At 43.5% G+C, this 144179-nt stretch overlaps 2 protein-coding genes across 2 annotated transcripts; one reads left to right on the top strand and one right to left on the bottom strand.

The window, feature by feature from the left end:
• Nucleotides 1–18536: 18536 nt before the first annotated feature.
• On the top strand, nt 18537–47191 carry TTC9 (tetratricopeptide repeat domain 9; the record flags this gene model as incomplete). Its single annotated transcript, XM_082485351.1, has 3 exons — nt 18537–18957; nt 40891–41073; nt 46048–47191. 3 exons carry the CDS (start codon nt 18537–18539, stop codon nt 46125–46127), a joined length of 684 nt encoding a protein of 227 aa, XP_082341477.1. The 3' UTR covers nt 46128–47191.
• A 40497-nt stretch (nt 47192–87688) lies between these two features.
• Nucleotides 87689–141613, bottom strand: MAP3K9 (mitogen-activated protein kinase kinase kinase 9; the record flags this gene model as incomplete). The annotated part of the gene is made up of 11 exons (XM_082485885.1): nt 87689–88170; nt 89494–90309; nt 90976–91088; nt 95854–96007; nt 96762–96884; nt 98424–98664; nt 101157–101332; nt 104861–105009; nt 112896–113076; nt 135357–135770; nt 141313–141613. 11 exons carry the CDS (start codon nt 141611–141613, stop codon nt 87689–87691), a joined length of 3150 nt encoding a protein of 1049 aa, XP_082342011.1.
• Between the last annotated feature and the right edge of the window lie 2566 nt (nt 141614–144179).

Raw genomic sequence — 144179 nt, 5'->3', positions numbered from 1 at the left:
AACATCCTTTTCCATCAGGTAATTCACATGTGCGCACACTGCAGATTCCCATTCATTAGTTAACTGCTACTTATTAGCAGTTTCCACCTTTGCCAAACACATCTCTCTGGCGTTACCCGCAGCAGAGTGTTTCCAAATAGTATTATGATAGGATGCCATTCGAAACCCAATATTTAAATATCCCTGTCATGAACCCCTGGAGAGCAGAAATGCCAAAAGGCGTAAGAGCCGCCCTTTTGGAGCATCTCTGATGGCCTGTCACGTTCTATATTTGTGCAAACCATTTCTCTTCAGTAGCAAATGGGAACTCAACCTCCATTTAAATTATTCATGTTGTCCATCTTTCCTGCTGACTCTGCACCTCTCCTCAGCAAGTATGTCTTCAGTTGAGCGAGGGGCTGAAAAGCAAAGACTCCTGGATGGGAAATAATGGGGTTTGATGGCTTACAATAAATCTTCAATTACATGGTGAGACTAGCCGAAGCACTGCTGGAAAGAATTGTTCATCTGGTAACATTTTCACCTTCTACTGCCGCATAAAAGTCTAGGGCTTTTTCACTCAGCTTCCTGTAAAGAGAGAGTCCTAATGAGTACTCCGGTTCTGTCCTTGTTAGCAGGAGGTGTGGATTACAGGTGGAGAGCTAATGAAAGCTATGAGGTAAAACGAGGAATTTATGCACACTGCTTTTAATGTCAAAGTAAGGTACCTTAAGCAATGAATATTTAGACATATTCATTCCATTTGTGTGCTTTAAAAATGCATAAAATACTTGGATAAAAACTGGCACCTTTTCGTGCGCCGGTGTTTGGACGTCATTTAGTGTCACCCTCCCACCCCCCCCGTGGAATTATTTTTATGTCTTTCTCTGATCAGAGCTCATAAGGAATCTCATCCTACTATGCCACCCTCTGCTCCGCACTACACATGCATATACCAAAAGAGACTGCCCCTAATTTACGATGTTCGTTATCTCCAGTGGATGCAGGATTGGTAGTGCTGAGCACTCCAATCACAATTTGGGTACAGTGGGGACATTAGCTCTTTATAGTCTCAAATAAACACAGCTAAATTGAGAGGACTACGTCTACAAACGGAAGGAAAATCGTCTCTGTGCACATCTCTAACAGTCCACGCAGATGGAACAAATAAGCTAGCTACGTGCCATCAGGTGAAAAGTATTGTGTGTGTATCCTTATCATTACACTCTGGGCAGCTTTGAAAACATGTTAGAGGCTGCTGGAGAAGGATATCATCACAGAGCCTTGGATTCTGCCCACCTGCATTTGAACTCGCCGTTTAATAATAACAAGCTCCAAGCCCCCTTCAGTGTTCTGGGCAAATCAAGTTCTGCAGTGAATCGCAAGGGAAATTTAAATTCCTATGCTAATGCAAAATTTCTGGGCTTGAATTACTTATGAAATGAGCCATTTGGTACTGGTTTTATAGTAAGCAGGAATGGGAAAATGTTCCTTTAAATGCTTATCTTCTCATTTGGGGGAAAGACATAAAAAACCGAACAAACTAGTGACAGAAAATCCATGGGCAATGCAAGGAAAACGCTGAAATCGCAAAATTTTAAAGGGGGGAAAGGGAAGGTTTGAGTGGGCTACTATGAGTTCATCCCTCTTATTTTGTTTTAACGTTTTTGCTGGTGAATTTTCCTTCTTTCCACCCTGGAAACAATGACAATGTTACCAGTATCTTCAGATGGCACTACACATGCAATCATTTACAGAATAGCTTCCAGTAGGCCTCAAAAGCCATCGTTCAATAGTGCTTTAGAAACCCATAGCACAGCCAAATTGCAAAATTCTGGTTTTTAAATCCTTAATCAGGCACTTTTGCTGACTTCAAAGTCTGTTAATTTCTCCTTTCGTTCAATGCATCTGCCTGTACTTTTCCTTTTCCTGAGATGCTGTTTTCTGCACGGTTTTTATAAATACCGCTAATCACATCCATTGACTATAGAAAAAAATAGCCAGGCTTGTGTGCTCTTTTTTTTATTTATTTTTTTTTTCTCCTGGAAAAATGCCATGGGGAAGATCTAACTAAAGCGGCTGCAACGCTGGCTGCAGCTGGTGCCCTCTTCAAAACTGGGTCCCCCTTTGTTGCTCTCAGCTCTGGGCTGCAAAGAGCAGAGAAGCGGGGGGACAGTGAGAAGGGTGATGCCCCTGGCATCCTCAGAGTATTTTAACACACCTCTCAGTGCCTTATTACAGTCACCTGTTTGAAGGGATGGAGAAAAAAAAATAAAAAAGAAGATAAAACCTTGCTAACAGTCTAAAAGGTTCCTGAAAACAATTAATCTCCCAATAAACCCCAAAAGGCTATCTGTCAAGAAGTTAATAAAGACGAAATGTCAGGATACCACATGGCTGCTACCAACTGCAGGCAGGAGAGGAAATGAGCTCCCAAGCAAAGAAGCACCAGCTATGTCACCTCGCGCATGAGCATGTATTGAAGCCACAGAGAAGCTCAGGGTGCTGGGTTTTGTCTTTCTGCAGACATCTCTGACCTGGGCATCTCTGCTGCTGCGTGGGCATTACCAACGCAGAAGCCCCCTGACAGAGAAGGATGCAACAAGTCCAACCTGCAGGTGTTGGATCACCCAGAGGGGACTGGCGGGAGAAGCAGAAGCTGCCCCGTGTCCCAAGAGGGGTCAGTCTCCTTTTGTTTTCTAGACTGGGAGTCAACTGGTGTTTTATTTCCACCCAGTTTCCAACGGGCAGGTCAGGGCCCTGGAGCAGAGCCCTGGCCTCGCTCGCTGCCATCGCGCTGGCAGTGAGTGACCGCTGACAGCCAAGGCTTGCCCGGGAGAGGGAAGGGAAGAAAAGCAAAGCAATCGCTTTCCCATGCATCTTCTGTACGACACACGCCTAACAATCTAATGATCCCAGTCTCCGGACTGCACCACAGACTTAGCGTTTGCAGTATACCTCTCAGTGAGCCTCCAATGCCATCATTTTACTGTGCATTATAAACCCCAATATGGCCAAATTGCAAAGTCCTTGATTTTTATGCCTTCAGTCAGGCACTTGGCTGATCTAAAAGAAGGTTTTAATAAAATACGGGTGTCTCTGTTCTGATGAATGAAATCAGGATTTGCTTTCCTGATTTGCTGTCTTTTCTATTAAAAACCAGGGCTTTGGTTTGGCAGTGAGCCCACTGCTACCCAGTGGGAGGATGCGAAACGTGGAGGGACTGACCAGATCAGGAAGTGAAAAGAAATGCTTAATATCAGTGTTTCGAGATTGGAGAGACCTGCAAAATCCAACAAGCAGCATCAGTGGCAGCACATAAATGAAACCTCCAATAATCTTTCTGCTTGAACAAGCCCAGGCCTTATAATGCTTAAAATAAAGGGTTTAATTTCATTTCAGTGAAGAATTTTCATCTCCGTTCTGTCCATTTAAGCATATACTTTTTTTTCTGCACCTTCTGTCTACCTAAAACAGATTTCCTCACCTACTACGAGCGTGTGCTCACTCCATCACTGTCTGAGGCACCTAATTGGCCAGGCAGGTCCTTGATTGGATCCCTTCTTTCCCGCTCTCCTTTCACATTATTTTTCCTTAGTGGTGGTTGCCTGGTAACCCTAACACCTCTGCTTCCTTCCCAGGAATTTTACATGTTCCCCCCCAACAGGTAGTGATAAAAAAAAAAAAAACAAAACATTATTTCCATCCTGACTGCTATGTCCCTTTTTCATATGTGCCTCCACACTACGCAGTGATGAAGGCAGACAGGTCACCCAGGCGTTGACCCCAGGCTAGCTACCTCTGCACAGCCGGGGCTGCTCGTGCCCAGGCCCAGAGACAGAGAGAATTACCGCTATCGACCGAGCTAACCTAAAGTGGGGACCTTGGTGCATCTGCTGGGCCTGTGAAAAACGAGCTACAGCAAAGTGCACCTTCTCTGCCGGGTGATGCTGCGCTTCCCAAGGTTATTTGAGAGGTAATTGGACACTGCTTTGGGCAGAGGAAAGTTCCAGTTTGGTACAGGTGGGATGAGTTTATGGGAGCCTTTCAGCTCAACAGCTACACAGGGCTTTTGCCTGCTCAGTCCGCACAAGGTATTTTCAGGGAGGGAATTTACTTGGTCTCTGCCAGTGTGGCTGAGAAGGTATGGGATCCTCTTCCTTTCCATTCGGAAGCTACTGCAGAAAGCATCACTATAGGCTTTACCTTGTTGCCTTACAGCATCTAAGCTACAAGGTCCTCTACATGGTAGGAAACGACTAGTGAATCAGCGCTCAGCATGGGCTCTGGGAACTAACACAGGTGCATAAGTCTGCTCAAATAGTTCTGGACCACAATTTGCAATGGAATCCCACTCCCAGGAGCATCCATCTCTTCTCCTGCAGGAGCAGCAAAATTCCTATCACAGGCTGCATTAAAAAATTATGGGTTTTCCTCCCCAAATACAGAGTATCTCATCTTTCGCTCCGGTATGGTCCCAAAGAAGCAAGGTTGATCCCTTGGGTATCAGAAAAATACCAGGCCATCATGCTGGTGCTGCACTCTCCATCATCAGAGACTGAGATTAGTCTTGCTATGGCACTTCACAGAAACCTAAAGAGGCTGTAGTTGTGACCCTGTCCTCACAATGTCAAAGCTGGAAACAATCTAGCTTGGCAAGAGGACACTTTCCAGTACGTTTCACGTGTGAGAGAAATCTCCACCTGGGGATATTCTCTTGCCCAGATCAGCCAAGAGTGGGCCAGTGGGTGAGTATTTTACGTCAGACTTTGATAGGAAAGAGTAGTTTAAATTAACTAAGCTCACGTCACAGAAATTCAGCACGTGCTTCAAACAAGTGGCAAACCTGCACTGGTACCAGAGCTTCATCTTTATAACTGAAAGTGCCACTGCACCTCTCTGCTCTGCAGATCATACTGAAGTCAGTGGGTATGTGGCAACTCACAGAATAGGCTGGGACAGTGGCACATCCAGCAGAGAACAAGTCGCTTTTTTCTGTCAGCGCAATGGAGAGTGGAGCAAGGACACATGGATTAACAAACAAAAGGTCTTATCTGATCATTCCCCCCACTCCCCTCTCCCCAGTGTTTTAAATATCTCCTTTGTTGAACAAGAAAAAAATCAGGACAGCAAGGCAGGAGACAGACGAATAGAGCTGATCTACTGGAGAGAAGCCAAAACAGCAAAGTCAGGCATGTGTTTCTGTAGTACTTAGCACAGTGGGGCTCCACCGGGACGCAGAAGCTATCATGATTCAGTGATAAATAATGATAATAGGAACATCAGGAAATGAATACAGACAAGCTATATGTCCTACAAATCTGTCAAAAATTAACATTTACCATCAGCAATACACCACATGACTGACCTTCAGAGCCTGATTCAGTGCCATGAAGTGTAGACTGTTGTCTGAGGGAACAGAAGGTAAGGCAGGGCAACGAGCACCCTCCATCAACAGGGCTGTTTCTCCAGGACAGGCTTCCCCAGTATGGGAGAAATCAGCAGCAAAGTGTTTCATTCGCATACCGAGCGCTGCATCTGTAAAAAAAAATAATTGCATCTGTAAGAAATTGCATTTCTGCCCAGCATAAAATGCCTTTACATAATCAGCCTTGTCTCTGCACTGACAAAGGACGTCATGAGCCTTACCAAGCTATATGGTCTTGTTCACCCAGCCCCAAGATATATCATTAACCCTTGTTTGGTCTCTAGCGCTTCACCAAATCTCTCAATCATGTATTATTATTATTATTATTATTATTATTATTATTATTATTATTATTATTATTACAAGTTATAACAAGATTTGTATTTGAGGAAGGTTGAGCTAAATGAGTTTCCTTGCCTTTGTAAACCCACTATCAGAGCTGTGGCAAAAGCAACATCCTTCCAACTTAAGCTCCAGTTTGACTGGAGTATCTTTTCCATCCATATTATCCATCTATGCAACTCTGCATGGTTGTTCCTTCCTAAAAGGGAAAGGTGAGCGGAGAGGAACATTTTATGGCTCCTGACTTACTAGCCTTTGAGATGAATCCTTGGACTCCCTCCTGGGTAGAATAGCTCATCATTTCAAACTGTATCTCAGGCAAGAATCAAGGATACAGAAGCCGTAGCCTGAATTTTTGTATTGCACGTGGGTTTTCTACTTTCTCATCCACAGTGGCTTTTACGGAAGATCAAATGTCTCCTCTGTCTTTGAACATTCACAAAAGTGAATGTGGAAAGCTGATTCATCACACATTTCTCCCTCTGTATGAGTCTCATTTGTCAAAATTCATGCGTCTACCTATGTTTTATAGTCATTATTTATCATATTTATCAGTACATTTTAAAATCTCTTTCAGTCTGTCTACGGGAAAAATACAGAATATATTAAATATTGTAAATTCTTGAGTTTCACCCCAAAGATCTCAGACCCTTCAGGTCAGGAGACATTGACATTCCCATTTGTGAATACTACGTTTCTGATGCCTGACTGCCTTTCACTGCTGAGGGAGTGGAAGTGACTATATACGGCATTGGTTTTCCAGATACTAACTGTGTCATCGCCCATACCAATTTTCAATGCAACAGCTTGCCTCGACGACATCCAGAATGTAGTCCTTTCTAGGATCTGCGTTTCTTATTTCTTTAACCCTAAGACCTCAGTCAGCTGAGCAGATAAACACTGGATTTATGAGTGCAAGTGTATGTCAGAATATCGCTTCTCAAACAGAAGAAAAAATAATCTATGAAGCTGCAAAGACGTTGCTGCTTATCCAGCCTGTCCACACAAATTAACCTTTTCATTAAATATTTGCTGCTATATAAAAGTGACCTGCTTGCTTTCAATCTGTGGAAGACTGCGTGCTACACAATGATCTGATTTGTGACGTGAGCGTGACACTAAGTGATTATATCAACTCCTCTATTCCTAATGCACCTCAAATATCTCCTTTCAGCATCTGTCCTAATTTTAAAGCACCCTTAACTGCAGATGGTAAATATTTAGACGCAAGTTTCTAAGTACTTTGTCCATGCCTGTCATCTCTTCAGTCCCTCATTCACGAGAAAAATGCTAAGAATACATCATAAATTGATAAGGTAGCTTCATACGTCCACTGATACTGGCCCTAATCCCCAACCCTCTGTTAAAGAAGCCGCTGAGCAGCCCCATCCCAGCAGGTGGTGCTGCGGGACATGTCAGAGGGGCTGGGGCTGCTGGGAGAGGTGGGAGAGACCCATGGGGGAGAGGTAAGTCGGCTGAGATGTAGGAAAGTGTTGCTAAGAGGTTGGACTTCGACCTCGGGCCCCTGTCACCTGCCCTGGATCCCACTCCCAAATGTTAATGCCCTGGCGTGCCACAGGGGTCAGGCTCTGAAATCGGACTTTGAGAGCTCTGTGCTGCTCACGAGCGTGGGTTCACCCATTTCGTGCGACCAGCTGATGGGTTTGTGGCAGTGTCTCCTCTTCTCATGGGTACCTGTCTACAGAGGGCATCACCTAAGAAAAATTTGAATAAACCGTCTGGTTTGTGCAGAACCCTTCACATTTAGTAACATATTTGTGAGTTATTGTAGGAAGAACCCTTAAACACAAAGAAAAAAGAATCATCGATAAACTAAACCAGATACTAAATGGGTTAGCAAGTAAACAACCCGAGGACAATTGCGACATGCCCCATTACTCCAGCAGACTGGCCCAACTCCCACCACCCCCAAAGCCTCCCAATAGAGAATGAACGATCTTGCTAATAAGGTCAAGCATAGCTTATTCTTCTGGCTGCTCTGCATTTTTCAGTACTGGTATTTCTAAGCCTAGCACTGTGGTGAGAACAGGCAAATAATTGTGCAACTCCATAAAGGAAGGCAACAGCTCAGTGAGAGATTTTTCTAGGCTGATCCTCCTGAGCAAACCGTCCTTAATTGAAAACCAATGGACTAAGAATTAAATGAAATCTGGATAGGGAAGGCAGTGGGTGGTTGACGGGAGATGCAATCAGAGAAGCAGAGGCGTGGTCGATGAGCAGTTTCATAAATCTGTATTAACACAGATATTTTCACAGAATCACAGAATCACAGAATTTTCAGAGTTGGAAGGGACCTCTAGAGATCATCTAGTCCAACTCCCCTGCTAAAGCAGGATTGCCTAGAGCACATTACTCAGGACTGCATCCAGGCGGGTCTTGAAAATCTCCAGAGAAGGGAACCCCACAGCCTCCCTGGGCAGCCTGTGCCAGTGCTCTGTCACCCTCACCGTAAAGAAGTTTTTCTGTGTATTTGAATGGAACTTCCTGTGTTCTAACTTGTGCCCATTGCCCCTCGTCCTGTTACTTGGAACCATTGAAAAGAGCCCGGCTCCATCCACCTTCAACCCACCCTTGAGATACTTGTATGCCATACTTTCACTTTAGAGGAAAAGTGTCCATTTTCTTTCTGTTGAGCCAGCATAGATTCGGTTAATATAAATTATGAGAATAATAAAGGCAAGAAAAGCCTGATTTCAGATTAGTTCCTCACACGCTGCACCTGACCTGGGCATGAGAAAATCCTAGACAGCTGCAAAGTCTGTTATCTACCGTAGATTTGGCAGGTTTGCAGATAGGCTCTCAGAAAGTCCGTCCCATATGCCCGTCTACTTCACTGGTATATGCACAGACCTCTGAATTTATGCCACAGGGATTCTGCAAGTCCATCTTTTGTAGATGGGATGTCTTACTGACTTTAGCTGGACCAGATCAAGCCTTCAACTTTTTGTCCCCGTTCGGAAAATGAGTTTTCTCCTTAACCCCCTTTCTCTACTGTGCCCATCTTGGTAAGTTTGGTGACTCACTTGGAAATAGTGCCTATTTTTTTATTTGTAGAGATCCACGCCTTTGGAGTCTTGACTGCAATCCACCTCTGGTACCATCTGGAAAACAATCAATGTGTGTCATTTCACAGATTTGTCTGAAAAAATACCCGTGAGTCAGGGCTCAGTCAAATTCTGCTTACCATTCCTGTCACAGGGATTACTAAAAAACCTGGCCACTTTTTGAGTTAATTTGGGATTAAATTGGCTCCTCCAGAGAACAGTCATCTGGGTAGCAAATGCTACCTATGGGGTGATGACAAATAAAAGGGTTTTGCACATTATGCCTGTTTATGCCTCAACATGACACTGACACTGAGTTGTGATTCCTCACTCCTGTGCTGCTGTGGCCCCTCTTTGTCTTCACTCTAGAAATCCTGATTCGTACAGGTGTTCCAGACCTCAGCTCTATCTTCAAATGTCCATTGCTTCCTCACTGAAGTGCAAAGGTACTGTTTTTATTGCAGTTTTTTCTACTTTCTTCCTCATCCACGACATCCTTTTAGTTGATCTTTTCCTCTTTCTACTCCGTCTTTGTTCTTCCATAGTGTCACTACCTCTGATTTCAAAGCTGCTGTTCTGCTCCTTCCCTGGAGCACCCAGCCGATGCTCTCTAGACCACTGATTCTCCATTTTTCAAATCCCTGCCGGAAATACATTTTCTTCTTTCCCTACCTAGTATTTAACTGCTATCTGCCTTGAAACCACACAGTATCTTAAAGAAACACTGGATTGGAATAAAACATTACTTCCAGCCTTCACATCCAACATTAATCAGGACTATATCTCTGCTTTGAGTAAATACTATATATTGTATATACTAAAGTTTTTGAATAAGACATTAAGAAGGAGGAAACATGTTATTGATGTATCAAGACAGGAAGCTCATAGCTGCAGTCCAAGGCAAAGGAATTCCCAGCTTCAGATGCTCAAAGCAGCAATTTCCCATAATACTCTGACAACACGTGCAATATTTTTTAATGATTTTCATGCTCGGATCCCCTAAGGAAAGTGCAGGGTAGGCGAAAAGGATCATGAATATAGCTTATGGTGGCCCTTTGTTTTGAGAAATTTGGAAGCACTGCATTGAAACTACCTTTTTTTACCTGGTTGTTCTGATGAAATGTATTTTATGTTGCCCTAACAGTCATATACAAAATATTTCAAACTTTGTCATTTAACCTTGTATTGTCTGAGGGACACAACTTGTACACGATACTTTTCTTCAGAGCAAAATTGCCCACATTTTAGATGGCCTTTGTATGCACCCTGATTTCGAAACAGCTCAAATAAATAGAGAGTAATGCTGAAAATGATACAATGACAACTGTTTATTTTAAAAACCAAAGTCTTTGGGTTGTATTCCCATTGCTGCCAGTTTAGCTAAGGACTCCAATTCCTGTGTGTGTACATACAAGTACACATACATGTATGCAGAATTTTTGCATTCAAAAAGGACATTTCATCAAAAATCTTCATATATAGCCTGTCAATGACACTTGGGAGCCAAGCCACCAGGCCAAGGATCATTTCACCGTCACACAAAATGCAGAAGTGAATTAGGAAATCGTAGAAAAGGCACAGAAAATGCCCAAGGCAGGCAGCAACACGGAAAAATCTCAAAACACTAGAGAAAACTCAAATGCCAAGACAGCAGCCAAAATCTCCTCAACACCAGGAAGCCTTCCTTTCCTGAGCTGCTAGGACACTCCTGCTCAGGGCTAAAAAATTGCCATGACAGCTGTGCACGCACAAGTAGGGCCATAAAGGCTGCTCTTGGGACTCTCCTCAGGGCAATCCTGCAAATACAAGTGGTGTCCAACAGCTTAAGGGGAAACAAAAACCTTTTCAAACACTGTAACAATGCAGCAACAGTGTGTTGCGGGAACCACTAAATAAATACTATTTTTTTGCAGTGAAATCCTCAGTGAGCTTTGATTAAATAGTGATAGGGCTAATCTCTACATGCCCACACTTGGGACCTTACATTTGCCATGTCACGTGGCCCCTCTAAATGAGTTTGAAAGGCTTTCATAGATCAAGGTCCATTAGAATTTCTCTTCTCTTTGCAGGATGAAGCAATGATTTTCCCTCACTTAACGTTCACTTAAGCAGCTGGTATACACAGGGTTATACTGATACCACACTGTACTGGCCAACTTCCATCACTGCAGTGTCCTGGGAGATGAGGTCTGGCCTGGAAAGCTGCCTGGATGGGGAACAGAACCATTTTTGCGACAAAAGAAGAAAGCCGAGAACCTCTCACGTGAACTGCAGGCCTGATGCTACTAGGATCACGCACAGCTGGTAACCCTCTGACCACACTGCCTGGGGCTTTGCGCTCACCAGACCTCGCAAATTTGTTTCTAGCAAATCTGGGATTGCATGTCCTCAGGAAAACCCTGCATGCTGCAGGATGATGAATGTTGGGGATGCAGCAAGAAGCTTTCCTCTTGCAGACCTTTTCTCCTTTTTTTCTGCTTCCTTGTGAGCAGATCACCCCCACACACGTGGTAAATGACCTTAAAGATCTCCCGTTCCCACTACAGCTTTCGCTGAAGTGGTTTCACTCAAGCACTTCTTTAGATACAAGAATCCCCGTGCTCAGAAATGGATCCGTCTCTAGGATGAAGCGAGCCATCTGCTGAGCTGTGCACTGCAGCACCCTCAGCACATTAGGAGAGAGAGAAAAGCGAGCAGAATAACCACATCCAACTGGAAAAGCAAGTGGGAATGCATTTACGCTGAAATTTGACCCAGGCCCTGCAGCTTACACTTCAAACTCAATAACAGCACAGGCGTGTTAAAGGTCAGGAGCATAAAACACCTTCATCTCACCTCTCTTCCAAAGATAGCAGAGCTGCAGGGCCTGCCAGTCTGCCGGCAGAGTGGCTAAGTACTCTCTTAGGGGAGAGTACCATTTACTGCTTCATCAGCCACACTTCCTGAAATAGCCTGTTTCTCCTCGGAGGCCACTCATCTGATCGCCGTCTACAACTTGCGGGGACTTTAGAGACCAGCCAGGAAGACCGTAGAAACTTTCCCATTGCCGTCAGCCCAGTCAGGTATGTCTGGCACAGCAAGAGCCTTCCCAGAGACCGGGGTTTGGTACCCATCAGGCACGACAAAGTTGGTAGGCATTGAATCTTCACCTTAGCGGAGATTGCCCCATGACCTAAGACAGTAAAACACGGATGCCACGTGCAAGACAATTCAGGTAAGCCCTGGTTATCAAGGACGTCGCCAAACGAGGAGCTTTCCAGACAACTCTGCTAGCTGTGAGATCTTAACTACTTCACACGTCACTGGAGCAGATATTAAAAAGGCAGCCGCTTCTCTAGCAGGTCTGCTTGCTCTGTAAAATTAGCGCTCACAGTTTTCCTCTTGCAGTTCAGCTGTAAGAAGGGTTGGGAATAGCTGTGCCTCGCACTATCTGGCTGTCGCACAAAGCAAGCAATTAGAAGCACAAGCGTCCCCATTTGCTCCCACGCTTCATTTTTAATCTCATAAACAGAGATTGAGCCACAAAACTGAGAGCGGGAGACTTTTTTTTTCAAGTTTAGGGGTAGTTAGATGCACATTTGATGTGTGTCGATACGTTACCATGGAAGAATCGAGCTGAATGAGAGTCACAGCCATACTTGTGAGTTCAGCCCTGCGGTGCCGGTGTTAGTTCTGCAGGTAATGGGCAAGTAATGATAAATATGCACTTATCCCGGACTGCAGTTGCAATCACAGCTTGGTCCTGAAGGTGTAAGCATGACGTGAAGACTAGGTGACAGTCTGAATGGGGACACATAAACCCAGCAGGCTTTTCTGCTGGTGGTCACTGGATGGCGTTTCTCTTCTGAGTGCCAGCAATTCAAGATTAACGGGGAGTCAGTACGTTTTAGGATTCTATGTTGTTCAGTAATTCAATTTCCAGTTATGCTCCCATACTGTCTGATTAGACCCAAACTCAAGTGAACTCCTCTGCACTCCTGTACAGATCGGAACACCGAGTTTCAGGTCCACCTCTTGGAGTTAAGTAACCTTTCCTAACCTTGACCTGCCCACCACGTACCTGGGCAGTAAGAGGATGCCAGCCACGAGCAGCCCTGCAGTAACTACTTCTGTGCAGTCTCTTATTCCCCACTAATGCTGCACAATACGCAGTCTTTCAGCGGTACGGGAATGAGTGTCTTCACCTTCACGAAGGGTCAGAGCAGGCACCCTGCCAGTCGTGGCGGAGCAGCTGATGCAGAGTATCTGGAGCCCATACTGCTGTGGCACAGCATTAAGCGGTTCTGCAGGTCTTCCTGGGGCAGTAGTAACTGGGACGATGGAGCAAGGGTCTGCTTCCTTAGGGTCTCAGTAAAAGCATTGTTCTTGAGTCAGATCTAGGTCGCTGCTAACTCAAATACCTCACACCACGCTCTTTCGCCTGGTGTGGATGTGCCTTCAGAATTAGGACAGCCTTGGATGCCGGTAGATAAGATAGAGGAAAAATGAGGGCTGAAAGATATGAGAGTGTAAACTTTGCAATTCTCAATACCTGCCTGATAAGAGAGATGTGGTGAGGGTTTTTTTCCAAATCTACTCTTTCCACACACACCAGAGGAACCAACCTCGCTGCTCTTCAGTCCAGCCTGACTAAAATGCAAGAGCTTTCTCAGAACACTGGGGTTCGCTTGAGAGATTATAGCTGCAGCCTGAAGATGGGCTATCAACTGATTTTAAGAGATTAAAAAGTGTTTCTCAAACTTTGTTGGCAGCATTCCCTTCCAGTGCGGCTGTTCTGCAAATCGGAGTACTCATTTTTAATTAATGTGGAAAAATGAAACACTGGGAATGATGATAAATGGTTTTGATTTGGCCCGTCCTGGCTCCGTTAGCCTCCGCGGCTAAGCCTCTTAGTTAGCAATTTGCCATCGTCTTTATGAAAAAGAAAGAAAGAATCCAGTGTGTTAAAAACAGAATTTGGAACAGTCATTTTAATTCTGAACAGCTGTTCTGTTTAACCATCTACCTCTTAATATTCTTTATCAGCAAACATTTCTGTGACAAAGAGGCTGCTCATATACACGCCCAAGGAATGGCTTGTCACAGAGACACCCTTATTTGCCTGCAAACGTTTCTGTTCACTATTTTTCCTTGATTGTATACTATTCCTGGGAAATTCATTGTAGTCCTGATTAACCATTCTCACCCAGGCAACCAGCAGGCACCAAACAGCCTGGCAGGATCAACTGACCGATCACACAACCCAGACTGTGGAAGAAAACACATACACAATACTCTCTGAGTGAAGTGTTACGCATTTGATGAACACTTGTAAACAAAGCATCTCTTGTGCTAAAAGAAATTCTTGACCGCAACAAATTATATGGAAGAGAACAAAGGAATTTGTACCAAGGTGGCAACTTTTTGTTGCATATGATTTTATTTCCCTTTCCTCTCTTCCTTGGATATAACTACATAAGACAGTCTCCCAAGCAAAGGATTTCAGATGCTTCTCCGCTTTTGTTCTCCCAGGTCTTTCAGAAGCTCTATCTCTTCTTTTCCTTGTACGTGGACTAAAGGCTATGGTGCAGAGCTTTACATACGATTTGGAAATAAATAATGGATGATTGACTAAGCCAGTGACAGACTATAGCAGCAGCAGCTGTGTATGCTGGAAGCTCATTGCAGCTTGGGAATTCTCTTTCCAAGTGAACGGAGGCAGTGAGGGATCTCTGCTCCCGTTCACAAGGGCTTGACACCACTTTCATCACAATCTGGTTTTGGCCCATTCGGAAAAGGGTGAGGCTTCTGGTTTGCCCCTATAACTATCTGTAAAGGACTTGATGAAACAATTCTCACGTGGCCAACAGTCCCATCAACACCAATGAATGCACAAGGAGAGCTGGACTGAAGCCTGACAGCCAATACTGCTTTCCAAACTGAGATCTGGTTTTGAATGTATATAGACTTGAGCCCTCATGGCGGCCCTTAAAGTTTCAATTTGTAAAAAAACTCACCCAACAGCGTAAATGCTACAGTAAATTCACATCCAGCTAGAAAAGTGCATCACCACAGCCTCCTTAGCTCTCCCCAGAAGCCTTTCCAGTTTCCTTTCCGCATTTCACTGTCCTGAAATGCGAGGAATCTGTCCTACATCTGTCCGTAAATTAAACATCCCATTGGGCAGATGCAAACGATCACAGCTAGAGGAAGGTCTGAAGATCTCACAGATATGTGTCCGGTATCTTTCTCCATATTTACAGTTTCACCCAAGAACACATCTCCCCACTGTGAACAGGACTCCACAAAGACAATTTTCCTCAGGTAAGCTGTGAACAGCAAATTACGGTTTAGTGAGTCACAGATCCTAAAATATCCCTCTGAAGCATGTGACTGCCGCATCATCTTCATCATAATAATAACAATAATTGAGCAATGCAAGTGTACCCTTTTGGAACGTGCTAAGGAAATCTCAGTGTGGAGGAGGAGAGACAGGCACACCCAGGCAGTTTTAGACACTCACGGCACCTAGGGGCATCCAGACAGACAGGCACACCCCATCTATTACAGAATGAGACAGATAAGCACGTTCTGCTTCTACGGACAAAAAAACTCACCAGTTTGACAAAAGACAGGTAGGACAGCTAATACTGACCAATACCATGACCTCATCTCACAGTGTACAGATAATGACTGCAAACTGGCTTCATTTAATCTGAATATATGCCTTATTTCACAATCCAATGTATCTATATAATATATAAACCTATGCTTTTTGATGCTTTCAGGTTCTTGTCAGGTTTTCAAGATGGGTATCATTAGAGGTATTGACCATCTGCAAGGCTGTAAGGGGAGTCTAGTGGGCGCTGGGAAGCTGAAATCTAGATCTGGACATCACCTCATAGATTAAATGAAATGTGAGGTATCTCTCAAGTACAGATCTTGTCTGACTCGGAAAGGTGATAGTTTCTCATGTTTTCCCTCAAGCACCATGTTTCCCCTGAAAAGGAAACAAACAAAAGCGGTCCCTTGCAAGAACAGCCAATGTGGTGACCCTACAACTGAGGTTGTGATGTTTCCTAAATGTTTTAGCGGAGCCACCACATTACTTAGCTCCTCTCTAGGAGGAAGGAGCTGATGGGCTAAACTAACCTTTGCCAGTCATCCTGCACGAATCTTACAGCAGCTTTAAACTGGCTGGCTGAGAGATCCAGCTCTCAGCTGAGGGATACTGTTTGGTATCAACATAGAGTCTAAGTTGGCCAACAAACAGCAATCATTCAGACACTGTTATGGTCTATTTTGGGATTCACACAGTTGTGACATTCCTCTTCATATTCACCAGCAATCTGTTAGGAAGAGAGCTTGGACATTTCTGGAAGAACTACAGGATGGAAAACTCACTGGGGTGCTTAGTCAATATTCGGGACTGAGCCACAGTCTGGTATATTCGGTATAGTTCATAACATGAGGAGCACCCAGGCCTTTCAATATTTTGGGACCTTTTCTGACCGCATCTGCACCCAGATTGGCAGTGACCACTGCCAGACTCTTCTGTAAGAAAACTTCAGTGTTGCATAGCTTGTTTCAGGCATCCACTGTTGACCAGTAGCCAAAGGAAGAAATCTCAGAGATTTCCTTAAGGCTAATGCACAGAGGGGGAGAGAAGGAAAAGTCACCCGTGTCTCAGTTCCCCCTAACACCATGTATGTCCATGGGCTCAGGCAAACTCTGAAAGAGGGAAGCAACACCAACTCCCAATGTCACTTTGCCACACCACCCTCCAAGAAACCAGTCCTTTCTTCAGTTGCTTCTGCAGCTGCTCAGATCTGAGGAATTAAACCTCTGTGGCAATCTCTTTTCCTCTGGCAAAGTCAGCGTTCCAGCACAGGAGACATACATTGTCCTTGTGACTTCTCCTGAACAGCAATCAATACCGGTACGACGAAACCTCTGAAGTTACTTAAACTTACTTTGTGCAATATGACTAACAGACAGATTAAAAAATGATCCAGCAGGAATTTTTCTTCCTTAATTTTTAGGTTCCACACATCAATTCCACTCCAGCTACCGTGACTAATACCCACCGCACCTGCACCCCAGGCTTTCCTGATTCTAGATCACACGTACTTTTAGAAAGATTTGTAAGTAATTTATCTTATTCTTGGCTTGAGGTACCTGAAAATGCTGAGCATCCATTTTCATAAAGTAAGATTTTGTGATGATGTGTCTAGTGGGGCACCTGGAAATCAAAGCATTTGAAATCCTGTAATCATTGCTGAATATCTTAGCTCTAATTTCTCTCATACAAGTATTTTCAAAATCATACTTTTATCACAATTATGATGCTATTTGCTTCTCCTTGAGGCTCTGGCTCTTGGATTCAAGTGAGTAGATGCGTGTCTGTGCCACACTGTGAGCACAACCTCAGCAAGGTCCAGAAACCTACCAGCAGCGGACTCACACTACCGATGCATAAAGCCCACCTTATTAGCCCTGCTAACAGGGAATTACCCAGGCACCAGTTTTAGACCTGCATTAATACCTTTACATAGAGCTGTGCTGCACAGCTATCCCAGTTTGCCCAGCACTGCACTACCCCATGCCATCACGCTAGGCTGGACATATCTCAAAGAGAAACTCGAGTCTCCATTTTAAAATGTCCTCCCGGTTGCAGAGAGAAGCTTGAACATATTGTACCACAGCTGCAGCTTTACCATGCAAAAGTTACATGGGTAATGAAAAGACACCTCCTAAAATGTTACTGAGAAAAAGAAATCTCACTATATTTTCGCCCATCCTTGAATTTTTAAGCATGAGGCACAACAATGCACCCAAAATATGTCAAACTGCTCTAATACATGCTGCAGACACGGTGTTTGGCCTAACAGAGCAAAGCCTGGTGCTGACAGCAGTTCTTCTGCTGTTTCTCTGCAAGAGGAGAGCCACACCCAGCTGGTACCCCCAAACCCGGGCATCAGTGAGCATCGACCCGTTTTTCAGCAAAACCTGATTCAGGAAAACCAAAGTCCCCGAGCGGCTGGTGGCAGGGCAGTTGCCAGGCCTTCGCTTTTGCTGTCCTGATGCAGAGGACACAGCAGGCTTGTTTGCCTGGCGCTTGTTTGCCCCGCGACATGGAGTACAGACACCAAAACACCTCTTGAGGGTCCGTGAGCAGGTGAAGGTAGTGGGTGGCCACTGGCAGGATCCGGGAGAGGTGAGGGCAAAGGGAAATTGGGGTGAGGAGGGGAAAGGAGGAGAGGGAGATGGGGTGCCAGCCGGAGACCCTAAGGTGCAGGAGGGGAAGAAGGCGCAGGGAGGGGAAGCGACTCGGCTACCGGGGGCTGGAGGGAGCCCCGTCTATGGGGACGACCGGTTTGGGGAGCAGCGGGGCCGAGCACGCACTCGCCCCTCGCCGGGCCGGCGCGGAGAGCGAAGAGCGGAGCCCGGGCATCACCGCGCCGCGTCCTCGCCGCCCCCGGGCGCTCGGCGGTGCGGGGGAGAGGGGGTCGCGGCGGTGCGGGGGGCGGCGGTGCCCGCGGCGGGCGGCTGGTGGCGGGGGCGGGCGGAGGCGGGCGCCCCGCGGGCTGCGGGGCGGGGGAGGAGGAGCGGCGGCCGCCGGAGGATGGGAGCGAGCGGCGGAGCCGGGGAACGGCGCGGGGGCACGGCCGGGAGCGCGGCGGCGGCGGCGGCCGCGGCATCGCCCGCGTAGGGCGTCGCGGGAGCCGGGCGGCGCCGCGGCCATGGAGAGGGCGAACCCGGCGGCGGGGAAGCTGAACGCCGGCGGCCGCGGGGCGGGCGATGGGCACGGCCCGGCGGGGGGAGCCCAGCCGCGGGCGGCGGCGGCGGTGTCGGCGGCGGCGGGTAGCGCGGAGCCGGGCGAGCTCATCGGGCGGGCGCTGGATTTCAAGAGCGAAGGGGCGCAGTGCTACAAGGACAAGAAATTCCGGGAGGCCATCGGCAAGTACCACCGCGCCTTGCTGGAGCTGAAGGCGCTGCTGCTGCTGCTGAGCCAGGAGCCGCCCGGGCAGCGCCCTCCCGCCGCCGCCGCCACCGCCACCACCGCCGCCACCACCGCCGCCACCGCCGCCGCCGGCGGGCTCAGCGAGGAGCAGCGGCAGGCGGTGGAGGCCATCGAGGTTGACTGCTACAACAGCCTGGCAGGTCAGCGGGGCGTGGGGGCGGCGGGGTGTGTGTCCGTCCCCCCTCCCGTCCTGTCCCCCCCCCCCCCCCCAGTCACCCCACCACCACCTCACCTTCGCCGCGCACACCTCCCCCCTCTCCCCTTTCCCCGCCGCAGAACCCGCTCCGCTGCCCGTTCCGTCTCCTCTCCTTCCCTTGTCATCCATTTTTATTTCTGCTCCCGCGGTTGGCACTGGAGCGCTGCCGGTGCGCGGCTCGGTGCCCGGGCTGCCTCGGGGAGCGCTGGGGAGGGGGCGCAGGGCCAGGCCGCTCCTTGGGCTCGGGCTCCTCGGCAGCCCCCCACTCCCCCAGCCCTTTCCCGGGGCTGCTCCGGCCGCCACCGGTTAATCCCCGTGTCCCCTTCCCCCGGGAGACGGGTGATCGAGGCAGCGGTGCGGACGTGGGATGCTCAGACTTAAGAGAAATAGGTGGCTGGCGAACTGGCCGAGGTTGCGGATGCTGCGTTTTTCCCTCAGCCCGAGGTGCCCTTCAATCCCTTCACCACAGCTCCAGTTCTGGTGCCTGTAATTAACATTATTACAGAGAGAGAGAGAGAGAGAGAGACTCCTTCCACCACGTTTGATGTAGGGAAGGGGAAGGGTTTGGGCGCTGCTGCAATAGCTCCAAATAGTACTAGATATAAAAAGAATTTTTGTGGCCTCTTAGCAATGAAAGTTGAAAGCAAATGTAGTGCTGGCTTTTCGGTAGCCGCCCGCCGCCACTCTGGTCAGTAGACATTTGATCATCGCTCCCTTTGCTCCCTGCCATCTGTTTGGAAGTGCTGCAGGAAGATGGAGGGGAGGGGTGGGGGGGTTAACTACTTTGTAGTCGAATTCTTAAGTCCTTACAGAGACAGAACTCCTGTTGACTTCAAGGAGCTTTACCCAGGCAAGAACTGCAGGATCAGAGGTTATTTTTGGTCCCTAGCAGCGCATGGATTTTTTTTCTTTCCAAGCCTGAAAGCATCTCTAAAACAAAAAACTTGTGCCTAGGTACATCCAGGGAAGTAGCTGTTCGTAACCTGAACAAGGTGCACAAAATGACAACATTAATAAAGCTCTGCTGTTTTCCAGAAGGATGAAGCCTTTATGTTCTTGGGGGGAAAATGGCAAAAATCAGGACCTTAGTACATCGGCTGTCACCATCACTTGGCTTTTGGCGTTCTAGACAGAGTTGGTTCGCTTTGTTTCCTGTTGTCTAGTGCTAAAAGAGATGCAGAATAAAGCGAATGGTTTGAACCACCAAGCCAGAATCTTCTCTTGTCTTAAATCCATGCCAATCTGTTATACTCAATATGCCTTTGGGGATGTAATGGGGGGCACAATTTAGCCCCCTTTAATCATGTTTTCAAATACTCTTGCTTCAAAAGCCTGTTGAAATCGCATAGAGGGAGAGGCAGGTTAGATTCCAGAGCGGTACCATAATTGCACAGCTGTAATTTTGTCTCTCTCCAAATTTCTCTTCACAGGTTTATTAAAATCCATTGTATTTGGCAAGGATCATTGAGATTGGCAGGGTTATACAAAGAGCCCATAATCCTCTGAACAATATAGCTTGGCGAGTTCCTGGGCTCGAAAAAGTACTCACAGGAAATATCTCTGCTAGATACAAATTAGACGTGGTAGGTAGAAGGTAAATGAAGTGGGAGGGAGGGATGGGACTTGCTTCTGTGGCGCTTTCTGCTGAATGCACAAGTTCCACTTGCTAGAAATGCGTCCGCTCCTGCTGACGGAGTTGTCCTGCCCAACGGTCATTGTCCAGCTCATTTACTTACTGTTTTGCGGGGATTTTTTTTCACTGTTGGTTGTATTTGATCTTGTCAGCAGTAGCAATCAGTGTGAGAAATGTGCTCTGTCTTTAACCTAGATTTGAACAGATTTTTTCCTAAATTTAACCAGTGTGAACACAGGAGGAGATAAGTATAATTAACCCTGGAGTTGCAAGCAGTGCTTTTCCTGGGATAACCTCACAGCGGGTCAAGGTGTCATTTTGCACAGCCGGTTGTCACGTGTTTTCAGTAGATGGCACGCAAAGAAGCAGCATTTGTCTCCGAAATGCGTAGCTTCGTGTGTGTCTGCTGGGCTGTCTGCAAGCAGTTTTAGAGAAACGCGGTGCATGTTGGAGAGGGGAGTGTGTAGCTAAACTGGAATTGTAGTGTTGCTACTCCTAGCCCAGTCCCAGGGCTCCTGGTCTAGCAGGAGGATCTGTGAATTCGTGTCTGAAGGGAAGACCGGGGAGGGACTTTCCCCAGAACTGTTGCAATAATTAGTATACCTTTCTAATAGCAACTGGAAGAGGTGCAGCAATGGGACTTTATTTTCTAAGAAGTGTGGTGCAGCAGAAGCCACCGATTTCTTTACACAGTGGGCTCCAGCAGAGGCACCAGCGCATACTGTTGGAGTTGAAGTCAGTGTTATTCGACATGGGGAGCAGAGGAGATGCAGGGAGTTTTGCTTCTGAGCACTGAATGGATGCCTAGAGCTGTTTTTAAGATAAATAAATCTGCATAGTGCAGAGACCATAACAGCAGTACATCTTAATTCTAGAGATGGCAGTTTTTCACTTAGCTCTGATGTATACCCAGTAGCACTAGCAGCTGTCATCTGAGTGTCCTTATTATCAAGTTCTTTTAGCACCTCCGCTTACTCTCTAAGCTTAGCATTTAAGAAGCCCACCTTGCTTTTGCGCTGTCATTTTTCACGTGGCCACCACACATCCACCTGTCAGAGACGTTTTGCATCACAAATATAGATGCACACACACACAATTACCTGTTTAGATGCAGCATACCAGTCAGGGGAGAGCATCAACTATAGATAAATATGCACTTAGCCAAATAAGCAGGTGAGAAATATACACCCAAAGGGGATTTTGGGCAATCTCATGGGTGAAGGCTGGGGTTGGTTGGTTTTGTTTTTTTTTTTAATCTGACTGGTTACATGAGTAAGAACATGTGGGCAAACACTAAACTGTTGTCAGTGCCTGTACTGCCTTGCAGAATGCAAATTTAGGTACAAACGTGCACACAGATTCTTGTTTAGCTCTACCTTTCTTGTAGAGCACCTTACCTTCAACAGGCAATTCTCATACTCCGAGGTGGGGTGGCCAACTCTTGCATTTAATCAGAGCCCCACAAAATTAGGTGTGTTTTCTAAAGTTCCCTGTTGCGGAGCTGTGTGGCACCCCCCCCCAACATAAGCTATTTAGCCTGTTTCAAAGGGTCCCAAATCTGTTTTTTAAATTCTTGTGGGGTTGTTTGTTTTTTTTTTTGGTATTTTAAATCGGGCTAGGATTTTCACCGCTTGCCATTGGCTGTGTTGCTCACATTTCTTTCACTAAGCTACGAGCTGGGCTTGAGTTTTAGCTCCAAAAGTTTTGCCTTAAAGGGACTCCCCCTCACATCTGCCAAATCCAGTCCTTCCATGGACCTGCTGATACCCCTCCCTTTTACCACAAGTCTCTTCTTTGATAAATGTCACCAGATGCAAGAGCAGCAGCATGGTCGAGGCTCCCAGAAATTGCTAGGGTAGGCAAAGAAAAAGCCTCCCAACAGCAGAGAGCCTCGCGGAATGAATGCAGGGCTGTAAGGCAAACAGTCCTTTCTTTATGACTCACTGACGGGCTCTGACCTTGAGGAAGTCACTTGACCTCTTTTTGCCTCTCTCAGCCCTATTGAAAAATAAAGAACGGGGACCACAATCTCATCCTGATGATGCATTCAGCTGAGTTTCCCCCAAGTCAGTGGTTTGTGTTCTTTTAAAAAAAAGATGAACGTATGAAGAATGCCTGCGGAAAAGCAAACTGGCCAAATATCCCTCAGGTCTCAGTCTCCTTTCCACTCCTGTAACATCTTTGATCTAGAAGCAGCTTAAATGCTTTGTGTACTGCATGCAGGTGGGGACCATTTACTACAAATGCAACCGTTACTCTCATTAAATGCAATGATCATTGTATTCCAGCATTACTGCCTAAAAGTTTACAGGGTCAAAAGGGCTATGTCTGCTCTGCAGAGAAGAAACAATTCCTAGTCTTTCCAAAGCGGCAAAATGCTAAGGGTAAGCATAGTTTTAAGCTGTTCTGGTGACCGAATGTTGCAGTGCGATAAGCAAACCTTTGTTGGTTTTCCTAAGCAGGCAGAAATGCTGGAGCTAATCCTGGCAGGAGAAACGGAACCAGAGAGAGAACTGGGGACGAGGAGTGGCACTGGGGGATCTGGGTTTCTAGTCCTCCCTCTCTGCGCTAACCAGTTGTATTATCTTCACCAAATCTTTTCATTCTTCGAACCTCAGTTTGTCCATCTGCGTTTATGACCTCTTGGGAGGACAGGAAGGCTTTGTTAATTACATGAATATAAATTAGGTGTAATGCATTTCTATACCTGTTCAAGTATGTTTAGTAAAGGAGTCTGGGCAGGAGGACACACATACCTACACAGAGTATTACAAAATGTAGCCACCCAAGATACATCTCAGCCTGAATAATGAGGTTTGGCCTCCTACACTGGCAGAACCGTGCACCAGTACCACTCATGACTATGCGAAGGTCATAGCGACAGTGCCACAAAACATGGCACTTGCAGCAGCATAGGAACCTCCTAGGACCCTCAGGCTCCAGACCGGGCTGTGGGTACGACTCCCAACCGTCACCAGTTGCACAGACGCTTGTGAGTAGTCCCACTGAGAAATCCAAGTAAAAATACTTATAATACTTAATCCAAGTAAAAATATAATTAAAACATGAGAAAAGCTGGTAAAACTTGTCTCCACTGACCACCCACTAGGACTCCTCACAAGGAGTCTCTGCTAAAATCCCATCCCAGTATATAGCCGTTAACAAGTACAGACTCTACCAGGACACATGGTGCTGTGGGTGTTAAAGCAGTCTTGGATTGTTGCTTGATGCGAAGCTTTTTTTTATGTGCTGCATCAACAAAAAACACCCTCTGTAAGGATGCCGTGCAATGGGAAAGAGAGACAGCAGCGAAGAGAGCAGGATGTGGTCTGCACTTTCACTGATGGAGGTGGGAGTTTCCCAACACTCTTGGTTTAGGTATGTCTACCGAGACAGAGTGCAGGGGAATATCTTGTTTTAAAGGTAGGCGCAATTGCAGCAGAGAATAAACACAGATGACTATGTGTAGGGTTTTTTAGTAATAGGCCTGAACCCTGACATGTATTTAAGAAAAAAGTGGAATTTGAAGCCATTGTCGTGAATTACTTTTTAGAAAGACTCTGTATTTACCTATTCCCTTTTATTTTGGAGGACAAAATTTTCCTTGTGCAGGGAGGAGTTTCTTGTGCGTTGAGAGGATGGGATGGAAATACATCCAGATGCTGGGGGAGGCGGGGGGGAGGAAGAGAAAGGATGGCAAGCTGCCTCCAAACTTGGTTTAAGTGACACGTCTGACAGCATCTCTCTTGTTGAGGCAGGAGATGCGTTTTCCTCTATATATGTCACTGTTCTTCCCAACCCTTTTCAAAAATTGGGGCTCTGGTGGAGTTTTTTTGCGGCGACTTCTACCACATGTTTATATCCCTTTGCGTGAGGAGAAGCCTGTCGCAGATGGCCTTGTCACCATGTGCCTGAAAGCGAGATTATTGGGAAGGTATAGAGCCCCTTGCCAGACTGCCCCAAGCAAGGAGCTGCAGTCTTGGCGAGCTGAGATCCATCCAAGTCGAGCTACCGCTCACCATAGGAGATGAAGCAGGAGATACCAAAAATCAAAAAGCTTCCTCAAGAAGAGAGTGGTGGTTAATTTGTTTACCTGAAGAGTACTGGTTGTTCTCCACCTTGAGAACACTGGTATGGTTTCTGAGAGTTCTGTAGTAGCACGTCCTGCCAGCTTTGCTCCATCCTCTTCTGAAATGCTGTCCTGGAGTTTCCTCCAGCAAAAGTCCCACAATGAGTCACAGCCTCTTACACCTCCGCAGGTTTCCATCAGTGCTGTGCTGAAGATGGTTCAGCTGGTTCAATAAAACTTAGTGTCAAAATCAAAGCTGGTTCCTAGTCTATTGCTAAATACACCCGTGAGCTCCATGGTTACCTCCTTTTCTGGGAGCTGGGCTACCTCTGCATGGTTCAGCAGGTGGAGCATCCTTCTCTTCATCCTGTTCACTTGGGCTCAGACCCAGAAATTTCTAACCCGACTCCAGACCTGTTTCTCCAGCCTTTCTCCTAGAAGTGCTTATCATTTCAGCAGCACATCCCCGCTTCTTCATCAGTGTCCTCTGAGCAGTGCAACTGATGCTCCAAGAATGGAGGCGCATCAGAAATTTTCACATTTTTACATTTGGATTTTAGGAGGAGCTCTAATGCACATCCGATAGAGGAGGTTGCTGTGAGGAAATCACCAATAAAAGTTAATGGTATAAATAAAAGGAGAGGTCTAAATGTTGCCAGGTCTCAGTTTCTTCTTGACATTGTGCCATCTCACAGAAAATAACATGCAAAGGACTATGAAACTGAGGAAACAAAATGAAGAAAGGAAGAAAATACAAATGAAGTTTTGAGAAAATTTACCAGCTATTTATTTTCTTCTTTGTTCTCTCACTTCATGGATGAAAAACTGATATAGAAGGAAGAAAACTGTTTATTAATCTTGTTTTCGTCTTACTCAGGCCACCATACCAGTGACTGAGGGTTAGAAATGGTTTGAAAAAGAGTCAATATTAACTATCATTAACTGGAAAGTTGTGACTAATGGCTTCTCGGGAATCTTTGCTCGTTCCTACACTGCATCTTGGATGGGAAACAGTAAGCTTAGGACATTGATCGATGAATGCAGGTAAATCTTCTTGTGGTGGTGTGGAGCATTACTATTCTGTTCTCTTTGACAAAGGTTGTGGAGTCAGCGCAGTTTCTGTAAGCTTTGCCAGAATTGCTGAAGGTAGCTTCAGCTGGGGCACACTCACTTGTGTGAGGCTGGAAGGTGGGGGTAGGACACTAGCTTGCCCTGTTCTTACATGCTCGCCTAGGCTTTGGCAACCATTGAAAGTGGGGTTGGGGTAGACAGTCGGTCTCAGTATAGCTATTTGGAGTTTAGGACACTGCTAGAAACAATACTAAGACACTTCATGGAGGTGAATTAGGCACAGTCACGTTTTCTGTCTGTGATAACCCATGGCAGAAGCAGCAGCTGGGAGCAATGATCTTTAGCTGTCATAGCTTGACGTGCCAGAGCTCATCTGTTACTATCCATAGGCAATAGCTAATGTCATGATCTTTACTTCAAAATCCACTCCATTCTCCCCAGTCTCACAAATTCTTGACGTGCCATCGCCCTGAGGCTCATAGGCTGGATAGCACCATCTGCTTCTCCTTGCCTTTGTCCTGTGTACCCAGTTCTCCCATCACGTTTCTCAGCTCAGGACTCGGGGCTGCTTACACAGCCCATGCCTTTCCCCCTTTGAATTCCTCTACTCACTTTCCCAGTTGCAGTGCAGCCATGTCAGACTTTTTTACCTCCCAGACAAAGCTTTGTCCCTTTCCAGGCTTCCCCCATCTCTGTTCTGCCAGTGAGGTCCTCTCATCCCCTTTGTTCTCATACTCTGCCCTGCAGCACCTTGGTGCACCTGATTCTTTTGAGCTGATTTTACCTGCGGTGTATTAGCTCAGGCTGGACCTTCTCTCCCTTCCTGGCTCTCCTCAAGGCCCATCTCTGCTATGACACCTACAGGAAGCCCATCATTTGGTGCTGGTTACCTATTTATGTGTAACAAGTAGGAGCACCTCTCCAGAACAGTGTGTACTATGCAAACACGTGACTGTATTCCATATCTTCACACCCTTTGTCATTCATCTTTATAGATTACCAACTCTTCTGATCGGGGTCATGAATTTTCACGCATGCCTGTCCTGTGTAGCCATGATCACAACTTTGCCTGTCATAGCAGCATGTCCTCATCTTTAAAGCCCTAGGTTGTGTAAATCACCACCGCAGAATGGTTCTGCATCAGCCTCTCAACAGGAGTCAGGGGAAATAGCAGTCTTGTGCTGTTTGCAACAGTAGCGGTTGGGGAGCTGCTTGCCAAAGAGCCCAGAATTCATAGAATCATAGAATGGTTTAGGTTGGAAGGGACCTTGAAGATCATTGAGTTCCAACCCCTCTGCCACAGGCAGAGACACCTCCCACTAGAATTGCCTGACGAGTCCTGTGTCCCAAGCTCCTGACTTTATCATGCCATCTCAGTCCTGTTCACTCATATGTACGGGCAACAAGACAGGAACTGCGACTCTGTACACGTCCCTAGGTGGAGAGAACAACCATCCTTAGGTTGCTGCGTAAGCCTTTCAGGATGCAGGACACTGATCGTTGGTTGCAAGGCTACAGCACTTTTCCTTCTCCGATACATCTACATTTGACAAGCCAAATCCCTGCCCTACTAAAGCAAATACTTTTCTAGCTGCTGCTCAGGATTCCCTTCTTTCTTTAGTAGAAGCACTGCCCGTTGCATTTACTTGCTGCCAGTTTAGGGGGCTGTCATGTAGATTGTTCTGCATGGGTGGCAGCAGCAACTCCTTTCATATCAGAGTGGCAGGCAGCAAAACTCTGCTAATCTGGCCGTCGATCTGGTTGCCTGGGAGCTGCTGGAAAGGAGCAGCTGGGTCAGCCAGCAAAGAGCCACCAAACTAGCGTTCCTCAAATTTTGATTCCAAAGCTCCTGTGACGCTCTGATTACAACTGTCAGTTTTCACCCCTCTGGTGTTACTCTGGCCTGGCCACATCAGGGACATCTAAACAGCTCATTTCCTACCTGAGGAAACTCAAGTGAGGTATCTACCTTTCTATAAGTCACCTTATTCTGTAAAGCCAGAGGTTTCAGGGCCCTCTTGGTAGAACCTAATCAGGCAATGGTGGAAATTTGCTACCTGTCTGATGCGTCTGTAAGGCTTCACCTAACATGCAAAGACTGATTTCAGATCAGCCAAGTTGGATGCTGCTTGTCTTAGGTCTTTTCCAACTTAAAAGACTTAGCTCTTGACTCCAGGCAACAGAGCCGTTTACTGCTATCTGAAGCAGATGGAAGGGAGAATACAAAACAAGCGGTGGGGTATCTTTGCCCTGCACATTCCCCAGTGTGGTGAGTGGGAGAGGAAATTTACTCCTGGAAGCAAATTAAAAGCAGAGGAAGTGTCTGGGACTTGAAAATTTATGTCAGACCTTTAGCACTTCCTTTGGCTGTTCCTGGGCTGATGTGACTAACATCTACCTCCGGTGTGCTGGGCTATCCCTACAGTCACCATCTAATCCACAAATTCACCCTGATATGAAAAGCATCTTTATGATATAAAGAACGATCTTTCAGCCAACTGCAGGGAAGAAGCTGTGAGAATTCACATTCCCGTGCGCCACTCCTGCTCCCAGAGAGGAAGAGGGCAGAAAGATTTATGTTTCATCCACTCTTTCAGAGAATAAATAGGCCCCACGGAATGGCCGTAGCCTCTCCCGAACAGGACCTGCCTGGGGAGGTCATCGCCCCACCCAGCTGATCTTGCAGAAGCAGAATGATGAGGGAAGGAGTCTGTTACGATGCTCTGGAAAACCATCATAAGTTTGCCCTAGCCATTGCTCTGCAACGGCACCTTTTTTCTTGCCTAGTGCTTCAAAAAAGAATCAAATCAGAATCTCTGCCCCATGTCTGTAGCAATGATTCTCTCATTGAACAGTCTGGTGCAAAGTTAAGACTCAACTTCTTCAGTCACTGTATTTTTTTAATGCTACCATAATTCAAATCCTAGATTACTATCCTCTTAAATGCTTTGCAGTGATTAATTGCTTAAGACACAGTAGTGCCTTCAAGTTGCAAGGAAACCAGAGCAGCATAAGATCCTCACCTATATAGAAGTACAAAGAAAATGTATTCATTTTCCTTTATACATTCTCTAACTACTGTGATGGAGCTCAAACTGAGGCAGCTCAGGAGCTTTGCTCATGGGGTAGGGGGGTAAATTAAATTAATAGATTAATACAAAATAATTTTTAAAACTCAGGGCTGATTAACTTGGAGTGCAGTGCCAGAAGGTATCATGGAGTTAAAGAACCTAATAAGGTTAGAAAAGAAGGCTTAGACACATAACTAATCAGAACATTCAGTGCTATATTAAATAGGATAAAAACTGTAAAGCAAATATTACATTTTCATGCTTGAGAACCACTGCTGACTGGTTTGGATTTATGAATAAACTGCACTGAGATTTTCATTTCCCTGTCCACGGCCATGTCACATAAATGACTCAGTCATCCTGTGATCAGCCAGTATATTCACATCCTTTTCCTCTTTGGTTGTTTCCAGCTCATGAGCTCACAAATTCTACCAGAAATTTCTAATAGTCCCAAAGAGTGTGGTCTTAAATTTTGTATTATCGACTTCCATCCCAAACAAATTTACTGCTGTCCACTGGGTCATGTAGTTCTTTTTACGTGACATTGACATCCTCATCCTTTTTAACAGTACCTTCCAACTTCACGTTGTCAGTAGGGCACTTTTACATCGGGGATTAACAAAAACACTAGACAAGCTCAATTCTGAAATTAATTCCTGAGGTATTCCGCTAGTGATCTCTATTTGCAGACCAATATGCTCATCAGCAGAACCCATTTCAGCTTCTTTAGCTACCACATAATTCTTATACTGTATCTCCATCTTCCCCAGCTTAACCGAAAAGGCACAGTCAAGACAGAGAATTGTATTACTGGCCTGATCCGGTACAATGATTTGGGTGTTCCTGGTGCCTGAAAATAAGTTCCGTAGTTGGGGTGGAAGTTACCCTCCGCGTGCTCCAAATCAGACACGCACTCCGGCTTCGTTCCTCCACTGCCAGCGATGCATTGCACAGACGTGGTTCATGTGGGGTTTGGGAATGATCCGAGATCTTTACCCGGAGCGCTTTGCCACAGTTTATATTAAAGAGAAGACCTATTATTTAGAGGGCTGGTTTATATGCTCCTGCACACTTGAAACCCTGACTTTCGCAAGCAGATAATATACTCTGCTCTGTAGTTTATTCGTTTTCAGCCTTATTTCCAAAGGAAATGAGTCATAATCAAGTACGTTTTCTGTGGTCTGCCTGTCAGTCCTCTCAATAACTTTGAAACTTGCTGGCCAGCTAGATTTGATGGAGGGACAGATGCCTCGATGGTACTAAGTTTATATGGTATAAACGGAGATCAGGGAAGAGGCAAGGACACGAGAGGCCCGACTACGGGAAAGGGTGACACTTCAGCTTACTTTACACCACCTGTGAAAGCACGGCCAGCTGACACAGCCTGACACAGCCAGGGTTAGTTGGCTCTGTTGCTGAGAAACTACGCTTCTGTGTAAGTTTTACTGCTTTTTAAGGAAAATAAGGTTTCAAGAGCTTTGTTTTATACCTACCTCTCTGCAATTAGTTAGAAACCAGTTGACTTGGGCGCTCTCAGTCTCTTTGATTCTGTCAGTTGTTCTCCTCTCCATCCCTCCCACAGAGCCCGTAAAGGTTTCTCTCTGTTTCAAAACATCATTAAAATGGAAAGGCTTTGGGCTACACTGGACCTGGATAGAATACGTGCATGGGTTATTATTTTAATGAAGGAAATGTTCCTCCCCATTTGACCTCTCCATCTTGCCAGATGAGTCTTTTCAGCTAGGGAGAGTTCAAGGAAAAAACAAAAGCATTTTCAGTCCCTATCAATTATACATGGCACGAGTACACAGGGAGGTGGCCCCAGAGACAGTCTGCTCTCCACCCCTTAGCGGACTCTGCAATTGCCAGCTCTTTCACGTGTCCTGGGAGGTGAGCTGTGAGCCACCACAGGGCACAGCACACAGATGTTACACAGCCACGTCATCCTGCCCTGTTTGTGGTACAGGATAAAGCGTTAGCTTTCATCCCGAATTGAACACGCTGCAGTAAGCCACGCTTGAGGCAGTTGTGGTATGCACAACTGTCAGTGACTTCATTTGAGAGCCTTCAAGCTGTTCCAGCTGCGTTTCACAGTGCTTCTGTCAGTTGTTTGAACCGCACAGTTGTTTGAGCAAAGGATGCTTTACCCTTCAGTAGAGAAGGCAGCTTGAAATCCATCACTTCCTCCAAAGCATTTTCCTACTTACAGAAATCCCCTCTTTGTCTCACATGGGTCTAAAAAAAACCGTCATTCTATGAAGACCTTAATCTCACGGTGTAGTATACTCCGGTAAGAATCATAAAATGTTTGATGGCACTTGTTAGAGTTGGGCTGCTGTTGAACTGCAGGCAGTTACCAGATGGTTGTCACCATCTGATGTTGCTGATCTCTGATAAAATTCTGTGTACTTTTTCCTTGTGAAAACGACTCAGGAGACCAGATTCCTCCAGTGGGTGTCAACAGCAACAGGAGGCCAGAGGAGGAAAGGGTACAATGTAGAGAAGGTGCCACAGTGAGAAAGTAAAGCAACACAAGGTGAACAAAGGCAAACAGCAAGGAAGGGGTGGTGGAATAAATAGCAACTGGAACAGTAGATCTGAAGGCCAAACATATCTAAAGCCATATTGACAGGACTAAACTGTACTAGATGAGTACTGATTTTAAAAGATAAAGACAGGTCAAAGATTACTAGATAAATATAAAGTCAGAGAGGAGGAAACCTCCAGGGGATTTAACCTGGCAGATCAACAATGACAGCCTTAGCAAAAATAAACAGAACGGACTTCCACCTCTTCTAACGTGGCTGCAGGAAGAGCTAGTATTTATGGATGTTATAGAATCAGAATGATCTAGTAGTTAAAAGCTGGCTGAAGCTCTTGCTCTACCAGTGCTTTGCTAGGACTTTGCTCCTACCTCTTCTGGCTGCGAAAATCAAAGGCATGGAGATTAGAAGATGCAATATGAAGACCATCTCCACCTTAAGCTCTTTATTTTGGTAGAATAAAGATTTGCTGTACACAGATGGGGGCAGATTTTGGCTTCAGAAAACAATTCTTGTTTGCCTGACATCTAGGTTTTAATTACTTCTTTAATATTACCAAAGCTAAGAATTTTCAGTAAGCCTCTGGTTTTGATTTGAAGGCCCAGTAGCTACAGGAACCAGCACATCAAAATACTCTTTCAAAACAGAAGGTAGGAGGATTAGGTGAAAAGTTTGCTGAAATTCCTTGCTTCTCAAAGCTTTGGCCCTTTGAAAGAAAACTGCAGTATTATATCACTGGATTTGTGACAAAAAAAAGAAGCGTAAATCACCATGGACTTGCCTTAAAGTAGCTTAAGAATCATTTAGAAATAACGAACACTTCTAAAGAACTGTACTCTTGAAAATTAGAGAAGTCTGAAATATGGGAACATAAACACACAGCAAAGGCAGAAATCATTCATGCCTGCTCTTACTTAAGTGCTTACATACTCACATGTCTGGCTAGGATGTTGCTTTGACATCTTCCAGCAGGACCTTCTGATAGGAATTAGCACTCAATGGCAGCTGTCAAGGAGAACTGGGAACCGTTCATGCTCTGTTAAGAAGACAATCAATAATGGGACTGAAGAGCGGAACAGCAATTCAAGAGTCTTCTATCCATACCCATGCGTGGTCCAAGGGTATTAGTAAGACATGCTCCAGACATGTCAATTCCCCCTGTCAAATTGCATCCCATTTTAATCAGGACACCACCAGTTTGTGGAGATCCCTTGGAATTCTACACCTGTCTTCCAACATACACCAGCTCCTCACATCTTGGTGTTATCTGCAAATTGATGAAGCAGTCTGTCATTTAAGTCTTCATTGATGAATACCAAAAATCATGTGGCTTAGGACAGATCAGTGCAGAACCCTACTTAGTATTGTCTTTCAGTTTGTTAACGGACTTAAGTCTATTCGTTTAGACTGTTCTTAAAATTGCTTAATAAAATGTCACTAGAGTTTGTCATTTGACTAGTGTAAAAGCCAAGATACGTAACATCTACTGTTTCTCCTTTATGTTCAAGATTGATCACCCTATCACAGACTGAAGTTAAACTGATTTGTTCTGACAGCTCACATTAGCTGTTACTTATCTCCTTGTTATCAGCCCTGTGCACTCCAAGGGATGGCAATAGGCAGAGTCCTAGAGTGGGCTGCCAGCCACACAAAGCCTGACACACAGGCTCAGCAGCTCCTTTGAGAACTGCTAGATGCCTCCTAACGTGCGTGATGGTGGAAGCATCAGCATACTTCAGTCACTGCTACTGTCTCTCTCTCCCAGAAAAGCTAATGGGAACTGTGAAGTCAGGGTCTTTCCTCAGGAAGAGGTATGAAGGATGCAAGAGCAGCAGAGAACTGAAGGATACCATGCTATGTACCGGGACAAAGGCACGGCCAAGGAGGCAGACTGGGAAGAAGGGGAAGGCGGCTTGGAAGAGGTGGCTCTCTTTGGGCTCTCCAACATTTGTGGATCCACACCTCATTTAGCATTAATCCCTCCCTACAGAGAGAGACAGCCTGTCATACAGTTTGGATTTTAATTTTCCACGCGTTTCCCTGCAAGCAGAAACATACGGGCATATTTAGTCCTTTTTGGTACCCGGAGAGGGATAAATGAGAGCCACTGGCTGGAAAGTTGTACTGTCATTCTGATATTCCCTTTTCATCCCATTAAGGTTGTCCAGGAACTAGGAGTCAGCTGATCAGATTATTGGCAGACATTATCAATCTGTCTACAATTAGCTTTTTATTGGTGAGAAGCCAGAAAATCCTCTTTGTTTGCAAGCTTGGACTATAGAGAAAGAAGAGAAATATTTCATGGAAGAGATTGTTTTGAAACTGCAGATCCTAATTAGTGTCTCAGCCTTGTAGTGAAACTGCATGCGGCATTTCTCTGAAAAAAAAAAAAAAAAAGATGCTTTAAACATCTTCTTTTGAGGAATGCAGGTTGCGTTCTTGAAGGGCACAGCACACAGAGCTCAGCGCAGATATGGATGCTTTACCACCTCTGCACTGTTCCCTTGGTGTAGGCTTCTTACATTCCCACGTGTTATATGGCTCCTTTTAGTACCAATACAGATTGAAAAATTAACACAGGTTAAAACATAGGTTAAAAATTGGGCTGTGCCATCCTCCTGTAACCTGTGTAGGCTGCACACTCAGGATCAATAACTTCAACTTCAGAGAAATTTGGATAAGCATTCCAGTAGTCCATAGCTTTTTATGCTGTATGTTCAAATTACAGTATTTTAAGTCTAAGGTGACTTATTATTCTAGGACAATCCTATATATTTTCAGCATCATCTTATAAAACATTTTACCTGATTCATTTTAGATGTTAATTACAACTTAAATTACTAACATAAGGCTGAAATTTTCAATCTCATAGTATCTCCTTTAATTCCTCCAGTGAACACCAGGAGCTCCATGTGCTTGTTGTAAACGCCATTTACACAGACTGCAGCACACAGAGATTAGCGATGATACATCAATTAGTGGCATGTTTAGAAGATCACTATTCCAAGACAAACATGTTTTGGTTTTTCTCCTCCTGTTTGGTGTGGTTTTTTTTTTTTTTTTTTTTTTTTTTATATCCCAATAATTTTTCTCCCCAAACACTTAAGTCAACAGTCAACCCAGAACTTATCGCTGTCATGTTTTCTCTTTTTTGGAGCATCACTATGAAGGATGCCAAGCCTTTCTGAAGTAACAGAAGTAAGAGGCTCTCCTAGTCTGACCCATTATTTTGAGTCTTAAAGACATATGAGTACAAAGCCCATTCAATGATATATAAAGGTCTTAATCAAATGTCTGAATAAAACCCTGAAGCAGTTATATCAAAGTATCAGTGATGTGTTTTCCAAAACAGAACCAGAGCAAGAATATGCACCATCTTCCTGTGATTTAAACAGATTTTAAGTGAGCTGCTGGCTGCTATAGTTATGGCGAGATCGTATCAGAAAGCAAAGTATTTTGCAGAGTTTAATTGTGGTTATTTCTGGGAATGACAGTGCCAGTTTGTGAAATACACATTGCGTTTGTAGTGGTTGGAGTACCTGGCACTTACTAAGGAGTAATAATCTGCAAACTCCAGTGGTAGAGTCAAGAATAAATACAATAAAGAGGGAACATCCACTTCAGGTTTAAGCAGTAATGGGTTTAGCTACTTCTCTCTTCTTTGCAATCTAGCAAATCAATACAGGCTGTTTGTTTGTTTGTTTTTTAAACCACTGGTTGTCTGGAACAGTCTCATTAAGCCTTGCCCACCTGATGGTAAACTCCTCAGTGAAAGTGGGCTAAATGCACCGACACATTTTTGGAAGGCAAATCTAATATCCCCTAGATTTTCAGTCCCAAGGGGTGGAAAACAAAAGTCCTTTGGATGCAAACCCTTTCGCATGGGTATACGAGAGTGGTTCAAACACCTGACTTATTATTAGCTCTTGAAGAAGGCACCTGCTCCAGTCTCCAGGGGATATTTGCAAGGGCTAGCTTTAAGCGTTGCAGGCTAGTATCCCTTGGTGAGTATACTCTGAAGAGAAAAAGATGATGCAGAGCAGGAATGCGATTGTGCTTCACTGATCTGCTCGAGGAGCTGCTCTCATACACACCTAGGGAGACTAGTGTCCTCTGCTTGGATCTCACTGCTGCAAATGCTCCTCTTGGTCCTCAGGCTAGTTTCACTGTGTCTCTACGTCCTTAGCACCTTGTCCTAAACTCTTAAGTCCACTTCTCCCCCCAGACTTTGCCTCCTCAATAGACCTCAACTCACCACTCACACGCCCCTTTACCACCCCGACGGTTCTGTGCCTCTGTCCCCACGTGTGTTTCAGCCCCCATCTCCCGCCCTTGCAAACATTTGTCTCCCTGTCTTTCTGTCATAACTAAGACGACTTGGTTTCCACTTTCTGCTCTTCTTTCTTCCTGTGACCAGTGAGCCAATAAGAGAATTTTCTTGCTCTCTAAGTTTACAAATCCCTGCTTTTTCCTAGATCGGATCGGATTGTAGACAGGGTGGATCAAATATTCAATGGATTTGGGTATCAAATTCTAAGGCATCTCTACAGGGTACTATATGCAGTACTATAGTGGTTTTATTTTCAGAAGGTTATCAGTTGGCCAGCTATAGATTACCCTGGGGATAACAGAAGGCACCTGCTTGACACAAATGATATCTGCCAGATTTCAGTTTGCAAAGCCAAACGATGAGAGGGCATGAGACAAATCCGAAGAGACAGTCACCAGAGCTCTTTAATAAGGGGAAAATAAGATATGTTTCCCTCGCCTGTTTTTCAAAAATACCTGAACAGTCTTGGCTGACATTTTCCAAAAGCAGACATCAAAGGCAGACGTTGCACATGGAATATTTTAGTCCAAAAACTTAGAAGACCAAGAAAATTATGAGCAGCTGACTCTCTCCTACAGTGGAAGGCACAAGGCAATCTTAAAAATAGGCAGCCCCACCAGCTTACCTGGGTGACAGCAAACAAACAAGGCAGGAGTTTGTGAAATATGAATTTGCAACCCAAGGTATTCCTGTCAGGCAAGGGCATTTTCATCTCCCAGAACAGCAGCAAATGGAATTCTTATTACGACTAACACAACGTGCTGAGCCCAAGGAACATGCCACGGGGCAGGGATATGCTAACGTTGTTTGCACAGTAATTTGGCTCACTCTCTTAAGTGTTCTGTAAGACCCATAGGTCTTGAGCCTTGCCTACAGCGGGAATTTAGCCACTGATACAAACTGTGTCTGGAGGATTGTTCCGGCATGCAGATTTACCCTTTGGTGAAAATTGCCAGGTCGGCAAGGCTCCTGATACTGTTTTTCCGAAATCTCTATGTTAAAACCCGCACACCCGACTTCCAGACTTAGTTTTTAGCTCAGCCAAAAAAGAGAAGCCAAAAGTTCAGGCCAAACTGAGCTATTTGCGTAACCTGCAGAGGTATTCACACCGAAGAGGTTTCTCTGGCGAGATGCTAACTGACAGCACTTTCAGCTGAACTTCATTTTGAGGGCTCGGAGAACAGCTATACAAGTGAGGAAGGCTGAAAAATACGGGTTTTTTTTAGTAAGAGACTCCAGGCACTTCTTCATGCAGGCTATTAAAGAGAAGATGGAGTGGCGTGGTCAGAGCCTCAGAGTACCAATGCAACAAGCAAACACAAGCTTTTCAGGGTAGCAAAGGTATGGCTAGTAATTGCACTAGTGGCTAGTAATTGCAGCTAAACAAAGTATAGAAACGTAGTGACATTTCTTAAAGAATGCATGTAATTAACCTTTGGGAGAAAAGGGCTGTCATGGACCCTTTCTCACTGGCACCAGTGCATCCTAGATATTTTCCTCAAAGATACTCTGGGATTCAGAATTAATTAAGGGTGCAATAAAGTAGAATCCGAAACCCTCAACTTACAGGATTTTAGTTACAACTTCCCACCGTTGCTAACAACAGCTACTGGTAAAGGTTAAAGGTGTAGATGTATTTTGGCTCTACAGGTGCTTTAATCTTTGTTTTGCCTACCCTTTATGCTGAGCAGGGCCACACAAATTAGCTCTAACAGTACAGTTATTTACTGGTACCAGATCTGTACTGCACCTCTCAAATTGTTGTAACTCATGGAACTGGCTGGCATAGATTGAGCCCACAAATTAAAACTTAGAATTCTAAGCTTAACACTCTTCTTCTGAGTAGAAGCAGCCAAACTTCTTATTTCCTTGCTGAAACATCATCAGTCAGCTGGGAAGTGTGATGGGCCAGGGCCCCTTCATTGGAGCTAATAGCATTAACTGTCTGTGTCCCCCCCAGCACATTTCACCCAGTGGTTTCAAAATGGCTTATTTTACAGTGCATGGGGACTCTTCATCACCACCTGACAAACAGGGTTTTAAAAATTAGGAGTCATTTATTGCTTAAGCTGACACAATAAATGAGCTGCCACATTGAGAATGATAACCAAGTATGATGGATAACCATCGCCCACTGCAGGGAAGCGGGACACCCTACGTTCTGAGCTGGAGAGATGTAGCCACTGGATGCTGTGTTACAGTGACAGCAAGACCTGCAGGAAATGGGTGACTATAGGCTTGCACCAGAAAGTAAAGGGCTTCTAATCACCAAAGAGTTACTAGAGATGGTGCTGTGCAGGATCAAGCCCATTCCGTTTTGAGAAAGCAGGAGGAGGAGCTGGATAAACCTCTTGATTCGGTCTCTTTGACTGGGCTCTGTTCCTCAGAAGGATTCACTGGGGGCCTATTATGAACCGAGAAGGAGGATGATGATGAGGTGTTTGATGTGGTAAACAAACACTCCCAGCCAGAGATGCACATGTCTGTTTAGGAAAGCAACACGTTTTCAAAACAATTCTCCCCTGACTGAATTAGGTAGGAAGTACAAGGATTCCATGTCTCTTCCATTTCTGAAAGCTGAATTACGAACAGCCTCGATATTTCCATTGAATCACAGTCCATTAAGATCATTTCAGTCCACCAAGAACAGAAAGCACGCACCTCTAAATATTTATAAGGGAGATACTCCCTCCAGGTTCATTTCCATCAGCCGCTTCCAACGCTGGCTCTCCAAATGGCCAACTCTTCCAGCAGAACTGTTTCCTGCACATCCATCTGCTCACTTAGTTCGGATAAACACACGTCTCTCCTGCGAGCCATGTGGTACTGACTTCTCTCTGCCATGTGCACGGTTAGTGGGGATGCCCTGCAGAATCTTTATTGTGAGTGTGAGTCACAGCAACGACCCAGCTGGATATCTGGAAGCCCATTTGGGTTTACGAATTAGCAGGATGTGGGAGACTTTTTCTTTTCTTTTAAACCAATCCGTGAAGCAAGTCCAATACGGAATTACCAAGTTAATATACATGACTAGACCGCCTGTCATTTTTCGCGGAGTCCTTTCTATGACTCTAACTGGAAATATTAAGTCGTAAAAGGATGGACTAACCCCCTCACCCCCAGTTGCTCTGAAAGGCAGTTTCAGAGAACGCGAAAGGCTGGATCAGATTGGCAGTGTGCAGAAAGCTACTGCCCCCGCGGTACACGCTACTGGTCAGCAGATAAATAAAGCAATCCTGTTGCCAGGGCTGTGAAGCCAACAGTAAATTTACGCAGCCATCTTTTTAATAGCTTTGAAAAATAAAGGAAAACAAGGCACAGTCTTTTCAAGCTCCATTAGAAACAGAGTGAGAAAAATCAATGTTTGACAAATAGGAAGGGACAAATTCTGGATACAGAAATGCTGCTAAGCTTTTAGAAACGTATGTGCTTTTTAATTGGCAATCAAATAGCGAGCGACCAGATGCCTTTGAAATACCTATGCACTTTAATGGCAGGAGCTGTTAAAATATACTGAGAGTCCAGCATTAAAGCAAAAGGGACAAAGCTCTCATTAGTAATTTTGGTGTCACAACCACACTCGACACACTCAACAGCAGTAGCAGTGAGGCTAGTTCTGCAGTCCTTGCTCAGCACATCTGTACCATCAATTCTCTACAGGTAAAAGCCTGTTTATGGTTGTTTCCAGTTAGATATTTAAGCTTGAAACATGTGCTTGGGTTAGGAACATATTCTGTCCATGTTAACTGACCACAGACTCAGACTAATTTAGGTTTGAAGGAATCTCTGGTGGTCATCTCGCCAACCTCCAGCTCGTGAAATGTAAAGTGAGCTAGAGAGAGGGTGCATGGCTTACTTTAGGGGTGCAGGAGAAGAGGACCAAGAACTGTATCATATTCCTGACCCAGCGTCATATCCTCTCAGCTGCAAGCTGCAGTTACCATGCGAAAAATGAAGTCTGGCTGCTCATTGGTGACACCTGAACCGTGACAACTTGGATTTCCAGGAGCAGTGAGTCTCCTTCTTGCCAGAGACACACTGAGTAACACCACCTGCCATGGGAAATTTCTCTCCATGCCCTGGCACTTGACATTGCCAGCCTCTGAACTGATCCTTGCAGTGGCATCCTGCCCTCCTTCCCCAAATCGTGTCATTCCCAAAGTTGCCTTGGGTTGGAGCACCAGGTGGCCTTGTGGACAGCACAATTTTCTTCTTTTCCCCAAAGACTGTGACTGCACCATGTCCTACTCTTGTCAGTATTCCTTAAAACTTTCCTAATGCCCCATATGCCCAATGAAGTTCAGCCCACCTGACTAAGCGCTACAGTAAGCCACAAACAGGGCTGTAAAGTATGTTTCAAGGGTCTCCCTCTTTCCTCTTTATTTCACTCCTAGTTGTGGGAAATTCACAATGGGGATTTTTCTCCAGCTCCTTGACATTTGAGCAACAATTGTGCTTCAGCACACGGAGTCCTCAGCCTGCTTTTTCTGCGCTGTATTTACCTTTTCCTTTAGGAAGTCAGCAGAACTGACCTCTCCGGGTGCACTTGTGCCGCAATGCTTTGCAGAAAGCACACACTCCAGCACCTTTGCTCCCGGCGCGGCAGCTCCAGGTGTCTCCGGTTTGCTAAGCAGCACATTCCCTTGTTGCCTCCTATAGCAAAACTCCATACAGGGTCTCCGGGATAAAAGGCAATTACATACTATTTGTAAATCTAACAGCCTTGGATTAAACCAAATACGAAATTTGATCCAATGTAATCCCTTTTTTCCTTGTCAGATGACTATTTGTTTGATTGCCTTCTTGTACTTTCCTGAGCTCTAGCCCTCAGTCTGAGCAGTTATTTTACTACAAATGAAGCCAGTCGCTGCCACGAGACTCTACGGCGTTCCCGCTCTGCGGAGGGATGTTTACGTTCTTGCTGTCTCCCCCCAGCCCCCCAGAGCAAACACAATCCCTTCGCTTTGCAATGCCAAAAATAAAAGCGTCGGTATTTAAATTGTGAACAATGACTGCACCGTTTCTGAATCATGGCTCTGAGTCATTTCCCTCACCTAAGCTGCTCTCTTCCCCCATGCAGACTGCAGGAGCAGAGAGAAATACAACACTAATGTTCTCCTGTCTGTCTGTCTGTCTGTCCCCTATCCCCATCCCCTGCAGCCTGCCTGCTCCAGGCCGAGCTGGTGAATTACGAGCGAGTCAAGGAGTACTGCCTCAAAGTGCTTCAGAAAGAAGGCGAGAACTTCAAGGCGCTCTATCGATCGGGAGTGGCATTTTACCACCTGGGTGACTTCAACAAGGCCCTCTACTACCTGAAAGAGGCAAGATCCCGCCAGCCGACAGGTATGGGGGGGAGAGCGGGGACGGGGCTTTGCATTGAGCACTCCTGCATTTCTTTTCAGGAGACTTAAGTGTGTCCCCGAGTTGATTGCCTTGATTTCCCCAGGGATGAGCATGACTCACTGTATCCTGAGCTGTACTCCCCTTCAGGCACGCTCTCCTAGTGCAGCAAGGTTGCAGTGCCCAAAGATTAACCACTGCCGAGGCTGCAGCACAACCTGGAAGATGACGGTATTGCTGGAATGCCATATGTATGGAAGGGATCCTTCCTCTCTTTCCCTCCCTGGTTTATTTTTGAAGAAGAAAGCAGGAATGGCAAGAGCATATCCCAACCGTTACATTTTCTGACTCTGAGAACAAGCTTTTTCCCCTTAGCAAAGTCAGGACACTATTTGTAATCCCCAATAGCTGTGCCTTCCACCATCCCAGTAAAGTGAGTATTGAAATTTGATCAAAGAGACAGACATTTACTCACATATTCATCAAGGATGCTTCAACTTTTGCCATTAAATCAGCCAAGCATCTGTCATCCACGTGTCAAAACCCAACAATTCATTTTGGGACAGCAAAAAAGTTATATAGTCAAACAACTCAGCCTTGACAGAACAACCACCTTTATGCTAACCTACCCAACCTCAGAAGGCAGGTAGAAAGCCATGATGCAGAGATGGTGCTGTTATTTTTCAAAGAACCACCTAATAGAGAGATAAAACCACACTATTGTTTAAACCATTTCTGTCAAAAGAAAGGAATTTTGTAATACTCAAAGGAAAATTAAAGGATTGCGAGAAAACAAAACGGAAGCCATACGCAAAGAAAACCCCACAGAGCATCTCTTCCACCTGAACCTGAGAGGGAAGAGAGAGAACTGGGCATGGAACAGGAGTGAGCCTGGGCCCTGGCACAGCATGGTGGACCTGATGTTCATTGAACTAGAGGAGGCAAGGGAGGCTGAGCCGGCTGCACTTGGTGTCCTACAGGCACTGGCCCTGCAGGGCTTGCAGCGGCTGTGCCCTGAAGGAACACCAGGGAGGGTGTGCTTAGGGGTGTGCTGCCATCTCCTTCCTCTTCCACCTCCCATGAGGGTGCCTGGTCCCATCTGCTGCGCTTGGCCATGGGCTCCGGGCAGTCTGACAGCACAGCTGTGCACCCCACACTCCCCAAGCAAATGTGCTTAAAAGCTCAGTTTAGCCTATTTTAGTTTACAGCGTGCCCTTCTGCTTTCAGCCCTTGCCAGAGCCAGGAAATGGAGAAGCCTATGCAAGAGCAAAAATAGTCAGTGGAAAATAAGAAGTTGTCCTAACCTTGAGGTTCTGACTAGGCTCAAATGTAAAAAACGTCCTTTTGGCTGAACCACTTTGCTTCCATTTTTTACATATGTATTTCTGTGCTTCCCCCCCTCCCCTGCAATACTATTTGGTATCCCTCATTGCTTCTTGAAATAAATAATAATTTATTCAACAGCTTCAAATACCACAGCTTGCTGCAAAAACATACCAGAAAGTGTCCCCAAAGGCCCTTAATGTATACAAAACCAAGTTCTGGCCTTCAGCTCTGCATCAGAGACTCTTCCCTGTTATTGTTAGACCATTCAAGGCCATTGTTCCGCTGTTTTATTTATGATTATGGAAAACTTGAAGGGTATTCAGGGGAAAAGAAGTGAATACATACAGTAAGGAAGGATGCGGCTGTTAAAACACAGCAGTAGGAATTGAGTAACACTATCAAGAATTATTATGTGACCTGGAATAAGTCAGTGTCTCCACTTTCAGTATCTCCATTACAAAATGTGATTGTTTTCCTTTATCTGAGGTTTCACTAGGCTCACTGGTAAAAGCACTTGGTTATTATTACAGTCATGCTCTGTGTGCCTTTTTTTTTGTCTTTTAAGGAATTTTTTTGGTACAAATCACTGGCAGTTATTTTCTTTGGTGGGGGAGATTTTAAATGGTAAAGAGGAATTAGCTAGCAAAGGGTTTTACTGTTCTAAAGGGCCGTCAGCCCAGCAAATCCCTTATGGCTATTTACTGCCTGTCAGGGGTGAAGGTTGGGTTTAGCCTGATTTCTTATGCTACCTCCAAACAAAAATCACAAAAGCAGAGGGAAGTAACACAAGATAATTGTATAACCCTCCTTACTAAGGGAGAGGGAAGCCACTCTAAGTTGTGCAGAGCATTCATGCAGCCCTCTATGAGCTCTGTGTCCAGGGGCTGGTGCAGCACAGGCAGCCAAACATACACCTTACCTTCAATGAGCCTTCTTCAGCTCTTTCCCAGTGGTGCGACCACATGGTGGAGGTAGGTACTGGCTGGGATGGAGACCGGACCATCAGCTGGCCTGGCAATATCAAACACCCCATGGTTCGTCTCTGCTGGCCCTGTGTTGAAAGCTGATGTTTGGATATCACGCAGACCGCACATACGAGCCAGATTTCCCACACGACATGAAGCAGGCTCGCAGCTGAGCTCAGGAGCTGCCTTCCTGAACACCTGCGACTCAGAAAGTCCTGGGAGCAAAACCCAGGTCCCAGTCTCTGCGCAGCAGATGAGCGACTGGGCTCTGAAGCCACAGGGAGAAGCAGAAATAACCTCTGCAATGGCAGGAGGTCACTCTGCACAAGGACACAGGCACGGTCCTAAGAGCCAGGAGACCTGTTCCCATTGCAGCTTTGCCAGCATCTTCTTGTATGGGTTTGACCCCTTATCTGAATTGTCCTCACCTGTTGTTCCCACATCAGCAGAAGCGAATCACCTCTTCCTCACTGAGAGACAAGAGTCTTCCCTTCATTAACATTTACCTTTTAAATACTTCTGCAGGCTGGGCTGGTATGGTGCAATACTATTTGATGGGAAAGCCCTGACAAAGGCAAGGCCCTACTTCTTCTATAAACAGAGTGCTGCTCTCATTATTTCTCTGTGGCAAAATAGTGGCCCTCAAAAAGGAAGCAAAACATGCCAAAACCTGCCCAGGAGATTTATAACTACCTCGCAATGGGAGTATCTCCCACCCTCTCTCAGGCTACACCTTATTTTGCCCCTGGCTTCCCAGGCCTGTAGACATCTCCCCAGTGAGGGAAGCTGTGCCACAAGCAGCTGGCTACCTTACCCGCAAGCCAAAGAGAGTTGGCAGCCTTTCATTGCCTAATTATGCCCAGAACCCACCTCCGCCCCCTCAGCCGGGCGCCGAGTCCCTGCAGGCCCAGGCAGGTGTGATTTCCTTATGTGCCTACGCAGCCATCACTTACCACCCCCGTTCAATGCGTGAACCTCAGCGGCAGGGACGGGTACCCAGACTGTAGCCCATCAAAGGGCTGGAAAGGCGCAGAGCTGCTTTAAAATTCGCTGGGCTAGTATGAAATGCTAATGCATGAACAGCCCAGGGTGCTGGGGCACCTTGTCTGAAACAAGCAACAGCAGAACTTCTTGGCTTATTAAGAATGGGGCAACTACCTTAATCACTGAATCCCACCCTCTAGACTGACTAGGATGATGCAGTTGAACCTGCAGAAGATTGAGTAGGGAGACCCACCTCACCAGAGACAGCTTGAGAAGTCACCGCGGTGTTGCCACAGCCCACTGCTACCCCATGGCACGTTTGTGGAGAGCTCTGTGTGAAGGGAAACCCATCCATCTCCCACTGTTTCAGCTCTGGCTGAGGGCACAACAGAGATGTCCTCATGTTTAAAGGGAACTTTTCACCCACAACTGTTTTGGTGGCTGCAATACCCGCACTTGCCAGTACTGGACCTGTTACCAGTAATTCATTCCAAAGTTCACCTCTTTGAAAGCTCAAGCACTTCTCATTTCCCTAGCTGGTGTGGGGCACATTGCTATGTGGATGAGGAGACAAGGTTGCCCTCTGATCGCAGACGCAGTGCACTTCAGATTGGTTTCTGAGGATCTAATAACTTAAATGAACTAAGCTGGACCTGGTTGTCTGTCTGAGTAAATCTGTGAGCAAAGAACCATTTTTCAATCAATACATAATACATACATAAGTGGCTATTTTTTTGCTCACTTGCTTCTGATACCACATGGCTTTTGCCACTATGTGGGTGCCACATGCGTGGGAAGTCACCATCATGATAGTAAATCAACGTGATTTGAGAAAGGACTGACCGTGACTGCAGAATCATGGGGTCTGTGTGGAGAAACATACGTGTTTAGATCAACCTGTGCTTCAGGGTGAACAGGTTCCCCCATTGCTGAGGCCAGGAGGTAAAACAAAACTCACATTGTGCGTGCTGTGTTGATGCATTGAAACACTGGAAGGAGAAAAAGGGCTCAGCTTACCACCTGCACAGTGCTGGGATCTCACAGCTCTCTACAGGGATGAATCAGCAGTTCTCTGCCCCCAGGAACTTTGTTAGACAGGATAGACAAGGCAGGATGCAGCATACAGCATATGACAAAAATGCAGGTAGAGTGTCATGGTGGAAAGACTTCCAAAGATGAAATCTAAGGAAAGCAAGGGTACAAAGAGAATGTGAAGGATGCTCTTCCCAATTCAACTCATCACGGAAAAATGTGAGAAGAGTGAAACAGGCTGTAAAAGGAATAGGAGGGCAAAAAGGCAGAGCATAACTGTATGCAAAATGCCTTTAGGGGCTTGCGTGCAAGCACTGAGGGAAGGGAAGCCAGTGGAGGTGGCGTTCCACAAGAACAGGCAAGAATGACCTGGATAGTTTCAACTGTGTGAATTCAACTGTGCTGACCAAGAGCAGTCAGAGAGAAGGTAAAAACTAGCTGAGGCAAGATCAGGAGCAACAGGGATGGCGAGCACAAATCAGACCAGGTTTGCCAAAACCAAAGCTACAGGGTTTGGTTCAGAGCCCCTTCCAGCTGATGCTGCTCCTGCAGGCCGTGCTGGAGCCATGTTGCTCCCCAGGTGATGCATCAGCGATGAAGGTGCAGTGTGTCTGTCTTCCATAGGGAGTTGTAACCACTGTATGTGTATGTGTGTGCTCTTTCCCTGCAGATACCAATGTCATACGATATATCCAGCTGACAGAGATGAAGCTCAGCAGATGTTCCCAGAGAGAGAAAGAGGCCTTGTGAAAATGAAGCCGCCTCAGCTGAAGTGCCCACGGGGGAACATTTCCTTCCTAGAAGCTCATTTGGTGGATTTTCCTGTTTGCTCTGCCTCATCCTCATCTCCTCATCCATCCACTCTCCCTTGCTCTACATTGAATCCCAGTTTTGAAAAAAAAAAAAAAAAAGAGACACAGACGCTGGATATGGCTGCTTGCCAACTGTGGTAATACCCCTTCCCCATGGCAGGAGAGCACAACGGCTACAGCCGGCCTTGTTCCACGACAGTGTCACACACCTGGAGTAGGCAATGCAGGGGGACCTTTCTGGTCCTGAGCTGACTGCCTATTACTCTTAGGGAAGCAACACCCAGAACAACGACTTCCTGACCAGGCAAGTTGGAGACAGTTTCTGCTCTGAGTGATCACTGGACCTTGGAAGAGCTAAGATTGCAAGAGAGCCACTGGTCATTTCACAGAGGCCTTTTTACCATCAGTTCCCTCTGCCTGCTTCTCCAGTGTGTGTTATCGGTCTCCAGTGAGAGCTCACATGCTCCCAGTCTAATGCCAGTGAAAACTGTTTCTAAACATCCTCTTAATGAAAGCACAGAGCACCCTACAAACCCCCCCGCAGAGCTGTCCCGGTGCCGGAGGAGAAGGCTGTGGTCCACCACAGAACGCTGAACGGACTGTGAAAGAGTGGTGTACAGTGTGAGGGAAAAACTGTGAAATAATTCATTAAAGGCAAATAAAAATTATTAATAGGCAACAAGTCCAGGCATTGCTTTTCGAAGGGACCTCTTGGGTTCCCCGGGTCCAGACAGGCAACGTTGTCTAGTGGGGGGCAGCATGAGGTGGGGAACAAGGGACATCTCCATTCCTATCTTGGCTCTGCCAATGCCTTGCTGTGTGATCTTGGGCAAGTCACTTAGCCTCTCTGTGCCTCGGTTTCCCCATCTGTCCACTGGGGATAATACCACTTCCCTACCTCGCAGGGGTGTTGTGAGGATGTGTTAGTTAATGTTTGTAAGTAACAGTACAGTGATGTACAGTGCTAAGTATTATTAGTACATTGGATTGAGGTCTCGACTCTCCCACCATGTGTTGGTGCTTCCTGTGTCCTGTTTTTTCTTTTGTAGGAGAACCTGGTGCTGACAAGCAGGGCAGCACCAACAGCTTTGGAGCCTATTTCCCATAGGGCCTGTTCAGACCTCCTCCCACAGTCTGATTCTTTCCAAGAGCTCAGGCTCCTCAGCTCAAGGATCCTTTTCTGAAACTGCCAGTAATGGGAACAGTAAGTTCCACAAACACGTTTCCAGTGTGACTTGCCCCATCAGTGGCCCACAGGGACCCGTTCCCAGTTGCAGGATGTACATGTATGATCTCATCCCATGGCAGTCAGTGTGAAGTGAGTGTACCCAGAGATACTTCACTTGGTCCTCAGCTGCAACATGGAAACTGAAACACAGAGAGATGAACAAACAAAGTTCAGCCAAGTGCTGCGTGCTTTGGTCCCAGCAGATGTGGTGTCCGCAGACAGTTGGCTATGGCATCCCACATTCCAGCTGTAGTATCTCACCACATTTTTCTCTAGCCAAAATTTGAAAGAGCTAATGGAGAAACATGAAGAGAAAAGGCAAATCTCTATCATTGTCTCTGAAAAAAATGAAGTCATATTCTTAAGCTCAGGGACACATCTAGCCCACATTGGGGATGTTGAAGAGACCATCTTAAGGTGGCATATAAATCTCTGAGATAAGGTGGACCTACATAAGTTGTGAGAAACTTGTATTACCTGTGATGGCACCACAAATTAATGTTCTCTGGTGGGTGGTGGAAAGTGCCTGCTTCTCACAACTGGGAACACCGTGTGCAGCTACTGTGAAGGAAGGGGCTGCGTCCTGGAGGCAGCACAGTCACCTTCTTCAGGTGGCCCACGGTTCATACATCTGTGCCAGAAATAGCAAGCACCTCTGCCCACCACTATGCGTGTCTAAGCAATAAATGAGGATACGGCTGCTGCTAGAAGAACAATTGACAATGAGGACAAATGAGGGGAATTGTGTAGGTAATTGTTAACTAGACCAGAAAAAAAGGCTAGGCAGAGGTGTGCTTGGGTGCACTTAAGGTGTACCTGGTACTGTATAAAACACAGAGCTAATAAGATTTTGGTTCTCAAGTGCATGCAGTCCTCCATATCCTAAATACATCACAGCACGCAGCAACTTCAAATAGAGATGACTCCCCCCTACTTGATATTGCTCATGACAGTTCATGCCACAGCTGCCCGTGTCTCTTCATTAGGAGTGAAATGAGGATTCATCCTGCAGGCCATGTAGGAAGGGAAGACACCACCTACACAAACAGTGTCTGCCCCAGGAAAGCTCAAGCAAGCAGAGGCGGGCTTGTTACTCATGACCTTAATATAAGAGAAAGGGCATTTTCCAGTCACTGGAGATGTAAGTCCATGGACTGTCACTTTGTCTGGAAACAATTTTAGCCCTCGCAATGGCTTCACTGACATACTGTCACTGCATCAGTCCCTCATATACATTAGTATAAAAAGGGCACAGCAGACTCCAAAATACAGTCTCCTCAGTTCTCAGCCTCTTTCCCTCCAGGAGCACTGCAAAGCGTGGGGGAAAGTGGGAAGTTTGTGAATGTGCATATGAAAAGGATCTCAGAGAGCCTCCAGGTGCGATACAACAACCTACTTGCTGCAGAAAATGGTTGTCCTTACATAGCTTGATACTCAGGGCACCTGGAAGCAGTGCAAACTCACACCAGGAGCTGGAAGAAGGAAGTCATCAAAAAGAAAACCAAAAGAGTCTGGAACAGTTATGCCAGCTATGTAGCATCTGTATGTTTCCACAGTGACACAGAGCTTGAGCAAAACATGGTCAAAACTCCAGGTGGGGGCCTTCCACATGTCAAGGAGAAAGACAGCAGCAGTGCCACCAAAGCCAACAGAGCTCCTGTGGACTGCACTCTCCCCATAGTAGCCAGCTCTGCCTTGCAGTATCAAACATCTCGGTGAGGTTTGCAGTCTGATTGGAAAGATGTGCAGACACATCACCATTTCTACTGCATGTTTCAGGGGAGTAGGGAAGAGCTTTTGAAACTTCCTAAAAGGCTTTGTCTTCTGCAGAAATAGAGAAGGCATATTTGACATCCAACGCATCTTCCTTCACCTCTAGAGAAGCAAGGCCCTAAAAGACGATAGGCAAGTTTATCTCCTGGCCACTGCTGAGTTTAAGAATACCCAAGAGAGAAATGTGATTTTGTCCAAGAACTACTTTAACAGGAAACAGAAGAATGAAATAAGCATTGGCTTTAAAGGGGAGAATCTATTATCAAGCCAGCAAGAAAGAGGTCCATGTATACAAAAAGACCCTCCAGAGTCCATAATTAAATAGAATTACACACCTTTTCCAGTGAGTAGACCTTAACAGCCAGATGTGGAGGTGTGGGCAGAAGCCACCCAATCCCACCCGAGTTACCCAGCCATTTCTGTAGGGAGTTGGAAAGACGGAGAAGGACACTGTTGGAGGTGGTCACGTCCACTACAAGTTGGTGGTATTTTTCTGTGGAGCAGTCAAATGGCAACGTGAGAATACACATCCTGGAAGCCAAAACAAGCAAACAAGGGCTTAGCTCAGCCAGGTGGTATATGTGTGTCCCCTCCACATGCGGTACATAAGGGAAGGAACACAGGCCCCTTCAGGTACCCAGCAGGGCTAAAATGTCCCCAGTGCCCTGGGAAGTGAGCCCATTCGCCCATCACATGTGAAAACAGCAGGAACAAAATGGCATGGCAGATGCCAGGCAGAGCAGTAGGAAAGCTGACAGCAAGCAAGAACTGAGGTTGAAATGAGAGGGGGATGAGCTGATCATAGGATACAAAATACAAGCCAAACCCAGGTTCATGGGCAGAATGAGAATTGAACTAGAAAAAAACCTGGCCAAAGGCTTAGCCACATTATTTGCAGTTCATAACAAGACCCAGTTTTAATTGGCAGGATACACAGCAGGAAAAAGGGCAGTAAGATTAGAGGTGATTTTCCAGCGGGAGGGAGCAAAAGACGGGGAGGCTTCCTTCCTCCAACACAATCATTTTTGAAAGTGTGAGGAGAAGACAAACACATGCTGGCAGCAGAATTTTTCCAAATATGTGTTAACCGTTGCAGCTGGTAGAAGTGGCCTGGACAGGGTGGAAAGGACTTTTTTTAAAATTAAGAAGAGGGTATGACTGGTTCCCAGAACTGAGAGGGAGGCAAAGGTCTAGCTATTCTTGCCTAACAGTTAACCCAGGAGCCCATGAGGTGAAGGGGAGGATCTTGAGTGCAGAGCAACCCCCTCAGCCGTGCATCTCCATTTTGCTTTCCCAGAATTTCTCTGCAAGTTTCATCTGCGTAAATGTTCTCCCCAAACTACAGCCCAGCAGGCCCAGGAGCAGCTATGTCCTTGTGATGCTTCACCTGAGATCTCCAGAGGCTTTGTCTGCATTGTTTTCTTTACGATCAATCCCTTGATGATACCCTTTCTCTTTTTGCAGGGGCAGAAGGGAAGGGGGAGGTTATGCACTGAGCAAAGGGGAAATCAAACCAAATTCGCACAGGACCTGCTGACTACCCCTCTTCTCTGCTCGTTTATTCACCCTTCCTTCTGCACCCTGAAGTACACCGATGCTCCTCCCAAGTCTCTGCTGTGAAACTCCTCGCTCTGCACAGTAGTTTAGAGGCTTGGGCAGGGCTTACTTAAATAAGGAGGAACAGTGATGGGCCAATGTGCCACCCAGATGGGATGTTTGGCACAGTGCAATAAATCATCAGGTTCTTTAATACTACCCATGGGTTTGCATAACCAATTAGTAGGTCTTTGTATCGCTGCAGCTGGTGTGAGATGGTTTCCAGAGATTGTTCTGAGTTGATCTTCTGAGGCGTTCTGTGGTTACTAAACGCTGCAGGCTGTACTACCACTCCAACAGCCTCCATGCTGCCTCAGCGAAGGTGATGGAAAGCCAAGACACCCTCCTGGCTCCTCTCACAGCTACAATTTCAGGAAGGTAAATTCATAGATACTTGATAAGAAGATGACAGGAAACCCGTGGTGATATGTGACTTTAGCAGCCTGTGAGGTGGAAGGGGGTGTGAGTGGTCCCACAGAGGTAGGGAGGGGGAAAACCCCTTTCTTTTGCTTCCCAGAGATGCTCCCTCTGTCACAGCAAGGGGCCGGCTCAAACTCTGTTCAGCCGGGAGAGCTGTGCCTACAGAAACTGGTTCCAGTAGCAGTTGTGGTGGGGAATCAGGAAATAAATAGGCTGTGTAGTGCCCAGGAAATTACCTTGTTGCCCTAATTTCATGCTCACTCCTTGTCCTACGGAAAACACCTGTTGTTTTACATGGACCAGTAGGAGGGCAAGGGGGAGGAGAGGGAATGAGGCGGGATGGAAAGAAACACAAAATACACCTTTTTCCCCCCTCTCTTCCTAGCACAGCTGTACAGGAGCAAATTCACTGAAAGGCCTCCAAACCCTTTTCCCTTACTACTAGGAGGACCCATTTAGCAAGCTGACTTGTCCACCACAAACTGGGAGCAGGAGGCTTTGCTCCTGGATTTCCCTCCTCCACTTTGCGATGAGCAGCGAGTTCTGGGTCTGCCTCTGCCGGGCGCAGCAGCCAGCGCCGAGCAACTCCCTGCCCCGGGACCTCCCGCCCTCCCCCCTGCCTGCGTCGCAGGAGCTCCTGATCTGCTTCTTGCCCGCTACAGCTGTGCTGTCGTGCAGGCACACGGGCTGAACAAGCAGGCAGATGTTTTTTACTTAAGTAGCAAAATTACTGTTTGTTTTCAGTGGGGGAAAATGGTGTTGCTGCAGCCGTGAGCCCCGAGTACAGCACTGTTCAACCACAGCGGTGGTGAATGAAGCTGCTCTACAAGAGAGGCTGACAGGCCCTACCCACAGCCCTTCTCTTTCCTTTATTGCCAGCCAAATTTTATAAATAGCAGCAGCTCTGCAACAACTAACTTCCACAACTTTTGTTTCCTTCCAGAGGGCTCCCCTTCGCTCCGTTTTGCCTGCCGGGGAGCGTGAACCTGTGCCAGCTTGTAGCTACCTCTGGCAACTCCCCATCACTGGTGAGGAAATAACCTGTAACGCAGCCAGGTGGAACTGGCAAAGGCATTAGGGAATAAGAGGAATTTGGCAGGGGCTTTGGGGCCGACATGGATCCTCATACAAATAATGCCACCAGATCTGCAGTGATTACACATGCCCAGATCCCTGTTGCCCACGGTACTCACGAGACCTCTCTGTTGCCCACCACAGCCAACAGAGGTGATGGGAGATTAGCTCAGAGGAAGGGTGAATCACCAGTGTACTCTCTTCATTATACTATTTTCTCCCCAGAGCTGGGCGAACAGAAGCATATGAGCATATGTTCTCTTGTCTATTGTCAGAGCTACAAATCAAAACTGTGATTCATATGACACTGTACATTTTCTGTATTAGACCCCAGCTTACCTCGGTACTGTAAAGGTTTGGTGTTAACTGCTGTGAAATACTGACATCCAAAATGCAAAACATGAGAACTGAAGATGACAGAAAAGCTTTATATAAAAGAACTCTGCCAAGAAAAAAAAAACACCACCACCACAACAAAACACTTTGAAAGGAAAGGAAAAAGACACGGTTACTAGCAACAGAAGCTAGATATAATATTAAATCATCTCAAACAGTGACTTCGTTTGCAGCATTTATGGAGGCATTCCTCGGTCTATGTGTGTGTGAGTGTGCGTGCGCGTACATGTGGGGTGCAGCCCTGAGGGCACAAATGTACAAGGCAGAGCTGGGCCAGACCTTGTCCTGCTGTCCACTCCATCCCACAGCAGGACCTGCTCTAGCACAACCAGTCCTGACACCTTTTTACTGACAACTTGACTCACTTGAAATGAGATCAGGGCAAATGTTTGGCTACCGATTACTGCTTTTATGAGTTCCCAGTTCTGCAGGCTTTCATCTGGCCATGAATCTGCAGTGAACACCACTGCTTACACACACTCTCTGCGGAGGGAGAGGAGGGAGAAGGTATCCAAAGGGAAGTGAGACCTTCATTGAATGTGAAAAACAGCTTGAGTGAAGAGTCTCACGACAAATCAATCAAAGCAGATCCAATTCGCCGCCTGGGATCCTGTTTGGGTGAGAAAGGAGAATGAGAGTATCTCAAAGGAGAGTTCAGGTGTGAAAAGGAAGAGAGGAGAAAGATACACAGATATCCATAGCAGAAAGTGGCAGGAGCTCTGACTCCAGGGCAGAGGAGGGGTTTTTGGAATGGGAGCTGCAACAAGGAGTGACACAACAGAGAAAGAGGAAATAGAGAAATGGTATACGGTAGAAAAAATTAAAAGACAGAGCTGGTAGCAAGTACTCCCATTCCCATTCCCATTCTGTGACACAAGTAGGACTAGTGCCCAGGAGGACTTGGGCATCTGTGTGACCAGACCCTACCATAGCTCTGACCCTGGAGATGGAGCAAGGAAGAGTGAGACTGATATCTTCCTGAGGACATGAGGAAGAAACTTCAAGCCGCGGCTATCTGCTGGACCTTTAAATGCTGATCCCTTTCTTTTGCCTTTGTGTTGCTTTCCATATGGAGAACCAAGATACAGATCAACTGCCTTCCCATAATGCATTTTTCAACACATGAAAGCAGCCTCAGGGTGGGGGGAACAGGGACAACATGCATAGGGTCATCATTTTAAGACCTGTATTAGCTGGAAGTGGCAACCCACCTTCATTATGTGTTTTGGGGACAGACTTTTTTGAGAAATGAAACAAAGCAAATGAGAGCTTTTTTCCAAGACTGATAAAGGAGTTTTTGATTTTCTTGATCACTTCAGATTCCAGCCCTTCTGCTAAAGTTGTCCATAAAGTGGGCTGCTGCTCCAGTTTGGTGGAGGGAGGTTTTTGCTGTCAATGTCTCTGCTTCAGCAGTGATTCACCCAGATGCAGTCCCACCTTGTTCCTCTCCTGCAGCAGCATCTTTAACTCTTATTCTAGACAGAAACTGTTGCTGAGCATGTGATACTACAATTAAAATGTATTTTAATGGCCACTAGGGAAAAAAAAGTACATATTCAGAGTACGCAGAATGAAACAGATGGACTAAGCATTTCTCTGATTCTGCTTAGCAAAGACAGCTGGGGGATTTACAGTTGGGAACACAAGGATTTTCACTTTCTTAACCAACAACGGATGGTTTGAAGCCAGTCTGGATGCCAGTGTTATTCTCATTTTGTGATGGCAGCCCAAAGAAAGCAGCTTAGTATGGCCTGGAACAGTCTCAGGGGAAAGTCACAGGCTGGATGGACTATGATATCAGCTCCCTGAAAAGAGCTGGTGACAGAGCTACAGACTTTGCAGACTTTCTCCACTTCACACAGCAGCAATAACTGGGTTACAGCAAATCTTTTGGCATCAGATGAAACCCAGCTGTTTCGTATTACCTCCTACAAACTTCTGCTTAGAAAAATGGCCACATGCAAATGGCATATTCCTTCACTCAGAGCTGGCCTCCTGCATCTTGCTGGGGCTGATTTAGATCCAACCAACAGCTTGCTGAATTCAGGAGGTTATCTCTGAGGCTCTGCTGCCTGTTGGCAAGTTCTGAGCATTGACTCAGGAAGAGCACATAAGCCCATTCCCTGAAATAAGCCTAGCAAGCCAAGATCCAAGCCCTTTCATAGGGTCCTTTCGATGGCCTCTGGCTGAGCGAGATGTGGGGGCTGAGCCAGGATGCTCACAGAAAGCCAGGTCTCGGCATCAGCCACACAGAACAGATGTGTGACCCGTTTGTGGTCCAGAGGCCAGGCTCTCACATCAGCGCCGCAAGCTGCCGGGGTGGCTCGTGAAGCCAGGGCTGATCTCTGACTGGCGTCTCCCCGTTGCTAACAACTCTCACAGTTTTTGACTCTCCCAGTCTTTGGTGCTGGGACTGCACTGTCATCCTGAGGTAGAGGTAGGTCCCTGTTTCTAAAAGCCTTTTAAAAACCTGAGTAGTAAGCACTCCAAATATCAACCGGCAAACTGTAAAAATCCATGAGTTTTTTCAAGCTCTCATGATTCAGAGGGGCTCAGCTCATCACTTCTTAATGTTTGTGGCAGGCGATGCTGCCTGCTGATGTATCACGCAAGCCTGGCCTTTCATATAAGCACAGAAAAATAGTTATCTAGTCAGTGGCCCAGCAAAATGGAAGGGCTGAGCAAGAGAAGAGCCTGCCTTGAACAGCACCAAACCGACATGTCACAGCAGCTCCCCAAACTTAAGTTTTCATGTCAGCCTGGCAAGCTCAGCTTGCTGTTCAGCAGACTTAAGGCTGTCAGCCTGGGAGATTTGATTGACTTCTGGAAAATTATTTCCAAATGAGAGACGAAGATGAAAAGCTGTACGCAGGCATAGGGTCTGAATCTGCAGATTACAGGTAACTGCACAGCTTGACTCTCAGATGGGTGGTTGGGAATACAACACTGTCAGTTAGGAAAATCCTATAATTTATAGCATACACAGTCAGAATTCAAATCAACAGGAAAATGAGGAATCCCACAGCATCATTAGTACGGGTTCCCATTATAGAAAGAGCCTCACTTTTCTTCTCAAGCAATGCATCTTCTCCTAAGACACAGGCTGTTGAGAGACATCTCTCGTATTTTCAGCGTTCTGGGTCAGCCATTTCCCACTCCACCTGTTATTGGTCTAGAGACTGGTGTGGAGCTCTAGGGGTGCCAAATGTTTACATCTCTGTGATCCAATCAGGTAACTAATGAAAGATGGCTGTCTTATAAAAGATGGGATCTCTCCTTTTCACTTGTCACGGGTATAAATACAAAATCCCTGCAGGGATTTCACAGCTCTGTTCGTGATAAGCAAGTCAAGTCATGTCATGTCATCTCACACCATGAATCTGAGGAAGTATTCTGAAAATAGGACTGGAAAAGATCCTCAAGAGAGCATCTACATCACCCCATTGCCTTAAGACAATTAGATCAGGTTGAGTTAAACTGCTCCTGGGAGATGTTTATCTAACCTGCTCTTAAAAGTCTCCTATGTCAGAATACCACTGCCTTCATAGATAGAAAGTTACGAGACTTTTTACTAAAGCTTAAACTAAGTCTCCTTTGCAGTGATTTAAACCAATTACTCTTTGTTTCAGATACAGTAGATATGACCAAAAAAATTATTCTCTTGCTTTGCAGCAATTACTGATCTTTGTGAAAGGCTCTTCTCTAGCACTGTAACCTTTCAGCTTCCACCAACATTTCTGCAACTCAGCAAGTTTTCTGGCTCCTTGCTTGTTCTCCTCACTCTCTGGATTTCTTCCGGGTGGTTTTACATCTTTATTGGAGTGCAGTGCTGAAAGTAGGACAGTTCTCCAGGTGTGACTTTCCAGCACAAAGTAGAGCAGAATCATTATTTCAGAAGTGATATATATGATAGGCCTACTGACATATTCTTTGCACTAGCAAGACACTGTTGACTTGTGTTCAAGTCTCGCCCCAGACTGCTTTGACTCATCCCAGTTTTTCTTCTGCCATGCCGCCATCAGGTCCTTTTGTATCTGTGCAGCCAATACGCCTTACTGAGTTGCATCCTATTTGATTGAGAAACGATTAGACTCCAGGAAATCAGAAACCAGAATTCTTTTTCCACAGAAAGAACAGATCTGCATCTCTCTGCTTTTAAAAGGATGCGTGTGGTCAAATTTTAAGACAAAGCAAAAGTAATACTCGGCATAAAGTATCAGGTTTTGGGTGGGGGGAAATCAATATACCTGTTCCACTTTTGTGCTATTTCTAACAGGTTCTACAGCTGCACAAGATCTGCAGTGGTTTAGCAGCTGAGAAAAACACTACTTGACAGTTGAGAGTCACAGTCTGTTGGGAGCATCACTCACACTTTTCTTCCACCAGGCAAAGCAACTCCTTCTGCTCTTTTACATTACCTTGCAGAGTCAGGCCCATTCAGGTCATTCAAAACAAGTAGGATTAATAATGCCTGAGCAAGATGGAAGCATTTAAGAATGATGGCACAAATATTAATAGTTAGTGTGTTGTTCACCACAACCTGCGATTTTTTCCCCAGAATCCCCCAGTCGGACAGAAGAGATGATGCTTCTTTCAAGACCTTCTAAGCAGAGGTCATAGGCAATGCAACCCATAGATTTGAATCCCCAGCTCTCCTGAGCATCGAGGTTTTTTAGCAGCTCATTGACCTGACCATGAACAGAAAATCAGAAGATGCTCAACAGGAGTGAAAAAAAAAAAAAAGTTAATCTATGTCCAGATTCCAGTGAAGATAATGCTTTGGATACTCCTGTCTTCATAGGGTTTTATCCTGTACTCATAGGTAGTGAGCAGCTCAGTGTCATCCAGAAAAACATTTGCTTGCTGTTTGCTCTTTCCCAACAGGAGAAAGCATGTGCAACAGAAGACTTGGTTTAGTAGGTCATGGGTTTGAATGCACACATTCCAGTGTTTCCTTCTTTAATGAACACTGAAGAAACATGTCCCACACAAGTCACAGGTAGTATGAAGTTTCTGAAGGCATTAAAGTGACGTTAGTAATATAAAATCACTGAACATCTAATTCCAGGGCAAAGCCAGCTTTGAATTGGATCTTATACTCTATGGGAGACCTGTGGCAAGAGCAGAGTCAAATCCATAGCTGCTTGGTTATGTTGAACCAGGCTGTAGGACACTGCTGGAACTCCCTACCCATTGCGGGTTAATATTGCTCACGTTAAAAGATGTTAATTGCTGAGACCAGATCATTGCTTGCAGAGTAGGTAGGTCCCACAGTCTCCAAGACTATCAGTGATGGCGTAATGCCTGTTATGTATGCTGCTATGTGAGATCTTCAAGCAAGCAGAGGTTCCAAGTGTACCTTTGAAGTGCAGGTGAAGTGGCCAGGCGCAAACATGCAGCGTCCACCTTCATTGAACGGCACATACAAACTCAGCCTGTCCTCATAACTCAACTTGGTAGGGTTCAGCTTCTGCCCGGAGAGGAAATAAACCAAGCACTCACCACTCTTGATGGCAGCAGTGAGCTAAAGACATCTAAAAAATTTTAAGTATCCATGGGAAATCCATGGGAATTTAGCCTGAAAATGTGGGCTGGATCCAGACAAATGTTGGCATCTCCCCAAGGCACCGAAGGAAATAATGCTGATTAAAGTAGCTGAGGATCTGGCACGTGGCTACGTTGCTGAAAAGTACCTCAGAGGGGAAGAAAATTTGCGTAGAGTAGTAGAAGCCGGACTTTTTCCCTAGTTCTGCAGCTCTCTCTGTTTTACTTGGCCCATGTCAGAGAGCTGTGCTGAGCCTCATTTCTCACTGCAATGAACTAGCCCCATCTCCTATCGCTGGGTAGGGAAGAATTCAGCAAATTATGTTTCCAGCACGCTTCTGAAGGGATTCTGTGAGCACGAAGTATTGTTGCTGCTGCTGTTAGAAACAAGAACACAGTCTGCTGCTGAATAATTCATTTGATGTGAAAAACAGCCAGCCCGTTGTTGAACAAAAATGCTGTACAATGAGACATAATTACAGAGCGGTTACAGGGAGCAGGATACAGATGGAGCTCTCAGGTTGGCTGGCGGTGACGTCAGGCCACCGACAAGCATGGATGTGTGTCTGGTGGCATGCTTCATTTTCCGAATTATCTAACACTTTGCCTTTAACCTTTGAGATATGAAAGGACTATCTGATTTGGAGGGGCCGCCTCTGGCAGAGAAAGGGCATTCAATGTCCCCAGGTTTTTTGGTACTTGACCTTTCTGGTAAGAGTGTAGAAGGAGTAACTAGTGCTGACCGGGAGGTACTGCCTTGTCCCAGCAATACCATTTTTCTTGACAGGAGGAATGGGGAGAGCTACTCATTCCCAATTAAAGTGCCATGTTGTGGACACCAAGGCTTTCTGTGGCAGTTTTTTTAAAATGCCAAGGAGATGCCCTACCTCAGAGAGCTGTTTGGAAAAAGACACCAGCAGGCGCAGAGCCCAGCCTGCATTGTGGGAGCTCTAGAGCCAAGTCTCTGTTCTTCATGAAATCACACAGAAAACCTCCCTCTGCTCTGGCTTGGGGAGAAAACCCATTCCTGTCCTTAAGGTTATATCCTTTCCTCACACATAGTCAATCACTGGCTTGAAAATGGGTACGAGACCTCAAAACCTGCTGCAAAACTCTGTTGTCTTTCATGCGCACAGGGGTGCGGTGCCCTGATCCTCATCCTGGGACCGTGAAAATTTTCAGTGCACCAGCAAAAAACAGGCACTAAACCAAAAACTAAACCGAAACGAAGACCTGCTTCAGCTGGCTTGTCATCAGAGTTAAACAAACACCAGAACTTCCAGATACTACCAACGGATTTGAGCCCGGCTTAAGAGGCTGAAAGACAAAAGTCCCTCCCGCATCCCGCATCTCTGGCTAATTCTGGCCTGTGAGCCAGATTCAAGGGATGGGGAGCCTGGAAGATACGGTTGGCTTGGAGCCAGGGAGAGACAGCGGAACATGAGAAGAGGCTTTATCATGCCTTTTCTTTATAATAGCCAAAATACCCTTCTGTTCTTTCTCATATATCCAAGAGAGAGCACAACTGAAGTGTGAAGAACTGTTTAATGGATTTAGTAATAGTATTGATCTTCCATCATTTAAAAAGGGACTTGGAGCTTAATCAGATCTGTAGAAGCGCCTCATTATTTACTTTGCCAAAGGAAAGGATTAGACATCAGAGAAAGAAAAGGCTCTTCAGCAGGCATGGGTTTGCTCTGCGGGATGAAAATCCATTCATTTACTCTTACCGTACACGTATTTAAATGGGAAAGAATACAAACAACTCTCCATGAGATTCTGCCTGGAGGAATTAATATGGCACCAATAAACAGAGGTAGACTCAGCAATGCAGCAAACCAGCTCTTAGCTTTTCAATGCCCTGATTTAGCTCTGTAATCTGGTCACTTAAGCATTAACAGTAGAAATTGTATCGCTGGTAACAGTCAGAAACAGATTGAACAAGTTTTCACCTTCTGAGGTGCCTTCCTGCTACTGAGATACAAAGCAGTGTTTACTTGCAGGCTGAACACATCTAATTGGGAAGTGACACTGGCAAAGAATAAATCAGAAACCCTCTGATGCCATTTTTACCCTTACCTTTGAGAGAACGGAAAATCGACTTATCCCACTGTTGCCTGTAATGCCCCCTCAGGGAACACTGAGATAGTTTCATTTCCTTGACGCTTGAAGCCGTAACTCCCCAATCTGTCTTGCAGGGTGGCTGCAGATGAGATGGATGGTTTTGTACCTGTGTTGTGGCACTGCTGAAGCCATGCTGACACAGTGTAGAGGCTGGAGAACCAGAAACTCAACAATGAGTTGGCTCTACCGGCAGTGAGCAAAATATTTCAGGTTGAACATAAACAGTGATTTTGCAGTGAGATTTTTTTTGTTAACGTCTCAGAAATTCCCAGGATATTCCGGTATAGGCACACACACACACATACACATAATACTTGCACGATAACTACTGATTTGGCTTGCAGGAGATACCTTAAACAGCTAATACAATTCCATGCAAACTCTACACCAGTTTCTACCTCTGAATCCCACAAACAATAGAGGGAATTCAAGAACCTCTGTATCTTTCCATCACTGGAAAGAATTCTCATTACTTTCCTTTCATGTACTTCTTTTTGGAGACTTTTACTTAAAACACCTCACTGTTTAACATAGGAAGCTTGCGGATGGCTTGCTTTCTTGGATCAACGTTGATCTTCCTTGATCAGCAGTGTCATTGTACTTCTTCATCCTGATTCCCACTTGCGCCTAGTTGTGGGTTTGCCATCCCCTTGGCAGGTTTGCAAAGAAGCTAATAGAATATTATTTGGGACCTGGAGGTTTTGGACATCCCCCGTCTCCCAAACACATATGTGAGGAAAGGAAGGTGCACAAAACCAAACGACCAAGAAAGGGTTAATCCTTTCATTTTCTAACAATAAGGAACCTTCTTCCCGGGCAGAGGTGGGTTAGCACTTGGAACAGTGCAGGCAGGCAATCCCAACGTGGCCTTCAAAGCACAGGAGCATTGCTCTCTGAATCAAAGACAACTTCAGCATGGCAGGAAGAGCCACTGCCAAATTTTAAGAGAAGGCTGAAAGCAGCTGTCAAGCCCACAGCTCTTGCCAAAGTGACGGAGAGCAGCAGTGGGTGTATCACTCTGCCTTGGCGAGCTCTGGCCTTTGAGAGGTGTCCCCCCAGGCTGGTGGCACGCTCCCAGGGCCAACGGGCAAGCTGGCGGTGACTGCCGGGGAGGCAGAGGACGAGGAGGAAGGGATGGTGGGAGTCTAAATTCTCACTCCTTGTATAACTACTGGATTTCACCCAGCAGTCACTGACAGATGACAAATTTAGCAGAAAAGGAACACCATTTTTTTTTTACTGTTCCTATTAAGAAGGTGACAGCGTTGGAAAGGTGCTATTTATTATTTACCTACACTGCAGTATGTTACATACTTTAGTCTGACACTCAAGTCCAGTGATCTCAGAGATATTTTAAGAAGCCTGTACCTTTGAAATTCTGATGTAGATCCAAAAAGCTTGCAGAGGCAGTAGCATCCAGCAGCTACAAATACATTTTCTAATTACAGGAGTCCCGAGTGAAGAGCAGCTTTATCTATAAAGAGAACTTTCGCCTTATGCTCAACCATCTATTTTGTACAATAACTGAATGTCTGCTGAAAAACCGTCTTGTCATCTGTTGCAGTGAAAGGAATATGTTTGATCATAGCTTGGCTGTGCTCACCGAAATGCTGCAGCCCACAGCCTCAAGGGCAGAAAGCCTGAGCTGCTCAGAGCACCCCTCGTTCATACAGAAATGTTTTGGTCCCCTTGCAGGTTTTGCCTGCAGTGCCAGAGCCCTTCCCTTCCTACGGCAAAAGTCTTCAAGCTCCTCTTCCACTGTCAGAGTATTTCTTACTTGGGCTTTCTATCAGGTTTGTAAACCCCCCGCCCCCCAACATTTCATGCTCTGTATTATAACCACAGTCAAGTACAAAAATAGATGGCATTTTTGACTTCCAAAGTTCAGTCTGAACCCTGCTGACTTAACAGGAGTGGGGGAGATGTGGTAAATTCATCTTCGCTTGTACCATCTCTGCACTGCACCTTTTTAGCTGTAGGAGGACCCACCATTGTATGAAAGCTAACTACTGCAGCACGATCCAGAAAGCAGCGCAATGCTTTACTTCTGTTCTTTCATTTGTCATCACATTTAATCTAAATCAAGTCTTACAGCCTGAAAACAGATATTCCCTAGAAATGTTGAAAACTCAGCAAAAGTAAACTGCCTTTTTTAGAATTGTATTCTATGATAAGTGTTACTAGGAGTGCTAATATCATTAGAAGTGAGGAGGTAAATGTGGTTTGGTTTTAATTCATGATGCTGAGAATCGTACCACAGTTGTTCTGGGTTGTTCCCTAGTGGCTGCTGGGGCACCAGCTATAAATCCCTCTTGGAAACATGCTGTTCTGTGCTGGGTGTGGATGCCTACCCAACACACACACACACAGAATCACAGAATGGTCAGGGTTGGAAGGGACCTCTGGAGATCATCTAGTCCAACCCCCCCGCCAGAGCAGGGTCACCTACAGCAGGTTGCACAGGACGGCGTCCAGGTGGGTTTTGAATGTCTCCAGAGTGGGAGACTCCACCACCTCTCAGGGCAGCCTATGCCAGTGCTCTGCCACCCTCAAAGGAAAGAAGTTCCTCCTCATGTTAAGATGGAACTTCCTATGTTCAAGTTTGTGCCTGTTACCTCTTGTCCTATCACTGGGCACCACTGAAAAAAAGACTGTTCCCATCCCTCTGGCACCTTCCCTTCAAGTATTTGTAAGCATTAATAAGATCCCCCCTCAGTCTTCTTTTCTCTAGACTGAAAAGACCCAAATGCTTGGGTGCACGTGCGGGAAAGGACGTGAATGCACAGGCACGTACACACTTTAGCGGTATTTTATATTTCCCTCAGCCTTATCCCATCTGCAACAGGAGGTTGTTGAACCCTGGCCTCTGAAGCATAGTGCACAGCTATGCCAGACCTCCCTTGGCTATTTGCTCCCTGACTTAAACTGATTTTAGTTCTACATCAGGCTTCCCGTCTTGTAGATTAAGTTCATCAATTTTCCTTTTGACCTGGAGGACCCAACGACACCAACAGGTCCCTTGTCTCTCGCATGGCCCCTGCTCTCCATCTCAGAGGTGCACAGCTCTCCTCAGCCATTTTTCACCAGCTCAGCTGTTCCCACTCTGCCCTCAGGTCTACCCCAAGCTGGAGCACCAAACCTTTTACGTTTTGTTGTTCTTTGGTATGAGCCTGAGGTGGCTTATTGGAGTGATGCCCAGAATATCATCTGTCTTTGTTGAAGGCACATAGGTGAGAGAGGGCAAGGGCATGGGGAGAGAAGGACATGCCCAGGAAAACAGGGGATCTCTTCCTCCCCTTGCCATTCAAGGTGAGATAATTCTCTCCCCTGCTTTAAATTGAAGTCGTGCCAGGCTTTGACTTGCCTCTCTCTTTCTTTTCTATAGGAGAGGATGTTATCTAGCATGCCAACCATCTAACTGTTAGGGGAGGTTAGAAGTTAGGTTCCTCCCCTTGTCCCCAGCCGGAGCTAGAACAGCAAAAAGACAGGAGGGTACAAGAACGATATATTCACCCCATAATGCCAATCAGAGAGGTATTAAATGTGATCAAGACTTAGAAATCAGCACAGAGTAGCTGTTAGGAACACCTGGTACTTCACAAAGTGAAGCCCATCTCCAACGTGCAGAAAAGCACCGAAGACCAGCTTCCAGGGTAAAGGTGGTTCCAGGATATACTATGCACAAAGGCAAAAGCACCTTTTGGCCCCTGGGGCTCCTGTTCCCTCACTCGTTTGCCATTCAGTGGAGGACATGTTAACTTACAATTACAGCTTGCCACTTAAATCCGTCTGTCCTGAATCATTCACCCCTTTCAGCTGCTATGCTGGGCCCTAAATGATGTTAAACTGTAGAGCTGAGCAGGACTTTTCTTCCCCAGGTCATGAGGACAGCCCTGCTCCTTTCTCCACCAAATGGTATTTTGCCATTTTCGCTTTTATGTTAGCATTCGATAATAATCCAGAGGCAACTCTATTTCCCGCCTCAGATCCTTTTCTGGGGTTCTGCTTCTCAACCAGCATTTCCCTGCTCCCTTCGTATCTGTAAAGCTTATTTCTTCCCTTTGAATCAATACAGCTTTATTTAGGATGGCCTCTTTCATAGGAACTGCATCCTCAAATAACTGCGAATAACTCTAGATCACGGCTTGTATCTGGGACAAATTACTGCAAGCAGTAAATATTGTATGGAGTGAAAACATTCAGTCACGCTATATTTGTTTCACTAAACCTCATGTTATTGATTTCTTATCTTTTCTGCAGCTCTTAGACGTCCTATCCGCATACTTTTCCTCTCCCCTCAAATGCTGGTGTTACCCAGCTTTGTCCTTTACGCAGGTCTGATTACAGCTGCATGAAATCCTGAGGAAGGAAGATGCTCTTAATTAAAATATGTGCCCAGTCTATATATTTGCAATGGGCATTTGAGATGCCCAGCTAGATAGCTCTCTACCTCCCTGTATATCCAATCTCATTCGTTCCACCTAATTTATCTAAAGTGTTGCTTATTTGGAAGAGGTTCTGAGCATTGAGCCCAGGATATCAGCACTGAAGTGTGTAACGTGCTACTGTAAGAAGTACTGGTACGTACACTGAAGGACTAGTACCTGCCCCAAAAAAGGACACTTTAAGCCCAGACGTGTCCAGTCTTCCCAGGTCAGTAACATCAGGCAAATGGCCAAACTGTAGTAGGAAGAGGATGAAAGGCATATAGGTGGCCTCCTGGAGGTCACTAACAGGAAAAATGATGGTTCTTCCCCAGCAAAGCTTCAGATCCATCTATATCCTTTCCCTACACATCTTGTGGCAACCTCCCAGCCCCTGCCTCACCGTCTCCACAGACATGCTGATGCAGAGGTACCAATACTGACTTTTCCAGAGGCACCTCCTGTATGGTGAGGATTGTCCCCCTGGAATGTGAGTAAAATAAAGGGCAAAATGGGAAGACGAGCACCTGGCATTAAGATTCGGTTATTTTTATATGACCAAAGTGTGTGAGAACAAGGTTTAAAAAGTATTGGCACACGCAGTGAAAACTAGAAGAAGCAAAGACCCCACGTACTCTGATCCCAAAATAATTTGGGTCCCCCCAGGACTCACAGATGTTAAGGATGGGTTGCTCACCCTGCTCACCAGATTGTGTGGCAGATAACCACCATCTGCCACAGGTTACCAGCGCCCGGCTGAATCCCTGCGTCTGGTGGGCTCAGGAGGCCCAACACACTTCTCCAAAGGGCAAAGAGACGCTGCCACCCCCAACACGGGGCAGGGGACAGTAAACACTGCACAGAGATTGTCTTCAGTGGCATGCACAAGGGAACCCACGGCTCAGATTACATGGGCTCAGCACTGCGGTTCAGAGATGCTACATGTAATGTAAAGCACTGCTGAGGGATGCTGACACTCCCTGGATATTTTAAGCTTTGGCCAAAAGAAGTGCTTTATCATTCTGTACTCACACACCGGTCAGTAACTTCCCTTTTATTAGCTAAAGCCCATGAAACTCACAGCAAAACGTTTGACCGATCCTCTGGGTAGAATGCAACATTTTCTTAGGAAACAATTATCAAAACCTAAAAATAGCCTCAACTTCTGTATGTCATTTTTCTTCTTAATGGGCTATTAAAAGGCTGGCTTTTGTGCTACATTACTCAGTACCTAGCTACAGCATCCATCACTTTCCTGGTAGTGCTGCTCTTACTGGAGCATCCTGCACCTCCCTGTAGACCTCTAGACATATGCAGCCATTTTGTTTTAATATCATTATCCTTGCTAACAACTGAACATAATTGTCCAAGAGAGCAAGCTAATGTATACCTCAAGCAAAAAACACTTGTGGAAAATCGAAGAAGAGAGCTGTGGCCAGAAAAGGGAATTAAGAGGCTGGACTCCCAGGCTCTACTTTCCGTCCTGCTTAGAACTTGCACCTTGGGAAGGATTTTTTAACCTCCTTTTGCCTCCGTTTCTGAACTGTAGAATGACCCACGGAAGAGGCTTGTTTGGAATATCAAACAGTGTTTGCAAAGGTCCGGGCTTTCAGGTGCACACATGAAAAAGTCGGTCTGCACTTCCTATGCCCTTTAATTACACCACTTTCATCCCCAAATGCTGATTCTCCATATTTCCTTCTCCCACCCTCCAGCCTCAAATTTTCCTTCTTCAAAGTTTTTCCTCCCTTTTGGTCATTATGTGCACTCATTTAAACTGCAGCCAGACACATCTGTAGTGGATGTTAGGAAAGCAATTCTAACAGGAAAGATAGCAAGGTGATGACCATTTTCCCCATCACATATTTAAAAGAAAGGAAATAAGCACGTAGACATGCCTGGCCCCACAGTTACTTTGTGGAGTTGCCAGCTGTTCCTGATCCTCGGGCCACACAGCTGGGAAGGAGGTCATGGCAGCGCACTGCCATGGCTTCATCTCATTACTGCTTCACTGGTGTCTCCCAGCCTTCCTGCCTGCAGCACGTGCCACTTCTCTCTCGTCCTTTCAGCATGTGGCTCTGCTTTGCGTCCACCAGCTCCTGCACCCAAGGCCAGGAACAGCGACACGCTGCCCGGCCTTGTTGAGTCAGAGACGCTGTCCTCACGTAGACGTGTGTGCCCGGTTCCCTTCCATGGAGGAAAGCAACTCATTTCAGCAGCCTTGCACTTATTTGGCTGTGTCCTTCAATCTAGAGAAAACAAGTTTTTGGTTTTGAGATCACAGAACCACAGAATGGTTTAGGTTGGAAGGGACCTTGAAGATCATCGAGTTCCAAAGCTCCTGCCATAGGCAGGGACACCTCCCACTAGACCAGGTTCCTCAAAGCCCCATCCAGCCTGGCCTTGAACACCTCCAGGGATGGAGCTTCTATAACTTCTCTGGGCAACCTCTTCCAGTGCCTCACCACCTCAAAGTGAAAAATTTCTTCCTAATATCTAATCTAAATCGACCCTCTTCTGGTTTGAAGCCGTTCCCCCTCATCCTGTCACTACATGCCCTTGTAAAAAGTCCTTTCCCCAGCTGTAGGCCCCCTTTAGGTACTGGAAGGCCGCAATAAGGTCTCCCCGGAGCCTTCTCTTCTCCAGGCTGAACAGCCCCAGCTCTCTCAGGCTGTCCTCATAGGAGAGGTGCTCCAGCCCCTCTGATCATCTTCGTGGCCCTCCTCTGGACCCGCTCCAGCAGGATATGTTTAACCACCTCAAAGTGGTGTAAGGGTGGGCAAAACACAATTGACAGCTCACTGAGGTAATTTAGGCAGTGAACAACTCACAGCAACCAGAAGGGCCAGGAATGCATTTTGGGGGGCTGGAAGCACATAATTTGCACATAATTTTGCATCCGAATCCTGATGCTCGCTGCCAGATAAAATCAGCACAAGTCATAGCCTGTGCCTGGGACTGGGACAAAACTGACAAAAGGCTGAGCCTTGATAGAGAGAAACAGAAGAATAAAAATCAGGAAGGAAAAGCCATAACAGAACCAAATGTAAGCAGCTGCAAGAACAAAGCCCAGTTCTATGACCGTCATATGCTCACCTTGGTTATTATTTTGTACCTTGTTACCAGCCTGTGATTGGCGCCTATAAATACAGGAAGTCGGCTCAGCTGGAAATAGATGTGATCCACACCAATTTGTATTTCAGCCGCTAGAAAATACAGAAAAAGGCACAGCCACGTAAGCTGCAAAACTGTGTGCTCTGGAAACGCATGCGAGAAGGTCAGGTGGGAATCAGGAAACTAAATGGGTACACATGGAAGCAAGAGGAGGACAGGGAGGTATAAAGGGAGCACGCGGGGAGCTCATCACTCCCAGAGTTAGCAACGGGACACAGGGTTTCATGGTGGCCAGTCACCAGACTGGGACGTGCAGGCATCCTTCTGTCTGACCGCTCACTCTCGACCTACGCGTAAGGCTGCTTTGGGTGTGAGAACAGGGAACACCGACAGCCGGGTGGCACATGAGAAAGCCGGCGTTTTGCAGCTTTTGGAGGCAGTAGGTGCATGCTGGCGAGTCGCCGAATGCCCGCTGTACAACTGCGAGCTGCAGCTTCCGCAGGAGCCGTGTGCCGGATGAGGAGAGGGCAGCAAAGCACAGGGACCGAGCAGACACCCGCTTCCCGCCAACCCACAGCTCCCCACCCTGCCCCAGGGGGACACAGGCTGGAGCCCGTCCAGTTCCTCCCACACATCCTTTATAGCACCGTCTCTTCCCTGCAGAGCCCCACTCCAGTGCTGTTAAGGCTGCAGAACCCAGATGGGAACTCTGGGTGTTTTCCTTCCTATCCACAGAAGCCCTTTTATCTTTCGGCTGCCAAAGAGGCATGTCGATCCTGACAGGAAAACAATCAGCAAGTCTCTCCCATCAGCCAGAGACATCGGGGACACAGGCATGTTTAAGCCTCAACTCCTGTTTCCAGCCCTTATCTGCCCATCTGCAGCTGCGTCACCCTTTGAAGAGCCCAAGCTGCTCCCTCACTCTGTGCTGTGTCCAGGCGAAGGGCCAGCGCAACACCCTGGGAAGAGCCCTGCCCTTTTGCTGGCCACCTTGGATGAGTGACAAGGGGTGTTGAACGGAAAGGGAGTTGTGACACCCATGGGGCCCCCTGTGACTCGTCACCTGCTTGTGTGGTTCTTCCCACTTCCCCTTCATCTGCACTGAACTGGCACCAAGTGAGCCACATCAGAGACTGCTTCTTGGCTAATCATGCAAGAAACCCTTAATCTATTTTTAAGTAAAGGCTGAGTGCTCTGAAAGATGAGGGACTGAGGCAAGGAATATAACTAAAACCATAAAACGAGAAAGAAAATACACACGTGTTCCCAGGGTCTTCCAGTACAAGCTCCAGAAAGGTTATGCAAGACGGGCACTATGGTATTCACAACCACTTTCGGCTGCTCTTCAGAGCTGCTGCACAGTCCTGGAGATAAGGAGCTTTCAGCCCTGGGATAGATGCCTTCAGCCTGTCTGGGCAGCATCCTTCAGTTCTGCCCAGAAGTATGGGAATTCACAGTAAAATGAGCATGTAATTAGCTATAATTAAAACCCACCACCACCATCACAGCTACCAGCAAAGGGAAAGGCTTCAGACAAGATGTCCCCTGCTCCCACAGAGAAGTTTCTGTCCTTATAATGCTCCTGGGATGGAGCAGGAGCCCTTTTCTTGCAGGGAGGGAATGACCTCATTAACACAGGGTTACCCTGCGTTGCGTGGGAGCAGGTCTGCGCAACGCTGCATTTGTAACCCCCAGATGAAACATCCTTCAGGCGTACAACACGTCTTCAATGGGGTAGTAGCTTCTGCATTGCGACTGACTAGGGGAAACCAAAATCCATACAGCACGTAGCCACCCAATGCTTGGTGCCTAAGAGCAGCTGCTGGTTACCGCATCACCTGAAGGAAATTAAGCCCACCGACCTGGCTAGGCAAGGCTTCTTCGCCATGTTGTCTGATGCCTGTGTAATAAAAGAAGCTGTTTTATTTTCGGCCTCTCACTGACACAACGCAGCACTGAGACGCAGATGTGGTAAATTTTCTCGGGCATTAAAGTGATGAAATGAAACAGTCATTGCAGCAAATTTCGTCCTTCAAGTTCTTTAGCAGGACACAGACCATCACAGCCTGAGTCATCCAGCCCCACAGCAGCGCAAACTTGCTGTCTAGATCCCAGGTTGCCTTTTTACGGTAAATCCACCTCCTTACCAGCCTGTCATGGCACAAAGCATTTAGCAATTAATATTTCTGCACCGGTAGGAACATCCCCTACAGTTTGAGGACACAAACAGTTTCTTCCTGGCAATCCACAGTGCAGCTGCCAGAGGCTACCAATCTGAGCCAGAGCCTCAGTGTTATTTTAAGCACTGTTCCCAGCTGCAGCAGCACCGTGTTCACCAAACCCCTTCCTTCTAGAAAGGGAGGAAACTAGCCAGGACGTGTGGTGACCTTCAGGGAGATCAAGTGTTGACTCTCTCCCACTGTGTCATGAGGATAAAATTAATCCACACTTCAGCACAGCCAGTGAAGAATCCTCTACACCTTGCACGTTCAAACCCATGTATTTTGGCTGTCCCTTTAACTCCAAATATAATACACATCCCTCAAACTCCAACCTGATGCCAGGACCTAGATGAATACTTTGTTCATTCCTGTTGCAGAAGAGATATGTGGCACAGTCACTGAGCTGTATTAAAAGCCAAAGGTAGGGACCCAGCTGTAAGCAAGGATGAATGAGGTCTTTGAGGGATAGGAGGTCGGTGTCAGACTGACACAGAGCAGAATGCCAAGAAGAATTTGTGGATTTCTGATTGACCTGTGGCTAGGCAGCGAGGCCCCCTGCACACCTACCCCCACCCAACTGTGGGCTCCAGAGGGATTTCCCGATTCATTGTTTTCCCAATTAGAACTGAGGTCAGGATAGAGAGCTCCAGACACACAGAGGGAGCATCGGTGCCATGGGGGCCAACCTGTGGCTAACAGCGACACCCCAAGAGTACACCCCATGGATTAAGAGCACCACACGCACGCGTGTGCTATCCCACACACAGGCAAGAGCAAGCAAAGGCAACACACAGGTGTGCTGCACTTGTCGAGAGCTCCGCACTGCCCGCAAGCTTGGCGATGTGCACTCGTACCTGAGAAGAGTGATTAAGGCAAGGGCTCTGCTTCAGGGTCAGCGAGTGCCTCTGGCCAAGTCCTGCTGCTTTTCTGCTCCCCTGCCTGCGTGGAAAAGCTTAGACACGTCCACCAGGTACCTGGGTATAAGAGTGGCGGGTGCCGGGCAAATGTCCTAAACAACAAGAAAAGCAATGCCCTCCCTAAGGGACGGGGCTGGGGGGAAGAAGGCAGAAGCTGCAAGCATGTCCCCCCCCGCCACCCACCCGCGCTCGCTCCTGTGGCTGCCCAGCAGCACAGCCCCCCCAAGGGACACCCCACTGCATCTTCACCCACTGTCCCATCAAAGCCTCGGGCAGGATGCGAATAGACCCACAAGCGGGTCGCAGGCAGCACCTGCAAAAGCCTTGGGGATGCCAGCAGGGAGGTCTACCTCCCCGTGGGCACAGTCACCACAGGGTACAAACCCAAACAGCTTCTGTTTTAACTACCCGCCAAGAGAAATGTTCAACTCTCTGCTCAGTCAATTTAGCAAACGGTCACTTTAGATAAAACAAACTGAAAGAAAGGTGAGAGCCTTGCATAATCTAAATCACGTTTACTCCCACACAAATAAATAAATAAAAAAAGTAAATAAATACATAAAAAATATCTGGTATATTGTGCACCGTGGCCTGCCGAGAGGTGTGTGGATAATAAACATCCCCATTCTAAAAGTGGTTAAAGGAGGGGTGTAACGAGCCGTGGAGGAAACACCAGGAAGATGAATCCAAGCACTCAGCCAGCTCTGAGGTCTCCCAACCTCAGTCTGCTTTCCTATGGTGGATCTTGGCAGTCGGTGCCAGCAAACTGAAGCAGACCCGTCAGCCAAGAAAACGACGGGATGAGTTATAGGACTAGGTGATGGCACTTAAAGTCCTGGTTTGCACAGTCACAAAAGGGAGGCTGAGGGGGACGTTGCTGACCAGCATGCCTTGCTCTCAGCTGGTTTTGTTTAGAACATATACAGGCAACATCCCGATGCACACTCAAACCTTCGGAGGAGAGTAAGTTTACAAAGGGTCTGCCACAAGGTTAAGACCGCCAGTCTGAGATGGAGCCCAAAGCGGTAAGAACTGCATCAAAATGAGGCGGTTCAGCCGTGCCATACAGCCCCGAGGGGAATTACCTGTTGGATGAGAAAAAAACAAACAGGAGTTGCACAGAGCCGGTCAGGTCCTCGGATTTCTTTAGCCCCATAGTCCCAAAGCTTTGCTCTTATTCTAGAAAGCTCACGTGCAAACTTGCCAACTGTTACCCAACCACTGCACCATCAAGATGAGGAAAGGAAAACCTTTTCCAACACCGTTACTGGTTGCTCATGCAATACTTAACATTATTTGTGCTCAAAGGCTCTCATGGCAGCTTCTGACTTGGCCCTGCCTAGTCCCGAAAGCTCTCTTATTCTGCAGAGACATTAGATAGCACCTACATCCTGAAGACTGCGTAGATACAAGTCCAGAAAGAACTTGCATAAATAGCCGGTTATTACAGCAAATTCCTGGGCTCGCCAGACACTTTCAGTTTTGCACTGTCCAACAACATTTTTTAAAAAAATTCTTTCCTATGCAACTAAACGTGGAATAGAATTTGTGCTCAAGAGGTAGGCAACATTTTTTGTGATGGCTGTTTAAGCTGAGGAACCCTGAAGACAGAATTAAGAGCAGATAATGTTGATTCCTCATCCATATCTCTAGGCAGGAGGAGAAGGACGGACATTGCTTGAAATAGCATTGCTCAAAGGTATGTGTATAATCAGGGAGAAGAAAAAGGGGCTACTCTACCATGCATGTAATTTGTGAAGGGAAAAATACTTCAGGCTAAGCCAGAAGAGCCAACACGTGGCTGCAAGAGCAGCCTGGTCCTAATGTCACAATTGCATGCAGGTGAGACATCAGTTGGCAAACAAAGTTATGACAGACGGCTCCAGAGAAAGCTTTCTGATTGCAGAAAAGGAGCTTGGATTATAAAGATGGAAAATTGCACGAGGGAGGATGTGAAAGCCAGCAGAGAAGGGGTTTTAATCTCAGCTGTTTGTACTGGAGACACTAAGTACTGAGGCTGCAGGAGCTGCTTCTTCCACCAGACTCGGCCAAGGGAAACCCCCAGTGGTAGTGAAAGCTCCTGGGTCCTGGACCTCCTCTGTTCCTCTAACTGCACTTGATGAGAGTGATGAACTACAGAGCTAGACCAACACAAACCCAGATAATGATGAACTATAATGGATTTGTCACTGAGTAGATGTCTGCGCCCCTGAGTACCCAAGCAGCCTCTGTAACAACTTCTCTCCCTTCTACAGGTTTGGCCGCTTGGGCCAGCCCAGAGAGATGCAACTGGGAGGCCTTGGACACTGCTGCTGGGAAAAAGAGCTGTGAGAAGCCTCCTCACAGCCTCCACTGTTTCACTGAGTAGCTGCATTTTCTTGCCCATGGTCCTTGCCTCAGCTAAATTATGACCATGGCGATGCCTGCCCAGGTACCTTGCTGGCCCAGGCCCGCTCTTCCCTTTCTGGCTTGACCCTGGACTTGCCTTTTTCCCTGTGGAGTTGCCTGGCAATCACTGGGCTGTGACTGGCCCTGGTGACCGTCATCAGACCTGCTCTGCTCACCTTGCTCAGTTACCCTGGGACTGCATGGGCAAGACCACTGCCCCGCTGTCACCCTGCGCTCCAGCTCATCTTCCCTTGCAGAGCAGCACTTGATGTTGCTGCTCCTTGACATAAAAACTTAATTGAGGAAACTAAAACTTTACACATATAACCTTGATGCCACTGAAGATAATAGCCACCAGCAGCAATGGCATAGACAGGCTCTTCAGAAAACCTTCACTTTCTATGTGACTACATGAATGGTTTTTCTAGCTGGGTAGAATAAAGTTTTTAAATAAAGATGTGTATACGTACCTGGAAGTTTTGCTCATGTGTTAGCAACGTTACTGGTGCAATGCATCCTAAGGAGGGAATTTGGTTTTGCCTTGAGCAGGTCTGAATTTAAAAATCCTTTCAGCTCTGACTTGAGATGGTCCTGAAACCGCCCCAGAAATAACAAATGCAAAAGTAGCAGAAATTACAGCTGTGCTTCAGAGCCTGCCTCAGAGGCTCGTCCTGCCCAGAGACACCACTCACATTTGCTTGTTTGAAAGAAGATGCAATGAGATAACTGGGGCTGTAGAGACAAGGTGCTCCCTCAGTTTGGCAGGGGCTGAGACCTGAAGCTGATGATGGGGCATCGCTCTTTGCTGCTGTACTTGCTTCTTGTCACTCCAGTTATTTACCCTGCTCTTTCTACCCCCAAAACCAGAGAGAGATGTAAATTCTATCTTTTTCACACCGGATAGGGTGTGAAAACCCTAGGTTTGGTCTCTCTCAGAAACCTTTTCTCTGGCTTCAAAAAACCCCTCTGAGCAGATCAGTATTTTGGGGTTGGCTTGCTTTTCTATGCCAGCAGAGCAGGAACTGGACTCTTCTCTCCACAGATAACTGCAACGCATTAACATCAGAGAAGTTTACCAGTCACCCTCAAGGAGAGGCTGGCATGGCAACAGAGACTTTAAGGCAAGGGACCTAGAAGTCTCCTTTAGGAGGGCTCTAGCAGCAGAAGCTTCGGACAGAGTGGAAGATGAGAAATTTGAACTGAGTGAGGGTAGTCCTGAGATGGGCAGAACCTCTGTGAGGAGCGAAGGCTATGTCTTAGGATAAGGATGAAAAGGAGATTGTGCTGAATGTGAAGGTCTTTGGGACAAGAGCAATGGGAAGTTAGCACCCCAAGTTCTCTTTTCCTGGTGGAAACCAGCTGCATCATCAGATACCAGCCAGGGTATTTCCTCTTCCACAGCAACTCTGCTGGTTTCTCTGTATTTCCTGTAGCATCCCAGCAAAGCTCTGACCCACATTCTCCTCAGTGCTGGTTCCTGTTCCTCCCATCCCTTCTCTTCTGCAGGTAGACAAGCATAAAGAAACCACCTCCCCCCCTGCCCTGAACTCTTCCTTTGCCCCAGTTTCTCCAGTCACAAGCCACCATCACAAGCCATATCAAGGACAACCCTCCTTTAGAACAAACATCAGCTTAGAAGATTCTCTTACCTCTAACTGGGTCCTGCAAGATCTGGTCATAGAAATCAGCGGTATCTGTAGAAAAAAAAACCTGAAGAGCCAGACACAACTGCAGGAAAGTCACAAAAAATGCTGCAAAAATAGTAAGCTTTTTGTACAGTGATCAGTTCTCCAACTACTGGTTCAGGGTCCCATTGGAGAACACAATGGCATAAGACATTCACATCCGTCAGAGCTGGTTCTCTTAGTATTGTCTGCGATTTGTGATAGGGTAACCCCATTCATGCTTTTTTGAGTATCCAAATCCATGTTTCATTAAAGTTGAAGTGTCTGTTTTGGTTTGGGCTGAGCTGGCCACTGAAAAGAAAACCTCAAACCGGGACAATGCTAGAGCATGATTTTGGCAGAAAAGAATAAACTTCAAAGCAAATTTTGCAGGCATGAAGTGTACGGGCTTTGGTTATATTTAGTAACGCGATTATGGTTTTGTTCTACTTTGTGTTGAAGCGCTATCAGTTGATCCTGCTTCTTTTCATTCCACTTGGATTTGCTCTTTGTTAGATGAATGAGGACTTAACAGAAAGTAAATCACATGCTATTTAATAAGGTTTCAGATAAAGCACTAAAGAGCCACAAACACGTTGAAGTCTACTTGAAAGCCCCACAGCTTTGCTCATCCTTAGTCGCAATTGTTTCCTCAGCAAACAGTAGAGTCCTTTGTGTCCAAGCATGAAGATAAAGCTTGTTAACCCTTGTAAAGATACTCCAAAGTTTGTTGTTGCCATGTTCGCTCCACCATTTTTTTTCTCTGAGGCCTAGTCTCCTTGAGCCTGATAGTAATCTGCCTGCAAACCTCTCATCTTACAATTAATTAGGTTTTTGCAAAGCCAAGCTTTAGTGGGACAGCCTCTCCCTTTTCTTCCATGTAAGAAGGGCCAATCATGTCAAAATTTCTCTAGAAACAACCAATTAATTTATCATGAGCTGCAACTGCATCATAGAGGAATGTCTGGGCTCTTTCCTCTTGATGCGCGAAGGCCATCAGAAGTGACATGAAGGTACACAGTGGGCTTTCAGAGCACCGCTTACACGTACTATTCCAGCACGCGCCATCTGAGGAACGCTATAATGTTAACACATGATGATTTCCTCATTTGAGCGTATTTACAGCTGAAGGCCTATGTTAAGGTTTGTGCTCTATAATTTGTATACCCAACCCTTGCCTACACACCAACAACTGAAAAACCACACAGCCTGAAACATCTGCTGGGGTGTTTATTCCGTACCCATGCTGACCCTGGCAGCTTTCATTTAGGATCCTCCCTCTCTGCTAGAAGTGGTTAGATTCTTCTGCTTAGAAAACCCGAAGTTTTATTTTTATATTCAGCCCTAGCGCCTTCTGTTCCTGCCATTTTCTACACAGTCTGCACTCACTGGCAGAAATTGATCTGCGATGGTGCATCAAGATCTTTGCTCCTGATGAGGCCAGCTTGAACATTATGGCAATCTCATGGTTGTGACAGGTGAGTAAACTGACACAGAAAAACTGATTTCTTTTAGAACAGAATCCTACTCTGCAAAACATTACAGAATGTAGAAATAAAATATTTGTTTTAGTTTGAGGCATTTGGGATTGGGGGGGGAGGGTTGGGAAGAGTTTGAAAGATAACCCATTGCAAGACACCTTTTGTTAAAACAAGTGAAAAGGCCACTCATTTTGCATGCCATTATTTCTAACTAAACTTAATTGACTGCCCGTTCACTCTCTTCCCCTCCCAGCCTGTCACAAAAAACCCCATCACTGCAGCAGTTTGAATGGAATATATGACTAATGACACTCTACGTATGTATCATTCAGTCTCCGTATCTGCTGGAAGGGTGTAGGATTTCTTGCATGTAACCACATTAGAGAAAAATTTCTTTTCAAAGAAAGTTATGAAACTTAAGTACTTGTACTGCGTAGTCCTTCATCGCTGCAGCTACATTTCTTAAAGCAGAGAAATGGGAAATGATGACTTGGTGGCAGAGAAGAGCAGAGGCACAACCTAGGAATCAAACACACAACCTAGGAATCAAAACCGTGGTGTTCTGGCTTTCACACCAACAGTAGATGAAAGACAGCTTGGAAAGATCCTTGTTCAAGCAACTGTGTCTCACTGAATGATGTGGCAGAGACAAAGGCACAGCATCGGAAGTGAATCTAAAACCATCTGTTAAATGTCATCACGCACAAAACGTGTTACTGCATTAGCTCCAGATCCACATTCTGGCTGGGACACTAAATAAAGAGTAGAAAAATCTTAAGCTAACAGAACAGAAATATTAACCTTAACAAAAATGGTATGCAATTAATTACCCTGTTCAGAGAAAAGCCAGAAGGGGGTTAGCAGACAGGTACTGTGTGCCAAGGCTGATACTAAGCTGTCTGGGGTTTTGCAAAAACACATTTCAAAAATGCTATGGTAGAGCCAAAGCTGGAATAGCTGATCAGGACCGAGGTGCCCAGCAAAGAAAAATAAACTTCTTGTGGCCCTGGGAAAAATTCTGAGCTCCTCAGAGCAAGGTAATGCCACTGCTATTCTAAATACCTGCTCAAAATTATTTGAAGCAGAATCCCAAGAACTCAAGGCCTAAAGACGGTCACTTTTATAACAGTTTTATTCAAGTCTGTGTGCTCTAGTGTTGAGACAAGGCCTAGATCAGCATTACACTGTAATACAATAATTTTAGCCATTGAACCAAGCCTGCTTGGCATCCTTGGTTTACAATTTACAGTACATCCAAAAAAAGAGCAAAGAGAAAAGAAATCCCAAAACGCCAACAACTTTCATTAGCTCTTTGCTTCACTTAAATATTGTTCTATAACATAAAATAATTTAATACAAAAAAGAACTGTAATCCAAATACACATAATACATTGACACAGAACAGAGGAAAGATACAGTAGATTATGCACAAGAGTATTCAGTTGATGTGTTACCTACAGTGAAACAAACTGGACATTAATATAATTTAACTATTTAAGCCCAAGAGGGTCAGAGGCAACAAGTCCGGGTCACAAATAAAGCTTTTTAAAAAATAATGCAATCTTCTTTTCCTCTAAGCTTACTGGTGTACAGAAGTTAAAGGAAGGCTCCAACAAATCACTTAATTTGACAACATTTCATCACACAAACAAGAAAAACTTGGTGGCCTCTGTTATTTTGCTCAACTCTGGGGTACGTTACCATTTGCTAATGTAACTAACGGCTTCATTGCAGGTTCTTCAGGCAAAACATACCTTCAGGTGCTACTTCCATAGCAACAGACTTTTGAACACCACGAACAGAAGAGAAGACATACAGAGGTCTCCAAAACCAGACTCAAATACTTAGGTTGTAAGATGAATCCCAGTCCTGCAGAGTTCCTTATGAAGTACCCAACAGCCTCCACACAGTGATTTCAACACAAGCAGGAACTATCCCATATCTCAAAAGAACAGACATGGGGGCATGATCTTACACTAGAGTAATCTACTCACCTGGTTCTTCAGATTTACAACATTGTACCTAGGAAAGTCAGGTCACTGATTTTTGCATCTGGCTTTAAATAGAAGCAGGAGCAGATCCACAATTAATAAGGCAAAAGAAAGAAGTAGCTTATAAAAAGGAGGAGGGAAATACATTCTCTGGCTGAGAAACTCTTGGACTTTCAAAGCCACAGAAGAGACATTGTTAAAAGCACAGGTATTTTCCCTGATTTTTCCACCACTGTTGCCCTGTCCACTCCATATAAGCCTCTCAACTTAAGTCAGGCAAAATATCTCAGATATTTCCAGCTTGTCCTGAATTTATGACAAGGAAATCATATATACCAGCACGAAGTGCTGCACCAACAGCTGGCAAACAAGAACCCATGAACTCTAGCAACAGCGGTGGATGTTGATCACTGCTGAACTGGTCAGGTCTATTCACCAGCCTGGAGGGATGCATTTTTGAAATGAGAAAACACACCTGAGAAAAGGCCTCAGGTTAAACTGACGTTTGCACATACAACCTCCACGCACCACTTAGGGGCTCTTTACAGCTAGCAATCTGCTAATGCAGAAGTCGTTGAACTTTCCTCCTGTGTCAGAAAACATTCTCAAAGCTTACCCTGTTTATGGTAAGAATTAGCAGTCAAATAGGCATGGCATATGCAGTCATGGAAAGGCCACAAGAGTCAGCAATAAAACCAGCATTTACTCAAGAAGCTTGTGAAGGAACTCTTTCCTCAGGTAAATTGACTCCTCTGACAATCCAAGCACAGAGCCTGGTTCTCCACCATTTATCTCTACAGGACAATCCCCCAATTTAGATTTAAAAGAGCTTTGCTGAATTGGGGTCTTGTGCATTTTGACCCACAGATACATTCCACTGACTTCAGTGATGTTTAAGGATGTGATGAAGAGCTTTCTTGAATTGAGGCCTCTCACCTTTTAACTTGAAAGTTAATTGCCCTAAATAGGAACTTTTACTCCTAGATGTTCTTGGCTTTATGTGGTTTCTTATTGTAACTGCCAAATATGAGGGACATTCGTGCCTACTGACTTTAAGTGGAACTAGGTATATTCTCCACTTCAAATTTAGCCGCCCCCCAAAGAGACCTATGTTGCAGAAGAATGGATTTTTCTCTCTGCAAAGAGCACTGGCCAAACTCAAACTGTTCAACTGGCAAACAATCCTATGCTTTCTTTTCTTCCTTTTTTTTTTTTTTCTCCTGTGGCTTTATTCTTTACAGTCTAGGATTTCTGGATGTTATGGTTGTCAAGATAACCTTGAAAACAGAGCAATGGCAGAACTGATGCAGTAGCACCTGCTTGAGATGCAGTGTGAAAAGTCAGCTCAAAGGTATTAGCTGCCCTATTCAGATATAAATGCTAACCCTGTTGACACAGTAAGAGCTGCTTACTAAAGCATGCAAGACAGAGGAACAAGCCTACTATGAATATCTGGGCAACCAGTCAAGTAATTTCGTGACAAAGATTGGGCCTGGGAGAAAACACATTACCCAAGTTGAGATGTGGCCACATCCACAAATTCCAGAAGAACCCAAGGAAGAAGCTCAGTTCTCCTCTAGATGTAGTTAGACTCAAGAAGCTCAGTGTGCAATTGAGCTATGCCAAACACTAATCAGAGGGCAGGTTTGTTCTGAAACTCAATGAGGAGAAACGAAGTACAAGCGTTGCCAAAGAACTTGTTCATTTATGTACTGAAATCTGCTGTAAGCAGCATTCTTATCAATGAAGCTTGGAAAAAGGCTAACATGTCTTCCTGCTCCATTATAACCTCTACTGCTAAGACAGCAAGACACAAAAGCATCAGGACATGGCTAGAACAATGATTCTTCTTTCTCAGACCCATGTATCTCCCTTCAAGACAAGGAAGTTAGTGTTATCCAATCTTAACATCTGTTCTCGAGAAAATGCTAAATTGGAACAATCAAGGTAGAACAGGGAGACAGTGTCAATCACTTTGAAATAGCATACATAAAATGCATTATTCTGGTCTTATGTTGGTGTTTCAGCCAACAATTTTTGAACACAATGTAAGTTTTCACTAGCTATCCTGCCAACTAAAATTTGAGCATGGATAAGATCGTAGAAAAGTATTTCTGAATAATAAAGGCCCTTCCCTTTCCCCACCCCAACATGGTTGATTTTAAAATAATTTACTTTAAGCAAATAAAACTTTGGCATTCCTCCTGCAAATTTGTTCTAAGCACCCTTTTGCTAGCTGTGCATCCATCCGACCCATCAGCTACAGGCCTAACAGTAGCCCACTTCAAGCTGAACTTAGAAATCCACTGCACCACACACTAAAAGTGCGTCATGATTTCTTAATATTAGCTACATTGGGCTGTCTGCACATTATTAGCATTCAAATACAATAAGGACTGTATTAGGATCTGATATGCTAGGAAAATACTCCAAATTCAAGGAAACAATCAGGATTGTGTGTAGGTCCACTTTAAGAGCACATGAAATTATAAAAATCTGTTTTTTGAAAACAGATCTTCACTTTTAAAGCAGTAGTGACCAATATGAAATCACCACCTTTTGGTCTGTGGACAATCAGCTCTTCCACAGGTCGGAAGCCATCAAGAAAAATGCCCTGACTTGTCTTTTATCGTTCATTTTGGAGACCTACATAGTAAAAGCAAGTATAATCCTAATTTATAAGACTGAATTGCCGGCTTTATTTTTCCATCAGGAGTTTGCATGTCAGAGCCAAATACAAGCCTCTGTCCTCCCATCGTTCCAGCATCAACTGCCTACCTAGAGCAATTCTTACCAAAACTTATGCTTTCTTCCCACTCCGTCTCTACAAATGAGGTAGTTCAGGGTAAAATAAAACAAACCAACCAGAAATTAAGTAACTACACATTCCTCAGATTACTTTCCTATGATGCCAAGATATTACCAAGCAGCTAGTATCCCTCTGTCCGCATTAAGAAGGATAATTTCACTCTTTTATTCGGTATTTCCTGCCAACCTCTGCTTTAACTTCTCCCAGTTGTGTCTTATACTTCTAGCTTGGAAACATTTTAGGTCAAAGCACACCTAAAATGTGTATTGGTTTCTGTCTTAAGCCCCCAAGTACTATGGTAACAAGAATTAATAACTGATAAAGATGGGACGGGGCGGAATTCTAATCGAGAGACAAAGAGAGCCAGTGATAGCGTACTTCTTTCCACAGGGGTGTACGCACATCAGTAAATGAGAGGACATGAAATGTTCACTGTGCTGGTATTTGGCCTGATGTGTGATGAAGAACACTACAATACTGAAAACTACAACCAGGATTTCCCTCCAAAAAAATAACCTCAGGCCCTAGGCAAGGAGGCATGTGAGATAGAAGGCACCAAGAATACAGGATGCACGTAACACATACATACGTATTTCACAGGCTTAAAAAAACACAACCCAACCACACGCACAACAAAAAACCCACCAAAAATGAAGCAGTCCAAGAGCCAGTCTCAGTAAGAAAATTATGTTCCTAAGCATTTAGAACGAAAGAAAAAAAGATTTGTTTCACTTATGTACAGAAGGAGATGAAGTGTGTATACAAACACTGATGAAACGCTGAAGACTTTCAGTTGCAACAAAAACGGAGATCCTTGCTAGAGAAGAATAATAATTGTTCTGGTAGCTACATTAGACCCACCACCCAGTCACCAGTGGGAAATAACCTTTTAATCAAGCGCACACAAACCTCTTAGCCTGGGAATGACTATTTTTAAGATACAAAAATAAAGCTGATGTGGGCAATTTCAGAAGTTGTATTCATCTAAGACCAACAGCAAAACTGCTTAAAAAAGCTGAGCATGAGAAAAAACAAAAGCAAATGCACATTCTAACTACAGCACGTGACTTTCTACTAGAGCGTTCAATAGAGGAAGCAGCAGAATAAGCCATAAATGTATTTCCATACTGCCTTGCAAAACTGTGAAAGTAGGGCTGAGGAAAAAATAAACATAAGTTCTTCTAAAGACTTTTTTGTTTGTTAACTACAAAAAAAAAAATCTAAACCACAAACTGGATTGGAAGTAGAAAAAACAATAGTATCAAAGTTTGGTTAAAGATCCTTTCTGTCCAGCTAGAAACACCACCACTGGCTGTGCAAACCACCATATTCTAATCTTACAATAGGAAATTTAACAGAAAAACATAGGAAGACATTCTTTCCTAAAGGTATCTTAATTATATGATCAACCAAAAGTTTATGAAGTCTGAAAGTTATCCTCTGTGACAGCACGTGTATGTTTTGGTTCTCTTTGCACATAAATGCTATATTTATTGCTTGTTTGCAAATATGTTTTAACATGCCTAACCCTTTCTCTCTTAATGTCCAGTTTCACCCAAATTATAGCCTTAAGTGAGTTATAAATATGGAAGCTAAGAAACTGTTCTACAGCGGCAGGATAAGGATCAGAAATCTTCTTTTCCAAATATAGGTGTCCTCGTTTCATACTGAAAAGAAGTGAAGCCACGAGGATAACCTGTATCACCATGCAAGCTATAAGCCTCCTTATTTACTATCGAGTTGGTAAGAATTCTTGAGAATATTTCCAAAATGCATGGAAAAGGTTAGAAAGCAATAAGCACTTTTTCCAAGAAGAAATGTTTCAAAAAACCCCAAAGAAACAAAACCAGTAATATTATCTTAAAATTACTTACAAAAGTAACAGGCTATCATTCAATTTTGGGATACAGTATTAGGTTTGGTTCCACACATCTAATGGGACTCCAGCTCCCATATTCATCCCACAGAGATGAATTAAGTTTCAAATAAAAGTTAAGCTCAAGATAGAAAGATGACTCAAGATGAGAGGTTTCCTGTCACTTTCTATTTAACAGAACACTCCAGATGACAAAGACCTTTCTTTACTTGACCATTGTTGCCTCACCTTCCACAGAAAGGGAGGTATCTGGTTTCATGACAAATCAAAGTCACATCTCTGTGCAGTATTGTCCTTCGAGTCTTAAGATAGCAGCATGCTATGAAGAGGAAGGCAACTACTCCCATTCCTAGAGGTACAGAAAAATACTTCATCATAAAAGCATGCCAAACCAGAACTGGTCTTTCCACATCAATCATGAAAAATTCACTTTGAAAATACTCACTTTGTTAGAAAACCATTACAAAAAGAATATTTTCATAGAGGTTCCCTGCCCCATACTGTGTATCAACCCACTGCAATAATAATCCGAAAGAAAAAAAAATAACTATAAAGAGTTACATTTGCACCTCTGAAGAGTATTGAAAGGAGATAAGACCTACTTGCTGGCAAAACACAGCATTGTGCAGTCCATAGGAAGCAACGGTATTAGAAAAAATCCGTAACTATTATCACCTTAGTTTCAACACAAAGATTTTCTTCTCTCTCCCTGTCCCACACACAATTTCTGTGAAACCACTAGAAACTTATAAAAAAATTTGTCCTTTTTGCACTGGTTGCTATGTCTGCGCTTTCCCTCCAACTTAACAGGAACAACAAGCAGGCTACAAGGATAGCAGATTTTGAAGGGCTGGCAATTTTTTTTCTATTTCCTAAATCAGCACATCATTTACATAACTTAGTGATACACACTGCCAGCTGACTATTCAAAAGAAAATACACATCTATTTCCAGACCAGAAAACTTTCTCTCAGCCACAATCTTATTACTATCAGTTAAAAAATTTGTCACTTCCTCTTAGTGAGCCCTCTAATTACTGTAACACATTTGACCTCATTCTTTTGTCATTATGTTTTACACTGCTCAGGGATTTTGTGCTCTCATATTATCTTTTTCCTCATTTTCTCACAAAAAAGTGCAACTTATTCAGATATTTAAGAAACAATATATTTACTAGTTTTTTTATAGCAAGATTTTCACCATCTTCCTCAAGAACACTGCTAGAAAAGTATGTCAATCAACATAATTATGAAACTTTTGTCTCCCTGATAAACGGGAATACTAGTAACTAGTAGAAAAAAAGATTTGTGAGCTGACTGGCTTGTACCTTCTCAGTATTTTGCAGACTACACTGCTTTGGAGATTTGGAGCACTCCAGCTCCCACAGCTGGGAAGGAAAAAAACCGACAGATAAAGAAAGGAGAGAAATCAAACCAGGATGGGATAGATGGATATAGTGAAAGGTTACAAGCTAGCTTAAACATGCACATAGCCTCTGGCCTCAGGACACCAGTTGCAACAGCTTTTGGGATGCATAAGGTAAAACACCTGACAGCTCTTTGCCTTGAGATCCCTCTCTGCTTGTCAGGGAATACCCCACCACCTGCTAAAGCCGACAGCTTTGTTTCTACAACAGACTGCTCTTGCCCCAACTGGAACAGTTATGGGTTGATGCTCAAAGACTACCTCATTTTATTTCACATGCTAGAGTCAATGAAGATAACTGCATCCAAGGAGTGTTAAAAAAAAAAAAGCCACCAAACCCAAATTATGCTTCTACCTAGTCTTTCTGGCAGCTTTGTAACAGGGAATATCTAGGTTGTAAACCCTGATCTGGAGCCTTGACTCCTTGTCATCAATACTACCCAGTTCCTTTGACACAGTCATGTCCATTTTGTGTAAGGGAAGATGCTCTTCGGGGCAAAATACTTCTAATAGGTCAGCTACACTCCACCTTCACCAAGTGATTACCTAAAAGGGAGATAGGGGGAAGGTGTTTTGATACTTCATCCTCAACTTTTCTAAGCAAAAGAGGTAACAGAACAACTTGGCTTTAGAGCTGTCTTGCCTGCTGGGAACTTGACAGAAACCTTACAGTTCGCTTGGTGAAAGCAACTAGTCAACTATGAAAAAGCTTAGCGGTCTGAGTTAAACCAAAGTGACCTAGAAATGTAACCTCCCATTCCACACACGTAAATGGACCTTAAAAGACTTCTACTTGAATGGAGCTATTCCAGGTGTTATCTTTGCAGAGCAGATGACTTTTGTAATGATACTTTTTGCATAGAAAGCATTACGTTTCAGAATAGCTGATCCAGATTTGTTTCAGACTTTTTAGAAGAGTAAGGGAGACTAGGAAAAATAGATAGTTTTCATGTCCTGCTTCAAGTCTCTCTGACAATCTCTGACTGGGCTTTCCTTGAGTTTATTTCTACAGCACAATCGAAATGAACCATCTGTTTGGCTGGGCTCTGGAGCCTTCAATGGGGAAAGCAGCAAAAAGTACTTCTGCCATTAAACACATTTCAGGGAACGTGATAAACAAGAAATGTGCGACCTTTCTACACAAAAACATACAGTAACTGCTTGAAGAAAGGGTGCATTTGACTAATGGCAACATGCTGGTTGTAGCCCTCAAATAGAATTAAAAAAAACTTAAGTACAGTACTTCCCCACACATGCTGGTTTTTAACATCAGGTTACAAACATCTAAACAACTCAGGTTCTCTGTGCTGACAGCTGCAAGAAAGTATTTGGCTACACTGCCTTCACAACAGGACTGGACTCCCCTAATACGCTGAACACTGCATCGGCACCACTTTCAAATCAGGTATTTGTACCCAAATGGTCAGTAGATCAGCAAAATGAGCACAGATCTGTACAAAAAGAGAGAACAGATATGCTGTACCCTGCAATAAAGCAGACTAGCCCATTACACTCACATAAAAGCCACATCCCTTATTTATCATGCCGAAACTGGGGAAGAGTGAAGCTCTCATTAAAGCCAGTAAGATATACCTGCAGAGGCACAGACATACATGCAGTCTCTCTACAGAAAACCATGAGCATAGGCACACCTTATTTGTGTGACTTCCTCCTTCAAGACAGGGGTCTGTTTGTGCTCCAGAGTTAGGAGTTTTTACATATTTGAACAAGAATAAAAGTTTTACATGTCTATAGTGCCTTTCACTCAGAGATCTCAAAGGACTTTATACCTATTATATATGTCCCAGCCCCTCCCCCTGTGAGGTAGGTATTATCCCTATTATTTACAGATGGGGAAATTCAGGCACAGAGGTTACATTATTTGCCCAAGGTCACACAGTGAGTCAGTGACAAAGTAAGACAGAATCCAGATGTTCCAATTCCTGTTTGTACAATCCAACTACTAACACCACAAGCCTCAATTTCAAGAGAGCCTTAAACAAGTACCAGTGTGCATAAGAACAGTCTTGGAATTAAAGGGCCGCTCCTAAAAAGCATAGGAAAGGAAGAAAAACAGGAAGAAAAAAAAAAAAAAAAAGAGAGGACACAAATTACTGCTGCAAGCTTTAAAGAAAGAGCTCTTGCTAATTCCCTTCCCAAAGCTGAGGCAGCTTGACTATGAGCCTGGGATACAGGGGGTGGGAAAGGAGGCTGATGGAATCAAGGTTTGAAACAAAAAAGCAAGCTAGAATGAACAGCCATACCATAAAGCCCTCACCTTTTTGAAAGCACAGGGTCATAGAAAAACAGGGCTGAGAGGGACCTCAAGAGATCATTGAAGTCCATCCAACCTGCCCTGAAGCCAGGATCAACTACACCTACTCATTCCCAACAGTCTAGTTAGTCTGTCCTCAAAGACCTCCATCAGTGGAGATGCCATGCCCTTCCTCTGCAATTTGTTCCACCTTGCATTATCACATGAGCAAAAGAGGACAAGCAAGTGTAAGACAGCTACTTCTGCTCCTTCAGTGGGGGTACCATGATTCCCAGGCCTATCTAATGATCTGAATACATTTCAAAGAAGGTAGTCTCCAGATATTTACTTGTTTCTGTCCTGGATTCCTTGGGAAAACATCAAACACTAGTGTCTGCTGTACTGTAATATTTGAGTTTTGAAAATACTGATTAATACCAGGATAGATACCAATATACTTAACTGCAAGTGCCAAATCCTACAAGGTCAGTAACAAAGACTTTGATATGATAATTTTAGCTCATTGCAGATTCAAATTGCAATAAGAGGGCAGGGAAGACTACAGAAAAACCCCACAGCAAAAAAGTCAGCAGCTCAGAGTTGCCAAGTTTCATCCAACTGCAGACAAAAATCAGGCAGTCGAACAACACATCTTCAGCAGAGGCAGCACCATATGATCTCTGTAGCATCCCTCCATCTCATCTGTCTTCAAAGTGCATTCTCAGTGCAAAAAGTAGGATTGAATTTAGAGGGGCTCACTGTCCCCACTGGATTTCATACTAAGACCAAAATTCTTGCTTGAGTTCATATGCTGCAGCTTTGTGTGTGTTAAGTTCACTTCTGCATAGCGGAATGGTGCTGTCCTGGCTCTGCCCCTCAGCATCTATGTCCAACAGTGTCCGCTCCTCTACAGGAAGACCCACCTGGAAAGGAAGCAGTGCAGGCAGTCCAGGTCTCTCTTCTACAGTGCTGCTGCTACTAGCAAAACAAGAGTCCAGATTGCTTGGAGTATCAGTACTTGAACTGTTGGCAGAAGATTCACCCTTGGCATTGCTGGGTGACACAAACCACCAGGGATCAAGCCGCTGCCGACTGGCTGCAGGACGTGGCCGGGGCAGGAACTCCAATGTCTTGGGTCTTTCCAGTGTGGGGTCCTGCTGTGCATTCCATCGTCGCGGGGTTGGAGGAAAAACAAGGTTGGGGTCTGGCAGGCGAGGGACCTCATTGGGATCTCTACTTGGACTAGGTGTTTTTAATACACCTATCCAAAACAGAGAGTGTAAGAGAAGAAGGAAACATGTTAGATGTCACCGCTAAACGGTTCTAACAGATCTTAGTTTATTTTATGTATACCGTGAAAACATTTTCAAAGCAGAAAGCCTCCATTCAGAATCAGCAAACTCTGTATCTTCAAGATTACACCAATCCAAAGTGATTAACTGGCTTATTTATCCCTACACTGTTCTCAGTACACTGCAAGACACCTGTTTCAATGACCTAGCAAAAGCAGCAAGTTTTGTTCATCCTCTCACTTGCTTTCTTCAGTTTTCAGACTGGAGAGCATGGATTTGACCTCCTACCAGAGGTGAGGACTCTCCAAATCCTTCAGAGGGCATGTTACCCATAAACAGCTTGACTGGATCAGGGAGACACTTGCACAGCAGGGTATGTGACGTGTTTACAGCAAACAGGACCAACTTCCTGGAAGAGCCCCTTAACACTACCTACTGTGGATGCTTCCTGGTTTGTTTTGGTTTAGGGGTGGGGAATAATGGGGGTTTTAGGTTTTCTTTTTGTTTGTTTGGGTTGGTTTTGGTTTTTTAGTTGTTTTTTTTTTTTTCTTTTTTTTAGAAACACAATATAACTTTTAAATTTTCATGAATACCATTCTAATGAGTGCCCTCAGCTGCATTAACCCACATTTTACTGCAGACTGCCATTCAGCAGACAACCTCACATTTTGTTTTACCATTGGGAAAAGTTTAATTAAATCAGATTTTAATTTATTATTCTAGTCCTTTTTTTTTCCTCTGAATTACTAGGGCAAGAAAACAGGAAAGCATTTTTTAAGTTATCAAGTCACAGCCACTCCTAAAGACGGCAACAGTGAGAACCCTACCTACCCAGGAAGGTCCCTCTTCCTTGAAAAGGATTAAGAGCAACAGTGGCACAGCCTCAAATTCCTTTAGAGATCCAGTTTTCACTGCCTTAAAGATCAAAATTTACTTTGAAATTGTAACAGCAATACAAACAAGTGTATAAAGGCAATAGAGATGGAATCCCAAGGAAACACTAAAAACACACAATATTTCTACTTTGGTACCATCTTTGTCTAAGAAACAATACTACGCTCTGCCTCGCAGCACAGCGGAGCAGAGAGAGTTCCTTAGTGCAGAGATGCTGGAACAGAGACCATTACTGCATTATTCTGTTCATTATTTGTATAAAGACAGCATCCATAAGCTCTTCTTGTGGACTGGCCATCACAACGGATGCTATATAAGCAACATGTTTACTTCCTAACAAGTAATTATACTGTTTGGGTCTTTATTCTGAAGAGGAAAAAAGATGGCTGAAAACCTACCTGCTCCCAGTGCTCCAGTTAAACAGCTACTGGAAGGGCATCCACTGGTTGGGCACCCATTGACAACTAGTCCACTCCCTTTGATGGCCCCATCAGAAGGTGTGCGCCTGTGCCCGCTTTGCTGGGTGTGGGAAGAGACTGTCACATGTGTGGGAGTCAGGGACTGGTTAGGGTCTTGTTTGAACCTCTCAATCTGGACATTGACTAGTGGGTTGGTAATGGCTGGCAAGGGAGCCTTGACTGTCACTGGGCTGACAGGCATTTCATACACCACAATCTCATCACTGTCTGAGCGCAGCAGGGACCGGGTGGAATTACATTCGGAAATGGAAGACAGGGAAAGAAGGGTGAGGGATGTGGATGGCTCGCCTAGCAGCAACATGGGATCCTCTTTCTTAAAGATCTTTCGGGAAGGTGGACTAGTGCTCCTGCGTGGGCGTCCAGCTCGCTGGAAAATGCTGTCACGCTTCTTCTTCTCTTCCTTGGGTGCCTCTGGCTCCTCCTCGATCAGCAGCTGACACTTCCCTGCTTCTAACAGATCAAAACCCAGGCCTGCAGCAGCCAGGACTGCTCCACAGCCAAGCAACGCGACCTCACATCGCTTGTGGTGGGAGCCACTACGTTTGAGGCTGTTGGTGGGTGTCAGCTGTGGGGTACTAGTAGCAGAGTTCACAGGGGTGGACTCCTCATTGGCATCACTAGAAGGGCCATCCCAGTCTTCATTCTTCTGAAATGGGATGCAGAGGTATGACTGATTGTGCCCAGGTGAAGGGTGCATTTTGCCCTCCCCATTAAGACATTCGCTGTCTTCATCATCTGGAAAGCAAATGAAAACAAACTTTGCATGGATGTAACACTTCCAATGGCAAATTTCGCTGTCTTACAAATACACACAAAAATAAGCTTTTCCTCAGAAGATGCAACTGTCCTCATCACAAGCATCATTCACCAACTGCCAAATACTCACAGGCTCTTGGCTCCAAAGCAGATGGGCTGAGGCAAGTAACTGGAAACATTATCAAAACGGAAGAAATTAGTGGCACTTTAATCTATTTGGGATCAGTTGCAGAACAGCATTTCAGAAGCAATCTACACCTCAGTTACTTCCAGAGCAAATGTATGTCTTTGGGAGTAAGAAGCAAAAGGTAGGAAAATTAGAAGGATCTCTCCTTGCAAGTGAAGGTGTAACCACACTGCACATCTAAATATCATTAACAGGAAGGGAGCTGAGAGGTACCATGGAGTTAGAGGGGAATAAGAGAAGCTTGTTAACTTGACAGATAAGAAGCACAAGCAGAGAGGTGAACAAAAAGAAAATCCAGAAGGAGAAAGTAGTTACTTCACAAAGAATAAAAGAAAAATGGATGCCACCAAAATGAAAACATTGCTGCAAGGTACCAGGTGATGGTCAGGAAAGGAGATGTTCACTCAAATGTAAATGGAAGCGGGGATGAGAATATAAAGTCCAGGGAATTCCTTTACCCATCTCTGCTAAGCTGGTGAATCCTGGAAAAGCAGGTGCAGTTCTCTGGATCTTCCCAAGGTTCGGTGCACTGGATGACCACTGTTTGTATCCTTCTACCAGAGCTTTCAGACTGAAATAGTAGAAAGATGGGAGAATATGTACCATGCTCACAACCAGTTTACATTCCCCTCTTTTATATTCTGTACTGAGGCTAGGCACGTACCCATCTTAATGACATAGATTTAAAGTACTCCCATTGCAAGACATTTTGCAACATCTTTAAAGCACCTTAAAATAAAAAAAAAAGTCAAAGAGTTCCTCTCTCATTTGTTACACCGTGGCAGTGAAAAGACATCTGCTGATAACCCACAGCTATGAATGAAGAATAATAGAAAGCACCACGACAAAAATCAGATGAAACATTTTCTTTTTAAACCAAGTCAAACCTACCATGGCAGGTAAAAAATAAAGTGCTCAGCAGGAGGAGGGGGAAAATATCTCTAAAAACATTTTCATGTGAAATACAAATGAACAATGGAAGTCAAAGACCGCTCACTGGGACAATAATATGCTAAAGTCATTGTAACAGCAAAGTCAGGCCTCTGTATTATAAACCCCAATATTTCTCCTCTAAAGAAAACACTTCATTGAAGTACAGACAGTTAAAAGTGTATGTTCTAGATTATGAACAGATAAGTAACTAAAACCATAAATCATGCTATTGTTTCTTTTATTTACAGACAAAAAAACTCCAAAACCCACAAAAACAAACAAGTCAAAACCCCCAAACTAAATCCCTACTTTGACATCAGCTGCGTTTAAAGGTATGTCACCAGGCACCTGAGCTTAGTAGTCCCTCTTTATAGGTATTCATAACCATCACGTTCTTTGGTCCCCACAGTACTTTCATGACATCAGAAACAACTTTAGTAAGCAGCACAACCTTCTGACATATCAACACTCAGTAGAGTTTTATTGTTCAGTTATCAATATAGTCTGAACTGGGAGGTTTCTGGTGCCCTTCTCCAAACTCCAACAAGAAACACATCGTAGTGTTGGTGAAAAGCTAACATACACTTGGGATAGACAGAAACTGAATGAAAGGAGTAAAGAGATCTGTGGATAGTCTGAATGATGTCAGCTGAACACACAAGAGCATCGACTTGTTATTGAAAGAACAGAAAACTTAGGAAATGAGACCTCCTCCAGCTCCATTACTAACTTGCATGCTCTTTGATGAAACACGCAATTCATTGCAATCCTTCCCTCACAAAAAAAAGGATATGAGCATATAGAAGTTGTCTCTCATGATTCTTATTTTCCACCAGAATCACTCTGCATTTTTAAAACAGCTTCCATTGCAGGATTTCAAAGTTTTATTATATCAAGGGTTTTTTTTTGTCTTGGTATGTATTTTTTGTCTACTCTACCTAACTGGGATGCCCTACTTGTCACCAAACTATATTGCTATAGCAAGGTCACAAGGTCTAGACTTGATTCAGCACACGTTCAGTTGGTTGACAACCATGCTATAGGTACTACACTAAAAGTATCCTGTGCAGCTCTCAGCTGTCTTCATAGTCCATCATTTTCTCCCCATTAACCATTCTGGCACAGGCGGTAACCTGCTATGAACTTGAATCCAGACAGCATAGTGCTGAATCCTACTTGTCAAGACAGACAACCAGATGGTTTTACAACAGAGATTCAGTGTGTGCAATTCAGTGTGTGGGTCTGTTCTGATTTACTCCCTCATACCATACTCAGCTATGTAACACAACCCACCAAATAATGTATGTTGTATCTAAATTATCCATGTGTACGACATGCATACTTAGGATAAATACTACAAATAGAGCAGCATATTAAGTGAAAGTTGGTGAGTGAAACGAACCATGTTAGCAGTGTGATCACCTCCAAAAATAAATGTCAACGGTCTTACAATATGGGTAGGCAGCTATTGAGGAAAGGGAGATTTCCATGGAGCTGAGAAAACATATACTGTGTTCTCTACATGCAGAGATAGAAAAGTTGTGACAGGCAGCAGTAATCTTCAGTTTAGCATTCACTTTACAGTCATAGCTATGTAAAGGGTCTTGGGAACTGCCCTTCGTTGTACAGCAGGACACATCAACTTAGTTTCGCTTCCTTACAACATCTCAGAGCAACCTTCCCTTGCAAAAAAAAAAAAACTGAAGATTTGCTGTTACTGCAAAAGCACAGCTCAATCTGAACAGAAAGATAAATAGATACCAGAATAATTTCAAGGCCTGCTACGTTTGCCTCAAGGTTATAAAATATTCACCCTTCCCTTTTATTTTTTACTCTTTCTCTCCCCCAAAACACCAGCAGACCTCGAAGTCCTGTGCAGAGGATAGCTGCACAACCTCTTAGACAGTAGTGTTCATTTGAAAACAATTCAAAACATGCTGACTCAAGAGTACATTCCAGTTACTGCTCCGAGGAAAGTGAAACTGGAATGATTTGAAAGCACTAGCAGCAAAACTATCTATTTCAGTCACCAGCATGACAATTCAGGACCCTAAAGACTTCTTACCTGTAATCTATTTAGATTAAATAACAGGAAGGCTATTACGCTGTTGTATTACGGTTGAGTTACTTCTCTGTTGCCTTTTCCTATTGGGAATTCAAAAGCACCTCTCTTTAGAAGTGATAAGGTGACAAGGCTCAGCAAATTGCAAAAAACTTCCCTACAACTGTAAGACGGCATCTCTGGTGTCTTAATACCATTCTGTAACACTATGTCGAGGCATTAACACAATACTGTCATGAATAAAAAGTGTCTGTTCCAAGGCTCACCCCTATCTACCTTGCAGGATTTTACGAGGTAACTGCTAAAGGACTATGACTATTCCTCGTCCAGTGTCACCTTCTGTAAAACCAGTAATACTATCACCTGTACCGTAGTAAAACAGACTAATCAATTATTCTGAGACTAATCAAAGCCAAGTTTAAAGACAAGACTTCACCATATATCCTTCAGAATACACCACAAGATCACAACCGAACTGTCACACTAGTCCAACATAAAGCTTCATCCAGTCTCCGCAATTCAGCATAGCAACTTTCTGCTGCTGTGCGTATTCCTTATGCTCGAACATAAATGCAGAAGGGTGAATAATCACTGTATAATCTTTTCATGACTGCCTTTACTTGATATTAATTATAGGTCAGTTTACTCATGCTAGAGAATTTCACTTCATTTCCCACTGTACTTCTTGCATAAATTTGGAATTGCCTCCCGTGGAGAACACAAGGAAAGTGATAAAAAAGATGAAGATTCAAGTTCCCTTGATCACAGAGTCATGTAAGCAGCTGGAATAGCAGCACTGCTGCTACCAGAACAGTGTCATGGAGAAGACTTAAACTGGACTTTTCCATCCTAAATTTAGGTCTTCACTTTACCCCAATTTTTATCCCTCTGCCTCTAAAACTAGAATTAAAAACTACTAAAAATAGCAAGCACTCTACCTTTTGAGTCACTAACATTTACTGCAACTCTGCTCCTTTTTAATTAAAGTCTGCAGTTTGGCATGATCTCAGCAAGCAGCAGTACTTCACTGTATGTTAACCATACTGCCTTCTCAGCAACGCTATCACGTTTCAGATACTCTGCAAAATGCCATAGCTGTATAGAGTCTCCATGGAAAGGTGATGAATACTATAGAACATCTCAGTTGTAGAGAGAACAGGATAGTTTTAAGAGCAACATGGTTAGCAAGCAACTCCTTTCCAGTTGTATGTGCCCAAAAGGGTTTAGTGCTTCAGACTGTACAGTAATGAACAGAAAACTGAAGAGCTTTATTCCCAGAATTCTAAGAACATGATTTCAAGGTAGAAGTGTTCTTCTACCAGCTTCAGTGATCTCCTGCCTTTTTATAAAATTAATGACTGTAAAGTGTGACATCTACTTTAATTCCATAGAATGCTATAGTTCATCTATAGAATAGGTAAAGTATAAGCATTAAAGAAACTTTCTCCACATTGCCCTGTTAACATGTCAAGGGTACCTTTGAGGGAGAATGTATTTCAATGTCATTAGAACACCTAGATCCAGGTCCTCCTGCAGAGGTGTGCAATATTGATGCATTATGTAAACATCTGTTCTCCCAGAATTTCACACCTGAGCACATAATATTAAAGATAAATTATAACCAGTTATTTTAGTGTCCCTGCTAAAAAATATGCCAATAGTCAAACTATCAATTTAGCAGGGGAAAAAGCTTCAGACTCCACTAAAAATCACAAGGCATTCAAACCTCTTAGAAGATCAAAATATTTTTATGTTTAAAGTAGCGTTTTGGCAATGATCCATTGGAGTCCTGGTATAAATAATTCACTCACAAAAAAAAGAAGGCACAGAACAAGAGCCCATAGAAATAGAGGTACAACCTGTATCTCTGCAAAAATCACTTTCAGGATGTATTCACTCAGGGTACATGTTCTTTCAAAAGCCTACAGAGAAGATATTTGCCTGGCTCTACCAGATACTTTCTAAATAATAGCATTTAAGACAAGAAAAAGCATTGTAAAAAAAGAATAGCTTCAGTTATGACATGAAACTACAGAAAGTTGAGCCTGAAAATAAAGAAAAGCTACTAGAGAAACAATTTTGCACAGCTAAGCTATACTGCTTACAAATACACATAACAAGGAAAAGCAGACAGAGATTCAGAACAGATGACAAAACTGCATTGCATTCAGTCCCTTGCTAAAGGCCCAACACTGACTGATGCTTTCACTGAGATCCCTGGTACAGCAAATAAGTTTGGAAGCAGAAAAGTGTTTGCAAGAGGACAGGCAAATCTCCCATGAGCCAGCTAATAACCAGTTTTAGAACCTGGAAACCAGTCTGGTTCCAAGCCCTCTCTTACCCATCTTCTCCTGCACCTAGTTCCTTGTGACAAAGTGAGCTCGGTCCCCAAGTGCGCCCTTTTTTCTTCTGGCCTCTCTTCTCTTCTTCCTCTCCTTCCTCCTTTGGAAGGACTGAGCTTCTTCCCCACGTTTTACTGCTTTCAGCAGGAGTCACTTCACAAGTGGAAGGAACAGTGGAAAATGGGAAAGAAAAACAGATACACAAATTAAAGAATTGGTTCCACAGTAATATAAAGAATAAAACATAGGCTGGAACAGGAATAGTAACGAAAACATCCAGTTAGGTTTATTTCCCATAATTCTGGCCATTTATCAACACAGATCTAACAACTAGATCCCTTCAAAATTAGTATGGATAGACTTTACAGCTTTATTCCATCACTAGTTTCTCTTTTAGAACTGCCAGTTTGATATCAGACACACAAGTGTCATGACTTCCAATACAAATGCTACACATTTATTAACTTTCCTGTCATATTTCTAATACATACTTGTCTAATTCTGTTTTATTATACGAACACTATTTTCATGACAAGCACTCTTGTTTTCATTTCCTTCCAACAGTAACTTAATCCACTACAATAATGTTCCATAGATGTATTCTGCAAATTACTATTTTTAAAAATTAACCTGTACACCTAAGGAATGTATTTTCTATACAAACAGCAATATTTCAAGAACTTGGGTAAGGTTTGCACTCCAAAAAAGGTGATACTGCCCACCATCACCAACACGCTCTATTTTTCTCTCTAAATGCATACAAGCAGGGCACAAGGCAAAAATTTTTTTTTTTTTTTTTTTTTTTTTTTTTTTAAAAAGAGTCCTGTCCTAGATATGGAATCTTGGCATCTTACCACGCTGACAGACTGCACATTTCCCAAATTCAATACTATATTGAGCTCCTTACACTGTATGGCCCTGAGTCTGGGAATAATGGTAGGACTTGCAGGAGGGCTGGAGCAGCTACTGATCAAGCTTTTCCTTTTATCCATCGTTGGAGAAGCCTGCACAGTGAATTTATGCTGGAAATCTGTTTAACAAAGGAAAAATAAAAAAGTGAAAACAAAAGCAGAAAGAGATAGTTTAAAATCTTTTTTTAATATAAGAAAAAGAAATAATAATTTATGGTAACTTTCAAGGAGCACAATTTACAGGATCTATGTAGAAATGAAGTTATGCAGCTAATTGCTATCCCCTCATTGTACACGCAGTTATTTCAGAACAAAGATGTGCACTCACACTCATGAAGATGTATCTTCTTAGTGTATGTGTGATACATGCACATACACACATAGATCCTCATGTGTTGACTGACACTTACACCAAAGTATATCCCAGTATAAATTCCTTTCACCTTATCTCTTAGTTTCTTAAGCTAAGCAAAACCACCAGCAATAGGTGTTTGCAGACCTAAAGAAAGACATAGTTAACATACACATTTAATCATCATTGCTCTTCTGAACAGCCAGTTTCTCAGAAAACAAGGAATATAGCATAAGTCATCATCCTTGAGGTAATGATGAGCCTTAGGTGATTTAAAAACCCCACGTTTTTGTTCTTTTACAAATTTGAATCTCTATGCAGAATCCACAGCAGAAATGCTAAGGATTCAGTATTTCTGAGAATTACCATCTTCACTCTTAAGAGTAATTTCCCTGACACCTCACCGATATTTAACATTTCTTCCAGAAGGGTGGTATTAGAGGTCACCTGTGTGTTAATAAGAATTCACACATGAAGGGCTGTACTCTTGCAGCTAACAATGTATTTTTGATAATTTTTAGGTTTCTGCACCAGGAAATCTAGTATATTATGGTTTCTGCTGCAGCATTACGTAAAATATTCCCAGGACAAGAACCTCCATCATTTTTTATGTACATCTTTTATTACACTGATCATTTTGAGTATTAACATGTTAAACTGCAACACCAAAATTTTTCTGAAGCACATACGGCTATAGATGAACAAACAGGCCTGGAGAAGAGGAGGCTGAGGGGAGACGACCTTATCACCCTCTACAACTACCTGAAAGGAGGTTGTAGAGAGGTGGGGGCTGACCTCTTCTCCCTGATTACAAGTGATAGAAGAAGAGCAAATGGGTTCAAGTTATGTCAGGCAAGGTTATATTGGATATTAGGAACATTTTTTTCACCGAAAGGGTTATTAAACATTGAAATAGGCTGCCGGGGGGGGGGGTGGATTCGCCATCCCTGGAAGTGTTTAAAAAAAAAGGGTAGATGTGGTACATGGGGACATGTTTTAGAAGTGGTTTTGTCACGTTGGGTTAATGGTTGGACTTGATGATCTCAAAGGTCCCTTCCAACCTCAACAATTCGATAATTCTATGATTCTATGTACCATCTCAAATTTATTTCTGGCCTTCGTACTTGGAACTTTAGGGGACACTAGCCACAAGAACATCAAACTCAGTTTCTTGATCCCAAAGAGGCATGTTTTTCCCAAAGTACATCCAATATTTTCTAATACCTAAGTATAAGGAGAAAGAAGCTACCAGAGCTACAGGTTTACCTGTTCCATTTCACCTGACACAGTCTAACATGTCACCAACCTGAAGGCAGGCTGATATGATTGCCATCTTTTAACTTGAGCCGGCTCCTCTTGAACTTCCCCATGCGTTTCTTCACCCGAGGCTTTTCCTGGCACAGCTGGTGGATGATGATGTTGAGCTCCCTTTCCAGGATGTCAATCTCGCGTTCTGCCAGCTCCTGTTCCCGCCTTCGTAGCAACTCCTCATGGTTCTTCTGTTCAACAGCAGCACGAGTCAGCTCTTCTTCCCACGTGCGCAGCTCCTCCAGGGAGATAAGAAAGGAGAAATGAAAAGCTACCTTGTAACCTGTGTGTTAAGACTAACATTACCTATTCTGAAGGTACAGCAGCAATGACTTGTGCTCACAGCACTGCTAGCACCACTGTTTAAAGGTTCAGCTGAAGGCCAAATGCCTAAAACAATCCTCAAGAACTTCTATGCTTGTCATTCAAGGCCCTTCATATCAGCATTAAAATTTGGACATCAGCAATTGTGATTCCACACCTGCAATCCTGTGTCCAGTTCTGGGCTCTTCAGTACAGGAAAGACATGGACATACAGGATAGAGCCCAACGAAGGGCCATGAAGATGATTAAGAGACTGGAGCACCTCTCCTATGAGGAAGGGCTGAAAGAGATGGAACTGTTTATCCTGACAAGAGAAGGCTTGGGTGAGGGCAAGGGGATCTTATCGGTATATATGAAAACCTGAAGGAAGGATTCAAAGAAGACAGAGCCAGACTCTTTTCAGCAGTACTGATTGACAGGACAAGAGGCAATGGGCCCACACTGAAACACAGGAGATTCTCTCTGAACACTTTTTTTACTGTGACTGTTACTGAGTTGCCCAGAGAAGGTGTGGAGTCTCCATCCTTGGAGATGTTCAGAAGCCACCTGGACACGGTCCAGGGCAACTGGCTCTAGGTGGTCCTGCTTGAGTAGGGGAGTTGGACCACATGCCTCCATAGGTTCCTTCAACTTCAACCATTCTGTGATTCTGTGATTCTGTGAAAAAGCACTGAATCCTAAATTCAGTGCCATGAGAAAATATGCTGGATATCAGACATGAACATGTGTACCAGAGCCATTGGAGAGCACCATGCATACGGGAACCAGTTTTGGAAGATTTATTCATAATGCTGAAAAGAATTAATCCTTGCTTTCCTGTTCAGTAAGTACCTATGTTAACTTTATTATTGACTTAAACTGTTTGAAAATAACCTTGCCATCTCATGCATCATAAAATAGCAAACCACAGAGCTCTACCATAAAAATGAATGAAGAAAACCTCATCGGCAGGTCATTCCCATCATTTTCCAGCAGGCATGGCTGCTCCTTAGGCCTAAAGATGCATAATGCAAACTTTTCAATCTTTCCCTTGTTGACAAAATTAATCAACTGAAACTGTCCTTGAGATCTCAAAATGTCTTCTCACTGCACTCCTCTCCTCTAACCACAAGGACAAAAGAATTCATCACTCAGAATAATTCTCCAGCTGCTTAATTCCACTGCAGAATGTAAAAACTGAGGAATTCAAGTTAAACCGCAAATAGATTATCAAATAGATTTTAGTTTAGATTTTTTAAATTTTTTTTTAATAATGTCATTTTTACCTGTTACATCACCACGAAGGTTTGGTACATTTTACTCACGAGATGAATAGGATATAAAATTGTCTTTCCCCATTGCTACAGAGGAATGCAGTACTCAAAATCTGAGGGCAGTCTAGCTACTATTGTTTGGTCTTCTGTTTGTCTGTTGAAATTTCTGGTTTTCAAAAACTGTTCCAACACAGTTACACCACAGGACAACAGCAGCAGGGAAACGCGCATTAGCTATTTATTTTTCCCAAAAGCTACTATAATATTTGAATAGAAATGTTCTAAGTACTGTTGTAGGACTTCTCTCCCCTGCCTCAAGGTCTCATTTGCTTTCTTGCTGCCTCCTAAACTCAACTTCTGAGCCCAAATCAAGTTGCCTACTTATTACAAATTTATTTTTAGGCAAGAGACCGTGAACTCAGAAAAGTGTTATTACTTTAGTGATTTCACTGCAGTATTTCATACCAACAACTGTAATGATGGTCTCTGCAAGGACCTTAACATAGATGCAGCAAGCTGTGCTTTCTGCAAGTATATGTGAAGAAAGCTTTAGTTTTTTCACTTCTACTCTTTGAGTCTGACTGTCACAATTCCTTTTATTCCTGCCAGCATTTTTGTTTCATGATATTTACCCAGATGTACTTCAATTATGGCAGTTATTGGATCATTCCCCTGGTAGCACTCATGTTTGTTATAATGTATCCAGTTTGGCTGTGCTCAAAACCTGGAAAACACAAACCTGACAGAACCAAAGCTGCAATGCCTGGTACAGTATATATGCTGAAACTACCCTTCCTACTTTTACCATTAACAGTTATTGTGGGGCTTCTCAATTAAGATGCTAACAGTGAAATAGTTATCAGATGCATTAAACAACGAAGACAACTCATCATAGCTGTTTGCACAGTGTATAATGGAAGCTCACTAAAGTATTAGAAAGAACAGCAGCTCAGGATGAAGATATTGATTTTACTCATGATTCTGCCCTTGTGGGTATCATAACCTGCCATTGATTTGGGGACTTATTACAAGCTCCAGTAAAGCACGTGCAAAATTAACTCTGGGATGCACTAAACAATTATCCCCGTTTGAATTATGAAAAGGGAAAATTGCAATCCAGAGAGCGCAAGTGTGGAGTGTTTTTCTCTACTTACCTTCTCTTTGGCTCTGAGCTGATCAAACATCTCCTGGATCTCTTGTTTCCAGTCTTCCTGCAGGGAGTGGAAGGAATCTTTGGGCATTTCAAAGAAACCAGACTCTTCTATGGCGGTGAGATGGTCTAGGATACTGGCAAAGGAAGGTCGTGAGTGTGGGTCAGGGTTCCAACAATCTAGAATAGGACAAAGACAAGCAATTATTAAGCATCTCTTAGTATGGAGGTTTGAGAGGATGAGTAGTACTTTACTGATCCCCAGTGGCTAAGAGTGGCATGCGCACTATCTGTGTTATCCCATCTTTCCCATTTCCCACTTGCATTGACTACTGTCTGATCATAAGTCAGGTATAAAATTCATGCTTTCACACTTATACAATATCCAACATCACTTAAGATCTTGAACTACCCGGTCTCTCAGTTCTATTGCAATAACGTGCAAAGTAAAATAGAGGTTTACTAATTTTACAGAAAGTTACATTATCAAGCATATATTAAAACCAAAAAAATTTCCTTAAATATTTCACTTTAAGTTGTACGTGCTCACAGAGTGGAGATACTACACAAGACTCTTACAAACAGTTCTTTTGTCACACTTACACTGCAGAGTTCACAGCCCTACTGCAGAAGGATGTCTATCAGAGTTCTTTCTAATGCCAAACTCTAATACTAAGCTGAGTCATTATGAATCTCTTCCACAGAACTGAAAAATCTTTCCCACAAAGCAGACTGGTCATAATTTGACTGAAAATGGGAGATTCAAGTAAATAATGACACGGAAGACATCATTTGGAGTTTTCTTATTTTTAAGGGTTCTTTTTTACTATTTGAGAGACAATTGTTTGATCGGGCTTTTTTCTTTTGCTTTTAAGAGAAACCACAGATAAACAAGCTTTTTCATTTACAATCTAATGCAATGACTTACCCAATTACAGAGCTCTAAAACCATAGAATTTAAGGTACCTGTCTTACCATGTGAGGCAACTCAACTAGCAATAGTACAAAAAGGTACTCCTTTTAGTGATGGGAACTGAACATTGAGAACAGAAACGGAAATAGAAAATGGTATGAAGTAACATCTCAAGCTACAAAATCATTAAGAACGTGTTTTTAAAAAGCCATTAAGTCAAAATGTTCGACTTAACACTTTTGAGTAGAAAAGTCTTACTCAGTCTACTCAGTCCTTCCTCTTACTTCACCCTTATTTCTACTCCTGCAGAAAATATCACTTTCTCATTGTATATTGTCCTGTACTGGCACTTACACAGGTTCTTCTTCAACAAGTGTCCTTATTCTCTTTAGTACCGCTAGACTCTTACATGCCAAAGTTTGACAAGAACCAAACAGAAAAACTTAGCATTCAAGTATACTTCCAGGGAATACAGCTTTTGTGCATGAACAGAAGAAACTAACACATGGGTCTCTCTCAATAATGCTCATACTATCATTCCTCTATACAGTCACAGGATTTAAGACACATATTACTGCACCACGAGGCAAGAGTTACAAAAATAAAGTTTCCTAAACCTTACAGTTGGAAAAAAGGAAACATTCTTAAAAAAAATTTTGGTGACATCCTAAAAGACATTCATTCATCAGTTTTGTGGATTGAAATACACCACGGAACAGCTGCAATTAAAAATAAATAACACTTCACAAAATCTGTGTAACTGCTGAGGCTTGGTTTTGCAGGTCTTTTCTTTCATTTTAGCATTAATGAGATTTTGCATTTGGGAGCTTTGGTTTGAAAACTGCTGGTATCAAGCTGCTGGTATTTAAGCATCCGATCAGGTTCCAGGAGGCATAAGCTGGAACACATTTGTGTTTATGGATTTCAAATTGCTTCTCTTCTCAAAATAGAGAACTGAGGATGTTAAAGAGTGCTCTGGAGGTCCCCTGCTGCTGACCAATTAGTAGCAATGGGTGATACAGCTGGACTGTCAGTGCCATAATCCCTGCCTCTTTACCCCAGGTTTTAAGCATGGCAAAGCAAACATGACCCAAAGTAAAACAAAATGCTGCTGCCAGCCAAATGCATGAGTGAGTGAACAGGATAACTATGCAGGTGGCCCGTGGCTTTTCTTTTCCCAGGCCTAGATCTGCCATTACTTGCACTAATGAGGACAGTTGTAACATACAAGTCTTTTCTGTGAAGAGGGAAAGTTCAGCTTTGTTGTCTCAGTGAAGACCACCAGGGCAGTAATTCAAACGTAAAAGCAGCATTAGGGGAACAAGAGTTCACCCGAGACGGGAAGCAGCCTGTTTGAAAAACAGTTTTGGTGAGGGGGCAGAAAGTAATTGTTTTCTTGTTCTCTTCTTCCCCCTGCACATGGAGAAGCCAAGCGTTCCAAAGCCATGTGGGTGCTCACCCCTGTGCTGCTGGGTTCAAGCCCAGGCCATATGCCTCTACCTGACTTTCCCAATAGAGGGCATTATTTTGAGGACCAGCAGCAGATACCTCACTGCTATTTAAGAAAGCCGGCGTCCTTGTTTTGGGGCACCACATCAAAATAAACTCCTCTGGCACAACACTGAGCTGGTGGTTCTATTACATCTTTCAGATGCAGTTTCTTGCTATACATTGCTTCCAAACTAACATACCTGCAACTCTGCTGCTGTTTACCATCCGGCAGGATATTTCTTTTTTTAGCACAACAGTACATGAAATTTTCTGCTTTAACTTAACTGAAGCCTGTAGCCTACAGAAAAGGCCAAAGAAATGAAGAAGTATTCTAAACACAGAGAATTCAATCAGAAACATTTCCTTGCATGAATCAAATTCATTTCTTGGGGCTAAAAACACCCCCAGAAACCACAAAACGTCAGTTCTATGTTCAGGCTCATTTGTTTCTCACTAAGACTATAAAACATGTTTGATTTCTTTTTACCTGTTTTTCTTTCTGCCAGATAGGTATAAAAATGTTCATTACATATAAACACCCAGAAATCCTTGGGAAGAGGGGCACTGAATAAAACACTAAAGGAATTACTGTAAGAGAGGGAGGGAAGGAAGGAGGGAGGAACAACCGAAGCTTAGGAGACATGTCAGTAGTTGCAATAGCCATCAAAGCAGGTCGCATAGGTGCACCCCAAAAATTACCTCATGGAATCCTTTTTAATAACTACCACAGTTCTGATGACAAACTCCTAGATTTTGTTCCTCCATATGTAGCCCACCTTGGGCACGAACTATCTCCACACACAAAGCAGAAAAATCACATCATTCTGACTGAAAATTTGGGTTGTTTTCGAATGTCAAAGCCACATTTAAACCCTCTCCCTGAAATGTCAGTAGGATAACGTTTCATTCCAAATCCATCTGACACTGCCTAGCAAGATGTTCAAGCTATGAATTTCAAAACAAGTTGAAGACTTCAAACTCGACCAAAATATGTGAAGTTTGGGCATTGGTGAGTCTTCACTACTACAAAACTAGAAGCTAGACGATGACAGCAATAGTCCGTGTTTTCCTATAAAGCCAATTAATAAAAAATGGCAGGGAAATTTCTTTCACATACTACTCTTGTAATAGAGTAACTGTCAAAGCACACTAACAGCCATGCCTAGCTCCCATAACAACTTGCACCACTGAATAAACCCATTTGAGAAATCTGTGCTTTTAGGTATCAAGACCAACACAAGGAGGCAATGCTGAACAGCACTCTAAAACCAGCACAAACCATACTCACACCACAGCTGGCTTACCCTCCATGAGTTTGGCAAAAGGCTCTGGACACGTGGAAGGGATTGGAAGGGCAAGTTTATTCATGGCAACACCATATGCTACTGCAAGACCATCAATTCCTCGGAATGGTACTTCTCCTGTTAGCAGTTCCCAAAGCAGCACGCCGTAACTACCAGGAAGAAAAGAGAAAAGAGAACAGGTGTTTGACTTTAACACATTATTTTTTAAGCAACAAGAAAGTACTTGAACCTATCAGGGTGAGTCTGGTACCCTGAAGAAATTCCAGTTTTCTGGACAATCTCATCATGGTTGCCAAAGTAGTGAAGTGTCTTATATTACCTGCTTTTTTTAATTAATATTGAAATAAGATGCCATTTTCACCTTTTAGGCAAAAATCATTTTCCCTCTTGAAACTGGGAACAATCTGAAAAACATTAACATAAATCTTCTAATTTAGCAGATTTCAAACCAGAACCCAGTGAAACTCTCAGAAATGTGAAGGAGGGTGGTTTAGTGGGTTGTGATTTTTAAAAATAAGTGAAAAATACTCCTTCAGAATTAAATTGTTCTTAAGATGTTCTATGAAATGTTACCTATGAAGTTAAGCAAACAGTTCCAGGACCATTCTCCCCACCAGGTATATGACAAACAACATATCCTCAGAATGTTCTCTCTGCTTCTAGAAAGCCTGAGCCAGAGTTGATCTGTTTTATTCTCTTCTGAACCCATTTACTGTCCACTGAGTTCTGTGGTAATGAGTTCCACAAATTCAATGATACATTGCCAAAATATACTTCCATGTGTTGGTTTTTAGCTTGTCACTTGGTACTTTCATTTGCTTCCCTGTAGTTCTTTCAATACAAGGAAGAATGAACATATGTTCCCTATCAGCTCCTTTCATGAGATCCATGATTTCACAGGCCCCCACTACATGCTGCCTAAATCATCTTCTTTCCAGCCCCCCAAATCCTAATCTAGCTAAATCCGAATCTAGTACTCTCCTGAACAGAAGCCATTTCATTTCTTTCACTGACCTTGACATCTCCTGCACAATCTCATTCCATTTAAACCTTTTATGTTGGAATCACCAAAAATCACATCATGAAGTTTTAAAGACATGGGAGAGGCACAGTATTTCCTGTTTTGCCACTTGCCTTTCTGATTCCTTACAAAATGAGCCAGGTTACCTGCAGTAACTCCAATATCTTTACTGAATCATAATAGTAAAATTTAGAGCCCATCACTATACATGTGAAATTCTCCCATGGGTACTACTTTGTATTTATTACCATTTCAACTATTTTATCATTCTATATAGTAAAACTTTTCCTCAGCTCTCTGCAGTAGATTAATTTTTCTTATCCTGAATAACTCAGTATCATAAACTAATTGCTTTTTCAAATTACTTATGATTATGTTGAATGCAGAATTCCCCACCAAGAAAACTGATTTATTCTTTCAGTAATTAAGAATTGACTAAGGGATGGGAAACAGATTGGTCCTCTTTTCTCACAACAATTTACTTTCTTTTAAAGCTTTTGACAAAAGATTTTGTTGAAAGTTTTTATAAATCCAAATATGGTATAAGCAATCTTACCACTTGTCCGCATATTCCTTCAAGAATTTTCATATTTTCTTTTTCCCACAAGATATGATTTCCTTCTACAAAATCTGACTCTTCCCCGATATGCTCATACGGCCACCAGCTCCCCACTCTTTAGTGTTGTCTCTACCATTTAGTAGAACTGAAAATCAGACTTGCTCTTAAGACTTGTCTTCATGTTTGCTGCCTTCCATTTCTCTGGTATTAAGGCAGCTTTAAGCAACAGATTACACAGCACAGCTAGTAACTCAGCTGGCTCTCTCATGTTCCTGTAGAAATCTTGGGCGTTACTGTAAATCCCAGCAATTTGTTACTGTTCACACCTCTGTGGACAGTACTTCAGTATGAGATATCCTCCAGCTCAGCTCACTTAAAGAGAATTTTCAGCTTAAAAATCCTCTCTTTGCTCCACTCTAGCAGATGCAAGTCACTAAGTTTTTCTGATATAGCCTTATCTTCTTCGCACTCTTACATCTTGGTCACCTCTGGGCTGTATGTTCTCTCACAGGCTTCTCACCTGTGCTGCATTTGAAAGCAATTTATTTGTTTTTATGCTTTTTGCAAGGCTCTCCTCAAAACCCTTTTAATCTTCTTGAGTGTTTTATGTTCAATTTGCCAGCACTTAAGTCCATGCCCAATTTCCTCATTTGGCTACAGGTTCAACTTTTTGAAGGATGTCTTCGAGTAGTCTCTACTACATCATCTTCTTCATTTGTTTAAAGTCTTTCCTCTGCATTTGCTCTGAGCTTTAACATAGCATCCTTAAAAGATATCCATGCTGCGCATTCCCCTTTAATTGTTTTTACACAAAATTCCTCAATGTTGTCATTAATCTCAAGGAGACTACTGTAACAGACTAACTTTTCTTAATTGCTCTTCCAAAGATATTGAATCTACGTATACATGTATTTTGACTATGGTTATATCGTACAATTTTGAAGGCTTCCTAAGCACACTTGAAGACCAAATGAAAATGCTCCTCCTGAAAGCTCCCTGCTTCATGCTCTGAAGCTAAAATATTAATCTCTTCTTGTTTCAAAGCAAGAATTTCCCTATCCAGTTGGGAGTAATCAAAATTCTCATTATTGCAACCTGTACTCTTGCAATCTTCCCCCACCCCCACCAAGTCTTTAACATTCATTGTAACTGCTGCCACCTTAGTTGGACAGTCTGAATACTACTTTTCCTATTTAGATATGGAATTTCAGTCACTAGAGATTCCACCTTTGCTGCTGACACAGCTATGTTTACTTTATTAAGCAAAATATCGTTGTTTCACCTATACAATCTTTTGCATTTTACCTATGTAATTCATACTCTTGATATAATAATAATATTGATTATTTCCTTCCATCAAAGTTCTCAGTTTCTTACTGTCTCAAGAGCCTCATTTGAAAAAGATAAACAGGAGTTTAAGGATTTCCCATCTTCTTTTTGTCCCTCTAGGATTCATAAGACACTCAAAGAAAATGAATACTGAACTGTACATATATTTGGCCTGTCTAAATCTGATTGATCATTCATGTTACTCTTCAGTTTGGATGCAAGTGTTGATATCAAAAGGTCGGGGAAAACTACTTATTACTTTACCACTTGTGCTGGATGAAACATGTATTAGATATTTCTCTTAACTGGAATGGTTAGGAAAGCACTATTGATATGCTCAAAGCGTTTCTTCTGCAGGATAATTTTTAAAAGACAAAGGAACAGACAGACTGGTGTTGCTTCTAATGTGAGACGAAGTATATATTGCAGGAAAGGTCACTTTGTTTCTGACAAAACTTAATGCCACCTCTTCCTCATGTACTTACAGTTCATCATTGCTAAGAATACTGCTTCCACAGAACTAGGGGAAACACCACTTTGTGGCATTTGAACAACAATCATCCCAAGTGATTAAAAAGCAAGAGAGGTGCTGAACAGACTGTTTTCCATTAATTGTCAAGCAGGGGATTGGGAATTACAAAGGAAAAAGCCAGAGACAGAAGAGATTTATACCAAAAAAAAGCATAGGAAGAAAGAATCAAGGGCCTCTCCTCATTCTCAACAGGGAGGAAGAAAAACTGATCAAGCTCATTCATTTTTCCAGCACCAAGTAGTAATTTTTGGACTTTAATTATGAAATGAACCATGTGATGCAGATCATGTGTCCAAGTCAACTGACACTTGTATGAATAATTAACCATCTCCCAGTGATCCAGTAATCTCTTAAGCCATTTAACATCAAGTTCAATCCTACACACTGGATTTTCAGGGAGAGGGAGTCTGGAGGTCTGCAGGACTTCACATGTGATTTTGTCACCTCCCTTGTAAGTCTGTGAACTTAAAAAACCAACCCAGTAATTTCTTCTCACTATTATAGTTCAATGGCATTTGTACCATAGCTTCCTCTTAACCTATCTCCCTTAGTTCAGCACTTTGCATGAGAAGGGAACTAGCAGCCCAACAAGGAGATCCCAACAACAACAGAAACTAGAACATTACTTTTGTTAAGAAAAAAAAAACTTTGTTACCTTTTAATGGCTATTAACAGTTAGCATTTTGCATGTTATTGGACTGGCAGTTCCAGAGATGACATTTCCTGCTTATTTTACAACAGTCAAAAGCGTACACTTCTCCCACCTGAGCTTCTACCAATATTGCTAGTCAACCCTTATCTGCCAGGTACTGAAGTCTTGCCAGTGCTTCATTACATACAGAAGACTACAGAAGCCTGCAAGCAGTCAGTTGTGGATGGAAGAGCCTGCCAACACTTAATTCAAATGAAATATTCTAATGACTGAAGTTCCTACACCCACCACTGAATGCCTGAAACATCCCGATCTGCTAATCAGATGGGTTTAGGTAGTTCTGGTATTCCATTCCTAAATGAAAATTAAATTCCTAACTATTGCACTGGTCTCAGAGTAGATACATCTTAAAAGCATCTAAATTGAGGAACACATGGAACACAGACAAAGGTCGTACGGTGGCTTTATATTGTGCCTACCAATCATATTGACAACATGATTGTCTTTTAAGCAGAACAAGTCAAAAACAAAGTGCGCAGCAAACAAGAAATACATTCAAGCAGTTAAAATGTCGTGGAATTTTGAATTACATGCCTACTAACATTAGCTTTCTGTGCAGTACTGGATAAGCTGCAATAGCTGTACTTCAACTTTACCCCTGTAAATCCAAAGCAAATACATAACTCTCCTCTCAAAAACATAAATAGATCTACAAGAACTGACATATTTAAATGAAACCGTAGCTTCTTTGCCCTCTGTGTGATATAAGCACAAGGTTTCTGCTGTATATCTAAAGCTTGTGGGTGCAACACAGCAAAATTCATAGTAACAAATTTTCACAAGCAGGATGTACTAAGTACTATTATTATCAACGAGCTTTACAGTGGCCCAGACCCTGGGGACAGACACCAGCGTGTGGGGGCATTCCTCAGCCTTTTAAGTTCTTTGCCAACTCTCCTTTAGAGTGGGACAAAAAAAAAAAAAACAAAAAACAAACATCAACAGATTGAGTTTTTAAAATGGAGCTTGATACACGTTTTGAAAGGAATTGTATGAAGCAGTTATTTATGATGAGATAAGACTGACTCAGGAAATTTCAGTCCTGGCAAGCATCATCTTCAGCATCTTCTTCACCTGTTTGTGCAGCGAGAACACAAGTGGAACAAGATTCTTGTTAAAAGGTTAGGCAACAATTCAGCCACCAGTATTATTCTAATAAGCTTTAAAGAAAAGGTGTTGAAATAAAAGGGTTTGTGAATGGTAGAGACAGAGACAGCCAATTTTGTTGATGCTGCACAGACTAATTGAAAGGTTGCCAGGCAAAAAACTCCCTCAACTCCAGTGATTAACCAAGAGGTTGAAGTGGACAAGAGGAGGGGCAAGTCTAATAGGATGAAAAAGTTCATCCTGTTAAGAATTTCAAGTTGCATCCTTGGGTGGGGGCAGGATTTATTACACATGTCCATGACTGCTTTTGTAACATACAGTGCTTACAATCATTGACACAAGAGTAGTAACCGCACTGGCAAGTATTTGTCCTCTGCACACGTGCCCCTAACACCATGTTCTACTCAGCTTATTTAACTATGACTCAAGGTTTTGGCCACCTGACAGAGAAGGCTTATTCAGAGTCAGTATAACAGCTCTTTTAATGGTGATGACCCTCTGTTTCAGGAAGAGCACTGAGAGGAAGTCAACCTGTTTTCAAGGGAAGACTAGTAACTGTATGAAGAGAAAGTGATGAAGAAATCTTAAAAATAGAAAAACTTCATTCTGAAAAACTAACAAATAATTGAAGTTATTTACAATCCTTAAGTCCTGAAGTGATTCACAGTCATAGAATCATAGAATGGTTTAGGTTGGAAAGGACCTTGAAGACCATCGAGTTCCAACCCCCCTGCCGTAGACAGGGACACCTCCCACTAGACCAGGTTGCCCAAGGCCACATCCAGCCTGGCCTTAAACACCTCCAGGGATGGGGCCTCAACAGCCTCTCTGGGCAACCTCTTCCAGTGCCTTACCACCCTCAAAGTGAAAAACTTCTTCCTAATGTTCAATCTGAACCTGCCCTCTTCTAGTTTAAAGCCATTCCCCCTCGTCCTATCGCTACGTGCCCTAGTAAAAAGTCCTTCCCCAGCTCTCCTGTAGGCCCCCTTTAGGTACTGGAAGGCCGCAATAAGATCTCCCCGGAGCCTTCTCTTCTCCGGGCTGAACAGTCCCAACTCTTTCAGCCTCTCCTCACAGAAGAGGTGCTCCAGCCCTCGGATCATCCTCGTGGCTCTCCTCTGGACACGTTCCAGCAGGTCCATGTCCTTCTTATGTTGAGGACTCCAGAGCTGGATGCAGTACTCCAGGTGGGGTCCTTAAGTCAATGACCAAACTGGTATTTTTGCACAGGTATAGAGGCACTTGAGCTACCTTCATGAAAATCACCGAGTTACTACATCTTATCTTTTTTAAAATGAGGTCATACTGGTATCAAACATCTACTGATCTGTTCACAGCATGCCTGGATTAGTAAAGTTACAATCACAGGCAAATTGTTTCCCCTTTCCCTTCTCCCTCTCCCCCAGGTTACCCTTAAAGGCCATTCCTGGCACTGTTTCAGAGAAGAGCAAATTGACTTTTGAGCTTGACAAACTGTCTACAAACCAGCACTCTCATCATGTGCCCAGAAATGGCGTACAGTCTTGAGGTTTTCATTTCTGCCAGACTTCACTCAGAATAAAAGCCTAAATCTGAGACGAATTGAGCAAGAACTACAGAGACTACCACATTCAATTACAGAGTAAGAATTTTATCTATACCATTAGTGTGCAAAATACAAGTTCAGAGCCTTATCACATGGCAATATATTATCTGTTCAGCAAAAAAAAAAAACAGGTAAAGAAAATGAAAATCCCCACACCAAACCTCAGCCATAACAGCCAGACAATTCTGCCAGCTGGGATATTTCTTTCTCCTGACAGATTTCACAGCATGCACATGCTTGTGTAAAAGCATTACTGGCCAGCAACAGAATCTTACTGCTCTAAAGACAAAGTCACCCTGACATTTCAATACCTCTATCCCTACAGGAAAAACAAAATTACGTCTACTTCATCTGTTTCAGATGTTCAGTACTAATTCTATGTGCCACAGCATCCACAAAAGTCACTGTCCTAGAGCTATTTACTGAATTCTGGATTCACCAGTTCAGTTAATGGTGATATTGAAACTCAATTTTTGGAAGTCTATGGGCCAACCATTACACTCCTCCCCACTAAAGTAGCTCCTATCCTCAAAAATCCCAGTGCGTGAATAGAAAACACATATACGTGCAAATTACTACTTATGGATTACATACTCAGATGAACCTAGAAAAGAGATTTATTATTTTATGTGGAAGACTAGGAGGGAGGAAATAATTCATAAGATTATTACGAAAGTGAAAAACATTGCATTCAGGGTGAAACTGCACAAGGAATTCAATTAGGTACAGTGTGTTTGTGTACATATACATCAATGACAGATTACTACCAAAACATAAAATGAACTCACTGTTGGTAAAACAGTAAAAAAGTAGTAATTTTAAGTACTTCACAGATTGTTTTATGGCCTTTGATTATGTCAGCCAATAGCCAAATAAGCACAAAAAGTTTCTTTTAGATAAAGCAGAGGGAATCAGGATTATGAATCCTAGAAGAATCTGAATATAAATTTACGGAACAAAAAATTTAGAGGCATGCAGGAGATGGTCCACCACTTTCTACAGTAAAAAAATGTTTACAATTAATATAAAGTAGTCTGAGAGTCTGACAGATGGAAAGCTGGTGGATAAAGTTTTCTTAAGACCTCAATTTTAATATTTGGTTCACCATTAATCATTCTTAAACATGAGAGAGGTTTCCTGGCAAGTCTAGTTACTCTTTAGTATCCAATGACTTAATGCCAAATCAATACCTCCACACATCGCTGCCTTTGGAGAACATGGAGGAGCGGATGACCTCAGGAGCCATCCAGGCATATGTCCCAGCTGCGCTCATTTTGGTAGTTTTATGCCATTCCCTGGCCAAGCCGAAATCCGTGATCTTCAATATCTTGTTGCTCAGATCTCCATTTTCCACCTTTTCGAGTATCAGTACTGGAGAAAAGGGAGGGGGGGAATAAAAGGTATGCAGAGTAAAGCTAATATTTATGCAAAAAAAAATCCTCCTGGAGATTTCTCAAATTTCAAGATTCTCCGTGACTTTTAGTTATTCAAACATACCACATTCTGTTACAAGTTATTTCAAGCTGATCCCTTCATCTGACAAGTGAACAGCTGTCTAGCAAATAACTTCAAATTTAACCAAAAATACCCAGTCCCAGAGAACAAACAGATAATAACATAATTATTTAATATAGTGCCTAGTGTCATTCTGTATAATAATTCTCTGCTAAGAGGAAGTGAACCACTGTAACTTCTAGAAATCCAGATAAGGGAAGACATTTCCTAATTAATCCTCTCTCAGCAAGCCAGTAATAGCATCTTTTTCTTGAACTGCTTAGAGGACTTTTTTTTTTTTTTTTTAAATCCAGATACACACACAGGCTGGATATACCCTTCCAGTAAATGTGTTAGGAATGGAAGCTCTACGTACACTGAATATTTTTTTTAAAGTCACAATTAAAAAAAAGGATTGATTATCCATAATAACATGCCCAATTCAAGACTTCATATACATCACCATGTTACAGATTCCTCCCCCCATCATTATGAAACTATTTAGTTAAGCTGCCACAGTTTCTACCATTTTTCAGTGGCAAATGAGTCTCCACTGAGGAACTTAAAAAAAAAAAAAACCCTCAAGAATGCTTTGGTATAAGGCACATATTCCTCTTTTGTCAGAAAGCTGTACTGTCACACCACTGTGAAATGAGTGTAAGCCACAGGCCAGAAGTATCCACTCTGCTTTCGCAGCACCTCATTATCCTCTTTCTTTATCTTAATGTAAAGTGACCACACAAGCTGCGCCAGCAATGTAATGTCAAGCAACAGAACATAACAGGCCACTAATCTTCCATAACTAATGTAGCCATAAGCCTGTGAAATGATTTTCAGCCACTTTTGAAGAGCCACAAAAGAAAAAATATTTGTATTACCATTAGTCCAATGACTTCACAGCACCAGGCATCAAGTCACTGATACACCATCATTATGCAGCTACTGTTTTTGATGTCATTACAGACACAGGTTCTTAGAAAACAAAAGGTTGGTTTTTTTTTCCCTTTTTATGTATGTGTATGTGAATTGCAAAAATAAAACCAAAAACCCAAACCCACAACCAATTAATCATAGATCACAACAAAACCTATAAAAGTCAGAAGCATTGCAAAAATTACAGGACAAATGAAAATAATCTTCAGGACTGTTTTTAGCAGTCCGTGAAAAGACTCAAGTATCAGCCTCAAGCTAACACAGCTTTTTTTGGGGGAAAAAAAAAAAAAAAAAATCTTATGTTCAGTCTCATACTTCCCTCCAATAACCAAAATGGGATTCCCCATGAAATAAAAGCCAAAAGTATTATTTGAACCCTTCTGCATAATAATTAGTAGACATCTAAATATTAAAATACTGCATTTACTTTTATTAAACAAACTGCTTGTTCTCTGAAAATTAGAAAAAAAAAAAAAAAAAAGATTCAGCTACCCTTTCTACAAGGCTTCAGAAATCACAAAGTTCTACTAAAGATTTCTGTGGGCCAACTCAAGTTGTGAATGAACTAGCCTTATAGTTAAGCTCCTGGTTCTTGCTTCTTTTACAAAATTCCTTTCTAACGTTATTGAACGCTCCATTTTCCTATCTGCACAGGAAGGAGGGGCTTGAGGCCTAGAGTTACTATTCTCTTCATTTAGGCAAAAACGTACGTATTTTTAGAGCCACATTTCAGTGTAGAACAGAACCACCTCAAGAAACAAAGGTACAGAAGAAGGCTCCCTTGGTGCCTCTTCTTCTAGTAAGCCTAACTTTCTTCCTTCTTTCTAGCAGATGAAGAACTGCTAGGAGAAATAGCTAACAAGTCGCTGTGTGATTACAAAAGTGAAAAACTTCCTGGAATATACATACTAAGTTTCTTCTTTTAGCACGTACCCACTCTGCCTAAAGAACTGGCAGAATAATAAAATCTAATTTTAAATTTAAATGCAGTAATATATAGATAGACAGTGAAGTTGTAAAGGTAAAGTAAAACTTCAAAACAAGAAAGCACGAGTTTGGGGGTTTTTTGCTTCCCTCCATAAGCATGAGCAACAAGCAATTTGTTGTTCACAAGGTAGATCATATTCTGTTTGAATGAACCCAATAGCAGGACAAAGAGACAGATATCACAGTTGGGTTGTACATACCCCCTGGCAAGAGGTTATTTAAATCTAATTACCTTGATTTGTATTAAGTTCTAACAAAATAATTAGTACTTACACAGATCTTTTGTATCCATGAACTTGTTCTTTTTTTCAGATGTAGGCTAAGTAAGATAAATTACCATGACAAAAGACCACAGAGAAGGGCAATGAAAGAGCTGGATTTATTGCAAGTCCTTGATTCCTTAGTTACATCCGTGGCTCCCCTCCTATTTCCTTGTAATAACTGCTTGGGATAATAATCCTGGAACCCCAAATTGTAAATATTAATTTTAAGAATCATACCTCTCTCCATCATGTGTTGCAGTTCTCCTTATCTTGGGTCAGTATTGGCAGGCTCACTTGTAACTGCTGGGAGTCTCCCTAGCCCCATCTATCAGATTTTCAGACCGAAAACCGTGACTCTCCCTCTTGTGTTTACTCAGATTTCAATGAAGAATCTTGTAAATAGGTGAAATATGAATTCCTTTCAGTTTCCTCCTTTAAAAATCTCTTTTATGGAGAATATATGCCAGGTTGCTAGGACACTGCAAATGCATTTTACCCATGCTAATCAACACGGTCTCACTTGCTTGTGAGCTTTATCTACAACCAGTTATTGCCTCGTGTTTAATACTTTGAGTGCAAGTTCTCCTCCACAAGTGCTATTTCTTCTGCACTCTTATTAGTCTACCACAATATGAAACAAACAAGCAACATACTTCCTACACTTAGAGAATTAACATACCTTTCCGTCTTTGAATAGATTTGATCACTCAGGACAGCTAACAGTGGCCAGATGATGAGCCTAACAAAAAAAATAATTCAGACACAAATATAGAGCACCTACACCAAAAACGCAGCTAATCTACCAAGGCAGTAAATCTTCTCATTCTGGTCTGTTGATTTAAGAGATCTGCATGAGACAAAGATGTTTGAAAAAAGATAGAAAATTGAATTGAAAATCTTTCACATTCCCAGCCTTAAAAACAGAATTTATTTGGCAGCAAAGATACTGGGCCTAGTTTTCAGGCAACCAGGGGAGGACGAGAGCCGAATCGGCAGGAACATGCAGAATATGTGTCAGCTTGTTAGTGGTGTATCACCATTTCCGCATTCTACGCAAGAAATCTCTTCTCATGTGCATGCACAGAGCCAGCCAAGTAGTAGATGAAGGTATGATATGTACTACTGCTCCTACCAGCTCAAAACCACCTTTTTTCTCTGTAGCACAGGCTAAAAGCTGATCTTAAGTAGCATAGATAGGAGCCAACTGGCAGTGTGCAAGAGGGACCGGTCAAGCAACCCAGATATTACAAGCACATTCAGACAGCTTTGAGGATCCAGCTGCTATAGCAAAACAACTTAATATAGCAAATCACCAACACCATGTTCTTTGCATACTGCAAGTGCAAAGCAAAGCATAGTGGCTTAAACTAGCATAAAAAATTGTTAGCAAGTTCAGGTGAAGGGTATCATGAACATGTGTGCTTACAGGACTAATAATTCCAAAGTGCTCACAGACATTTTCATATATTCCTGAATGACTTGGAACTTGTCCTCCAGAAAAGAACCGTTTGATATTGAAAAATTAATTGCAGCTCAGATGAATTCTGTCTAGCAAGACAGCTCGTCCATACCCCAAGGTGTCCCAGCTGAGACAAGAAGAAAGGAATGTGATCCAAATATGCCTTGGTATCTCCTAGCAAGACCTCTCCTGGATCAGACAGTCATCCAGATACAGGTACCTATGATTTCGATGTGTAATTTCAACTACGAGGAGTTTATCAAGAATTTTATTACCACAACGACTCTGATAATCATGCGACTGCACTGTTTTATTTCTTGAAAGCCAGGCAGACTGCAAATGCTGAAAGACAACAGTCAATAGAGACACATTAGGTCTGAGCTGAGAGAGATACAAAGGTAGAAATTAAGCACTGGGCCTCCTCTTACCTAGGTTATGATGAAGACCAGTCTTTTTTTCTTTGAAATGAAAGTGTCTATTGAGGTTCCTCCATACTCTTTGGGAACACCTTTGGTGCCTTACAAAAGGCATCAAGGATATTTTCATATCAGACTCTTGTGAGAACGTTTCCTGAAGTACAGAGAAAGAAGTAGGCACCATATAAACACAGCGGTGGGTTAGGTAACCAAAGGCAATAAGCCAACACTTACTAGTTTGATAATGAGACAGACTAGCTAGCAGAAAAGTATAAGGCAGAATTCAAAGATTACTTGGCAAGATTCAGTCTGGTGCAGTCCTTAGTCATACTGTCTGACATTACCGCAAGTAAACGAACAACTGTGTATCGCTAGAGATGAGAAAACTTGTCATTATATTTTCAGTACTTTTTAACATAGGTTTTCATCTATGTGATGCTTTGGCTTCTGCTCAGGACAAAACAAGTTACAGTAACAAAGAGGAAAGGAAGCACTCCGTGACTTACTTTCATCACTAACTTTACAGCATTGTCAGTTGCCTCCAGGTAGTTCAGAGCTATACGTGGCAGTTGGCAGCCTACTCTGAAGATTTAGGATACTCTGTGCTTGGCACTTTGATAGTTCATGGACAATTACCACTGTGTTCACAGCAGTAACTGCAGCACCCAGGCCTGTAAGACCATCACAGTTACTAAACAGCCTTTCTTAATTGTGTGCTTTAATTTGTCTTTGTTGCCATGAATGAATTCAGTAATCAAGATCCATATCATCATAGAATTATCCCTAGTCAACAAGTCCTTGCATTTACCAATCAGAATCACAGTAATGAGGAAGAGTATATTTTCCACAAGAACAAATCCAGTTGCTTAAGACATGGTTTGATTTAGTTGTTTTGACTGTTCAAGCAATAGTTAAGAGGCCAGAGCCAAAGCAGACTGATAAAGTTTACAAAGAGCATCTTCAGTACACTCTGCACATCATTGAATGCTGGCTATTAACCAGATCTTTCATCAGGTCTAATATTCTTCCCTTAGTAGGCAACACCAGATGCTGAAACAGAAGCGTCATTAGAGACTTTCCTGATACTGGAATGAGAAAATTCCAATCTCAATCCACATAAAGAGTGGTGAGGAGTTAACTCAGTCAATGCTGGTTTCTTAGTTAGTAAGGGGAGTTAGTAAGGGAGGGAAGGAGGAGGAGGGAAGAACTGATGATGTACCCAAGATCCTCTTATGCTTGTTTGTGATTTGAGCTGGCAGCTTTTCTGGCAGAGTTGGAAGTGATGAAGATCAACTTCTTGAGATCAGGTGAAGCCAGTTTACCTTCTCTAGTTTAAGTATCATTCTGTATGTGTATTAATAGCTGGCAGGCTTTTGACAGAATCCCATGTCGGTCTTACTGAAACTAATCACGTCATTAGAAGTACACAGATCCCAGTTATAACAGGTCCCAAAAAGGATGATTCTCAGTTTCATGAGTCACAGTTGTGTATCAGTGACATCATGAAGAATGAGGTTTTTTTTCTAGAGCCAGGGTCAACTCAGATACTTTTGTTGGTTAAACGAAGATTCATACTGAAAATAGACCTCACAGAAACAGACCCACTGAAGTATGACTGACACAATGGTTATCTGACACTGAGTCACCTCTTCCTCCTGCACCACCCCATTCCACATTATTATGCTTTACTAGAAAAACAAAACCATCTACCTTAGTATTTAAAGCAATACAAAAAGCAACTTGATTAAGATTTCTAAGATACCATTATATCCTTCAGCCTTCATGTTGTTGCTACTACTGGATCTTCAGTTCTATCCTGTCGTCACAAGTCATTACGGAGAGGCCTGCTCTGTGGGGCACCAGACAGTGCAGAATTATTTAATAGAAGGACAGCATTAAGGCTGCTGTTGGTCTAGTGAGACCTTTAAGGACAGTTCCACAGGTGGAGCTTCATGTTAGAACATTGAACTTTCACGAGCAACTCATGAACTTGCACTAGTGTGTTTAGGACTGGGACTATATGTATCTAGGACTACTCAACATCCTTTCAGAAGGAGAAATCACTGCAGTGAAAACACGGAAGCCTGCAGCTTTAAAATTTTGTTACTGCAGACATCCTGTGCTAGTACCCAAAGCTACTGATTAGTTCTAGTCAGGCAAAACAGAGAATTACATGAATTCTGAAGGAATACATACTGGAGTTAAAAGAAAATTAACGGATTAAATGCTAGCCGAGTTCAACTCTGACATAAACTATAAAATGAAACTACAGAAGGGCTGCCCTGGAGACAAGCAATAAATGTTTCTATGGAGATGAAATTCTCCCTTGCATGCATGAAGTAGATGCACACCTACCACAGCCTCACATGTTCAAAAGGTGAATTTCTTCCCCTTCCCCCTCCTCCATCCTCATGGATCATTGCAGCGAAAGCTGGATTAGATGAAACAAACTCACAGCACCTCAGAAGGCAGTCTTCCTAGGCTCCAAACACAGTCAGAAAAAACAAAGCCTCCCCAGAAGAGGATTCCAAGCAAGTGCTCAAACTCCAACCACGTGAATCTCTGTGGTCTGGTATAAGTAGGAAATTTCAATTAGAGAAGTTCCCCAACACACCAGATGTTAGAGAGCCATCTGGTGAAAATCAATTTACTCATAGTTGCAAGATTATCTCAGTGTTCCGAACTTTTTCAAAACTAAGTTTTCAGAAAGATGTTCTATTAGTAGGATAGCTAACGTAAGTCAAATTGGTACTACTGTTAAATCAGTCTTAAATAAAACTGTCCCTTGGCCCACAAAGGCAGCTGGAGGTCATAATTCATTGCATCTTGCACCACTCACCCTAATGATCACTAGATTAATTGAAAAGTCAATGGTGAACATCTTTGACTAACACACAAAGCCTACTCCAATGAAGACCTCGTTTCCAGATATTAAACAGCTGTATTTTCATTACTCAAACATCTACGAGAAAGACATGAGATCAGATCTACAAATACACCATGACAAGGTAAAGATAGAGGTATAAAGCTGTATATCCTTTTATCTACTTGTACCTACATTTTAATACACCCTAAGGCAGCTGTGTAAACCACATTTAATATGTCAGTATCACTTCTGCTTCTTAGCCATTGCAGTAAGAAGTTTAAAACTGCTGACCAAACTCTGCTTTGGGAATATTCTCAACTTCATTATAGTGTTCCAGCGCAAATAACTGCATTGTTGATATATTTTTCTTTCTGCTTAACCCAACTTATTTCTATTACAACATGTTTCTTCCTCTTTCCAGTTATGCTAGAAGCAGCAATTGGTCTAGATCTATTTCCTTCTGCCAGAATATACACATTTCAATTCCTTTCCTTGAATTTTCTTCATCTCAAAGCTATCTATTCTTCTTCCAAACACATTCCTCTGCCCTACATAAACAGATAAACCATCTGCACTGAATCTTTCAATCCAATCACTAAAACAAACATGATAAAGCTTTACTTAGGTGTTAAAATGGTCACTTTATAAGACCTCAGTAACACACCTCCTATTTTTCATTCAGCACCATACTATCACCAGCATGCATTAAAAAAATAGTTTAAAGAGGTAGATTACTTTCACAGAAGGAAAGTTTTCACAAGGGAAATTAAGAAATTTTTTTTTGGCAACAAAATTAACAGCTGCTGGTTTAAACCTCTGTTCTGCTCATATTACACCAGCAGAGCCAGCAAATACCTTATAACCTCCTCTCGCAAACACAAACTTCCCCTGGAAGCCAGTAACATTGTCAGATTTTTTTGCCTGCTTCTTTTGGGAGGGTTGTTTTAGTTTTCAGATACGCTTTTGGACAGTCAGGACAGCATCCTTAGTCTCCAGTCAGCCAAAGTAGTGGGAAAGAGCAAGTAGGGAAAAATAAACACTTTAACCCATGCTGATCCAGTTGCTAGTAACATCAAAGAACTGGTAGGAAGTGGCTCCTCATTTCATCTGACTGTCAAAATCAAGTGACAAAGCAGCTAAGTATGCCCATATAATTGCCTTTTTCTGGTTTCTGAGCTTAAAGAAAGGATTAGGTTTATCTGCATAGTGTAGCACTGAACAGACTACTCCTTTGCTTTGTGCTAAAAGCTGACTCATCACTTCAGAAGCAGAACAACATTCAGGGAGGAACTACTACAGCATGATCACCCACAGCAAAAATAGCCTATTTTTATACATGAAGGTAGAGGAGAGGGGCTGCTGTCTACTGCACAAAATAGTATGAAGAGCCAGGCAAACCAAAATTTTCTAGCTATACCGTTTTCAGTTTCTTCAACTACTCTGCTGTTGTATTCCTGATTTATTTAGCACACAGTACACCAAGAAAATAAAGAACCTCCTGACTTAAGTAGTAAAAATTAGTAACAACAGAATACCGAGGAAAGTAAGATTAGCGCGCAATACCACCACAATAGTTAACCACCAAACTGCCCATCGTCCCCATATTTCATGACAACAGCTGTATCAGCAACTTCATGCTCCCTTTCCCAGTCCAGAGTATGCATGTATGCATATTCAGAAACACAAAAGAATTTGAAAAAAAAATCCAAGGCAGTCTCTTGTACGGTCCAGCTTACAGTTCACACCAAGTCATGCACACCTGTGCTTGCTGCTGCTCAGTAAGCCTCGCACACAAGAACAGAAATCTAGTAGCTAATTAAAATCATGCCTGCTGGAAATGGTTATAATCATTAAGTGAAGGGAGAAATAAAAGAGAAGAGAGACGCTGAGTGCAATGAGTACTGACAGCATACAGGAAGAAATATGGAAGGGAGAAGGCTAGAAGACAAGGACACCTATTGTAGGGGAAAAAAAGCTGGATTTGTTGTCTGTGGTACACCAGGATATACCTCTGACTTAACAGATGATTGCTGGCTTCACATTTAACTTCCATATTATTTTTCCCCAACTGAGACAATACAGTCAGTATTTCAGTGACAGAATACCTGCCATTCTTTTATTTAAATACTACAGTTCTAGGCAGACCATGAAACAACAGGGCAACTACCTATTGATAAAGCAACATTAACTCATGTGTTCTATTGTTGTATTTTGAAGCTTTATCAATACTTCACAGAGATGCCTACCGTTAACAGTGTTTCTAGCATGCTAGGGTGGACAGTGGTGCTTAGAAACAGGTTGGGAGAAAAGAAAGTAGCAGAAGCTTGTTTGCCAGAAATGTAAGGAAAGCTGATTACGAAAGTACTTCAGGTTAGCCTGAGCTTAAAGGGAGCTCCTGGACCTACAGACAGAGGGAGGGTGGAGGTCCCGTGCGAGGCCCTGATAGTGAACTACCAAACAGACACAGCAACTTGATGATGTAGAGTTGAGAAGGACTGAAAAACCCAAAGGTGGTGGAAATACCTGAATACCTGTGTCAGTGCACTTCAGTAGTTCTGTTTCAGTCTTCACCAACGTTAGCACTGCTGTGGGTTGAATGCTTTGCCATCCAAGATTCCAGGAATCGTAGAATCATAGAATGAATTGAGGAAATGAATAAGGAAACCAGTAATATCAAGACATGAGGAAAATCTCCAGCAAAAGGATTTAGCCTGCAAGCACACCCCACTCACACTCATTCCCAGGAACCCCTACACATTATTTTGTGCTGTACTCTGTCTCCTTAGAGCCACACCAGCTCATTACACAGCCCAAAAGCTAGATGGCAGCAACAGCGATGGGTGGGTGCCAGTGATAAGAGGAAGGACTATAAATAGGATAGATATGTCATCCTTGTTATTTTACTTGCTTTAGAAACCTTTAATTCTAATATTTAAATTATTAAGTAGCCACCCAACTACCTTGTACAGACTTAGTGAAGTTTCTTCCCCAGTGTCCCATAGTCTTATCTGGACTCCCAACTAGATTTCTCCTTTAGTCCCAGCGCTTCACCATATCTATTTTTATTTTGTTAGATTGAAGAGAAGCAAGAATACACTAGTTAAGACCTCAAAGGCTGATAAATGGCAAAGGAACTCAAACTCACATGGAACAACACTACTCTACCTAACTTACCTTTTCCTTCCCAGAATAATAACCATGCATTTTTGCTACTGTTGGGTGTTTCTGCAGATCACTCCAGACCAACTCAACCACCTATAGATACAACAGCATAGCCCCAGATTTGTTTTCCATAGGCCTTTGCTCATCTGTTACTGTACGATCACTCTTTTCAACAGCAGTAAGGTCAACAGGCAGCTACAAAGAGGAGGACTAATGCTTACCCTGTCATAGCTGGAGTGTGAAAGACCATTGCTACAGTTGAGTACCCATTGTGAGTGGGAATATTTGGCACATTTTATTTCTTCCTCCATCCTGCAAACAGACGGCTTACTATGGCTTCACTTACCAAAAAGCAAAACGGCAAAAGTTTTGTCAGACAGTGGATAAGCATCAGCCCATCCACTTCCTCCATTTAGATAATTCAAGTGCCGTGAAGAGATGTATCAAATACCGAGTCCATCAAATCCCAGGTACAAGAGCCTTACAGAAAGAAAAGAATGGAGTAAAACCTTCATGAAAACCAATGTTTTTTCACCTTGAGAGCCTTAAATGCAAAACACAAGCAGGGTTTCAGTTCTAAAAGCTGCAAGTCTTTTCCATGGTAAGATTTAAGAGAAATTCAGCCCTGTATGAGGAGGTACTACCATTAAACTTCTTGCTGCCAGCAGTACAGAAGTCTCAAGTGCAAGAGTTAAAGGAAACAGAGACTATTTCCATTTCCAAACCATTCCAAATTTATCAAAAAATTGCTTTACACAAGTTTCAGAAGTCAGATAGAGGCTTACTGAAGCTGAAGGTGTGCCAGAGCAGAAAAAAACTCTGATTAATATCACAGGATCCAGACTCTCCCACCCACCCATGGCAGAATGTGTCCAAAACTGAGCCAATCTGTTACAGGAAACCTTGTCTTGAACAAAGAATTTCTTCACTCAACCCCATATGTTTTCTAAGGGTTTGTTTTTCAGACCACAGAATAAAGTTATCTGAGCTAGGACAGCTCTGAAGGCACTCTCTGAGAACTTCTACTCCAAGCCAGAGGGTCCATGAACAATGCAATATTAATACTACACTTAAATTTGAATTTCTTCCCTGACAGACACACCCTGGAATTTCACAATTGGGACAGCCAATTTCAGTTTACAGGGTTTTGGTTTGGTTTTATAATTTTTTTTTTTTTTTTAAACTTATCTCCCCACAATCTAGGTCTAATCTTCACTTTGTCCAAATCCCTTTGATTGCCTTCTAGATCTATTTCCAGTCCAAATGCTTTCAACTACTGGGAGGCTGTAAAATTCATGCAAATGTGGTTTTATTTTTTTTAAATGGAGACTAATTCAGAAAAATGAGATAAGCATCTTTCGCCTCTTTCATGGGCCAATTACTACTTTTTATACTTGTTTTTATCTGAAAAATGAGCAAAAGCTTCCACTGTACTCTGAAGAAATGTAATGCATACTGAAATCTTCAGGGTTCTTATTTAGAAGGTACTATAGTAATAGTAAATATTAACCATAGTCCTATAGTTTTTGAACAGTCCTTATTTGAAGGAAAAAAGTATCCATAGATCAAACAAAGATGGTCTTGCATCAAGATGAACTGAACTTATTATGACTGTTCCAATCCCATTTTCCCCTCCCATGAATAAGCAAAACTTCCCAAGATACATTTCAGCTCAGATGGTGGTGGTGGTGGGAAATACTGGATGTTAGCTAAAAAGATAGCCTTAACATATTGCTTCATGCTGCTCCATGAGTCACAGTCTCAGAGTCAGAAGCTAGCTAGTAAGTCCGCAGTTTGCCTAACAAGTCAAAAAAGCAGCGTTATTGCAAAGGGGACAAGGGACTGAGCTTGCCAGGTGTTCCTTTTTTTTAATCATTAGTTCCTATTGGCAGTACACTGGCATACCGCCTTGAGGACAGAACTAAGCTTTTGGGAAAGGATTTAAAAAACTCACTCCAAAATGAGACCTCATATTGTAGCAGTTTGCCAAAATCTAATTTGCAATTTTAGCTCTACCTTCCATAGCCAGCCTGCACAGCTTTGCTTCACAAGTATCCAGATAATGAGCAATCTGCTCTTGATCCTGCATTCAAAGTACTTAAAGTGATTAACAGATCTGCACATGGACTGAGACCGGGCTTTCCGCATGCAGTCTTTACCTACCTTCTGTTGGGTACTCTGCTGTTCATTTCAGTAGGACTGCATCTTTATTCTAATATTTGTTTGTGGTGCAGAAGGCTAAGTGTTGTATAAGACCCTGTAGAGCACTGAATTTAAGACTCACTCAAAATTTCACACCTTAGAAGGAAAAACAAAGAATACACACATTGTCTTCAGTGATAAGCAAATATTTTCTCTCTTTTGTTACTAACCGTCCAGCAACAACAGATTTTAAAAATATATAGACCTTGGAAGCAAAAGCTTTTTAATTATTGGGTACGCGTGAAGGTTCAGCAAATCCATAAAGCTGGCCGACTGTCCTCTTTGATCAAGCTAGAGGAGGTGATGGATGTGACAGCACAGCAGTTCTTGGATTTTAAGCCGTGCAGTACAGTAACTCTAAAGAGCTAATGCATAATGGGGGAGGGGAAAGGAAAGGCCTCCAGAGCCACGATATATTTAGAATCAATCCTTTCACCTAACCAAGCTGAAAAAAGTCTTATTGTTTTAGTTATCTGGTACAAAACACTTTGAATGCTCCTAGAGAACACTCAGGTGAGTTTCCTAGAAAAAAAAGAAAAATAATGGAGCTGTTCAGCTGTGATTTCAGACTAAATCCTACCATACTGCTTACAGTGGAACAACCTTCTAGCTCGGGCATGGATTATTGTACTCTTCATAATCAGTTAAATGCTCCAAGGAAAAAAATGTAATTACATCTATACCCAACACAGTGCTTCGCCAAATCACATCAGTTTGAGAACGTGCAACAAATCAAGAACTACATTAGGCAACAACAAAAAAAGGAAAAGGATGAGTAGAATCACATGAATGACATCCATTAATTGCCACTCAAGAGACTGTCTGAGAAGGGATTTAATAATAACGCTGGTTCAGTGGGAGCCATTTCCAGGCAAACAGAAACATGAAATTCATGATGAAAAAAAAGTAGCGCAGAACTGTTTTGCTCTGGCTTCAATTAAGACATCTCTATGAAACAGTCAATAACACCTATTATTATTCATTCCTGGAATGGGCTGGTACTCCACAATCTAGAAGGTAAGGAAGACATAAAAACTTCACAGGCAGCAGCACAAACCACAAAAGAAGCTTTTTTTTTGGTGTTGTTTTTTTTTTTTTAATCAGATTTGATTAAAAAACCTTAAGAAAAGGAAGAGAGGTGTATTTCCGATCACCAGAACAAATGTTAAAAGGCTCCAAGATGCACAATCAACACCAAGCTACAGCTGACAACAGTGAAATTTAGACTTTCTTGAATACTGCAGAGTTTTACCCTAAGCTGAGCAGAACAAGTTGCCAGCTGCTGGGAGAAAGCTGTCCTGCACTGTTGCACATGGAAGTCCATGCAAGATAACAGCTCATGCAGTGAAGCTATCACAAACCTATTCACTTTTTCACGTGTTAGATTTCTGTTAAGTTTTCTGACCCAGCTCACTCTGTGATCAAAGAGCATAAGTGACAACACAGTACCCTGATGAAGCATTAGGAATGTCACTCAGTTAGTAAATGACCATCATCATATCAAAGCCACATGCTATGTGACTGATTACATCAAACAAGAAAAACGAATCAATAAATCCAAGGGTAAGATGGACAACACTTCAACAAGCTGAATTAGGTGTATCAAGTTCTATTAATCAAAGTTACAGGATTTTTCTTATTTTCAGAATTCCTGAACAATGCAAAGTCAAAAGCAACTAAAGACTATTCTAACATCTTTTCCTAGGCTCATATTCAAAGAGGAGAAAGAACAGGAAATCCTGTAATACTTTTGTGGCGGGTGGACGACATGGCCTGGTTCACATACATCCCACTGCCCTTACACATACCATCTTTACAGCAATTATCCATACTAGCACCTCTTTGTAATACCCCAAGAACCCTCCAGGAAACCCCCATTCAAGTACAGCAATTGTTGCGATAAGCAAAATCTTAGTAGCAGATTTACCTGTTCCTAGTAAGTGGAGCTAGTGGCACACTGACTATCATTTGCTACACCTCTAAACAGTAAGTCCACAAATCAGCAAGGTTGAAGCCATGCTCACATTTTAAATGAAGGTTTCCAATTGTAATACAAACAGCAAATCTTAACATTTCTCAACAGCCAAAGCAAATTCCAGAAGCCTGTTTGATGAAGTATCAGAGGAAGATGTTGTACAGCGAACTAGGAGCTTGGCTTGTAGCTCTAAAAGTCACCCAGGACTTTAGTAGTACAGCATTCAAAGCAAAAACAGGATTTCAGAGATAATTTGGAATCTATACGTGCATTAGATAAAGTTTGGTGTTTTATGAGGGTACCTTTGTTTCTAATAAAAAAATGGAGTTATAATAAATGCTTGATTAATGTAACAATGCTTTTAGAAAGCAGAGTGGAAGGGCCATGTGTGGCAGCAGCACTAACAGACCATAGGATGGCCATCTATCCTCTGGCTACTTCCTTCTGATGAGCACCCTAAACGATGCTGCACCATCCTTGCCATTACCACTATGACGACTCTTCTATAGGCTGGGACCCAAAGACTTACTATCGTGCAACTGAGTCCTCTTCCTGATCTTAAGAAACACTGATGAAACCAAACAACACAACTATAAATCCTTATACTTGCGGTAGTTTATCTTCTTAGTGTGTGAAGTTCCGTTACTATTTCTTTTTCGTATCTGGAGAAAGTTCAGGTCTAAGGAAGGCTGAATCTACCTTTCCATTCGCAGTCAGGCAATTAGGAAGCAATTATCAGATATGCTAGTCAACTTTGCCAACCTTTTGGAAACCAAAGTCATGCCAATCTAACTGAAACTATCCTAGAATCAGTAAGTAAACATGTACCAAAGAGCAGCTACTTAAAATCACATGCTACATCCTGTATTCTTTCCAACAGCTTAAGGCTTTCCTTGTCTTGTTACAAGGAAATATGAACCATCTTCAAAATGGGTATTACTTAAAATTAAGGAATCATCTTGGGCAACGAATCATTACTTCAAAGAGCAAGACTATGCTTAACTTCTGATGCTTCAAGAGTGAGTTTGTTTGCTTCGGATATGTTGAAATTCTGAAAGGAATTATTCTACGAGAAAACAAAAAGTGAGGCTGCGGACAGAAATCTCTCAAAATTCAAATTAAGTTTTTGCCATGGGAGCAACACAAAAAAAAAAAAAAAAAATTGGAGCTAAAAAAGTTATTCTAGCTTCCCGGAAATGCCACAACAAGGCTGTTCTCGCTCTTGACTTGCTACTTATAAATTTCCAAAAAACAGATTTATCCCAGTTCTGTCACATATGGTCAGGCAGGGAATTCATGGGAGCGGCACACAGATGCCTAGGTACTCCTCTTGCACGACGGTGCTCAGACCTGCTTGTATCTGTTCCATGATTCCATATGCACAATTTGGAGAAAGTGCTCAGTATCATAAATCTTGGTTATTTTTTTCTAGGAACAGAAAGAACCCTGCAGAAAAATACATGCAGTGGCACAAAGACATGAAAAGGATATTAGCTAGGTTTTTAAAAGTAATAGACACAAATTCACTTCTTAAAAACGAGAGGAACTCTTTCCATTCTTGTCTACAAAGATAAGGGATTCCATCTGTGAAATTGCTTTTCTGCTACTTGGTGTAGGCAGGAGAACACCAAAGTGTTCTTGTGGACATCAAACTTATTCCATAAAGTCTTTCTATTTTTGACTTACAATTAACAGTGAAGACCCTCAATTCATATGCAACTAAAACAAACCACTTACAGGAGATGTATTTTCATTTTGGAACTCTCAGTAATCTACTAAAACTTACTGAAAATAGGACTGCAACATGAAAGCATCTGTCAAATCTCTCAGAGAGGAAAGTAGTTGCATTAATTTAGACAAGCTAAGGAAAAAAAAAAAAAAAAACAAACAACAAACCACTAAGTAAACTGTCACTCTACTTCCATAAATTCCCCGTGTCTCAACAACTTAAAAATTAGCACTTCAGGTATAATTTACATCTTCTGAACTACTAACACATGAAATTAAGTTTTTTCATTCTGTTCAACAAAAAGTTGTAGTATTACTGGCATGAATTTCATCATCAAATTACCACATGCAAAAAATTATAGCTATTTGTTCGTTTTGTTTTGTTTTAACCACAATACAAGTGACTGGGATATCAGCTCAAAGGCTGATACTCTGGGAGAGAGAGAAATAAGCAGAGTAACCAGAACTAGGAGTTATGCACCATTAGCAATATCATATAGCATGTCCCTAGAATCAGGTAATTGCTTAAGAGCAGAACCTGAAAAGTCATCTTTAATCACCCTTAGGAGCATATTCAGGCTGTTTGAAAGGCTTGATTTCTACTGTACACACTTTTTAAATATGAAAAGAAAATTAAAAAATAGAGGCTCACTGATTTTTGCTCCTTGAGCTGAACTGGAAAACATCTGCATAAAACTAATCTCACAGCTGTTGTGTTCCCCTCCCAAAAAAAGAATATCACATTTTTATCACTTTCCTCTTACAGGGCAAGGGACCACCCAACTAAGGCCAGAGCAATTATGCACCCAGCGTAAAACATTCAGATGCCATTGAAATAGTTTCACTATACTTAACATGAAGCATTACTCACACTCATAATTGTAATGACAAAGGAAATACATTCTGATAGAAGATACAACATTGGAGAGTTAGTCAGCAAATTACACTGAGTTACCCGAAGCAGCAATAATAGTGCAGACTTCCAAATTGCTCCGCCGACATACTTTAAGCAGACCCTGGAAGAGCTCTCCTCTACGACACTGCCAGACAGAGGTAGAGGTTTACATTAAGTACTCTTCCTTCTCTGTAAAGACCAACAGAAGCGTGTCAATTATGAATGGATGAGGATATGAATACTGAAACAAGGAATGAGGTAACTCATCACGTGTTATCAAGACTGATACATAACATTCAAGTCCTATTGTTCTTGGTTGGATTTGAACTAGTCACAAGGAACCCCTGCTTCTAAATTCCGCCCATACTTTTTTTTTTTTAAATAAAAAGAGGAAAGAACAAGGAATATTGTAAATCCTAGGAACAACTGTCCAGAGACCATGTGAAAGTCAGCTCTATTATGAACTTTATGATCTATGAAAAAAAGGCTTAACCACTGAATAAAATAAATAAGCAAAGCTATAGCAAAGACTGGAATTCTTTAGAAAGCTAAAGCTTTGAATTTCAGGATACCACAGGCTTACCTTGGTGGTCCGTAAAGTAGGAAAGCTGAACACCTTCAAAGAACTAGAAAGGAAGGACTGACTTGGCTGAATCAGAATTTTTGGGGGTTATTTTAAGCTCAGTCCTTACCTCGTTTTTTGACCTTGGCCATGTCACTTCTCTGCTGATCTTCTGTGCCACTTTGTAGAACACAAACATGGTGAGTTTTATAAAGCACTTTGCTAACTGGCATGAACATCCTCAGCAAAATCTTTCAGTGTAGTGTAAATAACAAACGTATTTTGCTGAGCCAGTCAAAAAAAAGAGCAAATATGCTTTTGCTAGTTCTCTGCAGCATTAGTTAACTGGCATTATTCCTATAGCAATGTTGGCATATCTAACACTGACAAAAAGAAACAAAGTGGACCAGCTTAATTATTTACAATACTTCACTAAAACCAACATGATTGCCCTTTTTGATCCTAAGCTTTATAGGCCAAGCACCTTCCTCTGGCCAGAAATGAGACCCAAATCACAGATAAGAGATAAGAGAAATGGAAGCTTTAAGAGCTGTGCTAAATGCAGCGGTGTTGCTTTCAGTGGGCACTCCTCATTGCCCTTTTTCTATAGCTCAGCATTCAGATTATTTAGGAGCCTTCACATTGGGAGACGCCTCCTACCAATTGTGTAACATACGCCCTGTGGAGTGCCGACATGCAGCCCAAGAGGGAAAGGTTAGCAGCATCACCAGATGAAGAGAAGAAAAAGAAGCCACAGAGGATTCAGTCAGATTAATAAGATTAATTTTCATATGGAATAAATTAAATCTCTTGAATCAAATGCCAAAAAAATACAAATACATACACACAGCAGAACAAAATAGTTTTCCCGAGTTATCTTCTTTCTCTTGTGTAATTACACAACTGACATGCGAGTTGGTAATGCCACTGGAACACTTACCTACCAGACTCACTGGCAACTGAACTGACACTCAGCAAAAGAATGTCAGGGTCTCTAAAAATAAATCACAGGTGTGCAATTTGTTCTGTAAAGATCTTTATGCACTCATTTCCTGATAGCATCCCCAAAGCAGTGAAACAGGCAGCCCTCTGAACCTCCAAGATTTACAATAAAAATCTGCCTCAAACAAACACGGTACTCAAAACGTACAGAGAACTTTTCCTACGCTTTAAATGTATTAGAATTAAATGTAAAGTTATGACAATTAAAAGGAGGAAAAAAATGAAGAAAAATCATGGAACAGAAAAAACATCCACCTTTTTGGTTAAAAGAAGGAAAACAGACAACTGGTTTGGAGAGTGATTTTTGATTAAGAGAATCTCAAGAAACAGATAACTCCTGGAATCTTCAAATAATCCCTTGAAGTTCAGTCCCTACAAAAACCAAATTTACCTCCCAAAGCAATCAAAACCTTATGTTCTTGACTTATTTTACTGTTCAAAAATGTAACGTGACCTTCTGAAAAGGTTCATCATGAAGTACTGTCTTTACACATTCTGTATCTACCTAAATATAGGCAGACATCTGAAAGCAAGGCATTCTCCAATTTTCTTCTATCCTAGTAGAAAATTTGGTTTTAAATAAGGCAACTCTGTTCTTTTCCACTCCTCCACCTTGTTCCCTAACTCCCCAACTAACTCATCCTGCAGCTTCAGATGGATAGTGCAAGTCCCAGCTGGTGCTTGAAGGCAAGATGAGATGTATGAGAATCACTATCTATTACTAAACGTAGGCAGTACCAATCAGTAGATCAATACAGCTGATGCTCCCATGACAGCTCTACAGTACTTGCAGATGTTTAGTACATGAAAGAAATGTGCCTGCAAGAAGCTGTTCCTTCTCCAGGGACACATTACTGCCTATCCGTTGGTGGGTGATAATTTGTGCAAAGAAAACGCTACAAGGTTGTAATTCTACAGGCACACAGCTAACAACATAATCTGTTCTCAATTATCCACAGTAATTGAGAAAACTAAGTACATCAGATAAAAACACAGAAGATGCAAGCCATATATAAATCAGGATGCAATAATATTCTTACTCCACTAACCTTCACAAAACTTGTAAAAAGCTTTCTATAGAAAACAGAGCAGAGAAACTTCCAAGATGCTTATTACATATAATGGAAAAGGGATTTCAGCAATGCAGTGACAGAGTATTCAGGAAAGACATGACTTGGGTAGTCCAAAGTTACTTATCCTACAGATAACCATGAGTTAAATCTACCTGCATGCATAGGTAATACATGCTTTGGGGGGGCGGGGGGAACCAAAACAAGAGACCAACAGTTCCTCCTCCCCAAAAAAAGCTCAGCCCTTGTCACAATCTAATATTTATGATACTTGCTTTATAGATAAACCTAGAAAAGAACATATATTTTCAAATGTTTAAAATAGCATACACTTTTAAAAATTTCTCTTCCAGCACACAGCACAGAATGAAGAACTCTACACTGCCAAACTAAACAGCTGCTGTAGTATGTCAAGCCCATACCTGAGGTTACTAATTCATCTTATTTCAAAACAGAGTTACAAAACAATGAATTTTCCTTAAAATATCTGAAGTCCTCCCTCCAGTACCAGCTCCTACGTTTATTTAGTTTCCCGAATGGAATACTGTTTTCTGCAGACTTAGCTGGGCTAGAATTTTCCTATAGCCATCATTTCTGTGCTAGATCTGATGGTATCTTTGGTCGAGACCAGAATTCTCTACCTCTCCCCTCCAAACCCAGGGATTCTTTCAATCCTTCCACACGCATTCCCATTCATTCTTCCTTTAATATTGCTTCCTCACAAACGAGGAAAATTCTAGTAATGTATGTAGCAAAAACCTTCACTTCTCACTGACAATTTACAGTGAAGCACAATTACATACTGCTGATTAGTACTGTGATAAGAGGCATTTACTCTTGCTATTGACAGTACATATGTTTTCTAGCATCCATATCTGTGTTTGGCTTGTGACATTGTGCACTGGTGTCCCTTCAGTGGGGCTGGTTTTCTGGTTGATAAGTTTCCCTTTTACAACTAGCCGGATGTAGTCTGAATAAAACAGAGAAATACTAATAGCTTTTTACTTCAGAAATAACTTTCATTCTAAACCTCAAAAATGTCCAGATAGCATTAAGCAATAAAGTCTTAATGGCCTGTTAGCAAAATAAGAAAATATGTACTTGCTTAGGTAATGAGGAAAGGCCCAACACTTAAAGGCAACTATTTCTTATTCACAGATGCAGCCAATCATCCATTAACCAAACCAATCCTTCGTTTTACAGCACTTATCAATAGGCCCATGTATACTGCCATCTGTAAGGGAAGGATTTAGATATTGGGAAACCTTTATAGACATTAAGATGGCCTTATCCTAACAAAAACGGAAACTGTAATAGTACAAGAATATTATTACAGAAACTAATTTGAAAGGTCTCACAGTCCCCATTTTCAAACTCACTAGCAAGAGTTAATAACACTTTTTCCCGCCCCCTTCACAACAAACTATGTAAATTCACTGCCACAAGATTTGAGGCTAAAAAACCATAGGAAGATTCTGTAAGGCCTGGAAATTTACAGCATTGTAATGGTTAATTCTAGCTCCAGTGAATCTATTTAAGATATTAAAATTCCCATCTGTCAGACCTCTTTGCTAGATGTTACTGCTCTCAAAGCAAAAAAAAAAAAAAAAATGTGCCTGCATCGCAGCCATCCAGTCCATAGCGCTTTTTAACTCAAGCCATAAATGAAAATGAGTTCATAGTAACACACCTATCTAAACCACTGCAGCCAACATGCAGGTACGTGCCTGCTCTTGCCGTCCAGACATAGACAAGCAGAGAGAAAGGCTAAACAGCTGCACACAGGCATCAGGAAAGGAGAGGATGATCTTTAAACTACTGCAGCAGTTTCCTACCACGCTCATAAATAATGTTCTAAGCATACGTTTAACTTCAAGGCAATTTTAAGTTTGGGAAAACAGACACACTACAAAACCAATATCCAAGTGGCAGACAAAAATGCTATTAGTATTACAGAGTAGCTATTCACCATAATTTCCAGAGTCATAACTATCAAATTCAGCTCTCATGCTCTAATAGGTCAGCTGCATCCCACGTAAAGCAGCACAAACATCAGCTGAAGTCCTGGGCATACAAGGGCACCCACTGGGACATTTCATTTACCCCAGTTAATGTTTCTGTCAACACCAGCTCTATGAGGGATAGAGAGAAAATCCCATTCAGCAGGGATGGGTTACATCTCCTACAAGGAAAACAGGCTTGCATCTCAACTATACAGCAAAATCTAGCAAGTAGAATGAAAGCTTGGGAGTGTTTATCTTCCCAAAGGAGTTATTTATCCTGCCAAAAAGTGGACAGAGATTATACATTTTAAGTTCAACAAGACTTTCCAACATACAGGAATCTGCTGAAATGCCAATAATATATACATGTATATACTACAGAAGCACGCTCCATTTACAGTTACTTTTGCATCCAATCATTTAAGTCGCTTCTACAAAGTGAAAGCATTTACATGTTTCCTGTGGTCCATAGCACCATATTGTAGAAAAATAAACCCCTCTAGGATTGGATTAGAGGATACAGTGGTTCACAAAAAAGGATTCCTAAGTTAACAATACTCCCCTCTTTTCTTCGTATGATTTCTTTCCAAAACCAATATCCCACCACCTTGGCTGTTCACTGTGTAGCACTTACTGTTGCTGGACTTCAGGTCACGGTGAATTATGGGAACAATTGCTTCCTCGTGCAGGTAGTTCATTCCCCTCGCAATCTGTACTGCCCAGTTCACTAGTATGTCAGGAGGTATCCTTTTACCAGACAACACTCTATTTAGCGATCCTCCACGGGCAAACTCCATGATTAAGCAAAGATTAGGTTCCTTCAAACACACGCCCCTGAGGGCAATGATGTTGGGATGCTTTAACATTGCAAAGAGCTTGGCCTCTTGGCGGACATTCTCAATGGTCTGGCTGATGTCCTCATCAGGGTCATAGCGAGCTGCCTTGACAGCAACCTCATCTCCTATCCATACAGCTCGATACACTTTTCCGAAGCCCCCTATGCCAATGATTTCCTCCAGAACAAGCTCTGAGAAGTCGATCTCCAGGACTAGGGAAAGAGGGAAAAAAAAACATGTAAACATTCAGCAACTACAAAGCCTGTACATCAGCTGAAGGCCCATGTTGCCCAACCTCACCCTTACCCTCCAAAACAATACAAATGAAAGCTGTAGTCCCTTCTGACAATCCTTCATTGCTAAACAGTGTGGTAAGACAAATCTTGCAGTATCATAAGACTTGTATGAAGTACTCACTGTGAACGGTGATTAATTTGACCTAACAGTGGTGAATGACACACTTAATAAAATAGCTTCCTCAGAACACACTTAAACCCTTATAACACTGACACTCCCTTAAGGATAAACCCTCATTTCCTGCCCTCAATGACAGTGCAAGATTCCAAAAAAGAAAAACACACCCACAGGCTAATCTTCACTGACTTCACTATACACTGGTTAATGTGACATAGCTAAAATTCAACACAAAATGCATCTGCTCCTGCATTTGTCCCTTATTTGAATGCCTTTTATTCAACTGCTATTAACAATCTTTTAGTCCTTCCCAAATCACACTTATTCTTCCACATCTCTAAAGCTTTGCAGATTTGTTCCCCACAAGAGATCTGTTAACCAATTCTGACACTACTGACAATAGTGTGACAAACAGATGGATCAGACCACATACTGAGTATGCAGAGCTAACAATAAGAAAAACAGTTTTTTACTAACGCGTACTGCACTTTCATTAGAGAAACTATATGAAATAACAGAATCATCATTTTCCATTCCCATGCACTCACAGCTATACTTTACAGGCTGCCACAGTAACGGGTGGCTACTTGGCATTGTATAGTAAAAATCTACAGATGCGGATGTTTTAATTCAGCATATAAATTGCATCGGGAGCAAAAGCAGTGAGAAAATGTATCCTGTACAACTGTACACTAAACATAGTTTATGCTCACAGATGGCCAAAAAAACCATCCAATACTTCCTAATATAGAATGGAAAACCCACACACTGACCAATGAAAACATGCTGACATGGCTCAATTTACAGTAGTGGTAGGCCACTGGTGAGATACTGTTGATGCTATCCTGACTGATGTTTTAATGGTTGCCAATTCCAGTCAAAGAAATTTATAAAAGTTTTAAAGGAAAAATACCATAATGCAAGGATTTAAGCAGAAAGTCACCGAGACTTTTAATACTTTCCTGCATCTGAAACTCCAAATCTGACATGGTTCCCCTGCTTTGTCTAGCAGAAAGGAAGCTAAGTCTGTAATGGACTGACTTGATGTAGGTATTAATCCAGAGTACTGCATCATATTACTGGGGTTTGAGTTATCAATTGTATACATAAAACCCTCCACTATTTTTAAAAGAAATTACATAGTCATACAAGGCAAGGGAGCTGGTTTGATAATGCTTAAGTAAAGAATTTTATCTCTTCCAATCAAATGTCTTTCCTAAGTATAAGCCTATAGTACAAGACATTGTCACTAAACTGTATGGACTTAATATGTACTCTGCTGTCCACAGCTGCAGACATTTGGGTTTGTTTTTTTTTTATTTGTTTGTTTGTTTCGTTGGTTTTTTTACTGAGCTCTGTCTTCCCTGAACATGATTTTTAAAAGTCTGGCTTACTTTTGTAAGTCAGTCAAACCTGTGAGCTAGGAGTTGACTACATGTAGGGATTACATCATCAGCTTTCCCATGCAGTATAGCCAATGCACCTGAAACCTTAGCTAGTGTAATAAGGATGCTTATGCTCTTTTTCCTAGTGTCCCATGAACAAAAGATTAATGGGAAGCAAGATAGAAAAATGACCAGGAAAGTCTTCCAAAGGGAGGAAAGGCCCTTTCCAGTCCAGAACACAAATAGAATTTGTCTGTTACTGTGAGTACATCTTTTGGGTAACACTCTGAACTGAATGCCAAGATGCATTTACAAATGCTCATGAGCTACAGATTACAAGAAAAGATGAAGGAGTAGATTCTTAAGTAGATTTCAGAAAAACTGAAATTTTAGAACAAGACTGTAATGACAATAACTCCAGACATGAGACTACCCTGTCACTGGGAATATACAAAAGGAGCTGCTCTGGTATTTCTTACTGATAAAAGAGCTAAAGAAATCAGACATTGAGTCCTACCACCTTCGGTCAGTAGAATTTCAGCACTGCTAGAACACTCACTTAACCTGCTCCTAGGGACAAGGTCAATTAAAAGACTGAAAACGGACAAAGACAAAAGCCACAAAGCAAGATCCGCAGACCATCCCTGAACTCCAGACACGCACCACTCCGGCGGCATTCACAGACAGCGTTTTCCTCGGGCATTTCAGGGATGCAGAAGGCGTTAAGGGGAACGCCGAGTGAGCTCTCCCCGCCGGCCCGGCGCAGCGGAAGCCCGGGCGGTGCTGAAGGGACAGCTCCGCCAGCGGCTGCGGTGGGCCGACCCCCCGCCGCCCGTCCCAGCTTCGCCCAGCTGCTGCTGCGGAGAGAGGTGCGACAGGAAGGTGGCAGGCAGATAAAGGAGATGGGAAAAGGAAAACCGAGGGTATGGAAAGCAAAACTCTTCCTGTGTACTGCCCGTTTCACTTCAGGAAAAAAAAAAAAAAAAAGCAAACACAAACAAAAAACCAAACGTATCTCCACTGGATGTACAAATCAACTAGAACAAGTCCAGGATGTAAAACTGCGATATTTATGCTTCCAGATGACATTTAATGTGTTACACTGCAAGTTATTTTGCAAAGAAAGTTTTCTTTTACTTGCCAGTATGACCTTAGCTTTACTTTGAAAATGTACTTTTCTTTAAGGCAGACTGGCCAGCTCATGGGTAGCTTAATTGGGGGAAAAAAAAAAAAAAAAAAAAAAAAAACACACAACAAAACAAAACTCATCTTTAGAAAAGTTTTGTTTGCTTCTTTTTAAACGTACTCTGTGTTAAATTAGTTTCTTCATTTTCACAGACTTAGTTATACAGCTACATTAGTGCACAAAATACTTGTTTATCTTCACTTTTCCAAACACACTAACCCTTTTTCTAAACTCCAGTTTAATTTGGCAGACATGCTGTACTGGACTGTAAGGGCAACGGGAACATTTAACATGCATTTTTTGCCTTAGAATTTAAAGAACTGAAGTGCGCTTGTTCCTCTGGGGACCGATACGGAATTACAGAGCCCGTACACCATGGACCAGCAGCCATGTTGACAACTGCAAATTAGTTGCCGTTTAATCAGCATTTATTATACCATACAATTAAGCTATTTAATTCAGTCCATAGTGTCTAAGAGCCCATAGGGCAAATGAGGGTCCTTCAAGCTGGCCCACTGCTGAGAGCCTCAATAGGCTACTTTAATCATTCACAGTACCCCCACTGAGGTAAGACTCAAGCACACTTCATGGATGGCTGGAAGAGAGCATGCAATTCCTAGCTATGCTCCTACAGCTCTCAGTGGAAGCAGAATGTCTAGGACATATACTCCAAAACCTTCATCAGACATGAACGTAAACTTTAGGAAAGCAACTAAAAATAGGTTGTATGCTAAGGTACATGTCTGGAACAACACCTTACATTACTCCTGCAAAAGTTTAATACTTCATAGTCCAGTCAGTTAACAGTAGATTGTTTTTCCAAACAGCCATCAAACTAACATCACTGGCTCTAAAAGTCGGTATCATTCCTTGAAAAGGGATTTCTAACATTAAACTTGAAAATCCAACTCAAGAGCAAACAACTTTACCCCCTGTACAAATCGCATTGTTTCTTAAAAAAAAAAAATGTACTCCTTTAGCATATCACAAACTTATTGGAGGGCAATAAATTCTACTCTGTCATGAACATATGGTTAATGACTTGAGAGAACATAAGTAGTATAGTCCTGTTGTGGTACTAGAAGGGTAAGACAAGGATAAAGGGGGAAGGTGCAGCTCCATAACTGTTCCTGAACTATCAAGCCATAGGAAGTGCAATAAAGGAGGAGAATCCATAGTTACAAAGCCTGCACTTGAACAGACAAAACAGGAGGGGAGCTGAGGCTTCAAGAAGTTCTGCAGAAATGGTTCTCCTACCTATCTCAAAGGCAAAACCTAATAAGCATTCACAGTACCTTCTGCATGGGTGGGGCGGGAAATAATTTACCTGTACTGTTCCAGCATGAAAGCACCACCGCTGCCCAACCTAGTCCCTTCACAATCCCAAAGGCAATACTACGAATTACTGAGGTTTTACCTAAATGCTTTCAAGCAGAACACAGAATAAGAAAAAAAACTATTAGTTGTATTCCTTGGAGATACGCCCTAGATAGGACAAAACATCTTTTTACTTCTTTTACTTTCTAGAAAAGCCTAGTCTGAAGATTTTACTCTGCTCCTCAAAAAAAAGCTTTACTCTTGCCTGAATTGTCAATAGTGATAAATAAACAGGATCTAGAAACAGTCATTCCACACTGTTTCTCTTTCCACAATTGTACATAGTGACAAAAAAAAAAAAGTAAAGGTGAAATGGCCCTATTCTCTGCCTCCAACAAAGGCTTCAAAACTGCACTGAAGTTCACAGAAACAAACCCATCCCTTCGTGCCTTCAGCATCACAACTTAGTCGGAACAACCCTCAGGTAGGCCCAGATATTCAAACTCGGATAAAACTCATTCACAGGTATTTTAGAACAGAATTTGTAAGAATGCAAAGAGCTCAGGAGGAACCTGGTAACACAAGTCAACTGGGAATTTTTAAATCAGAAATAATAAGCTTTTAGTTAGGAGAAAAGAAGATACTGGACAAGTATTACCAGTGAAGCAACTGCTGCCCATTCGACAACCTCTCCTTAAGGATATTCTTAAAGGGAGAGTCACCAGCGCCGCAGGTGACCCCACCACTGCCCAGCCACACCAAGCTTCAGCCCTTTGGCGAAAATTTATCAGCCCCGGGGAAACACAGGACTTCAGAAGGGTGAACCGCTCCCGGCGCCAGTGAAACGCCGACACGCTGGGCCCGGTTCGGCCTCCCCGGAGAGGGAGCGCCCGCCTGGAAGGCAGAAGGGCACCGGAGCAGCAGGAATGCGGCTGCGGGTGGAGTGCGGTGGGCAAGGCAACGGGTCGGCGAACGGGGCCGGGGTGGCCCTGGCCCTGCCGAGCGGGACCGCCGGCCTGGGGCAGCCGCAGGGCGTGAGGGGGGCCGAGCCGCCGCAGTCCCTCCGCTCCCGCGCCAAGGGCCATGGCGGGGCCCGCTCGCCCCTGCCCCCTCCGCCGCCGGCCGGGCCCCACCGGGCTGGGCCTTCCCCCGCCGCGGCGGTCCCGGCTCCCGTCAGGGCCAACAGAAGGACCGGGCCGGGCCTCCCTCCGCGCCGCCGGCGGTCCGACCTCCCCTCGGGGACCTCGGGAGGGCCGGGCCGGGGCTCCCCCCACCCCGTCAGTCCTCCCCCTCGGTCCGGTCCCCCCTCCCCGCCCATGGCCGTCCCACCCCACACCACCCCTCCCAGGCCCACATGAGGGCCGGACCGGGCCTCTCCCCCAGCTCCCTCCCGCCGGGCGGCGGCGAGGGGCCGCGCCGAGCCCCCCCCGCCCCGGTGCCGGGCCGCCTTACGCTGTATGGCGGGGGGCGGCGGGTAGCGGGCCCGCAGCTCCGGGCCGCCCCCCTGCACGCCGCTGCTCACGTAGTTGCTGGGGAAGATGCCGACGCGCTGGTCGATCTTGCCCGTCCACCAGCCCTCGTCGCCGGACACATGCGAGTCCCGGGACAGCACCTGCACCACGTCCCCCGGCCGCAGGCTCAGCTCGTCCTCGCCGCACGCCTCGTACTCGAAGACGGCGGTCCAGAGGGGCCCGCCGCCCGGCGGCTCCCCGCCGCCCGCGCCCTCCTGGCTGAGCTCTGTGAGGGGCTCCATGGCGAGGCTGCTCCATAGGGGGAGGCGCCCGCGGCAGCCGGGCGCTGCGGGGGGCGGCGGGGCCGGTACCGCCGCCTATTGTTCATGCGGCCCGGCGCCTGCCGGCAGCAGGTGCCGCCGCTACCGCCGCCGCCGGGGGGGGGGCCCGGCACGGGGCCGCCTCAGCCCAGCGCGGGAAGAGGCGAGGGCAGGCAGCGCGTGCCGCCGAGTCGCCGCCACATCCCCCCCCTCCTCCGCGCCCGCCTCCGCCTGCCGCCGCTGCTGTTGCTGCTGCCGCCGCCGCGCATCCCGGAGCCACCTGACTCTCTGGCAGCTTCGGCGGCGGGAGGGGGGAGGCTCCACCCTCCCTCGCCGCCATTGGTCGCCGCTACCGTCCGTCAACAGCGCCCTCACCTGATTGAGGGCCCTCGCCCTCTTGGCCACGCCCTCTCCCCGCCCAGCCTCTGGCCCCGGAGTCTCGCACTCACCGGTGTCCCCCCAATTGGCCCCCGCCTCGTCAGCTTTGGCTTCCCATTGGGCCTGGCGGCGCTTGTCATCAAGGGCTTTAGGCTCCGCCTCCTCCGCCGCTTCTCATTGGCTTGGGAAAGGGGCATGACACAGGAGACGGCGGAGGGTGGGGCGACTGGGTGGGCGGGGCTGCGCGGGGCGCTGGCGGCCTGCTGCGCTGAGGCAGCGCACCTGAGGCCTGGCCGGGCCTGTCACTGGATTCCCCACTCCGGCTCCGCGGTCCCGGGGCAAACACCGCTGCGTGCTTCTTCGCATCGCCGCCTCTTGGCACTCCCCGGTGTTGAGGGTCGCTGCACCGCTTGTCGAAGCCCTGCCCCCCACGCCGAGGTGCCACCTGGGCCTCCCGAGGGGTGCTGAGCGATGCCGGGCCGGGCCTCCTGTGGGCGCTGGCGGTTGGGCCTGAGGGCGGTGGCCGTGTGTAGCCGGAGCTGCCTGTCCTGGCGTGTCTTCTGCCTTTCCTGGGCCACTGGAGCGGCCCGCAGCCCCTCCTGCACCCTGAGGGACCCTCACGGTGCCGGTGAGGTCGCCTGGAGCAGGGGCCTAGGCCAGACACCAAATCAAAGTAGAGGCCAGGAAAGTCTTTGTTTTCAGTTCCTCCATATTCAGTCTATACTGCTCTGTGATTTTTGTACAAGGTTAATATGGGTACATCCCCGCTGAATGTCTGTATTAAAAATCATAGAATGATAGAATGGTTTGGGTTGGAAGGGACCTTAAAGATCACTGAGTTCCAACCCCCCTGCTCTGGGCAGGGACACCTCCCACTAGACCAGGTTGCTCAAAGCCCCATCCAGCCTGGCCTTGGGCACTTCCAGGGATGGGGCCTCCACAACTTGTCTGGGCAATTTGTTCCAGTGCCTCACCACCCTCATAGTGAAAAATTTCTTCCTAATATCTATTCTAAATCTACCCTCTCCCAGTTTGAAGCCATCACCCCTTGTCCCATCGCTACATGCCCTTGTAAAAAGTCCCTCTCTGTCTCACTCTTGCAATCAGAGTATGGCTTCTTGGTCCTGAAAACACAAATTCCTTCTCCCTGCTACCAACATTTTTACAGCTTGTGAAGATACCAGATCTTGTAAACTGAATCTGTTATATAGAAGGGAGTTTTTCTTTCCATTTTACTCCAGTTTCCTTATTCAATTTTCAGTGGTAAAACTGGAAATTAAAAGTCTCTGTTCATGCTTTATCATAATAAAGCCCACTGATGCTAAAGGAGAATTCCAGGTGCCTGAGCATACATGCTGTCTTCCCACTTATATAAAATCTTGGGCTTAATTTTATTTTAGTGTTTTGTAAATGGAGTTACACAATTCTTCTCTGCAAGATTATTTTTTAAGAACTTTCCCTAGTGAGGCATTAGTTTTATTTTATGTAGACAGTAACTGCTAATAGTTCTCAAATTTTGTGCAGTGGGGCTTTGTTGATTTATCTATCCTTGTGTGAGCACTGTGCTGCTGCACTTAGGAAGCACCAGGGTTTAGACTTTACAAGGCATGATTAAGACCTTAAGAATAGTGTGCTGTGAGTTAAAGAGGCATTCAAAATCCTTATCGTTGTTCATAAAATATTTGAATTTGCTTGTCTGTTTTCTGGGAAAACACCCAACTGAAACTTAGTAACAAGTATTGCAGAGAACCCTGCAAGGAACTGAATATTTTCCAGTTCCTTTCTGGGCTTTTTTTGCAAACTCCACAGCCTTTACTTCTCACAGAAACCAAAAATACCTTGCCTGGAAAGAGCTGGTATATTAATATCCTTATTTTACAAATAAATTAAAGAGCAAAATATATCTAGCTGAGGACAGAACTCACATTTCAATGTGACACATGCAAGATTTAGGCATGCTGCAGAACTAGTTTTCAATTGAACTTGTCTAAGAAATGAGCTTGAGATTTTCTCCTGCATCTCCACCTCCTCTTCCCAGCGAGGGCAGAGCAGAGGATGCATCCTCTCCACTATTCTTTTGTTACTTAAGGGTGTGTTTTCACAATTAGCGTAATCTTATTTCATGTTACTCTGTTGCTGAAAGGGACTTCCCTGCCCCTTGTCACATGCT

The sequence above is a fragment of the Vanellus vanellus genome (genome assembly GCF_965231255.1).
Source record: "Vanellus vanellus genome assembly, chromosome: 6".
NCBI classification, from domain to species: domain Eukaryota; kingdom Metazoa; phylum Chordata; class Aves; order Charadriiformes; family Charadriidae; genus Vanellus; species Vanellus vanellus.
Note: the sequence above shows the minus strand (reverse complement) of the source record. Positions and strands in the feature narration are given on the sequence as shown.